General features: G+C 40.4%; 5 protein-coding genes across 5 annotated transcripts in view; 2 read left to right on the top strand and 3 right to left on the bottom strand.

The window, feature by feature from the left end:
• Nucleotides 1-16,388: 16,388 nt before the first annotated feature.
• On the top strand, nucleotides 16,389-41,132 carry LOC136764800 (sialic acid-binding Ig-like lectin 5). The gene is made up of 9 exons (XM_066719122.1): nucleotides 16,389-16,693; nucleotides 25,470-25,532; nucleotides 26,456-26,827; nucleotides 27,863-28,159; nucleotides 28,478-28,744; nucleotides 33,763-34,050; nucleotides 36,226-36,340; nucleotides 36,558-36,639; nucleotides 40,154-41,132. The coding sequence occupies exons 1-9, from the start codon at nucleotides 16,675-16,677 to the stop codon at nucleotides 40,466-40,468; spliced, it is 1,818 nt and encodes a 605-aa protein (XP_066575219.1). The 5' UTR covers nucleotides 16,389-16,674; the 3' UTR covers nucleotides 40,469-41,132.
• Nucleotides 41,133-59,968: 18,836 nt separating this feature from the next.
• On the bottom strand, nucleotides 59,969-70,096 carry LOC136764798 (sialic acid-binding Ig-like lectin 5). Its single transcript, XM_066719119.1, has 9 exons — nucleotides 70,020-70,096; nucleotides 68,717-68,779; nucleotides 67,660-68,031; nucleotides 64,524-64,832; nucleotides 63,742-64,011; nucleotides 62,089-62,373; nucleotides 61,538-61,652; nucleotides 61,209-61,290; nucleotides 59,969-60,740 (listed from the first exon to the last, which is right to left on the bottom strand). The coding sequence occupies exons 1-9, from the start codon at nucleotides 70,036-70,038 to the stop codon at nucleotides 60,441-60,443; spliced, it is 1,815 nt and encodes a 604-aa protein (XP_066575216.1). The 5' UTR covers nucleotides 70,039-70,096; the 3' UTR covers nucleotides 59,969-60,440.
• Nucleotides 70,097-77,934: 7,838 nt separating this feature from the next.
• Nucleotides 77,935-87,460, bottom strand: LOC136764799 (sialic acid-binding Ig-like lectin 14). The gene is made up of 9 exons (XM_066719120.1): nucleotides 87,059-87,460; nucleotides 85,756-85,818; nucleotides 84,699-85,070; nucleotides 81,563-81,871; nucleotides 80,781-81,050; nucleotides 79,117-79,401; nucleotides 78,709-78,808; nucleotides 78,501-78,546; nucleotides 77,935-78,327 (listed from the first exon to the last, which is right to left on the bottom strand). Exons 1-9 carry the CDS (start codon nucleotides 87,075-87,077, stop codon nucleotides 78,235-78,237), a joined length of 1,557 nt encoding a protein of 518 aa, XP_066575217.1. The 5' UTR covers nucleotides 87,078-87,460; the 3' UTR covers nucleotides 77,935-78,234.
• Nucleotides 87,461-94,947: 7,487 nt separating this feature from the next.
• Nucleotides 94,948-142,186, bottom strand: LOC136764038 (sialic acid-binding Ig-like lectin 14). Its single transcript, XM_066717871.1, has 12 exons — nucleotides 142,181-142,186; nucleotides 139,585-139,743; nucleotides 136,307-136,368; nucleotides 128,393-128,535; nucleotides 114,147-114,278; nucleotides 99,770-99,832; nucleotides 98,476-98,847; nucleotides 97,801-98,109; nucleotides 96,130-96,414; nucleotides 95,722-95,821; nucleotides 95,514-95,559; nucleotides 94,948-95,340 (listed from the first exon to the last, which is right to left on the bottom strand). Exons 1-12 carry the CDS (start codon nucleotides 142,184-142,186, stop codon nucleotides 95,248-95,250), a joined length of 1,770 nt encoding a protein of 589 aa, XP_066573968.1. The 3' UTR covers nucleotides 94,948-95,247.
• A 1,462-nt stretch (nucleotides 142,187-143,648) lies between these two features.
• Nucleotides 143,649-144,179, top strand: part of LOC136764124 (interferon-inducible GTPase 5-like) — a 1,547-nt gene continuing 1,016 nt past the window's right edge. Inside the window, exon 1 of the mRNA XM_066717946.1 lies at nucleotides 143,649-144,179. This exon is cut by the window's right edge and continues 1,016 nt beyond it. Coding sequence (XP_066574043.1) covers nucleotides 143,652-144,179 — 528 coding nt within the window. The 5' untranslated portion in view covers nucleotides 143,649-143,651.

Here is a 144,179-nt window from a genome sequence, read left to right as displayed (position 1 = left end):
CACGATTTGGGAAAACAACAATACCAATAACTATTTGGATTAAAATATTCAACTCCATCATCCAACCAATCCTGCTATATGGGAGCGAAGTGTGGGGTCCCCTCATGAACCTCAATAACAAAAATTGGGACAAAAGCCCCACGGAAATATTCCACCTAGAATTTATTAAAAACATCTTACGCGTACACAGAAACGCCCCCAACATCGCCTGCAGAGCCGAATTAGGACTCTTCCCTCTGCACATATCCATACAAAAAATTGACATGTACCTGAAAAGCAAATACACAAAAGAATGGATACACGAATTAGAATTACAAAACAAATTGGAATGCTACCGGGCCCTGAATATAAACATTACATTGGCTGAATACTTAAAAATCCAAATTATAAAAGAGAGACAAAATCTAACTAAATACAGGCTCAGTGACCAGAGCCTCGCCATTGATAAAGGCCGCTACAGAAAATTCTGGGTGGCCAGAGAAGAGCGGCTGTGCAGCCAGTGTGACCTGGGGGAGGTCGCAACAGAGGCGCATTTCCTGCTGTCCTGCCCGAAATACACAAAAATCAGGGAGACATACTTTAAAATATTCAAAATGCATATCCCTGAGTTCAGCATGATCCCTGATTGCTGAAAACTCCCCGTCCTGCTGAGAGAGGAGGAGCGCACTGCCATCTTAGCAGCGCAATATGTGTCCACCTGCCACAGCCTGCGAGACAGTGTGTAGACACCAGCCTGTGGGACTCCATTTGCAAAACAAAATAAAAACAGTGATTTTTGTGTTGTCATGACACAAATTTTGATACAAACAACAAATATGGTTTATATTCTACTTTATTTTATTTCAATGTGTACGATATTTGTTCCACTGAATCTTATATTGCTATGTTTTGTTTTGTTTGATAGAACATTTGTATCTGCTTTGGCAATATTGTGAATGATCATGCCAATAAAGCACCTTTGAATTTGAATTTGAGAGAGAGAGAGAGATATGACTGCAGAGCGAGTTCCAGGGAGGGTTTGCAGAGCGAAAGAAAGCTGAGAGAGACCCAGAGGAGAGCCGAGACGACCGCTGTAACGCTAACGAGAGTATCCAGGGAAAGGACGGCATGCAGGTTTTTTGAACGACAGTAGTGTTTCAGCTCCTGGTGCTGCCTGAATAGACCAACAGTCCTTGCAAGAACTTGAAATTATTATTTTTTGGGTTTTAATCTTTTATGTGTGTTTTAGCTTAAAGAAGTCTGCATAATTTTGACACAGATATCTTTGTAATAAATATGATTAATGGTACTGTCATGTGTGATCTGTGGTGTGTTCCTGGCTTGTGAACCCCCAATTTAAAGAACCCAAATCAAAGGGAGAGTTAGAGGTAGTTTGTGTAGTCCGGACATATTTGGGGAATTGACCACCTCTCAGCAGGTCCTAGCGCCTGTGGATAACCACTAGGTGGTGTAGTTGTGCTTGCATACTAGTTTTATGTCCAAGTGGAGTAACTTCCATGCCATGACACATGTTTAAACTGTTTCCATAGCATGATTTCTATTCTGAAAGGATCTAGTCTAATTCGCAAAACACATAGCAGCATTGTCTCCTTGGGGCAGTGTGCTGGAAGTCAAGCCGAGAGACAGGGTGAGGTTCACCACATTAAGGGCTAGAATGCAGCTGGTTTAAAGCAGGTGAGGTCATGGGGTTTGGGTGACATGTGGGAAATAAACCCTCACTCAAATCCAGACTCCACTAATTAGCTAGGAGGCAAAGTAGCAAATAAAAACCCAATACAATCAAGTGGATATTAGTGACTCCAGCGTCCTCCCGTGGCAGGCAGTCGGCACTGGATGAAAACATCCCACAACACACAATCCAACTAGAAATAGAAAACAAAGTGATTCAATTATACCAACAAAACTGCTACTTAAGCCAGTCTTAGCACGTCAGGTATCCTTTGCTTAGGGATCTTTAATACATACGTATTTATTTTAAAAGTCAAGCACAGGTTTCTGGTGCTTGTTAAATAAAGTTAAAACACTACAATCAGTCCATAACAAAGCTAAAAATAATTAAAATATTAAACTCAGAGGCACACATCAACACATCAAGGATTTAAAACTAGCTCTTCAGGGGCAGTGGGAAAAGTAAAAAGTGCAACTTCTCGGCCTATGGAGCAGCGACTAGAGAGACCCTGGACCCCGGTAGCTTGGAAAGGCTGATTTCCAATGACGTCCGTGCAGCGCTCTGTCCCTGCGGTCTGCGGTCTGCGGTCTGCGGTCTGCGGTCTGCGGTCTTGCTTCTCGGCTGCGCTTCTCCCCGTGTTGCAGTTTCCCAGTATGGAGTCCAGTGTTATGCGCGCTTGTCTTTGCGTGTAGCTCAGTGCTCCCTTAGCTCTCTTCCTGATGTTCAACTTCATCAAGTTAACACTCCTCAGGTCTTCTCAGTTTCCTTTTTGTATTATTATTATTATTATTATTATTATTATTATTATTATTATTATTATTATTACTTACAACATAAATGCAATACAAAGTGCAAGAATACAGTTAAGTACAAGGCATCAAACATTACAAATTCAAATTTTAATGTTTGATGTCTTGTACTTAACTGTATTCTTGTACTTTGTATTGCACTTATGTAAGTAAGCCAAGCAGGTTGCAGACTCGGGGCTTCCTTGCTGCTCTTCTGTTCAATCTGCACTTTTCCTCTCGCAGTACAGCGCTCACGATTCAATCCTTAGTTAAAGCACCTTCTCCCCGTGTGCTTTTGGAGGGGGATCAGTGCCAAAATTAAGATGATTATGAACATGAAGATGATTATGAAGATGAACATGAAGAGGATTAAGAACGTGAACATGAAGATGATTATAAGCATTGGATTAGCCAATAAGCGCACTGGCTCTGACTGACAGAGTTCAATGTTTTGTCACATTGAAAAAGAAAAAGAAATACCAGAGACGCTTTGAAATGTAGAAGCGCACTGAGAAATGTAAATAGCAAAGAGACAAACGGGAAATAAATATATACATGTTGAAAATAATGAATGAATAAATAAATGTTGAAATAAATAAACAAATAAATAAATAAATAGATAGACTTAAATGTCAATGTATTTGTTTAATCATGTGTTTATTTTCTCTGTGTGTTTATTTTAAATTTCAGTATGGATAGTCCTCCACACTCTGAAACCGTGTAACTCTATGAAATTAAATATATTTGTAAAAAATATATACCTAAAAAACATCATCCGTACATCCCATGTCGAACTCACATAATATTAGTGATGATTATGAAGATGAAGATGCAGACTGTCCGCTTTTACAATGTTGCCATAGAAAGTGGTCAGAAGTCAGATGCAGAACAATGGTGGACAGATGTGTTTCAATGGAAGTTAAAATTTAATAGTTTCTATATTGTATTTTGTTTGTTTTTATTCCGGAAAATTACTCTCTCACACGATATCTATAGATAAAGGGAGGTGTTAAATGAAGTCCTACATTTTACTCTATTGCATTTATTTTAGACTTTATACAATGTTGTGTGGAGCTATAGAACACATACATTTACAGTTATAGGTAGGCTATATATACACCAATCAGCCATGACATTATGACCACTGACAGATGAAGTGAATAACACTGATAATCTCGTTATCATGGAACCTGTCAGTGGGTGGGATATATTAGGCAGCAAGTGAACATTTTGTCCTCAAAGTTGATGTGTTAGAAACAGGAAAAATGGGCAGCGTAAGGATCTGAGTGACTTTGACAAGGGCCAAATTGTGATGGCTAGACGACTGGGTCAGAGCATCTCCAAAACTGCAGCTCTTGTGGGGTGTTCCCGGTCTGCAGTGGTCAGTACCTATCAAAAGTGGTCCAAGGAAGGAAAAGTGGTGAACCGGCGACAGGGTCATGGGCGGCCAAGGCTCACTGATGCACGTGGTGAGCGAAGGCTGGCCCGTGTGGTCCGATCCAACAGATGAGCTACTGTTGCTCAGATTGCTGAAAAAGTGAATGCTGGTTCTGATAGAAAGGTGTCAGAACACACAGTGCATCGCAGTTTGCTGCATATGGGGCTACGTAGCCACAGACCAGTCAGGGTGCCCATGCTGACCCCTGTCCACTGCTGAAAGCGCCTACAATGGGCATGTGAGCATCAGAACTGGACCATGGAGCAATGGAAGAAGGTGGCCTGGTCTGATGAATCACGAGTTCAAGGTGTTGACTTGGCCTCCAAATTCCCCAGATCTCAATCCAATCCAGCATCTGTGGGATGTGCTGGGCAAACAAGTCCGATCCATGGAGGCCCCACCTCGCAACTTACAGGACTTAAAGGATCTGTTGCTAACGTCTTGGTGGCAGATACAACAGCACACCTTCAGAGGTCTAGTGGAGTCCATGCCTCAATGCGTCAGGGCTGTTTTGGCGGCAAAAGGGGGACCTACACAATATTATGCAGGTGGTCATAATGTTATGGCTGATCGGTGTAAGTTGCCTGTCTTCTTAAAAAATTAAACCAACCATGATGTAATTCTCCCTGCTAACTGCATCATTGCTGACTTAAATATACACTATCATGTGATCAATGGCGCTTTTGATAAAGGAATCCAATGTACCAAGGTAGATTGTTCATTAGCAACCAGCTACAGTGTATCTGCAAGTCAGAAGGAAATGCCTCAGAAGATTGAATTACATTTTTATTTTGGTGACTCTCCTCTGCCTGAGTGTTAGAAGACAAGAATTGCACAGAAGCTGGGTGAGATGTCTGATGTTTTTGCACATCATGATATGGATTTTGGACACACATCTAAAGTAAAACATCACATGTAATTTGAGAATCTGAATCTCCATTCATATCACCAATTGTGGTTGTTACAAAAAATGGCAATGTCAGACTGTGCATCAATTACAGGAAACTGAATCTGCAGAATATTAAAGATGCATATTCACTACAAAACTTAGAAGAAACGGTTTCTGCTCTAATTGGATCTAGATGGTTCTATATTTAAAATCAGGATATTACCAAATTGAGTAAGAATAATGTGACAAGCCAAAAACTGCCATTGTATGCCCCCTTGGATTTGGGGAATTTAATCGCATGCCACAAGGAATAACAAATGCTCCCAGTATGTTCCAACGGATGATGGAGAAGTGTATGGGGAACATGAATTTGAAGGAGGTATTAGTGTTCTTAGATGACCTCATTGTTTTCCCCAAGACACTAGCATGAAGATAGACTTCTGCCTGTTCTGCATCTGCATTCCAAACATCTGTATGCTATTTAGGACACATAGTGACTCAGGACGGAGTTGAAACTGACACAGAGAGGTGTGTGCTTTAAAAACCTGGCCATGGCCCAATAACTTGAAGGAATTAAAGCTGCACCTCTTGTGAACATTCAAACCAGCAGACCCCTGGAGTTAGTTTGTATGGATTTTTGTCGTGACACTAGAAACATCCTGGTCATAACTGACAATTTCACAAAGTATGCCATTGCCATTCCCACCCAAGATCAGATAGCAACTACTGTAGCTAGGTGTCTTTGGGACCATTTCATTGTCCGCTATGGGTCCCCTGAGCGCCTACATGGTGACCAAGGACGAGACTTTGAATCCCATACTATGCTTGAACTCTGTGCACTTGTTGGGATATGAAAAGTAAGAACTACTCCATACCATCCAAGAAGAAACCTGGTAGAGCGTTTTAATAGGACACTTCTAAGTATGCTAGGGACTTTGAAGGAAAAAGAGAAAGCACACTGGGATGACTTTGTGAAACCATTAGTCCATGCCTATAACTGCACGAGGAATGAGGTGACTGTTTTCACCGTATGAAAGACAGCCTAGGTTGCCTATTGGCATTGCATTTGGCCTCCAGCCAACATTCCCCAGTCACATTCACAGTATGTCAGAAATCTGAGATCACATTTGGAAGAAAGCTACCACATTGCCAAAGAGAATACCTTAAAATCAGCCAAAAAGAACAAGAAAAGATTTGATAAACTAGTCAGAGAGTCTACTTTGGAAGCAGGAGACAGGATACTGGTCCGCAATGTCAGTTTACCTGGAAAACACAAGCTTGCAGACAGATGGGGAATTGACATCCACATTGTTGTAAAACAAATGGGTGACTTACCTGTTTATGTGGTTTGAACAGAGAATAAAGACAGACCTCTCAGAACTCTTCACAGAGATCTTCTGCTTCCCTGTGGGTTTTTGCCTGCCACAGGAGGAGAAGACAACACCTCTGGGAAGACACCAGTCGGGACATATCAGAATTATTTCCATGATGGAGACAACGATTCTTTATATACAGAATCTGGGGATGAATGCCAATTGAAATTTCACAGAGACCCCTTAATGAAAAAGAGAAGTGAAGAAACCCTTCGGGTCCCAATGAATCAGGCACCCCAGTCAGCACTTCCAGCAACAGTGGAGACTTTTCAGCAGGAAACGAGCGCTCGGGAAGAAAAAGTCACCGACACTGAAGTCAAAATGTTTTTCTTAATTTATTGAAAGTTTCACACAGCCTTTTATACATTTACGAGTTTCGGGGCAGTCCCAAACCTGGATGATATTTTCTTGGCACATGTCCTGGGGCAGTTCCAAGACACGAGAAACAATATTTAATAAGGTATTATTTGTAATTATTCCATAAAGGGGGAGGCATTGATATCACAGACAGTACAAAGCGTGGTAAACTAATTTTCATAAAGTTTTCTTTATAATTAGTCCAGACATGGAAGCGCTGGTACCAAGGACACACTGTACTAATACGAACGTGTTATAGATAATCTTGGTTCGTTACTCAAAGAATTTGCCACGGCAGCAGAAATTGTTTTCTGCCACACAGATAAGTCTGAGCAGAGAAATCATAATAAGAACTAGTTTTAACTAGTCATTTACTGGAAAGTTTCTTATATTTTCTAACAAGAAGAATAATTCAAGTTTATGACTTCTCTGACCCATGCAGACCTAAAACTGTACCATCATCTAGAGAAGAGCAAATTCAAGTTGAAGACTCAGATGAGCCATTGCCCTGTAGAGGTTCAAGTTTAAACCCCTATGCTGAAAGGTTTCTGCCAAAGGATTATGCTGGAGAATGAGAAGAATATACTGAAGACTTCACAAAGTATGCCATTGCCATTCCCACCCAAGATCAGTAGAGGACTTGGAAAACGTACCTGATGTGACTCCAAGTAATGATGAGAAAATAGAAGAGTTGAATGGAGCAAAACACAAAACCAAAGAAATTTAAGTGGAGCCTGGAACTTGCCTAGATGCTGATGAAGCTTCTGTACGTCGATCCACAAGGTCGCACTGAATGCCAGACCACCTTAAGTACCAGGAACTATGAAATCCCCTTTCCTCAGTCATTCAGTGTTTATTTCATGGATTGAGCACAGCGATTGTGAACTCACTAGATGGGCCAGTACATCATATACCTATAAAGAATCTGATTCCTGGTACCTATGTTGTTTAGCTAATTGCTTTGTGAGGACGTGTAAGGGTCTCACATATATTTAAGAGGGGAGGATGTAACCCAGATACAATTCTTACAAACAGGAAGCTGTTAAGCTTTAATTAGGGAGTAACCGGAAGGCCTGCCTTGATTGACACTCACACTCACTGAGAAGACAAGAGCATACATTTTGGAAAGAGCTACAAGCCTTAAACTTTAGATTACTTAAAATGTAGTAAATACATTGTATCTACACTGGAAAGCTGAAATTAAACCTGAAGAAATCTTCAAATTGAAGAGATTCCTTTCATTAAAAAAAACCCTGGTCGGTGTTAGAGTCTCCGGCAAAGGAGTGGTGAGCCAACCTTATTGGACCACGATTCACCTTGCTTTTTATTCCTGGATTTTTCCTTTTGGATTTCAAAGACTTTAACAAAGGTCCTCTGATCTCTACAAGTGGTAGGAGTTTTGAGCTACACTACACACACAGGCACAAGGACATTGTTTCACTGGGACTTTGATTTCCTATTTATACAATAAAAAAAATTACCAGTACTGGGTATTTGGGACCATGGTAAAGCAATATACTATAAAAAATATGCTGGTTGTTTAAGACAAAACTGTATTGATGCTCAATTTGTTTAAATTCTAATTATTCTGTCCTCTCAAACAGACCTAGTAAGTAACCAGAGGTGGATTATACTTTGAACCTTGACAATGAATTGGATTGCGAATTGGACTTGTGTGCTGCATGTGCTTGTTTATGTTAACATTATAGAGAGGGACCCAGTTTAGACTTGACTGAAGAGCTAGGTTTTGTTTTAGTTTTGTTTAGAGTACTCGCTCTGTATATAAAAAACGCACTTATTTCTCCACATCCCCGAACCTATGTCACTTAAACCACACCTGTGAGCCCCAGCAGTATGGATCAACCCCCCACACTGTCACAATATATATATATTGTGATGACTTGCGGTCGATCACAGTTGCAGAAAAATAAAGTCAATAATAAAGACAAAAAGAGTTCTGCACAACAAATAATGTCACAAACAACCGGTTTATTTGTGCCCCTTTTCTCGGCTCGAGCACACAGCCTTACACGGTTAAAACAAACAGCTCTCCTACGTATAGCCGAACTCGGGTATTGAAAAAAAGTACACAGTCAAAGTGTACAAGTTTTCCTCCTTTTCTCTATTCAACACACTTTCTCTCATGCCGACTAGCGCACTCTCTCCTCCCCCCCCTGGGTACTTCCTTCCCTCTCTCTCCTCCCATGTGCACACTAATGCTGTCCCCCCGCTGCCTCTCCCCCCTTAGAACACTACAATATATATTTGTAATGAGGCGCAGGGTTGGGCTCCTGCAGCCAATGGATTTTAGGCGGGGAACACATGTCAAAACACAAGACAAACCAAGGAAGAGGATAATACAGACCAGGCTGTTTGTTTATTTTAGTTCTGTCCTGGATATTGAAACTTGAGAACAAAAGCTTAGCTCTTTATACAGAGCACTCTGTAACAGGAATGGTCTGCTACACAAAAACAAAATCCCTGACTAGCCTTGGACAGCCAAGCTGTTTACAGGGTTAACAAACAAAGTAAACAGTCTTCGGGCCTTGGTCGGGCCTTGGTCGGGCCTTGGTCGGGCCTTGGTCGGGCCTTGGTCGGGCCTTGGTCGGGCCTTGGTCGGGCCTTGGTCGGGCCTTGGTCGGGCCTTGGTCGGGCCTTGGTCGGGCCTTGGTCGGGCCTTGGTCGGGCCTTGGTCGGGCCTTGGTCGGGCCTTGGTCGGGCCTTGGTCGGGCCACCCATCCAAGACAAAGAAGAAACCACAGGGTGAGTTTAAATAGTCTGTACTGATCAGCCACACCTGCTTGCAGTCTGGGTGATTTGTAATCACAGGCAGGTGCGGCTGTTCTGCTGCCTTGCCAGTGTTTTTCCATTGGGCTGTCCATGGTCCTGATCCATGGAGGGTCTGGCTCTGCTGTCCATGGTCCTGTCTATGGCAAAAGAGAGCATTAGGGCAGGCACATAGCGGTGATCGAAGACCCGGCCCCTCAACTCATTACAATATACACTCACCTAAAGGATTATTAGGAACACCTGTTCAATTTCTCATTAATGCAATTATCTAACAAACCAATCACATGGCAGTTGCTTCAATGCATTTAGGGGTGTGGTCCTGGTCAAGACAATCTCCTGAACTTCAAACTGAATGTCTGAATGGGAAAGAAAGGTGATTTAAGCAATTTTGAGCGTGGCATGGGTGTTGGTGCCAGACGGGCCGGTGTGAGTATTTCACAATCTGCTCAGTTACTGGGATTTTCACGCACAACCATTTCTAGGGTTTACAAAGAATGGTGTGAAAAGGGAAAAACATCCAGTATGCGGCAGTCCTGTGGGCGAAAATGCCTTGTTGATGCTAGAGGTCAGAGGAGAATGGGCCGACTGATTCAAGCTGACAGAAGAGCAACTTTGACTGAAATAACCACTCGTTACAACCCAGGTATGCAGCAAAGCATTTGTGAAGCCACAACACGTACAACCTTGAGGCGGATGGGCTACAACAGCAGAAGACCCCACTGGGTACCACTCATCTCCACTACAAATAGGAAAAAGAGGCTACAATTTGCACAAGCTCACCAAACTTGGACAGTTAAAGACTGGAAAAATGTTGCCTGGTCTGATGAGTCTTGATTTCTGTTGAGACATTCAGATGGTAGAGTCAGAATTTGGCGTAAACAGAATGAGAACATGGATCCATCATGCCTTGTTACCACTGTGCAGGCTGGTGGTGGTGGTGTAATGGTGTGGGGGATGTTTTCTTGGCACACTTTAGGCCCCTTAGTGCCAATTGGGCATCGTTTAAATGCCACGGCCTACCTGAGCATTGTTTCTGACCATGTCCATCTCTTTATGACCACCATGTACCCATCCTCTGATGGCTACTTCCAGCAGGATAATGCACCATGTCACAAAGGTCGAATCATTTCAAATTGGTTTCTTGAACATGACAATGAGTTCACTGTACTAAACTGGCCCCCACAGTCACCAGATCTCAACCCAATAGAGCATCTTTGGGATGTGGTGGAACGGGAGCTTCGTGCCCTGGATGTGCATCCCACAAATCTCCATCAGCTGCAAGATGCTATCCTATCAATATGGGCCAACATTTCTAAAGAATGCTTTCAGCACCTTGTTGAATCAATGCCACGTAGAATTAAGGCAGTTCTGAAGGCGAAAGGGGGTCAAACACAGTATTAGTATGGTGTTCCTAATAATCCTTTAGGTGAGTGTATACTCAGTGTATATATATATATTCTATGGCTCTGTGATACATTAATGCAGTCATGGTTACATATGCTGATGTGGGAAACATGAGGGGTGTGAATTGTCAAATGTGTGAGGCTGGTACACCCTTCAGCATATCTTTGTCTGTATCGGGATTGCTGTTGCCAGGTGTGCAGTGCAAAATTACTGTCAAGATGTCCACAGACACGCTGCATGCTCTGTTTCCCGTATCCTACCAATAATTGCTGCTGAACCCAGGATTGGTTTTAAAGATTTTAGATTATTTTAACCAGGGTTTTTATAATTTTAAGAACAGTAACTGCTGTTTTTATTTCCTTTTAGCCTAGGAGAAAGTGTGGCTAATCTGGAGTGGAGCTCTAAGTTGAAGTGCTAGAGCCTGTGGAGGACTGACTGGCTCAATACTTAATTTTATCGACTGGCTTTCTTTGATTTGCTGAACTGCCACGTCTAGAGATGCACTGGACCCTTGCTGCTTATTGATTTTATATTTTTATCTTTGTGAAGAGTCTGAGTTCTTATGTGAGAATAAAGTACTGTTCATTGATACTTGTGCTGCCTATGCTAGGTTGTTATTTGTTCGGGGGTGTGGCTCCCATTCAAATTTATTTTGAACCTGGGCAGCATTTGGTGAAGGGCAATATATTTCTGGGGTACAAATCCCCAGTGGTGTAGTCGGGGCTACAAATTTAAGAGCACCACTGTGACACATGTATATGTTTTATAGTACCGTATGGGGTTGAATATGATGTTGGGCCTCTACAGGCAGGGTCCTTAGGAAACACAGACTGAAATGCAAGGAAGTGGGTTGAATAAAGTGGTGGTTTATTTACAGTGCAAAAAACAAAAGACATACAGAAACAATGAACAACACCCTAGCTCAATGGTGAGCCTAAACTAAGGCAAGGCAGAGCAGGGCAGAGAGCTCTGACAATGGGAGATGTTCCACTAAGGAAAGAAAACAAAGGGAACCCGCTAGTAGGAAAGTCCTGAAATGTTTGTACCTCAATGCCAGGAGTATAAGGAACAAGATGTTGGACATAGAAGCCACGGTTCTGGTGAGTGACTATGATATTGTAGGAGTGACAAACATGGCTTACAGAAAATGATGGGGATGAATACATGTTGAAAGGATCCACACTTTAGGAGAGACAGGCAAAATCGAAGAGGTGCTGTGGTAGCATTATATGTCAGAAATGACACTGAGGCAGAATAACTCAAATTAGATCCTAGTAAAGAAACCATCTTTGTGGATTAAACTTTTGAATAAAAGATCTGGAGGATTAGTGGTAGAAGTGTGTTACAGACCACTCAACTCAGATATTCAGAAAGATGTTGTATTGTACAATGTATTCAGGACTGCATGTAGCAAGAGTGTTATAATGGGGGATTTCAATTTTCAAGGAGGAAGTGAAACTGCTAAAGGGCACCTTTGGAAGTATTTGGAAAATGAACAAGATGTGGCAAATATTCTAAATGAGTATTTCACAGAGGTTTATACAAAAGAAAAACAGATGACATGCCACAGGTTAACAATCAGTCCAGTCAAACCCTAAGAGAGATCAGGATAAATGAGGAGGAGGTATTAAAGGGACTAGCAGAATTAACAACAAACAAATCACCTGGGCCAGATGGTATATTTCCAACAGTACTTAAAGAAATTATGGAAATTATTTATAGGCCGCTAACTCAAGTATTCCAAATGACACTTCGAACAGGGGATGTGCCAAATGATTGGAAAACTGCTAATGTCATACCAATCCACAAGAAAGGGGATAAAACTGAGCCAGGAAATTACAGACCAATCAGTCTCACCTGCATTACTTGTAAAATGTTGGAAAAAATGATTAGACAGAAAATAGAGCAGCATCTTAATGAAAACCATATTCTTGGAGATAGTCAACATGGGTTTAGACGAGGCAGATCATGTCTTCATGTTCTTCAAACATGCAACTGCAGCTGTAGATCATGTTAAAGCATATGATATACTTATGTAGCATGTATTTAGCATGGAACACGTTAACAACACAACTGACCAATGGACTATAGTGCCTCGGTTCCACTGGTTTAATTGCCATGTCGTGCCGGAGTCCAGAGCTTTTACTGCAAACCGGCCGCTGAGATCCGTCCCTCTGAGGAGCAGCAGCGACTGCGGGTTTGGTTTGTGTTCGTGTTAAAAACAGAGACAGAAACACTAGAGCCTCACAGCCTGACCAGGAGAGGACTTTGTGTCTGTTTTATTCTCTGTGCTTTACAGGATTGGAAACAGCGTAATAAATACACGTTTCTGTTAGAGATACTAGGAAGAGCTGAACGTGTAGACAACATTATATTCAGACAAGCATGTTCACACAAGAATACGTTTCCATGCGCCACAATAATACTACATAGCGAATATGTATTGATATTATTATCATCATCATTTGTGCGAGTGTATATGTATTTTAAACGGCACAGTGACTCCCTTAACTTACTACAGATTTGTAACTGCAAACGATACTTTTTGCCGTATTATTTATAATGTACTTATCAGACGTCCTAAACCAGGGCAAGTTACAGTTGAAACAAAATACACACGTTTCACGATTAATCATCCAGATACAATATAGCCGGTTTAATTGAACTAAAGTGCGCGTCTCAGTCATGGCGTTTATGGACGCATTTATTAAACCAGTGCTTATGTTTTAGAGGAAACCCAGATCTGCTGTATTATTTTATTCATTAATGGATCTTGTAAATGGACACGTTAACTGAATCGTGTTGTCTTCACACTGACTGTCTCTGGATTGCCCTGCACACATTCACACACACAGCCTGAACACCGGCAGCTGTTCATACAATATTAATACCATCGGCTGCTACGATGCGATTATTATCCTTCAGTTTATTGTAACTAGTCAGGCGCTGCACCGGTCTGTGAATCAGTGTTTAATGCACTCGGATATTAACTGTATCAGTCATTGTCTCTGTACGTGGATTGCACTCCATGCTGCTAATAAACTTGTAATTTCTTCGTGATCGCACAGGCCCTTGAGATTATATCCTCCGACACAATGTCTCTGATGTCCTCCTGTGTCTCAGTCAAACTCACTCCCTCTGACAGTGACTCGTGTCCTCAGTGGGACGGACGTAATTAAATAAAAACAGTTCACATTTGTTGTTGTAATATCTCTTCTCAAAAATAAATAAATAAATAAATAAATAAATAAATAAATAGACAAAACACCTCAAATAGTAGCCGAATACTCTTAGGTTTACATCACATGATATTATAACCGTACAAACAGCATAACCGATATTTGAAACGGCTTCTTTACAGCTACGTGCGTTTAAAAAAAAAACATGAAATAGCATCTGACTTAGTGTCATGGTTCTGGGCCCTTGCCCTCTCTCTCCACTGGAGGCCGCTGTCTCCCCGTCTTTCCTTTCCCCTCATTAATCTTTTCTCACCTATCAATCACCTTATTAACTTTCCGGTCTCCCATTTGCGCCTGTTCACTCTTCCTCTGGTTCCATTGGCTCTGCACCTTCCTTCCCAGTTCCTGCTCCCTGTCTTAAACCCCTCACTGCCCTCACTCGGGGTGAAGTGTTGTCAGCTTTGTCTACGATGCTAAGCCTTGGCGCCTTGGCTCCTTGGCGCCTTGGCTCGCCTGATCCCACGACCATTGCTTGTGACCTCGACCACGTGTTTGCCTAGGCCCTTTGTCTTGTCTGTCCACTGTACATAAGTCGCACCTGGGTCCTAACTCCCTTACCCTGCAGGCCTCCCCTGACAGACCCTGACACTTAGCCTGTGTAAGCTAATACAATGTACATTTCAATGTGTAGAGACTAACGAATAGTCTAGAAGAAAGAATAGAAAAGGAAGAAAATAAATAAACAAAAATATACTTCTCCAAACACAATATATCACAGATACCAAACAGTTTAGTTCAATATAATATTGTTCACTTGGAAAAAGTATAACTACTTCTACAAAAGTTTTGTTAAATGTGTGAAACAAATGGCACAATTTACATTCACTGGCATATAAAACGTTAGCATTGGTCTACTAAACAGCGCTAGTCCATTTTCCTCATTCAAATAAGAGAAAGGGAAAAATAAAAATCACCAATTAAATGGTTCATAAATGCATTCACCCTTTATTCATATGTAAATTCAGGTTTTCATTATTATTTCAGACTTTGTTTTTCTAATTATACAAACCACAGAAAACTTCTCTCAAAATGGCACATCCACTAATAAGGCTTTCTCGAGATTGCAATGATTGAACTGTCACTAAAAGGTGGGACTTTGAGATTCACATGCTTCTGATTGATTATCAACCAATCTGTTCCCCCCCTCTCATATTCCACAGAAGATTTAACCCATTAATTGACCTGGGTTACACTTAGATTTTCAGAAAGCTTTTGATAAGGTTCCACACCAAAGACTGATCCTCAAATTGGAAGCTGTAGGCATTCAGGGTAATGTAAGTAGATGGATTATGAACTGGTTGATGTATAGGAAACAGAGGGTGTCGATTAGAGGAGTTGCTTCTAACTGGAGTGAGGTTGATAGTGGAGTTCCACAGGGATCAGTACTAGGGCCTGTGCTTTTTCTAATCTATATTAATGATCTGGACTCTGGGATAGTTAGCAAACTTGTCAAATTTGCAGATGATACTAAAATAGGTGGCTCAGCAGATACAATCTTGGCAGCACAGGCTATTCAAAGGGAGTTAGATAATATTCAGTTGTGGGCCGACACCTGGCAAATGAAATTCAATGTGGACAAGTGCAAGGTATTACATGCAGGTAACAAAAATGTCCACTATAATTACACTATGGGAGGTACAGATCTAGATGAAGTAACGCATGAGAAAGACCTAGGAGTCTATGTGGACTCCTCACTTTCTCCATCCAAACAATGTGGGGAAGTAATAAAGAAGGCAATCAGGATGTTAGGGTATATTGTCAAAATTGAGAATTGAGAACAAGGGCAGTGATGTTCAGACTGTACAATGCACTAGTTAGAGCTGTACACTGGATACTGTGTACAGTTCTGGGCTCCACACTTCAAGAAAGATATCGCTGCTCTAGAGGCAGTTCAGAGGAGAGCAACCAGACTTATTCCAGGTCTGAAGGGAATGTCCTACTGAGAGACTGAGGGTACCTAGAAGAATTGATGTTGTTTTGAAGGCAAAGGGTGGTCACACCAAATATTGATTTAATGTAGATTTTTCTTCTGTTCACCCACTTTGCATTTTGATAATTGATAAATATAAACTATAAACATGTTTATGTGTGAAAGGATTCTTACTTTACATAATTTTTTCACACCTGCCTAAAACTTATGCACAGTACTATATACTGGATTAATCGTTAGGTTGTTCTGAACAAAACAAGCCTATTTGCAAAGAACTCATTAAACCAATAAAATGTAGAGAAACAAAAAAAAAATCACCAGCTTAAAATATAAAATGGAGAGAAACCCCCTTCAGACAAAAACTAAACCAAGGGTGTGGAAGAACTGTAGCGGAAATTAGAAAAACACTGTAAGCAGTTTTCTGCTCTTTTTTAGGTTAGGCCTATTTATATGAGCATGCATATATAGAAATATTCTCTTCAGTTTGCGATGCAGATAAACCAAATAAAGCTCTATATGGGGAAAGGGTGAAAGATATGGAGCAGCATTAGCTACAGTGAGAAAAAGAAAATAGTGAGAAATCTTATCCATGAAAGTCTCTATACTTTGTGTGACTTCAGGAGTTCAAAACTCTCGACAAGCGGCTCAGCGTGAGGCCCAGCTGTGACACTCACTTGTGGACAGGAAGCTGTTTACAGGGACAGCAATGTGCTTCTGCAGAGTTCCTCTTTGCACCGCGAGCCACAGGAGCCTGGCTGAAGAAGAGCTGTGAGCACGGTGTCTCTTGCACCCAGCAGATGCGTTGCTGTTATAAAGGTAAGGTGACTGTAAGTTGATTTTTCCATTTTAAAGAAAAGATGATAGATTTTTAAAAATACATCTGCACCAATTCAAAGTTTGATCCACCTACATTGCCAGTGAATAATTGTACTAAACGATGGGATTTCATTAGGCAAAAGACAGAATCCATTGGTAACCAAAAAGCTGCCATTGTGTTTTGGTATTAATACTTCTGATTGGCAGGTGGGTCAGGTTTGGGGCTTCATGACCTTTTCACAACCTAAATATAATATCATATTTTGTAAAGTCCTATTTGGAAAGATAATGCACTTCTTTAGTGCTGCATCTGAAAGTAACAGTGTTGTTAGTATGGATGAAGCCCTGCCCAGCTTTAACAAGATTGTGCATTGTTTGCTGGGATTTTGTATATTGCTGTTGTAAAATATAAAGCAATGCTTTCAAATAAAAGTTGATTAACAGAAATTAGAGGCATAGAGGTCATTGTGGTCAATGATGTATCAGTCAAATGCAACTCAGTGACTGAATTTATGTACTGAAATAACAGCTGAATCCAATATTATTATAATAATCATAATACACATAATCAATCATCATCATTCTCATTAGTCAATGGTGCTATGAACAGAAAAGGTATTGATAATAAATGTTCTTGTGTCCTGTGCAGCTACATTGTCTTAAAAAAACACACTATCCACTATTAAGATTAATGAACCTGAAACTGTCAAACTGTCAAGCTAGAATATTATCAATTTGAACCAACACAACATTGACAACCGAAACTTCAATGCATTGAACGTTACACCACTGAATGAACACGTACTGTAATTGCATGGTTTTGTGTATGATACAGCAGGTTATTTATTATGTATTTATTGACACCCTTATTCAGAGTTAGAGGTTACATAAGCAATAGGGGAGACCAGGGACAGTTGTAGTAACATGGGTCAGTTCTAACAGTTTTCTCTTATTTTATGGTGTGTCTGTTATGTTATGAATTTTGCACAACTTGTTGACACTGGCTAATGTTACAACTGACCCTGGTCATGGGGTAAATTGTAAAGTATGACTCCTTGGATTTGAAGCAATGTTGCAGTCTGCATGTTACCTCTAAGAACATAAAAGCAGTGTGAAATCACAGCAGATAGATTCAAGTGGTTTGTATTACAATAATCACCAAAACAGCTAAAACTAATGGAGTAATGGAGCGAAAGGTACAAAACATTACAACTGTTCCTGGTCTCCCCTACAAAAGTGCAGTAGTACAGTACAAAATTCAAGTCCAATTAAAAAATTACAAAAGTGCAGAAGTACAATGTAGAATATATATATATATATATATATATATATATATATATATATATATATATATATATATATATATTAGAGACTGTCCGATACAGGTTTTTTGGGTCCAATACCGATAATTAGGATGCAACATTTCCTGATTACGGATATATCTGCCGATTATATATATATATTTTTGTTTGTGAGCATGCAAAACAGAGATTTTCTAGCATGGATCCCTCAGATCTCTCCATGTTAGGGAGAAATTGTGTCAAATATGCACTGAAGGCAGGATTTTTACATAATAAATGTAACATTAATTTTCATCATAAATAACCACAAATCAAACATTGTAAAAAATAATTAAAATAAGGTAGAATAAAGGAAAAATATAAAAATATGCATGTTCTATATATTAGAACAAAGACCAAGGAATATGAGCAATTTCACACACAAATAGAAAAATGTGCATGTTCTATACATAAGAGCAAATAATATGACGGTGTTAAGTGCTGGTATAGTTTATATTTGCATTTTACATGAGTCAGGTTCTCTCAGGTTCACAAGTTCTGCTTAGTGCTCAACAGGGTTGCCAGTTCCGCTTATAAATTGGGCTTGTGCAACCACACATACGCTTATAGTTTAGCTTTGCCGCTTGTTGGTATATTTTGGTCTTATTTTAAGCCATGGTTTCCTGCTGAAAATGACCAAAGTTGTCAAAAAACATTTCCATATTACTTGTTTTTACCTTAATACCAGCCAACCAGCATTCCCCACTATTTTGTATTTTGAACCAATTGGAAAGTTAGTCAGTGGTCCCGTTCTTGTATGTATGTTTGTATGTGTACACACACACACACACACACACACACACACACACATATCTGTATCTATATCTCTAGATACAGATATATATGTGAGGTGACCCATGTTTTACATGTTTTCTTATAAATTTTGAATTTCTTCCCAATAAAGTGATTATTCAATCAAAGATTAATCTAAACACTTGTGGTAGATTTTGTCATAAATTGACTAAATTAACGTATTTAATTGGAAAAGTGAAAAGTCCGGAGTGGGCTTATAAGGTACATATGTTCCTTTTAATCCCACGTGTTCCAAATAAGCCCACACAAGTTTTAACAATGAATACTTAAAATTGTATTGATTAAGACCTCAAATAACCAACCTAACCAATTAAAATTGCATTTTTATATTATCCGAGACTAATGGAATTGTTGCACTTGTAGAGGCAGTTTGCTCTGCTGGTGTGCTGGTTGTTGGGGTTGGGGCTGGGGCTGTTGGGGCTGGAAGTCTGCACAGGTGCCTCAGAAAAATCAATGTATAACTTTTTTGAAATGCATTTTTCTGGATTTCTTTGTTGTTATTCTGTCTCTCACTGTTAAAATACACCTACCATAAAAATTATAGACTGATCATTTCTTTGTCAGTGGGCAAACTAAATCAGCAGGGGATCAAATACTTTTTTTCCCTCACTGTAATATATATATATATATATATATATATATATATATATATATATATATATATATATATACATACATATACATAAGCTAAAAAAATATTTTACTGGTATGTACAGGTGCAAAATGTTCACATGTCATATATATGTTAAATGTTATACATTAATTAACAAATGTTTAATTGTACTGCAATAATACACATTATTAACAAAGTAAATATTCTAACAATAACCCAAATGTATGACTTATTTGAATGGTTTATCTATTACTTGCTCTTAGGGCAACAGCAAGCACAATACACTCACCTAAAGGATTATTAGGAACACCTGTTCAATTTCTCATTAATGCAATTATCTAACCAACCAATCACATGGCAGTTGCTTCAATGCATTTAGGGGTGTGGTCCTGGTCAAGACAATCTCCTGAACTCCAAACTGAATGTCTGAATGGGAAAGAAAGGTGATTTAAGCAATTTTGAGCGTGGCATGGTTGTTGATGCCAGACGGGCCGGTCTGAGTATTTCACAATCTGCTCAGTTACTGGGATTTTCACGCAAAACCATTTCTAGGGTTTACAAAGAATGGTGTGAAAAGGGAAAAACATCCAGTATGCGGCAGTCCTGTGGGCGAAAATGCCTTGTTGATGCTAGAGGTCAGAGGAGAATGGGCCGACTGATTCAAGCTGATAGAAGAGCAACTTTGACTGAAATATCCACTCGTTACAACCCAGGTATGCAGCAAAGCATTTGTGAAGCCACAACACGTACAACCTTGAGGCGGATGGGCTACAACAGCAGAAGACCCCACCGGGTACCACTCATCTCCACTACAAATAGGAAAAAGAGGCTACAATTTGCACAAGCTCACCAAAATTGGACAGTTGAAGACTGGAAAAATGTTGCCTGGTCTGATGAGTCTCGATTTCTGTTGAGACATTCAGATGGTATGCCATGGTATGCAATCAATGCCACGTAGAATTAAGGTAGTTCTGAAGGCGAAAGGGGGTCAAACACAGTATTAGTATGGTGTTCCTAATAATCCTTTAGGTGAGTGTATGTAGCCTTTATAGCAAAATATATTGTAGAATATGCCACAGATCAAATATATGTCCTGGTATATTATATAATATAATACACACAATCTATTCTGTAATATACACTCACCTAAAGGATTATTAGGAACACCATACTAATACTGTGTTTGACCCCCTTTCGCCTTCAGAACTGCCTTAATTCTACGTGGCATTGATTCAACAAGGTGCTGAAAGCATTCTTTAGAAATGTTGGCCCATATTGATAGGATAGCATCTTGCAGTTGATGGAGATTTGTGGGATTGTGCACATCCAGGGCACGAAGCTCCCGTTCCACCACATCCCAAAGATGCTCTATTGGGTTGAGATCTGGTGACTGTGGGGGCCAGTTTAGTACAGTGAACTCATTGTCATGGTCAAGAAACCAATTTGAAATGATTCGACCTTTGTGACGTGGTGCATTATCCTGCTGGAAGTAGCCATCATAGGATGGGTACATGGTGGTCATAAAGGGATGGACATGGTCAGAAACAATGCTCAGGTAGGCCGTGGCATTTAAACGATGCCCAATTGGCACTACGGGGCCTAATGTGTGCCAAGAAAACATCCCCCACACCATTACACCACCACCACCAGCCTGCACAGTGGTAACAAGGCATGATGGATCCATGTTCTCATTCTGTTTACGCCAAATTCTGACTCTACCATCTGAATGTCTCAACAGAAATCGAGACTCATCAGACCAGGCAACATTTTTCCAGTCTTCAACTGTCCAATTTTGGTGAGCTTGTGCAAATTGTAGCCTCTTTTTCCTATTTGTAGTGGAGATGAGTGGAGATGAGAGATTCTGCTGTTGTAGCCCATCCGCCTCAAGGTTGTATGTGTTGTGGCTTCACAAATGCTATGCTGCATACCTCGGTTGTAACGAGTGGTTATTTCAGTCAAAGTTGCTCTTCTATCAGCTTGAATCAGTCGGCCCATTCTCCTCTGACCTCTAGCATCAACAAGGCATTTTCGCCCACAGGACTGCCGCATACTGGATGTTTTTCCCTTTTCACACCATTCTTTGTAAACACTAGAAATGGTTGTGCGTGAAAATCCCAGTAACTGAGCAGATTGTGAAATACTCAGACCGGCCTGTCTGGCACCAACAACCATGCCACGCTCAAAATTGCTTAAATCACCTTTCTTTCCCATTCAGACATTCAGTTTGGAGTTCAGGAGATTGTCTTGACCAGGACCACACCCCTAAATGCATTGAAGCAACTGCCATGTGATTGGTTGGTTAGATAATTACATTAATGAGAAATTGAACAGGTGTTCCTAATAATTCTTTAGGTGAGTGTATATGGTAAGTATGGCAATATATTTTGCAATATATTTAATTTTCATAAGGGTTAGATATGTAGGATAAATGTTAATGCTTCAAACTGTTGTTATCTCCATTACTCTAAACATATGTTTGTCACAACTATATTTAATTTAACACAGTGAACCAAATATAGATTTTTCCTCGCATTTGTGAAGTGTAATTTGTGAACGCCTCGTTCTTTCCGGTTTAAATAAATCTATCTTACAGTCCTGTTTCAGTCTGCATTGGTTGTCTTCATGTCATTTAATCAGTGAATGGAATTAACTAATTTAATCGATTAACCAAACTGAACTAAATCAAATTAATTGAGTAATTAAAAACAGTCGAACTGACCATCACTATTGTACTGTGACAGCTCTGTGTTGACGGAGTCTCTGTGAGTCTGTCCAATCAGCGCTCTCAAGGTGTTGGCCAATGACGCAGATCTATTAGGCTAGAAACAGGCCGTGATTTTGGCATAACTGTGTTAGGAAAACAAATGACACTATTGATACTGATTGCACTGATTCTGTGTTGGTGACTGTAACATTTCTCAAAGGCAAGGTGTATAGATCCAAGTGCAGGCTCTGTACTAGCAAAGCAGAAAGGCAAACAATCCAAGAGGGGACATCCAGAAGGTAAAACAGGAATAGTTCAGGGTCGCTCGATCAGGCAAACAGGTTAAACTGGGAGATCCAAAAGAGGTGGTCAAGGACAGGAAAACAGGAGTCTAAACACGGTAGGTAAACAAGGAATAATGCTCAGAAATGTTTCAGGAGAGAAGACAAGACTTAGCGATTATACTATGGAACAAAGGGGTTTATATACTGTGTTTAGGGAGAAAGGGATGACTGGGTAAAGGGTGAAAGACCAATGGGGAGAGGGGAAAGACAGAACAAGTGCACGTGAATAGAAGGAATGTAATGTGACTGATTGACCCGGGAACTGAGAGAAAGAAGCACAGGGATTAATACTCGGGAGAGAGAGACCTCAGGTGGTGAGCTGAAGGAATAGCAGGCGAGACCGTGACAGTGACGCATTGGTGAGGCAGCTGCGGTGCCTCCTGTGGTTGCCGTGCCAAAGGTAAACAACAAGCTTTTTAGCTAATAATGTTGCACACAACTCAAGTAATTACACTCCCTACGGCTAACATTAAATGACATTTTTCGGGTTCCGGTACAGTCACACAACAAACTATGAAGCACAATACTAAAATTGGAAAACTTTTTAATTTCACGAGGTTTGCTTTCTAAACAAGCCCAGTGTTTCACTCTTGGCGGGAATTAAACAGAAACACATTGCAGGAAAGATGAAGTGGGCCAGTCACTGTTCTTGTGGGCTCCTCAGTGGAGCGCTTGGTTTCCCAGACCAGACAGTAACTCACATATTGTAGGCGAGAGGGTCACACACTGAGAGAGAATTGAATGCCACTACTATTTTTTAAAAATGTCAAGGTAAGCAACTGTTAGAACATATAGTAACCATGGACCGGATTAAATCAAAACTTTGAGCCACCTGCTAATAACAAACAATAAACCTGTACATCATAGCAGTTACATGTATGATTAGAAGAAAGTGTCATTAGCGGGTGGGTCAAAGTTTTGATTTAATCCCAGCCCATGTGTTGAAAATATCTCAGTTAATGATGTTGTGCTATGGATTTTTTTGACAGGCTTCAGTATCTGTCTGATAGCTATAGGGTAAGCCAGCTGTTAGCCTAGTATCAATTTAAAAAAAGTTTTCTGGCAGAAACATTATTATTATTTCAAGTCCCGATGTCATCTCCTCTGTTCCTGAGGGAACTGAACCTTTTCACCCTGGAACAGCGAAGACTATGTGGGGACTTGATCCAAGTCTTCAAAATCATGAAAGGCATCGACCACATCAAACCAGTGGAGCTTTTCCAGATAAGCAGGGACACATGCACCCGGGGACACAAATGGAAATTGGGCTTCAAAGCATTCAAAACGGAAAACAGGAGACACTTCTTCACACAGAGAGTTGTCACAATCTGGAACAAACTACCCAGTGATGTGGTAGAAGCTGAAAATATGGGAATATTTAAAAATAGTCTGAATAGGATCCTTGGATCACTTAGATATTAATGGACACCAAACGAGCACGATGGGTCGAATGGCCTCCTCTCGTTTGTAAACTTTATTATGTTCTTCTTATGTTCTAAAATGACCCAATAATGTCATCTGTTTTTTATTTATATGGGACTCCATTTTGTGGAACATCATTCTTTTTAGTGATGATTTGAACCTTTCAATAATTATTTTATTGTTTTGAAATGTTTTTAGTACCTAAACACTTGGAGTCAAGGATTGTAATTATCTTTGTTTTTTTAATGTGAGTGATTGGGAAAGCTTTCAGAGGCTTCAGGCTATGGAATCTCGGGGTCATTGGAACAAAAAGGGCAGTTATAGAGCAGCAAAGATTTTCTTAACAAGAAGGCACTTTTTAGAAAAATAGATTTTAATATCCTTCCAAAACTTTTTCCTTCACATACCTCTTTAACAGTTTGATGCACTTTTCATATTATGAAAATGTATAATGGCTTTTGAAAATATTAGTCTATTTTTCTTACAATCAATCTTGAAGTCAAAGTTTCACATTCAACCTTTTAGTGTGAATAACAAAATAAAACCACCTTATAATATTTCACATTTGAAAATCCAAAGGTTAAACCAATAATGGTCTTTATTTCCTCTTTGTTGACCTCTCTCCACTCTTTCCCTTTTGCTGTCGCTGTTCTCAGTCCTTCTAAATTTGTATATATTACAACTTTGGTAATGATGGATGGGTAAAGGTTATGGAGGTTCCTATCAAATTCCATGAGAAATGTATAGGGTCATTATTGATCTGGCATATGCAAACTAGGGCTGGGATTAAATCAAAACTTTGACCCACCCGCTAATCAAAAACTACAGAACTGTACTCAGTTGCGGCTTCATTTTCAGTAAGATGCCACTTTCTTCTAATCATACATGTAACCGCTGATGTACAGCTTTGTAGTTTGCTATTAATGGGTAAGTCAAAGTTTTGATCCAGTTAATCCAGTCCTAAGACTAAGCTTACAGTGGGACAAAACAGAATGACAAACTACTTGCGATTGGAAAACAACAGGTTTTCCATAAGTCTTGGTAACAAAGCAGCACTACTTTAAAACTGTATGAAAATGTTCCATAAATCACTTCCCAAATCTAAAAATCTTGGCATAACTGAAAAGTACATACATATCCTTAATAAACCAAGGTTTCCATTTGCTCTCAATCTGTACAAAAGGGTCCCCATGAGAAGAGCTCACACTGCAGGCTTGCTAGTTAAAGCAGCTATTGTAGATGTGAGGAACTGGGCTTCTTCCCCTGCCTCTCATGCCCAAATACAGTAACAGCAGAGCATCACAGATTCACAGCCTTCAAAACAAGAACAATGTGTGAAAGTAAGTGGTGATTAAAAAGTAAACCTATCAGATCTGAAATGTACATGAGCAGTTTCTAAACGACACGACTCAAACTGTCCAGTGAATGTGTGCAGAGGAAACAAAGATACAAAAAATAAAATAGCAAGTTATTTCAGAATCTGCTGTACGATGTGCCTCTGCATTGCCTCGCTGATGTACTATCTGCTTCATTTTCACAGATCGATGTCATTTTCTGAGAAGGATGCCTGCAGTGGTTTTCATATTGATCTTCTGTGTCACAGGTAAACCTGCAGGAGCCCCCTGCTCTCACAGCTCTACCTGTACAGGCCGTTAGTTCATCCTTCTCTATTCAGTGCGGACACTGAGAGGAGCTTTGAACACAGTCTAACCAAAATACCTTCATTTATTTTTACATCTCTCCCTTATCTGTCACACATTGGGCTGCTAATGTACCAGATGACCATCAACTCTGCTCATCTCTCACACCCATCTTTTTATTTATTTTAACAAATGTGTATCTATTTGTGAATTCCAGTAGATCTAAAGCAATATCTCTAAGCCACTGCAGATTTCAAGATTCAGTCATCCTGTCCCAAGATCAATCTATCTTCCACAGTTAACCTAGTAACTAGAAGTCACGTAACAATTGCACCCACTTTGAGTATACATGATATTAATCTACATGAATCAGTATAAATGTTATTAATTTAGCATCCTCTCTCTAAAGAAAAAGATGATTGCAGTTATTTTTTTTATAGAGAAACAAACAAACACACTGAACATATTCCCAGAACAGTTTTGATTTGATGGGCGTTTATTTCATTGCCAATATCTTCCTACAAATATATGAAGAGACACATTAAACAATAAAGTAATACATTAAAAACACTGAAGCTACCAAGTGTTCTTGTCAATACAAATGGAGTAAACTGGGTTACTTACTTTGTGATGGTTGTGAAATGGATTTTAATTCAACACTTTCTTGCCCTGTAATGCCTGTTAAGATTAAATACAAGGATTGGATGCATGTCTGTATAGTGGTGTTTCAGCAACAATGCAGTACATTAACAGTTGCACTGAAAGATATCCTATGGATAGGGAATTAATACATATAGAAGTGTCAACATCAACCCCAGCAGATCCTGACATACTAGATTGCTGAGGAATCTATTTATTTATGTATTTAAATGTCATTACTTTTCAGGGACACAGAGTGAAACCACAGATTGGCCTATCAATCTTCCTCAGAAGCTCACAGCAGAGGAGGGTCTGTGTGTGATCATCCCATGCAGCTTCAGCAATCCAGAGAATAAACTGCAGCCCCCCTTTACTGGAATATGGCTTAAAACAGAACAAACCCCCCAAAAAACTGTTTTTCACTCCAGTGGCCCCTCTAAAGTGAGTGAGGAGTACAGAGGCCGTGTTGCCCTGCTTGGCAACCTCACTGAGAATCAATGCACTGTGATCATCAGTGACCTGAGGAAGAGCGACGGGGGCACTTATCAGTTCAGAGCGGACGGGAAAAGGAAAAATGCCAAAAATACATATAAGAAGAAATGTAACATCATTATAAATGGTAAGCAGAAATGAATAAGTGATGGAATTAAAATCATTTAAGCAGTTCACACAAAACTGCAGTTTTTAATATTGATACTGACAGGTCAAACATTGCCATTATCACATGATATTTTAAAAAACTATTGTGGGGAGGGGGGGCTTTTTAAACTATTTAGCCTATTTATTTCCTTTATCATTTTATTTCTACAAAATATTATATTTTTCTCTGACAGGGTAAGATTAAGTCAAACCCCTTGCCCTTTTCACGGAGGTTTGCTGTTGGAGCTGCTCATTACGGTTTGAATTTAGAAACCAGTATCTTAAGGCACCGATAACGTAGCTGTCACACTAGTAGCTGGTTTCTCAGACCTCCATCAGCACTAGTCTTGGATGCAGTTCAATATTTTTGGTTAGTGAATGACGTTCTGGACGAGTAATAGCTCCCGTCACATACAGGCAGTCAACCATGATCCTTACAGTCTGGAGCTCCAGCTCTGCTCAGCATGTATTAGAGTCAATCTGTTCAGCTACACATTACACAGGTAGAGAGAATAAATCTGCTCAGCTACCTGTATTACAGAGGAATACAGAGATTCAATCTGTTCAGCTACACATTACACAGGTAGAGAGAATAAATCTGCTCAGCTACATGTATTACAGAGGAATACAGAGATTCAATCTGTTCAGCTACACATTACACAGGTAGAGAGAATAAATCTGCTCAGCTACATGTATTACAGAGGAATAAAGAGATTCAATCTGTTCAGCTACACGTTACACAGTCAGACAAAGATGTGTTCAACAGACGCATAAGACCCAAGAACACTGAGGGCATCAGGATGGCGAGTTGCTTTTGAGATCATGTTATATCTGTAATAACTGGAATGAGAATAGGACCTCCGTTTCTTCCATAACGGCAGCATACTTGGATTAAAACTAATTGCAAATTAATTAACTTTGTTAGGTTCTCAGTATGATTAGATTTGTATTATCAAAATTTGTTTTATTTGTGATGCAGGTACCTGTCACATATGTTAAATACATGTCCTTTCAGATCTGACACAGAAGCCCACTATGAGCCCAGTGAGTGTGACAGAAGGAGAGCTGGCCACACTGACCTGCACTGCCCCAGGACGATGCTCTGGGACCCCCCCCACCATAACATGGAAAACAAAGCCTGACCTGAAAGGCATTGAGACTCACAAGAGTGAGAACAACTCTGATGGGACAACAACTCATTCATCTGATTTCATATTTTGGCCTGTTCCCAAACACAACAAAGCTGTTATTTCTTGTGAAGTGAAGTTTACAAACACAACAACCCAAGAAAGTGTGACTTTGGAAGTGAAGTGTAAGTAGAATTAGTAATGTAAACTTGATAAATAAATGCACACACACCTACACACGCACACACACACAAACACACCTTCATACATTAGCAAATCAAATTTCCAGTCCAATAGATTACACTCAATGCAGAATTATTAAACACAAGACAAAAATATAACATAGATATTATTATTGTCTGTGTTGTATTTTATGAAAGATTTCCTGAATTCAGATATCACAGATATCCATAACAATTAGAAGGCAAAAGTAATCAAAACAGGAAAAGTATAAAATCTCAAATCAGCATTTACTGATTTCAACCAAATGTTTTGCATTTCAGATTCTCAAAGGAAGCCTTCAGTCAGTCATAGTCCAGAAACAGTAAAGGAGGGTGAAGCTCTAACTCTGACATGCAATTTCTACTGCAATCCAACTGCTAATGTTTCCTGGACTAAGGGTGGTGCAACATTGTCTCTCAAAGAGAACAGCACAGAACTAAACTACACCATTGTCAATGTGACACATACGGATGCTGGGGAATACACCTGTATAGCACAAGATCATGCCAAAAAGACTGTGAATACTTCTATCATGGTTTCTGTACATTGTAAGTACACTGTACTGATATTTATACAATATATGTGTAATAGATAAATTACATAAATTATTAGATAAACACAACACCTAAATAGTTTCTTAAATGTAACACATATACAACAAGAAAAGCATTTCAGCAAAGTGGGATCTGACAGGGCAGAGCATATATGTGAAATAAAGAAAGAAAATGTTTTACATTGGTTTTAGTGTAGGCGAAGCTGGGCATAACTAACTGAATGAGGTTATGACAGTATAAAAGTAATATCATGACGAATGCAGTAGTTTAAAACTGGTTAGTAATTTTATCAATACAGGCTGAGGGAAACACAGGAGCCTAGTGTTTCCAAGTTAGAAACCATACAAAGCAGCAAAGGATAAATGTCAAAATGGCTGCCATGGTTTACAGGTCAAATTTGTCTTAAGTGATTTTGACTTTTTTTTTCTATCTTCTTTTTATTAGGTTTCTTACAAAAATACAAAGTATCAAAAAGTACAATATATATTTCTTACAGAATGAGGTTGCAAGAACCTCGTTTATATATCATATACAATAAAATGAGTAAAATAAGACTAGGAGAAGAGTAAGATTATATAAGAACAACAAACATTTAAAAAAAAGGAAAACAAACAAAAAAGGCAAGTCTGAATAGTGCCAGTTGAGATACTAGTTATCATCTACTCTTTAGCAGAGATTAAGGATGCGAAGAGAGTTTCAGTCCATCAAAATAATTATGGAAGGGTTGCCAGGCCACATAAACGTGATTGTGTATTTAATTTTTTCAAGTTTTAGATGTTGCATTATAATATATATATAATTATATCCTTGATCCAGTGGGCAAGGGAGTGCAGGGCAGGATGCCTCCAGTTAAGGAAAATGAGATGCTTTGCAAGCAGTGTGGAAAAGGCCAGCGTGTAAGCTTGAGTTTTAGGCAAAGGAATATCGTTGGGTTTTACTCTAAAGAGTGCTGTAAGGGGAAAGGGGTCGAGTTTAAGTCCTATAATATGGGAGAGCGAAGTAAAAACAGAGGACCAGTGTGAAACCAGCTTAGGACATGTGCAGTACATATGAATAAGAGTGGCAGGGGCAGAGTGGCATTTATCACACGTTGGGTCCAAATCTGGATATAGTTTTGATAATTTGACTTTTGATAGGTGGATCCGATGTAGGATTTTGAATTGTATCAAACCATGTCTTGCACATGTCTCATAGATTCCCAGGTGCTATCTGATATGTTTATTTCAAAATCTTGTTCCCAAAGAGTTTTTAGGGTCGCAAGAGAGGGGCAATTAAGTGAAGATATAAGAATGTAAATTATTGATATTAAGCCTTAGCAAATTGGGTATAACTCCAACAGAGTCTATAGGAGATTTCGAGGGTAATGACGAAAACAGTGCAAAATCTCGGACTTGTAAGTAGCAGAAGTGTGTGCGTGGCAAGATATATTTTTGGGATAGGATGTCAAATGAGGCGAAAGTATTGTCGACCTATAAATCTGCAATGGTTCCAATACCTCTCTCCAGCCATGTGCAAAGGCCAGGGTCCTCTAATGAAGGCAGAAATAGATGATTTGCCTGATGGGACTGAATAGAGAGAGCATAATCTAAATTGTTTCCAAATCTTAAGTGATTGAATGACTATAGGATTAGAACTGAAGCGATTGATAGAGAAAGGAATAAAGGAGCTAAGCAGAGCGTTGACATGCCATTGCCTCCATTTGTACCCATGCTGGATTGCCCTCTTCAGCCATGTGATGCCATAGTGGCATACTACGAATATTGGCCAACCAATAGTAAAATTTAAAGTTGGGCAGTGCCAAACCACCTACCTGCTTAGGTCTTTGTAAAAAGGCTTTACGAATCTGGGGTACCTTTTTGTCCCAAATAAAAGAGGAAATAATCTGGTCCACTGTTAGGAAAAAATGCTTGGGGATAAACATTGGAATGGATTGAAATAAATATAAAAATTTAGGTATTCATTTTTACAGCTTTTATGCAACCAATCCGACAGAGATAGACTAGCATGTAAAATAAAATAAAAAGTTAGATTTGAGAAGATCCCCAACAGAGTGAGTGACCAAGATTCCCAAATAGTCAGTGGGTAATTCTTGGCTGCCAAATTAATAGGAAAAATCTCACTTTTTTGTATGTTAATTTTAAAACCTGAAAATGTACAGAATTCTTCCAGAATAGAGAGAATGTGCAGAAGGGAGGAACTGTGATTGGAGAAGCAGGTCATCAGCATAAAGAAAGATTCTCTGCTCCACCCCCCCCCCCAGGACCACCCCCTTTATATCTCCAATGACCGTAGAGAAATTGCAAGGGGTTCTATAGCAATAACAAGAAGAAGGGGTGAAAGAGGGCAGCCCTGTCTAGTACTTAGTTGAACTGAGAAGAATGTAGAATGAGTATTATTTGTGCAGACTGATGCTAGGCGAGATGAGTACAGTAGCTTTATCCAGGTGATCAAATTTGAACCAAATCCAAATTTATGACGAGCGCCAAATAAATAGTCCCATTCCACCTGGTCAAAGGCCTTTTCTGCATCCATTGATATTAGAACTTCAGGTAGGGTTGTAGTTGAGTTTGTATAGATGTATACTTAGTGAAGAGATTAATTTAGTGAAATCAGGGTCTGCCAGAAGAAGCGCATTAAGACACCAAGGAGGACGAGAAATAGCCTGATTAGGGAACATTAATTCTAAAATTAAAGGGGCATGATATTACAAAACTATTATATGCACAGGACTGAATTGAATGAGCAACCTGTTATCAAGAAAAAAAGTAGTCAATACGGAAGTAAGTGTGGTGGACAGGTGAGAAAAATGTATATTGTCTTGCTGATGGATAAAGAAAGCGCCATGGATCCGACATTTCATGTATGTCAAGAAAGGTTCTAATAGCTAAAGCAGATTTTGAAAATGAAAAAGATTTTGTAGATGAGCGATCTAGAGATGGATTGAGGACACAATTAAAGTCGCCCCGAGAAGCAGGTGATGTGAATCTAATCAGGTATGGAAAAAAGGAAGTTGGAAATAAAGTGATGGTCATCCCAATTGGGCTAAACATTAGCTAAAATCAATGGACAATTAAAGAGTGTGCCTTTCACTGTAACATACTGGGCATTAGGGTCAGCAGTAACCATGGAAGGGATGAAAGGAACATTTTTGTGAATTAAGATTGCTACACCTCTTACCTTAGAAAATTGTAATGAAACATCTGCTCACCCAGACTCTCAGAATGTGAAAGTGATCGGATGTACATAAATGGGTTTCTTTCCGGAAAGCAATGTCCATTCCCAAATTCTTCAGATGAAAGAGTATCTTGCTTCTTATAACTGGGTGGTTTAATCCCTTAACATTCCCACTGATAAAATTAACCGGGCTCCCTCCCTGTGTACATTTTTTTTATTAGTGGACACAGTAATAGAAAGGGGACATATGTGAATGGAGCCAATATAGAGTGACCATAGCAAATCTTGTGATCTCCATTGAAAGTGACACAAAGGTGGGCCAGGTGGAGAAGGTCATATTTAATTCTAGCTTCACGAAGTTGGGTTTTCATGTTTCTGTATTCCCCACGACATCATGCAAAATCAACACTGAGGTCAGGGTAGATGAAGATTTTGCTTCCACGGAAGTAGAGTTGACCCTTCTCTCTTGCCAGGTGCATAATGTGTGCCTTCATTTTGTAGTGGTGTAGCCATAAAATGATTGGTCTTGGGGGCCCGCCGAGTTGTGGCCTCAGTGCCCGATCCACTACCGATGGCGAATCGAAGCTCTCCTTGTTAAAAATCTGCAGAAGTGCCTCCGTGAAGACAGTGGGATTTCCCTCCTCTGAGCCCTCAGGCACACCAATGATCTGAATATTCTGTCTCCTACTGCGATTCTCTAAATCATCCACCTTGGTCATCAGCTTTGCAATGTGGGTTTCCAGCTGGGTGCAGCGATTTTCGAGAGCCCCAATTCTATCACTCACGTCTGTTGCTGAATGTTCGACATCTCGTAGCCTTTGATTGAAGGAGGCAACTGAAGCTTGTAGAGCTGCTACTGAAGAGCGGAGCTCTGTGTGGAGACCAGCGAATTCGGCAAGTATGGTGGTTTCTAGATTTGCTATTGTGCTGGAGGGAGATGTTTTCCGCAGTAGCAGAACCAGTACCAGTATCCTCTGACCGGACTGGGTACAGTCAGTCCTACTATTTCAGCATGAGAAGCTGGAAAGAAAGGTCACTGGCATATTATTATACTTCTTAGCAGATGTCCTTATCCTGGGCGATTTATAATTGTTATGACGTATCACGTTATTTTAACATACAATTATCTAATTTATACTGGAGCAATCTAGATAAAGTACTGTAACGATCCTACGGGGGGTTCTCGTGTCCTGGCAAGATGGGGGATCGAACCCCGGTCTCCGCCACAACGCAACGATCTTACCACATCCCTAAAAGGCCCAAGCCTCTTAGCGAGGCTCAAGATCGCTACAGTACCTTGCTCAAGGGGCAGGGGCAGAGTGGCATGTCACCCACCTGCGATTGAACCAAAGACCTGCTCAGGAGTTCAGACTGCTGCCCATATTACACTATTACACAATGGGTTACTAAAAAAGACACTATTTGACACTTGTAGCTCAGTTACAGACCCAGAAGACATGGTCTGCTGGCAGTGTGGGTGGCTTTGATGTGCACTGAGTTAGATGGTGTCCTGGAGTTCATATCCTAAGCATTAATTCAGACATTTGGCAGCACACTGTGATACAGTCAACCACAGATGGGTGAAATATGGTGACATTTAAATAGAAATTAAATGAAAAGCAGCAAAACCTATTTCTGAAATGAAATGTAATGCAAAATGTTGAAATATTTAAAAAGATTTAAATGTGGAATCAAGTCCCCAAGGGGATAAAACATGCTTGGATTCTAAATGAACTGAAATCTTAACAAGAGTGATACCATTATTAGCCTTCAAACAGGACAGCACTGTGCAATGCGTGTTTATCTGTCAGTTCTCACTGTATACTTTCTCTCCTCAGATACTCCTCATATTCTGAACGGTTCAGGATGCACCACTGAGGGAGATCGGCTCACCTGTGTTTGTATCAGCCAAGGTCACCCCTTACCCAGTATAGAGTGGCGTGAAGTGACTGTATCCACAGATACACCCCTCAGTGTCTCTACAGCTTCAACTAACCAGAGCATTAACAGCACCATAGTCCTGTCTGCAAACGCAACTGCAAACAACAGTGTTTTGTGTGTCAGTAGCAATGAGATGGGTGAAGTGAGGAGGCAGCTTTATGGCAGCAACACCATAAATGGATCAGGTGAGCTGTTAGAAAAGGGAGGGATTCTATTATAGTCTCACTTGTTTAGTGTCTCAATAGGTGACTTGGCACAGAAGATGGTTTGATATTCAGACTGTACATGTAAACATGCATTCTTCACATTACAATCTTGTTTATCTGTGCTGGGGTTTCATCAGGAGGACCATAGAGCCATCTGTCTCAAAGCATACAGAAGCAAAACCAAGTGAGGCCTGAGCTGAAACACTCTTTATAGGTTCTGCAACCAGATGGAGTATTGAGTCAATGGTAGATGTGAGCAGAGAGTGAGAGTGAGGGGCTGGGGTCCACGTGGACAGGAGAAACCCCCAAAATTCCCCTATAAAACTAGCTAATAGAATCCTAAAATCCATACTAAAACTAAATCCCTATTCTATATAATTTTCAAAGAAACAAAAACAAAGGAACCCCTAAGCTTCCTGGCTGCAGGAGCTGTCTGCTGCTCTCTCGGCTGTAGGCTCTTCTGCAGTGGCGTGTCCACAACATTTTGAATGGGGTTGCCAAGGGGGGGGCACAGACCCAATTTAGGGGTGCCATCCTTAAATTGATATAATTATGATGGTTCAACACTTTAAATTATCCAGCTTAGTTTTGGTACATTTCCCTCTTCAAATAAATAATAATTCAAACTGAAAAGTCTTAATACAGTGTTTGCATTGAAGGTTAAGAATGTATATAAGGGTATTAGCACACATTAGTAAATCTGTGTCATCACTGGTTTGTACCCTATCAACTCAGTGAAGATGAATCAAGATGCAGCTGTAAGTCTACTCTCCACACATAGATTAAGTTATTCAAGCAGGTCTTTTCCCAATTTCTAATAATGTCCAGATGTTTTAATAACCATTGTCCTATTGGTCAGTATAGCCAACATTTCTTTGCAACTCAGATTATGGCAGCTATAGCTAGCGTCACCCTCAGAAATAAGAAAATTGGCACAATCAAATGATTCATTTAACTTAACGAAATCGTAAATAGCAGAAGTGAAAATACAATTATACAAATATGCTAAGCTAACTCAGCCTGTTATTTTTTTAGAATAGGACACAAAATAATAAACATTTCCCCCTCATTCCTTCATTACTAGGTGCTACTTGGAATTAAAATGCTTAATGATTAATTTAATTCATAACCAAAATAAAATGCTTTGTATGAGTGGATTATTTGTCATTCATTGTACGGTCTATTTATACTTCAATTAATGTTTGAGAAAAATCAGATTTAGAATTAATGTAATGTCAAATCCTTGATGAATAGTGGCTTGTTTTGGGCATATTTGCGGTGGGGAAATCAATAAACTGTTGAACGATCTTGGGTGCTGTTAGGCCATTATGGTATGATGAGAAATATCAGTAACACACAATATTCAATTTCTGTCCAATCTATATCGTTGCAAAAACTCTTCATCATCATCATCATCATAGTGCTGTAACACATTTAGTTTCACGGATGGTGCGCTGAACCCGTCTTCTCACAGCTGCCTATCTAGTTAGGGGACGCCACGAGGTCTCCTAAATATTGGTCACACTAGGAGTACTTTTAATTGTAAAGAATCTATATGAATGATCAATTTCACATCACTCTCAGACTTTTCCAGCACTTTTATTTCACTATCAGACACGTTATGAATACGGGCCCAGAGGAGTTGCAGTCTCACCTTTTAGGTTTGATCAACTTGACTAAAGACCAATCAGACCTCAGAATTTCTGCGGGACGCGGGCACTGGGGTGGCCAATCAGATTTCAGAGCGGACCTCAGCCACCCCCCTCTACCCATAGACACGTCCCTGGCTCTCGGGTACTGGGGGGCACCGGTGCCGGCATCTGTCTGTCTGTCTCACTCCAGCTTTTCTTTTCTTTTCGTTCTCTCTCCGCGTCTTTTCTTGACAGTGTCCACTGGCCAGTAGTGGAGCTTCAATCAGTTAGGTGCAGGTGTGCAACACTGGCAATTTTCCTGCAGAAAATAATAAAAAATCTAACAATTAGTGAAATAAAATCGTAAAATAAGCAGTGAAAAAGTGATTGGAATACAAACTAATAAGAAAAGAAATCACACCTTATATAATAAACCCCAATGAAGAAAAATACATAATGCATCAAAACGTGATACAGAGCCTTAGTCCACCCACCTGACATATCATGTCCCACTTTCTCTTAGATCACTGGCTGCTACTTCTCACACATCCAAACACCATTATTGGATTCATTTTGGGGGTTTCTGCAGCTGCTTTCGTCATCTTTATTTGGTGTTGCATAGCATGCATATGTAAAAGGTCAGTATTTTTTTTTAATGAATTGGCTATAATTGATATGAATGTCACCCCTTATGTTCTTATGTACACTGTAAGCCGCCCTGGATAAGGACGCCTGCTCTGAAAAAGGAGAGAAATTATGATAATAATGATAAGTATGAACCAATGCCATCAATATATCTTTCACAATGAAAATGTTCATGTAAGAAGCTTATTAACAAATGTTGTTGTTGTGAAGGAGGAAGAAGCCAAAGTTAAAGCAAGAACCAGCTGATCAGACACTGGATCACACCCTGGAGATGGTCACAAGCATCCAGCAGGTACAGCTGTGCAGCAAATCATCTCCCCCCACTCTCTGAAGTTCAAAAATACAGTATTGTGTGTGTGATTAGTATGACAGTCTGAGGGAACCACTCCAGTAGCAGGTGGTCAATTCTACCCCTAAGATGCTCATGCATGAACACAACAAAATTAACAAATTATCCATAAATCAATGTATCAATTATATTTGAAATAATTAAAATAAGTCAATTTTAACTAATTTACACATTATAAATATACACTGCCGTTCAAAAGTTTGGGGTCACTTAGAAATGTCCTTGTTTTTGAAAGAAAATATTTTTTTTGTCCATTAAGATAACATCAAATTGATCAGAAATACAGTGTAGACATTTTTAATGTTTTAAATGACTCTTGTAGCTGGAAATGGCTGATGTGTAATGGAATATCTACATTGGTGTACAGAGGGCAATTATCAGCAACCATCAGTCCTGTGTTCCAATGGCACGTTGTGTTTGCTAATCCAAGTTTAGTATTTTAAAAGGCTAATTGATCATTAGAAAACCCTTTTGCAATTATGGTAGCATAGCTGAAAACTGTTGTGCTGATTAAAGAAGCTTTGGTGGTGGTAAAGTGGGAGATTTGTACAGGGTAAAAGGGATCTTTTTGCACTCCATTTTGCAATGCCATGCCATACCCTGTGGATGGCGCTTGATTGGAGCCAATTTCCTCCTACAACAGGACAATGACCCAAAGCACAGCTCCAAAGTATGTAAGAACTATTTATGGAAGAAGCAGTCAGCTGGTATTCTGTGGCCAGCACAGTCACTGGATCTCAACCCTATTGAGCTGTTGTGGGAGCAGCTTGACTGTATGGTACGTAAGAACTGCCCATCAAGCCAGTCCAACTTGTGGGAGGTGCTTCAGGAAGCATGGGGTGAAATCTCTTCAGATTACCTCAACAAATTGACAACTAGAATGCCAAAGGTCTGCTATGCTGTAATTGATGCAAATGGAGGATTCTTTGACAAAAGCAAAGTTTGAAGGACACGATTATTATTTAAATTAAAAATCATTATTTCTAACCTTGTCAATGACTATATTTCCTATTCATTTTGCTACATTTCCTATCCAAACTCATTTAATGTATGTTTTCATGGAAAACAGTGACATTTCTAAGTGACCCCAAACTTTTGAACTGTAGTGTATATACACTCACCTAAAAGATTATTAGGAACACCATACTAATACTGTGTTTGACGCCCTTTCGCCTTCAGAACTGCCTTAATTCTACGTGGCATTGATTCAACAAGGTGCTGAAAGCATTCTTTAGAAATGTTGGCCCATATTGATAGGATAGCATCTTGCAGTTGATGGAGATTTGTGGGATGCACATCCAGGGCACGAAGCTCCCGTTCCACCACATCCCAAAGATGCTCTATTGGGTTGAGATCTGGTGACTGTGGGGGCCAGTTTAGTACAGGTGAACTAATTGTCATGTTCAAGAAACCAATTTGAAATGATTCGACCTTTGTGACATGGTGCATTATCCTGCTGGAAGTAGCCATCAGAGGATGGGTACATGGTGGTCATAAAGGGATGGACATGGTCAGAAACAATGCTCAGGTAGGCCGTGGCATTCAAACGATGCCCAATTGGCACTAAGGGGCCTAAAGTGTGCCAAGAAAACATCCCCCACACCATTACACCACCACCACCAGCCTGCACAGTGGTAACAAGGCATGATGGATCCATGTTCTCATTCTGATTACGCCAAATTCGGACTCTACCATCTGAATGTCTCAACAGAAATCGAGACTCATCAGACCAGGCAACATTTTTCCAGTCTTCAACTGTCCAATTTTGGTGAGCTTGTGCAAATTGTAGCCTCTTTTTCCTATTTGTAGTGGAGATGAGTGGTACCCAGTGGGGTCTTCTGCTGTTGTAGCCCATCCGCCTCAAGGTTGTACGTGTTGTGGCTTCACAAATGCTTTGCTGCATACCTCGGTTGTAACGAGTGGTTATTTCAGTCAAAGTTGCTCTTCTGTCAGCTTGAATCAGTCGGCCCATTCTCCTCTGACTTCTAGCATCAACAAGGCATTTTCGCCCACAGGACTGCCGCATACTGGATGTTTTTCCCTTTTCACACCATTCTTTGTAAACCCTAGAAATGGTTGTGCGTGAAAATCCCAGTAACTGAGCAGATTGTGAAATACTCAGACCGGCCCGTCTGGCACCAACAACCATGCCACGCTCAAAATTGCTTAAATCACCTTTCTTTCCCATTCAGACATTCAGTTTGGAGTTCAGGAGATTGTCTTGACCAGGACCACACCCCTAAATGCATTGAAGCAACTGCCATGTGATTGGTTGGTTATTTAATTGCATTAATGAGAAATTGAACAGGTGTTCCTAATAATCCTTTAGGTGAGTGTGTATATATATATATATATATATATATATATATATATATATATATATATATATATATATATATATACACACCAATCACCCATAACATTATGACCACCTGCATAATATTGTGTAGGTCCCCCTTTTGCCATCAAAACAGCCCTGACCCATTGAGGCATGGACTCCACTAGACCTCTGAAGGTGTGCTGTGGTATCTGGCACCAAGACGTTAGCAGCAGATCCTTTAAGTCCTGTAAGTTGCGAGTTGTGGCCTCCATGGATCGGACTTGTTTGTCCAGCACATCCCACAATTGCTCGATTGGATTGAGATCTGGGGAATTTGGAGGCCAAGTCAACACCCTGAACTCGTGATTCATCAGACCAGGCCACCTTCTTCCATTGCTCCGTGGTCCAGTTCTGATGCTCACGTGCCCTTTGTAGGTGCTTTCAGCAGTGGACAGGGGTCAGCATGGGCACCATGACTGGTCTGCGGCTACACAGCCCCATACGCAACAAACTGCGATGCACTGTGTGTTCTGACACCTTTCTATCAGAACCAGCATTCACTTTTTCAGCAATTTGAGCTACAGTAGCTGGTCTGTTGGATCAGACCACACGGGCCAGCCTTCGCTCCCCACGTGCATCAATGAGCCTTGGCCGCCCATGACCCTGTCTGTTCACCGCTTTTCCTTCCTTGGACCACTTTTGATAGGTACTGGCCACTGCAGACCGGGAACACCCCACAAGAGCTGCAGTTTTGGAGATGCTCTGAACCAGTCGTCTAGCCATCACAATTTGGCCCTTGTCAAAGTCCTCAGATCCTTACGCTTGCCCTTTTTTCCTGCTTCTAACACATCAACTTTGAGGACAAAATGTTCACTTGCTGCCTAATATATCCCACCCACTGACAGGTGCCATGATAATTAGATTATCAGTGTTATTCATTTCACCCGTCAGTGGTCATAATGTTATGGGTGATCAGTGTATGTATGTATGTATGTATGTATGTATGTATATAAATATATATTTCAAATCTGTAAGAGAATTACAGTCTGTCAAATTGATAATTGTTGCCTGTTCCCACAAATTGAGATTCAAACACTGTGTATTATATCTGAGACGGCTGCTATTTCTGTGGCTCAGGTTCAGCAGGATGAGCAGACCCCACTGCAGGAGGACAAGCCTGTGGCCAGTGAAGAGCCTTTAGAAGTGAATGCCGGGGAAGAGAAGGACGTGTCATACGCCAGCATTGACTTCGCTCGACTCCCGGGGATGAGCAGCCCGGCGGAGACAGGGGCAGAGGCTGGCGGGACGGAATATGCAGAGGTAAAGCTCAAAGACAAGAACAGGCATGAAGACAACACAGAGGAGCAAGAGCAGGACGAGGAACACAACAGGACCGATCCCACAGAGGCGGATTCGTGTGTATACTCCCAGATCGAGGAGAACAAAAAATAACAATGGAAATCTCATAACATCAAATAAGAATTGATATCTTTATTTCTTTTTGGTTTTACTATGTTTGTTTTTACTTTAATAGTATCTTTAAAATTATATCTTTAAATAGTTTTCCTTTTCCAGACAGACTAATAAACATAGACAGAGACTATTGGAGAGTTCTTGTCATGTTGAGTAGGCCCATTTGTACAGGTTTTCTTAGTGCCGAGTTATTTTCAGAGAATACAATATTGATTACAATATTAGAATAGTTATTTTAATAGAATATACATTATAGATATTTAATAAAATATATTTCTGTACAGTCAGTTATACAGATTCAGTCCCCTGGCCTCCTGGTTACAAATCAGTTATCTAAACATATTCATGTAAATATGCTAATATTATAGAAGTTAATTTTCTTTATACCAATATATCTGTATTGATCAGCTTTTCTATTTGCTGATCATGTTATGAATACACAATTACATAAACCACCTCTACCTTTCTAAGGTCTGTTTTATTATTCAAAATGTTCTGAAGATATTTTGTTATATATAGTGATTTTAGCTTAAGGGGGGCAGCTAATATGGTTGATTCTATTTTTATTGACAAAGATACAGTGGCTCTCACTGTCACACAAGTTTAATTGTGCATGAAATCAGAATGGATTTAATCAGGAATTTTTGCCACCTATAAACACAGAAAATGTCCATAATGTCAAAGTAAAAAATAACCTGCACATTTTTCTAAATTAATTACAAATACAAAACAGAAAATAATTGAATGCATAAGTAATCAGCCCCTTTGCTATGTGATGAAACCAATTGTCTTTAGAAGTCACGTAATTTGTTGAATGGAGTCCACCTCTGTGCAATTAAGGTGTGTCACATGATTTCAGGTTAAATACATCTGTCTCTGGGAGGTTCCACAGTCGGTTAGTACAATTCCTAACAAAAACTACATCATGAAGATGAAGGATCATTCAAATCAAATCCAGAATAAGGTTCTTCAAAAGCACCAATCAGGGTTAGGATATAAGAACATTTCTAAGATATTGAATATCTCACCCCGCACAGTAAAGTCCATTATTAATTAATGGAGAGAATATGGCACAACTGTGAATCTGAATAGATCAGACCATCCTCAAAAACTGAGTATCCTGGCGAGAAGGGCAGTAGTTAGAGAAACCACCAAGAGGCCTAGAGCTGAGCTGGGAGACACTGTGCAGATTGCTTCACAAAAGTGGCCTTTATGGGAGAAAAAAAATCACATCTCATCTTGGCTAGAGTTTGACAAAAGGCATGTGGGAGACTCTGAGACCAAGTGGAGGAAGATTCTCTGCATCAGGGCCTGGAAACTTTGTAAAGATAGAGGGAAAAATAGATACAGCAGAGTACAGAGAAATCATTGGGAGAAGATTTACCTTCCAGCAGGACAATGACCCCAAACATAAAGTCAAAGCCACACAGGAGTGACTCAAAAACAAGAAGGTTGATGTCCTGGAGTAGCCCAGTCAAAGCCCGGACCTCAATCAAATTGAGAATATGTGGAAAGAGTTGAAAATTGCTGTTCACAAAAGGTCCCTTTCCAACGTGATTGAGCTTGAGTAATTTTGCAAAGAATGGGACAATATTGCTGTGTCCAGATGTGCGAAGGGTGGTAGGGACTTATAGGCTATTACTGCTTCCAAAGGTGCCTCTACCAAATATTGACTGAAGGGAAGGGCACTTGTGGTTTTCTGATTTATATTTGTAATAGTTTAGAACAATTTGTAGAGTATATATTTTTTCACTTTCACATCATGGACATTTTCTGTGTTGATCAGTGGCAAAAACTCCCATTTAAATCCATTCTGATTTCATGTTGCAACACAATGGAATGGGGAAAAGTCCAAGGGGGTTGAGTTTTGAGAGCCACTGTATGATAAAACAATTTAACAATGTATAATATAAATGTCATCCATAATTTTACAGTCGGTGTCATCTGTCTACAAAACGCAGTAGAAACTGAAACCTGTAGACAGAAAGAACACTAGTGAGGAATTAATTAAAAAGGAACTTGTGTTACAATGGAATGTATGGTTTGCTTTATTTCTGTGTTAATATCACGAGTGTCAGTGACCACTGTGTCTCCACCCCACTTTAATTACACATGGTGGGGACTCGCTACTAGGGGCAATTCTAGAGTGTGTAGGGGTCCTAGGCAAAATATTTCTGCAGGGTGGGTGGTGACAGTGTTTTCTCCAGTGAGGGGGGGCTGTTCTTTTGTGTTGTGGTCGATGCTATGGATTCCATTTAGTTGCCCCTTGGGGGCCCCATTTTTGGTCTTTTTTGAGGCCCCCTTCCAGCTAGGGGCCCCAGGCAATGGCCTGGTTTGCCTACCCCATTGTGACATCTCTGCTCGCTACCACTGAAGTAGTCCCCCATGCAGATTCAGTGAGATCTCAGGACATACACCACAGAGGCAAGCAGTCAATAACAAGTTTTATTCTAATTACTAAACGTCCACAACGTGATCACAGCAGGGGCAACTAGCAGGGCATGAAGTCTGTTTGTCCCCTCAATACAATTTCACCACAGTTAAAAATTGCCTTTAATACACTGGGCAATAAAAATACAAAAAAACAAATAGAATAAACTATACTAAAATCCCGGTTAAAACCAAGCCGAAACAATACCCTGGAGTTTACTACCAATATAAAACAAAGAAGGAAGGAAAGAAAGAATAGTCCCAATGCACAGTCCTACATGAGTCACAACCTGGCTCAGAACCCGGCTCCCATCCCAGGCTGGAAATGAAGATCCTCACAAAGGACACTCCTCCAAGCAGCCCACTCGTTCACACCACCAGTGCCGATATAGGAAAGAGGGAGAGAGAAAGAATAGAACAGGCACAGAAAGAGGACAGGCTCGCTCAATGGCAAGTGCTGCAAATCGCGGATAGTATTAATCAGGTCCCTCTCACCATTTCACTGTGCGCTTCTCTCTATATTCTGCTTGGTCCGGAGCCCAAGGAACTGGATGCCACAGAGCCTACAAGGCAATTCCTTGGTACATGCAACCACATATACTGTTGTTTCAAACATCTCTCACCAATTATAATCCTTTTATTCCTTTTGTTACTCTAGAGCCAGTATACAATCACAACAATATTATTGGGTGTTTTATACATTTCTAAGAATTCGGTCTCAAATCAGCCTCACTTCCTTTCTAAACTGAAAGTTATCAAAACTGAGGCCTCTGACCACATTGGTTTCATGCTTATTTTCACTCATCCTGCTCTTCATCGGTTTCCTCAGGTAGTCTCCTAAACTGTGTACAGAAAAGCTGCATATGACAAATGATAATCATGATCATGATAAAATACAAAGGTTTCTCAGAAGTTGGACTTCAAGACAATCACCTCACGAAACCACAGACTCGCTACAGAGCAGTTCTCCAATAGATCAGGCTCCCAGTACCCATAGCAATCTGTCCTCAGAAATAAATACAAATGTATTAGAAGAGTCAGGGTTCATTCAACAGATACAGCACTACTGTCTCCTAGCTTCTCTCAGTCTTACTGGGGCATCTCTATATACCCTTGCCCCCATAATCCCCTCTGCCTAGTCATGGCTCCCCCTCTTTTCCCACATGGGGCTGATGTTTGACCCGAGAAGCCGCCATAATTCCACACTCACACAATCCACAACCCAAACAATCTGTCCCCCTGACAGAGAACTCACTGACACACTGACACACTGACACACACACACACACACACACACACACACACACACACACACACACACTGCAGTTCTTGTGCTTAACATAACAGCCCCTACAAGTCCAAGATTACCAAAGAATATATATATATGTATATATATATATATACACTCACCTAAAGGATTATTAGGAACACCTGTTCAATTTCTCATTAATGCAATTATCTAACCAACCAATCGCATGGCAGTTGCTTCAATGCATTTAGGGGTGTGGTCCTGGTCAAGACAATCTCCTGAACTCCAAACTGAATGTCTGAATGGGAAAGAAAGGTGATTTCAGCAATTTTGAGCGTGGCATGGTTGTTGGTGCCAGACGGGCCGGTCTGAGTATTTCACAATCTGCTCAGTTACTGGGATTTTCTCGCACAACCATTTCTAGGGTTTACAAAGAATGGTGTGAAAAGGGAAAAACATCCAGTATGCGGCAGTCCTGTGGGCGAAAATGCCTTGTTGATGCTAGAGGTCAGAGGAGAATGGGCCGACTGATTCAAGCTGATAGAAGAGCAACTTTGACTGAAATAACCACTCGTTACAACCGAGGTATGCAGCAAAGCATTTGTGAAGCCACAACACGTACAACCTTGGGCTACAACAGCAGAAGACCCCACCGGGTACCACTCATCTCCACTACAAATAGGAAAAAGAGGCTACAATTTGCACAAGCTCACCAAAATTGGACAGTTGAAGACTGGAAAAATGTTGCCTGGTCTGATAAGTCTCGATTTCTGTTGAGACATTCAGATGGTAGAGTCAGAATTTGGCGTAAACAGAATGAGAACATGGATCCATCATGCCTTGTTTACACTGTGCAGGCTGGTGGTGGTGGTGTAATGGTGTGGGGGATGTTTTCTTGGCACACTTTAGGCCCCTTAGTGCCAACTGGGCATCGTTTAAATGCCACGGCCTACCTGAGCATTGTTTCTGACCACGTCCATCCCTTTATGACCACCATGTACCCATCCTCTGATGGCTACTTCCAGCAGGATAATGCACCATGTCACAAAGGTCGAATCATTTCAAATTGGTTTCTTGAACATGACAATTAGTTCACCTGTACTAAACTGGCCCCCACAGTCACCAGATCTCAACCCAATAGAGCATCTTTGGGATGTGGTGGAACGGGAGCTTCGTGCCCTGGATGTGCATCCCACAAATCTCCATCAACTGCAAGATGCTATCCTATCAATATGGGCCAACATTTCTAAAGAATGCTTTCAGCACCTTGTTGAATCAATGCCACGTAGAATTAAGGCAGTTCTGAAGGCGAAAGGGGGTGAAACACAGTATTAATATGGTGTTCCTAATAATCCTTTAGGTGAGTGTATATATATATAGACGTGCTCCATTTTTTTGGTACCTTACAGCTAATTGAAATAGTGTTTAATTCCTCTTGAAAAGTGATGAAATTAAAAGCTATTGCATCATGTATACTTGCATGCCTTTGGTATGTCATAGAATAAAGCAAACAAGCTGTGAAAAGAGATTAATTATTGCTCATTCTACAAAGATATTCTAAAATGGCCTGGACACATTTGTTGGTACCCCTTAGAAAAGATCATAAATAATTGGATTATAGTGATATTCCAAACTAATTAGTTTATTTAATTAATATCACATGTCGCCAATCTTGTAATCACTCATTCAACCTATTTAAATGGAGGAAAGTAGTCACTGTGCTATTTGGTATCGTTGTGTGCACCACACTGAACATGGACCAGAGAAAGCAAAGGAGAGAGTTGTCTGAGGAGAAAATAGACAAGCATGGTAAAGGTATAGGCTACAAGACCATCTCCAAGCAGCTTGATGTTGCAAATATTAAGATGTTCAAGGTCCATGGAACTGTAACCAACCCCAGACTGAACAGAAGGATAGTGTGAATGGCAGAAAAAGAACCAAGGATAACAGAGATACAAGCTGTACTCCAAGGTGAAGGTACATTAGTTTATGATCGCATCATCCATCGCCTTGTGAGCAAAAGTGGCCTCCCAGAAGGACTTTTGGGGAAAAAAAAAAAAAAAAAAAGGCAGATTTTTAAGTTGGTAAAATGCATATTGACAAGCCACAGTCCTCTGGGAGAATGTCCTTTGGACAGATGAGTCAAAACTGGAGCTGTCTGGCACATCAGCCCTATGTTCGCAGATGAAAAAATGAAGCTTTCAAAGAATAGAACATCATACTTGGAGGAGGCTTGGTTATGTTTTGGGGCTGCTTTGCTGCGCCTGGCACAGGGTGCCCTAAATCTGTGCAGGGCACAATGAAATCAAGACTATTAAGGCATTCTGGTGCGAAACGTACTGCCCAGTGTCAGAAAGCTCTGTCTCAGTAAGAGGTCATGGGTCCTCCAACAGGATAATGACCCAAAACACACAGCTAAAAGCACCCAAGAATGGATAAGAACAAGTGGCCTTCAATGAGTTCTGATCTGAATCCATTGAACATCTATGGAAAGAGCTGAAACTTGCAGTCTGGAGAAGGCACCCATCAAACCTGAGACAGCTGGAGCAGTTTGCTCAGGAAGAGTGGGCCCAACTACCTGTTAACAGGTGCAGAAGACTCATTGAGAGCTACAGAAAATGTTTGATTTGCAGTGATTGCCTGTGATTGGTTGTGCAACAAAATATTAGGTTGAGGGTCCCATCATTTTGTCAAAAAATACAAAATACTTCATAAAATCCATATACTGCACATTTCCATATTTCTTGGATATCAGACATCAGGGGTGTAGTTTGTGGGGGGGATGGGGGGGAGGTAACCCCCCCAATATTCAAATCTATTAATTACAACCCCCACCCCCAATATTTGTATCATGATCACATAAAAAATATCTAGAATTTATTTATTTTGTAGCAATATTTTTGTTCCTAATTGAATGTGAGTTTGTCATAATAAATCAGACAAAAATACTTAAGTCCCCCTCTATTGCACAAATTGGTAACACACAATTTTCCTTCGCAAACGTCCGCGCTTTCCTCAACACAGCTGAGCGCTTTGACTGAAGATTGGGGAGCACAGGTAGCAGCTCTAAAATTGAAAAGAAGCGCTGCCCAGCAGACTATTTTAAATTGCTGGTCAAAGACGGACAGCAAAAAGACTAAAATATGTACTGAGAAGGTATGATAATAATGTGTAATTTGACTACGTGTTAGTGTATCCTAATCCCAAGTTGACTACTGTATGTGTTTCCATTTCAAAAGGATTACATTGCATTACAGGGGCATGTAAAAATCTCAAAATAAATTATTTAAATCTGAGTTGAATTTGTAATCAGTTACAGTGTGCATTCATTCAAACAAACATTAGATCATAAATGCTTACAGATAGATAGATAGATAAAGCAGATACAGTGAGGGGGAAAAAAAGTATTTGATCCCCTGCTGTTTTTGTATGTTTGCCCACTGAAAAAGAAATGATCAGTCTATAATTTTAATGGTAGGTGTATTTTAACAGTGAGAGACAGAATAACAGCAAAAAAATCCAGAAAAACGCATTTCAAAAAAGTTATAAATTGATTTGCATGTTAATAAGGGAAATAAGTATTTGACCCCTTTGACTTAGTACTTGGTGGCAAAACCCTTGTTGGCAATCACAGAGGTCAGACGTTTCTTGTAGTTGGCCACCAGTTTTGCACACATCTCAGGAGGGATTTTGTCCCACTCCTCTTTGCAGATCCTCTCCAAGTCATTAAGGTTTCGAAGCTGACGTTTGGCAACTTGAATCTTCAGCTCCCTCCACAGATTTTCTATGGGATTAAGGTCTGGAGGCTGGCTAGGACACTCCAGGACCTTAATGTGCTTCTTCTTGAGCCACTCCTTTGTTGCCTTGGCTGTGTGTTTTGGGTCCTTGTCATGCTGGAATACCCATCCACGACCCATTTTCAATGCCCTGGCTGAGGGAAGGAGGTTCTCACCCAAGATTTGAAGGTACATGGCCCCATCCATTGTCCCTTTGATGCGGTGCAGTTGTCCTGTCCCCTTAGCAGAAAAACACCCCCAAAGCATAATGTTTCCACCTCCATGTTTGACGGTGGGGATGGTGTTCTTGGGGTCATTCCTCCTCCTCCAAACACGGCGAGTTGAGTTGATGCCAAAGAGCTTGATTTTGGTCTCATCTGACCACAACACTTTCACCCAGGTCTCCTCTGAATCATTCAGATGTTCATTGGCAAACTTCAGATGGGCCTGTACATGTGCTTTCTTGAGCAGGGGGACCTTGTGGGCACTGCAGGATTTCAGTCCTTCACGGCGTAGTGTGTTACCAATTGTTTTCTTGGTGACTATGGTCCCAGCTGCCTTGAGATCATTAACAAGATCCTCCCGCGTAGTTCTGGGCTGATTCCTCACCGTTCTCATGATCACTGAAACTCCACGAGGTGAGATCTTGCATGGAGCCCCAGACCGAAGGAGACTGACAGTTATTTTGTGTTTCTTCCATTTGCGAATAATCGCACCAACTGTTGTCACCTTCTCACCAAGCTGCTTGGCGATTGGTCTTGTAGCCCATTCCAGCCTTGTGTAGGTCTACAATCTTGTCCCTGACATCCTTGGACAGCTCTTTGGTCTTGGCCATGGTGGAGAGTTTGGAATCTGATTGATTGATTTGCTTCTGTGGACAGGTGTCTTTTATACAGGTAACGAGCTGAGATTAGGAGCAGTCCCTTTAAGAGAGTGCTCCTAATCTCAGCTCGTTACCTGTATAAAAGACACCTGGGAGCCAGAAATCTTGCTAATTGGTAGGGGATCACATACTTATTTCCCTCATTAACATGCAAATCAATTTGTAACTTTTTTGAAATGCGTTTTTCTGGAATTTTTTGGTGTTATTCTGTCTCTCACTGTTAAAATACACCTCAAGAAGAAGCACATTAAGGTCCTGGAGTGGCCTAGCCAGTCTCCAGACCTTAATCCCATAGAAAATCTGTGGAGGGAGCTGAAGGTTCGACTTGCCAAACATCAGCCACGAAACCTTAATGACTTGGAGAGGATCTGCAAAGAGGAGTGGGACAAAATCCCTCCTGAGATGTGTGCAAACCTGGTGGCCAACTACAAGAAACGTCTGACCTCTGTGATTGCCAACAAGGGTTTTGCCACCAAGTACTAAGTCGAAGGGGTCAAATACTTATTTCCCTCATTAACATGCAAATCAATTTATAACTTTTTTGAAATGCGTTTTTCTAGATTTTTTTGTTGTTATTCTGTCTCTCAATGTTAAAATACACCTACCATTAAAAATATAGACTGATCATTTCTTTTTCAGTGGGCAAATGTACAAAATCAGCAAGGGATCAAATACTTTTTTCCCTCACTGTATATTACTACATTGAGCAGTACTTGGTCTCCTGTTCTATATTCGTGAGGAATACAATAAAAGCCTAATCTTTTCTTTAACAGAAATACATGTCAGCAGGGGGTATGCATACTGATTCATATCCTTCTTTTGGGTTCATGTTACCTTGCTTTGTTGTTTTTCTTAAGTTAAAACAGGTTTTAAATTGTGATTTATCTACGTATGACAGCAATTCTGGTGTTGCAAAGACAGGTGCACAATTCTGGAATTCAAATTTGTGAAACGTTGACATCTAGTGGGCAAAACCTAGAAATGCCTTTATTTCTCTTCCATTGTTATAACTGGGCTTGCAGATCTGGTTGGCTCAGATCCAGTTGGCTCAGATCCAGACTGGGGGCTCCTGACTTCCTGTACCAAAAGTAGTAAGCTGCATGGCTACGTTTCACTCGAGAGTAATCACATTTTAGTATTCTCCCTGCACTTTGTAGCATCGTGAAAGGGGACTTTAATGCACATGCAGGGTTGTAATGCAAGCCTCCGTCTCTGCCTGGAAACCAGACTTTTTAAGTGCCACTGCTGTCAGGGGAGGCTATGATGGTTCTGTACTCATACTGTGAGGAGGGCAGGGAGGCAATTACACACAAGTAACAAACAGTCAGCAGACAAGAACAGCAGTTAGCCGCAATGCACTCAAGAAATAGATACAATTATAATTAGACCAGAGAAATCGAATGGTGTTTTAATACACTCAGCAAGGACGATCAAGTTTATGCTAGGATCCATCATTGGCTGTATTCAGCACCAGCTATTAAATGGAAATTAAAAATATATATTTAAGAACAAGAGAGAGAGATTTCTGAAGTCATCAGTCCAGTCCAAAACTTAAACACAAAATAATCAAGTGGGTGCTTTTACCAGATAATTCCCTTGGGAGCCCCAAACCCCTTTATTTGTGCATGTAGGTTTTTGTTTTGAAATAGCGCCATTAAAGACAATTGTTTTTGGCCCACCAACTAAAATCTTAAAAATGCATACAAACAACTATTATTTGTCACTTTTCTATACTTATGGCATAGGCTTACCTCAGCAAAATGTAAGTGTAGCAAAGTCAGTCTGCTTAATAAGATACAGATGGATAGGTTTAAAACAGGCCTTTGCACAGTGGAAGCAAGGAATTAAAGATCAATGCATCCTTATAATTCAGCAATACATAATTTTACTTAAGACGGTCATGGTTTAAAATCTAGAATGAGCTGCTATTCCAGATCCCCTTTGGTTTAGGTCTAACTGTCTAGGCATTCATAGTGATTGCTTCTTAGATGTATTCAGCACTGTTTTCTGAACATATCATCTCACAGCACTGTATATCTTTTGCTAAAAAACTACACCAAGTACAACTAACAATAAAACGAGCAATAATAATATAAAACCATGTATACTTGTAGAAGGTGAATGAATTGTCGCAATAGACAGAGGACTTCTAGACGCGCACATCCAGTGGAGACTATAAACACATGCGACTGTATAAAAGCGGCCCATGAGCGCCTCCACCACGGGGCCATTAACACTGAAATACAGTGTAGGTGAAGGGCTGTGTCCTCCTCTTCATCAGCGGGTAATGAAGCTCAATTAACACTGAAATACAGTGTCAGATGAAGGGCTGTGTCCTCCTCTCCATCAGCGGAGACGAAGCTCGTTGAATATTCCGTTGAGTCTTCCTGATGTCCCCTTGTTTAGTGCCCGCACATTTATTTGGTTGCATCTGTGAAAATAAATAATTTAATTCTCTACTTACTAATTTATTAACATTATCATCAATGGCGGGGTGAATACAAAATAATGTATGTGATGTTTACACAAATCAAGTATTGACACTTGCACTAGACAAGTCAAAACTATGCATTTTTACCTGGATTTGGTTCACAGAAAAATCACTAGGGATGAAAACAAAGAGATAATACTACTACTAATGTTTGATAGACATACCATCTTCATCAGAATATATCAGTTTTTGAACGATTGATCACCTATACAACTTCCATATCCTTAGAATAACTATAAGCGCAAAACAAAAATAGTTCCGAGTTACACACACCTAGAAAATAGAGGATTTCATGTCTCATACCTGTCTGAAGTCTCCATCGGCTCTTGCTCTGGTTTCAGTGGAAACTCTGGTCCTGATCGCCTGGTTTAAACTCAAAACACACACTGGCGCCGCGACTCAACCCCCAAAAACACACCAGCAACAAGTCTTTCATCCTTGTCCGTCTGAAATCTCTTAATTTAGTTCTTAACGCTCAGGAAAACATTTCACATAACCGACATAAAGCAAAAAGTAAAACGGTCCGTTCGCAACATTTATCTAAATCTGCCTCTTCCCGCTGGACTCCTTCAAACCTTCTCCCCTCCTCCCTCCTCCAATCAGCTCCGAATATCAAGGGTTTCAAACGTGATTGACAGCAGAGCATATGACGTCAGCGCGGAGCCTGTACGGCTCAAACTCATTAACAGATTAACAGATGGATAAATGCGTAGATCGCTACAGGTCATATATTAGGAATACATTTTTGTATTAATGTAAAAAAAAAAAAAAAAATGTATACTGGTATATATACAGCTGAGACTGAAGTTTTGGCAACCTTAATTTTTAAAAGCATTATTCACTAATTTAGTTTAATATGTATTTCATTATTTCAAATTGAGCCGCACTGAAGATTCCAGTTCATTTATTGGACGGAGTTAGATACAGGTCTGTAGAGTTGCAGATATTGGCAACCCCTGTCTAAAGCTCAAGCCCAGCTGAGCCCAGCCTAACCAGCTACTACCCACTTAGGACCCAACTTTGTCCAGTCAAATTAGACAATGGCTAGTAGACAATACATACCTCCAATAACTGAGTTTGAGATTCAGGCATTTCACTTCAATGCAGTGTTAATTATGTTTTATTGAATTTGGAAATCATATATTTTGTGAAATATATTTTGTAAAAATTACAAATCCATTTGGTGAAATATATTCTCAAATGCATTTTAGATATAATTTAGGAAAATGTATATTGAACTTAATATATTTTACATTTATATTGCATGATGTTTCCACATTTTGTAAAATATATTTCAATATATTTCATTTCCATATGGGATCTGGGCATATATGTTTTACACAGCGTCTTGGTGAGAAGACTGCTTCTAAAACAGTCGATCTTTAGACATTACAAGTAGCTCTGTGTGAAGAAAATACTTATTTCATAGATGTTCTCTTTTCATTATTTTGCTCTTTCTTTCTTTCATATTATTATTATTTTATGTCTTTTTTTTTCTCCCTTAGGAACCTGATTAATTTTTCATTCTTTATATATGTTATTTCTAATTATTGTAAAATGTTATACTTTATATCTGAGTCTTGGGACGTTCCTAATACAATCTGTTTGGGGAAAATGACTTGTTCCTCTTAAACTACCCACAGCCCTCACTGATTCTACAGAGTGATATCTGTCGACACATTCTGCTCTAAAGGGGCCCTGGAACATCACCTGAAATGTAACCAGACCCTTGTTCTCAAATTCAACATCAATAAATGCAATGAAACTCTGCCCTCCTGTACGGCATTTCTTCAGTGCCCTGTCAACTCCTCCCACAAATATACTAATTCTTCAGTGACCCGAGGTTACAAAAGGCGTAGACATCTCCTCACCATCCCCCTAGCTCAAAAAGCTCCAGACCAACATAACTCTTGTCAATTTGAAAGTGGTAACCCCTTTGGCCATGTTCAAGAGACAGCCTCGCAGCACTCGCATAGGGACAAATATCTATTTTACTAAAGAATCGGGAGGGCATAAATAGATTTCTTTTGGCGCTTCACTCGTATAAAGAAAAATAGCTATTTTACTATCAGAATCAGTCTGGCTTAAATTGAACTCTTTTTGAAGATTGAAGACCACCCTGTACATTCCTACAGGGTCCTGTCAACTACAATATGCTAATTATTCAGTGACGCAGTACACGCCTTATAGGAAGGAGCCCCCCCTTGCCCTAAAGCACCCTGTATTACTACTTACTATCTATAGTTAGTCGGTAGCAGGAGTAGGACTAAATTAGTCCCGTACTTAGTCTCCTCTAGAGGACAGCAGCAGTGATTTTAGGGCTCATTGCAATTGAAACCTTTTTATTCCACAGCTGGAGAGGAACTTCAGCCACCAAGTTCATTGCAATGGGTATTAAACTTGCAGACTAGTTTAGTACGGAGCTGCGTACTGAACTCCAGTTAGTATGTTGCTTTCAGTTCATTGCAATTGACCCATAGGCTTTAAAATAAAATAAACATTATTATATCCACTTGTCGATAGTGGCCATCTTTAATGAATAGTTGAATTTTTGATTATTTGGTCTCATACTTAATAAATAATATATATCCTATATATTAAATAACTGGTAAAGCTGTTGTTACTGTATCTTCTGTAACTATGTTGATTCAGGCTCATCCGTACTAGATGGAGTAAGAATAGGTTCATGCATAGAGAGATTTCAATGTAAATGGCCAAATAAAGTTGTGAAATGAGAAATGTAAACATGTTTTAAAGTGTATTCATCCTTGTTAAGAGTTAGGCCTTTCAAAGAAATAAATGGTAATATAAATATGAACGTGTGGGACATGGGGGGGCACGAGCTGTGACCCAAATGTTTTTGGGGGGGCGCCACCCAGAAAGTTTGGGAACCGCTGCCTTAGAACAGTCTACAGTTAAAGCAGGGATCCTAGTCTTTCTCTCCAAAGACTTCTTGCAGCATTTTGACTGCATCTTCCTCAAGCTCATCCAGTGAAGTTGTCAACATTAAGTACATTGTGGTAAAAGACTTGGTGGCGGATTTCGCAGACCCTTTTCCTTCTCGGTGGCGGAAAGCTTCTTCTTGACCATGTCCTTGCTGACCTCCACTTACAGCTCCGAGGTCCACACTGCCTTGAGCTCCTTCACAGGCCGGCCAACCCGCATTCCCAGCCTCTCCAGGGACCTGTCATCCAGGTTTAAGCAGTCATGGGCCTTGGTGAGGATTGGTTTTTTTTTTTGATGGATTTACCCAGTAAGTGACAATTTCTGTGTTTCTCTTTCTCTATATTTTTTCTCCTTTTCTCGCACACAAATACAGAATATATCTGCTATATATATGTATTATATATATATATTACCTTTGGTTAAGTATCCTTAAAAAATAATGTTTTCTGTTCTGTTACTTCTCATCTCCACTCTCCTAAAACAGCAGTGAAATATATATTGGTGAAAACTACAAGGAATACAAAAACATATTAGCCATGTGAAGATCTGCTAGCTTTCCTCACGCCAGTCCATGTTATAGCACATCCTGTTTGGACAGTATTGTAACCTTATCAGACCCCTAACCTCTTCCCCACCATGCAGCCTGTGATGAATATGTAAATATGCACACCTGTCTATAGCGTATATGTTGTCTTTCTGGCTGTGCGACAGTGTATGTCTCTCTTCTATGGAGGTAATCCTGTAACCCCAGTCACAGAGAAGGGGTGGCATGTTTGTTCTCGTTGTGTATTTTGGTGGTATGGCATGTGCCCTCGATTGGGAGATGTGCATTTCAATGTGACTTCTGTGCTTCACAACGGGACAGAGTTACAGAGGTAAGTCCAGATTTGAGAAGTGTAAAAGCCCATTGAAAGGAGTGTGTGACAGTGTCTGGTGGTAGGAGATGCCACTTTGACTAAACAAATTTAGTTATTTCATGAAATCCTTGGCACCTGAGCTAGACATGTTAGCATGATTCTGCCTACAACTGGATTCGTAAGTCCTTTTCTTCTAATACTTTGGGCATGCAGTCAAATCAGTGCTCAACAATACCCAAGAGCAACAGTACTGTGGACTAATAGCAGGACCCTATGAAATCCGCATTGAACATGGACAGAACTCAAAGGGAAATTGCAATCAAACACCGGAATATATTATAACAAAGTCCGTTTAAACAAACACTATATATGTATGTGTATTTTTTTTAATATATTGAAATAGCACAATGTTTGTACAACGAGTCTTCAAGAAATTAACTTCATGGGAACGCATGAAAAAACTATTTTTTATCACCTTTCAGCCACTATACTGTAAAAACTGAAAAAAGCAGCACAAATATAATGTAGCATTCTGTGCTAGTTGCTACGTGGGTTCGGCTCTAATCCACAATATCAGGAGGTAGTCGTGTTCAACACAGCAGACTTCATGGAACAGGCAGGTAACTGGAGCAACACTCCTACACTACCATTGTAAACTATTTATAACCTTGTTCCCCATGACTGGCTCCCCCAATCACGGCACCCCGCATGTACCCATGTGGGGCTAACCACTGACCCCAGGAATTAACTCCGTGCTCTTGCTCACTCTTCAACCCCCCCCCTCCAAACATTCTAAATATGGCCCTGTAAGTTTCATTTACTACAGTTTCAAAGTGCTATACATTAATATATAGATATATACAGTATGAAGGCAACTATTAAGCTTTTAAAATTGCAGATTCTTAAAGCATCTGGGGAAATGTACGTTTGAAACTTTTATATTGCATCTAATTGAACTACGTCATCGTAATGCTTTTTCTTTCTCTTCTTCTTCTTTTTAATCTATTGATTACTTAGCAGATGACTTTAACCTTGGCAACTTACAGTTGTCTTTAAATATACAAGTTTCACACAAACCCTTTACCAAGAGCAATGAGTATATACTATAATGTAGCCCTAATCTCAGTAAACAGGGAACACAATACACTCATGCAGTATAATGTATTGCAAAGAGCCACAGCAGACAGAAGAGCCACTTGTGTCCTTGGAGTCTGTCTGAGCATCACTCTACAATGTGCAATATGTGTGACATCCGCTTTCAGTCCGAGCAGAAGGAAGGAAGGGTCTGAGCTTTATATCACCCTTATATCTTACTGTAGCACTGAGTTATACTGAGAGTTGATTTGTATGTCTGATATCCAAGAAATATGAAAATGTGCAGTATATGGAAATGTGAAGTATTTTGTATTTTCTGACTCAATGACAAATAAAGGAAGTGGGTCTTGTGGTTATCAAGTAAACAAACTGAGTGTTTCTGCCAGATCTAAACATATGCTTCTCCACTTCAGTGTCTTCAGTTTCCTTATGAACAGTGTCAATGTCTCGCCTAAGAAAGGCAGATGAACAGAAGGTGGTCTCTGCCGGTCCTGAGGTAGATCTCCTCTGGGTTCTTGTAGTGTTTTCCTCTGGAGTGGCCTTTGTTTTTTCTGTGGTACCTTACAACAATGTAAAAAAAAAAAAAAAAAAAGTAGGAAGATGGACGATTGTTTTGATAGAGAAATGTAGTGGCCTTTAAACTGTAAATGAGACTGCAACACTGCTTCAGAATGGAAGATTCACTTAATTATGAGCACATGGGACTCATAACTACATAACAACAACTAATGCAGCACACCTGCTTCACTGAGCAACGCCCCACCTTCACTCACAGCCACTACAGCTGTTGACACTAAGCATTAGATAAAAGACTGCCCTGACCAGAACAAAGGGTACAATGGAGGAGTGGTGAGGAGAAGACACAGGCAGCTTTGAAAGCCAGCAGGGACGGTGACTGCAGGACGAGCTATGGGGGATTGTTTACCGGCTATGAGGGTGCCAGCCGGTGGGAATCGACTCTCCATGGGTCAGAGCGGATCTGGAGGGACATTAGCTGCTGAAGGCTGTGTCTCTAGAGCGACAAAAGGAATATAATGGATTATAATTGGCGAGAGATGTTTGAAACAACCGTATATGTGGTTGCATGTACCAAGGAATTACCTTGTAGGCTCGGTGGCTTCCAGTTCCTCGGCGGCAGACGGCACCTTGGGCTCCGGACCAAGCAGAATATAGAGGGAAGTGCACCGTGAGAAGGTGAGAGGGACGTGCTTAATACCATCCACGATTTGCAGCACTTACCATTGAATGAGCCTGTCCTCTTTCTGAGCCTGTTCTATTTTCTCTCTCTCTCCTGGATCGGTGCTGGCGGTGTGGACAAGCGGGCTGCTGTGACTGGTGGCAATCACCTTATATTGGACTGTTCATTGAGACTATTCATTCTCTTTCCTTCCTTCTTTGTTTTTATATTGTTAGACTCCGAGGTATTGTTTCGGCTTAGTTTTAACTGGGATTTTAGTATAGTTTATTCTATTTCTTAGAATTTTTTTTTTTTTTTTGTATTTTTATTGCCCAGCATATTAAAGGCAATTTTAACTGTGGGGAAATTGTATTGAGGGGACAAACAGACTTCATGCCCTGCTAGTTGCCCCTGCTGTGATCGTGTTGTGGACATTTAGTAATTAGAATAAAACTTGTTATTGACTGCTTGCATCTGTGGTGTATGTCCTGAGATCTCACTGAATCTGCACGGGGGACTACTTGAGTGGTAGCGAGCAGAGATGTCACAACAGGGTAGGCAAACCAGGCAATTGCCTGGGGCCCCTAGCTGGAAGGGGGGCCCCCAAAGGGGCAACTAAACGGAATCCATAGCATCAAATGCAACACAAAAGAACAGCCCCCTACCTCCCTCACTGGAGAAAACACCGTCACCACCCACCCTGCGGAAATATTCTGACTAGGAGCCCTCCACACAGAATCGCCCCTGGTAGCCAGTGGGCTGCCAGAACGGAATTCCTGTGAGACACTGTGGTCACTGCCGGAAATAAAGCAAACCACAAGTTCCCTTGTAACACAAGTTCCTTTTTAATAATTCCTCACTAGTGTTCTTTCTGTCTACAGGTTTCAGTTTCTACTGCTGTTTGTAGACAGGCAGACAACACCGAAAACTATGGATGACATTTATATTATACATTGTTAAATTGTTTTATCATACAGTGGCTCTCAAAAGTATTCACCCCCCCCTTGGACTTTTCCCCATTTCATTGTGTTGCAACATGAAATCAGAATGGATTTAAATGGGAGTTTTTGCCACTGATCAACACAGAAAATGTCCATGATGTGAAAGTGGAAAAAATATATACTCTGCAAATTGTTCTAAACTATTACAAATATAAATCAGAAAGCCACAAGTGCCCTTCCCTTCAGTCAATATGTGGTAGAGGCACCTTTGGAAGCAGTAATAGCCTATAAGTCTCTACCACCCTTTGCACATCTGGACACAGCAATATTGTCCCATTCTTTGCAAAATCACTCAAGCTCAATCACGTTGGAAAGGGACCTTTTGTGAACAGCAATTTTCAACCCTTTCCACATATTCTCAATTTGATTGAGGTCCGGGCTTTGACTGGGCTACTCCAGGACATCAACCTTCTTGTTTTTGAGTCACTCCTGTGTGGCTTTGACTTTATGTTTGGGGTCATTGTCCTGCTGGAAGGTAAATCGTCTCCCAATGATTTCTCTGTACTCTGCTGTATCTATTTTGCCCTCTATCTTTACAAGGTTTCCAGGCCCTGATGCAGAGAAGAATCCCCATAGCATGATTCTGCCACCACCATGCTTCATGGTAGGGATGGTGTTCTCAGGATGTTGTGCGGTGTTAGGCTTGCGCCAAACGTAGCACTTAGCGTCTCATCAGACCAAAGAATCTTCCTCCACTTGGTCTCAGAGTCTCCCACATGCCTTTTGTCAAACTCTAGCCAAGATGAGATGTGATTTTTTTTTTCTCCCATAAAGGCCACTTTTGTGAAGCAGTCTGCACAGTGTCTCCCAGCTCAGCTGTGGAAGACTGTAACTCCTTTAGAGTTGCCATAGGCCTCTTGGTGGTTTCTCTAACTACTGCCCTTCTCGCCAGGATACTCAGTTTTTGAGGATGGTCTGATCTATTCAGATTCACAGTTGTGCCATATTCTCTCCATTAATTAATAATGGACTTTACTGTGCGGGGTGAGATATTCAATATCTTAGAAATGTTCTTATATCCTAACCCTGATTGGTGCTTTTGAAGAACCTTATTCTGGATTTGATTTGAATGATCCTTCATCTTCATGATGTAGTTTTTGTTAGGAATTGTACTAACCGACTGTGGAACCTCCCAGAGACAGATGCATTTAACCTGAAATCATGTGACACACCTTAATTGCACAGAGGTGGACTCCATTCAACGAATTACATGACTTCTAAAGACAATTGGTTTCATCACATAGCAAAGGGGCTGATTACTTATGCATTCAATTATTTTCTGTTTTGTATTTGTAATTAATTTAGAAAAATGTGCAGATTATTTTTTACTTTGACATTATGGACATTTTCTGTGTTTATAGGTGGCAAAAATTCCTGATTAAATCCATTCTGATTTCATGCACAATTAAACTTGTGTGACAGTGAGAGCCACTGTATCTTTGTCAATACAATTGTTATATATTCATAAAAATAGAATCAACCATATCAGCTGCCCCCCTTAAGCTAAAATCACTATGTATAACAATATCTTCAGAATATTTTGAATAATAAAACAGACCTTAGAAAGGTAGAGGTGGTTTATGTAATTTTTTATTCATAACATGACCAGGAAATAGAAAAAGCAGATCAATACAGATATATTGGTATAAAGAAAATTAACTTCTATAATATTAGCATATTTACATGAATATGTTTAGATAACTGATTTGTAACCAGGAGGCCAGGGGACCGAATCTGTATAACTGACTGTGCCGAAATATATTTTATTAAATATATATAATGTATATTCTATTAAAATAACTATTCTAATATTGTAACCAATATTTGTTTCTCTGAAAATAGCTCGGCGCTAAGAAAACCTGTACAAATGGGCCTACTCAACATGACAAGAACTCTTCAAAAGTCTCTGTATGTCTACATTTATTAGTCTGGAAAAGGAAAACTATTTAAATATATGATTTTAAATATACTTTTAAAGAAAAAACAAACATAGTAAAACAGAAATAAAGATATAAATTCATATTTCACCTTGTGAGATTTTGATTGTTATTCCTTGATCTCCTCTATCTGGGAGTATATACACAGATTGGTCCCATTGTCTTCCTTGTCCTGCTCTTGCTCCTCTGTGTTGTCTTCATGCCTGTTCTTGTCTTTGAGCTTTATCTCTGCATAGTCCGTCCCGCCAGCCTCTGCCTCCGTCTCCGCCGGGCTGCTCTTCCCCGGGAGTCGAGCGAAGTCAATGCTGGCGTACGGCATGTCCTTCTCTTCCCCGGCATTCACTTCTAAAGGCTCTTCACCGGCCACAGGCTTGTCCTCCTGCAGTGGGGTCTGCTCATCCTGCTGAACCTGAGCCACAGAAATTGCAGCCGTCTCAGATATAATACACAGGGTTTGAATCTCAATTTGTGGGAACAGGCAACAATTATCAATTTGACAGACTGTAATTCTCTTACAGATTTGAAATATATAATTAAATTGTCAATTATTTAAAATTGATCTTGACTTATTATTTTCATTATTTCCAATTTAATTGATCCATTGATTTATGGTTATTTTTTAATTTTGTTGTATTCATGCATGAAGATCTTAGTGCTGGAACTGATCACCTGCTACTGGAGTGGTTCCCTCAGACTGTCATACTCTCATGCGAGCACTTCATTATCAGTTAATATGCATTGCCAAGATTTGTAAACTATGGTCCTAATCACACACACAATACTGTGTTTTTGGTTGTTGGGGGGGGATGGGGGAGGTCAAATCTTCTATAAGCAGTTTTCTTTTCTCATGACAAACAGATTTGCAACACAGCTGTACCTGCTGGATGCTTGTGACCATCTCCAGGGTGTGATCCAGTTTCTGATCAGCTGGTTCTTGCTTTAACTTTGGCTTCTTCCTCCTTCAACACAACAACATTTATTAATAAGCTTCTTACATGAACATCTTCAGTGTGAAAGAGATATTGATGGCATTGGCTCATCCTTATCATTATTATACGTTCTTTCTTACCAGGCATCCTTATCCAGGATAAGGATACGGTTCACATAAGAACCATTTAAAAACATTACAAATGATCCACATGACAGGGGTGGAGGGGATACATTCATGTCAATTGTAGCCTATATGTTTTTATTAAAAATACTGACCTTTTACATATGCCTGCTATGCAACACCAAATAAAGATAATGAAAGCAGCTGCAAAACCCCCCAAAATGAATCCAATAATGATGTTTGGATGTGTGAGAAGTAGCACCCAGTAACCTAAAAGGAAGCAGAACATTATATATAACAGTAATTTAAGTGTACCATGTGGTCCACATTGTGTTTCTGTGGCTTAAACAGTTAACATGTCAGTTTTGTTTAGTTTATTGTGGGTGTGGAGAAATCACCAGTCACTCTCACTCTCTGCCACCATCCCCAGTATACTCAATTCTCCATCTAGCCGCAGAACCTATAAAGAGCTTGTCAGCTCGGGTACTTGACCTCACCTGGTTTCTCTAAGCTTTGACGGGGTGGACAAGGCTATTATCCACCAGACGAAACCCCAGAACAGATAATCGTAATAGTGAAGAATGCCTGTTTACATGCACAGTGTAAATGTCTCTAATCCAAATCATCTTCTGTGCCAAGCAATTTCCTGTTGAGACACTAAACAAGTGACACTATAATAGCATCCCTCCCTTTTCTAACAGCTCACCTGATCCATTTATGGTGTTGCTGCCATAAAGCTGCCTCCTCACTTCACCCATCTCATTTATACTGACACACAAAACACTGTTTGCAGTTGCGTTTGCAGACAGGACTATGGTGCTGTTAATGCTCTGGTAAGTTGAAGCTGTAGAGACACTGAGGGGTGTATCTGTGGTTACATGCACTTCACGCCACTCTATGCTGGGTAAGGGGTGACCTTGGCTGATACAAACACAGGTGAGCCGATCTCCCTCAGTGGTGCATCCTGAACCGTTCAGAATACGAGGAGTATCTGAGGAGAGAAAGTATACAGTGAGAACTGACAGGTAAACAGGCATTGCACATCTACCATTTTACTCCTTGCCAATAATGAGTTTGGAATAGATTGACATGTCTATAACTACTGTATGGTCAAATTGATGAATTTCCGAACGAACACTTTTGGCACAAACAGCGCTCCATATGTACATGTACATAGTAGTGTTATTATTGTTCATGATGGTTTTGAACTGTGAAGAACATAGTGCATCTTGTATCCCTGGTAGAAAATGGTATGAGCTAGTGGGAGAGGCATCCCCATTATATAAAAGGGCTCAGTTTTCCAGGAGAAGGGGGAGTGTTACAAGTCAGAGCAAGTGGATGGGTTCTAGGAGGGTCTACTAAAAAACACTAATCCAAGAGGAAGAAAAGCTTGCTTGCTTTGTTTCCACTCTCTGTATATTAAGTGTGTGTATTTATTGATGTTATTCAAGTTATTTTCATTTTGTTTCATATTGTTTTGTTCCTATATACCTACACACGCTGACTCTTGCTGGCATAAACTATATTCTTTGACTTCCTGACATTTGTGCTCCGTTGCCCCTTCAGTAATAAGGCACAAGGCTCCACACTTTGAGCCAATTAATTTGCATGTTGAAATATTTTACATCCCCACTTGAGAAGAAATGAGATGCCAAATATTTCAGTTGGCACCCCCTGGAGCGCATGCGCCAATTAAATCTAGAGTGGTCTGCGCATTTGCAAAATCAAGGTGATTGCTGGGGGATGCACGGTATCCATGGGGTGCCGGATTTGTCATAACATCGTCAGTCATCTGGTCCTGTCCATAGTCCAATGCATCGAGTTGTGTGCAGTGAGCAGGGGAAGCGCAGCCGGATCTTCTTCTTCTTCTGTGGCGCATGGAGCCGTCTAAGCTGCGGAGTGACAATACAGAGTACCCCTGGGGTCCAGCGCAGGTGGTCGTGAGTGGCGGATAGGACGGAGTTTTCCCTACGGCCATCGTCCCGGTGCTGGCACAGTATAATCGGCTGAGGATTACCCTTTTTCGTGTGGCTTCGTTTTGGCAATACTTTTCTATTTAGTTCTTAACTTTTGTATTTTGATTTTAGTATATATTTTAATCCCTGTTGTGTAAAGAATATCAGCCCAGACTTCTCACCCTGGGCTGTTCTATTGTATAGTTTGTTTTTACTGTGTACTATTACAAAATGTTATTCCTTGCATGCTGCTAGTGTTGGTCTGCCGAGATCAAAAGATCCTGTGTGGGGAGATATTGGGGAGTCCCCCAACTCATTAACTTAGGGTGGTGTAGTCACGAGTTGTCACCCCCTAGTGGTTGTGACAGAAGCATTTTGTACAGATAGCAGTGTGGTGTACTTACAATGCACAGAAACCATGATGGAAGCATTCACAGTCTTGTTGAGATATTGTGCTATGCAGGTGTATTCCCCAGCATCCGTATGCGTCACATTGAAAATGGTGTAGTTTAGTTCTGTGATGTTCTCTTTATTGATGAGTAGCTGTGTTGTATCACCCTTAATCCAGGAAACATTAGAGTCTGGATTGCTGTTGAAATTGCATTTCAGGGTTAGAGCTTCACCCTCCTTTATTTTTTCTGGACAATGACTGACTGAGAACTTCCTTGGAGAATCTGAAATGCAAAACATTTCATATCAGTAAATGCTGACTTCAGCTAAAACCATTCTGAGATTTCATACTTTCCCTGTCTTTATTTACCTTTGTTGTTTAATTGCTATGGATTTCAGTGATATCTGAATGCAGGAGATCTTTCATAAAATCTTTCATAAAATACAACAAAGACAATAGTAATATCTACAATATCTTAATATTCCTCAGGACTTCGGATAACAGTTATAGAAACAGTCCTTTTATGAATGGCGGCCATGATTTGGGGATTTTGATTCAGACTTTGATGCACAACTTCCAATGTGCTACCTCTCCCTGTTTATAGCGCTATGTCAGAACTAGGTTTATTACAGCTCTTGCTAGTCTTCCTCCAATTTTCTCTCCCTTTTACTCTTTCCTCACCTGTATCCATGGCAGCTCGTTCCCCCGAGACACACCCACAACCCCCGGCTGTGTCACAGTAGGTATGTGTACATCATGTATGTATTTATTCATTCATTTTAGTAATCTACTTACATTTTACTTCCAAAGTCACGCTTTCTTCGATTTTTTCTTGGGTTGTTGTGTTTGTAAACTTCACTTCACAAGAAATAACAGCTTTGTTGTGTTTGGGAACAGGCCAAAATATGAAATCAGAAGAATGAGTTGTTGTCCCATCAGAGTTGATCTCACTCTTGTGAGTCTCAATGCCTTTCAGGTCAGGCTTTGTTTTCCATGTTATGGTGGGGGGGGTCCCAGAGCATCGTCCTGGGGCAGTGCAGGTCAGTGTGGCCAGCTCTCCTTCTGTCACACTCACCGGGCTCAGAGTGGGCTTCTGTGTCAGATCTGAAAGGACATGTATTCAACATACATGACAGATACCTGCACCACAATAAGATCAATGCTTTCAAGAATTGTAACCATACTGACAACCTACAGTGAGGGAAAAAAGTATTTGATCCCCTGCTGATTTTGTACGTTTGCCCACTGACAAAGAAATGATCAGTCTATCATTTTAATGGTAGGTGTATTTTAACAGTGAGAGACAGAATAACAACAAAACAATCCAGAAAAACGCATTTCAAAAAAGTTTTACATTGATTTGCATGTTAATGAGGGAAATAAGTATTTGATCCCCTATCAATCAGCTAGATTTCTGGCTCCCAAGTGTCTTTTATACAGGTAACGAGCTGAGATTAGGAGCACTCTCTTAAAGGGAGTGCTCCTAATCTCAGCTCGTTACCTGTATAAAAGACACCTGTCCACAGAAGGAATCAGTCAATCAGATTCCAAACTCTCCACCATGGCCAAGACCAAAGAGCTGTCCAAGGATGTCAGGGACAAGATTGTAGACCTACACAAGGCTGGAATGGGCTACAAGACCATCGCCAAGCAGCTTGGTGAGATTAGTCGCAAATGGAAGAAACACAAAATAACTGTCAGTCTCCCTCGGTCTGGGGCTCTATGCAAGATCTCACCTCATGGAGTTTCAATGATCATGAGAACGGTGAGGAATCAGCCCAGAACTACACGGGAGGATCTTGTTAATGATCTCAAGGCAGCTGGGACCATAGTCACCAAGAAAACAATTGGTAACACACTATGCCATGAAGCACTGAAATCCTGCAGCGCCCGCAAGGTCCCCCTGCTCAAGAAAGCACATGTACAGGCCCGTCTGAAGTTTGCCAACATCTGAATGATTCAGAGGAGAACTGGGTGAAAGTGTTGTGGTCAGATGAGACCAAAATCAAGCTCTTTGGCATCAACTCAACTCACCGTGTTTGGAGGAGGAGGAATGACCCCAAGAACACCATCCCCACCGTCAAACATGGAGGTGGAAACATTATGCCTTGGGGGTGTTTTTCTGCTAAGGGGACAGGACAACTGCACCGCATCAAAGGGACGATGGACGGGGCCATGTACCATCAAATCTTGGGTGAGAACCTCCTTCCCTCAGCCAGGGCATTGAAAATGGGTCGTGGATGGGTATTCCAGCATGACAATGACCCAAAACACACAGCCAAGGCAACAAAGGAGTGGCTCAAGAAGAAGCACATTAAGGTCCTGGAGTGGCCTAGCCAGTCTCCAGACCTTAATCCCATAGAAAATCTGTGGAGGGAGCTGAAGGTTCGAGTTGCCAAACGTCAGCCTCGAAACATTAATGACTTGGAGAGGATCTGCAAAGAGGAGTGGGACAAAATCCCTCCTGAGATGTGTGCAAACCTGGTGGCCAACTACAAGAAACGTCTGACCTCTGTGATTGCCAACAAGGGTTTTGCCACCAAGTACGAAGTCGAAGGGGTCAAATACTTATTTTCCTCATTAACATGCAAATCAATGTATACATTTTTTGAAATGCATTTTTCTGTTTTTTTTGTTGTTATTCTGTCTCTCACTGTTAAAATACACCTACCATTAAAATTATAGACTGATCATTTCTTTGTCAGTGGGCAAACATACAAAATCAGCAGGGGATCAAATACTTTTTTCCCCTCACTGTAGTTCATTAAATTTGGACTTCGTTTGAATGAGTATCCTGCTGTTATGGAAGAATTGGAGTTCCGGTTTTCTGTCCAGTTATAACAGTTATAACACTGACCTTCAAAGCAACTTGTCCTCCTGGGACCCTCAATGTTCATGGGTCTCATGATTCTGTTTACCACCTGCTTATTCTCCAAAAGCAATGTTTTAATGTAAAAACATTTTGCAATCATAAAACTGTAATCGCTCTCCACCTGTAACATTGCTCACCTGTTCGGAGGCAGGATGTTGACCTGATCATCAGAATGACTTGTTTGTTGCAGAGTCAGTCATTCAGCAATCGGATCAATTTTAGTGAAAGTTTAGGGATAATTAACGCGTTCATTTATTCAAATTAAGCAGCTAATTTTGAACACCGTCCTGTATCAATGTCCTGGAATTGCGGAGCGCATCACAGAGAGGTGCGTCTCCCAGCTCGGCAATCTGCACACAATAACTCGTCACTCGTTTCTTCACTGTAAGTTTAAGGCTTTAATATTGCAGAGACGCTGTTCCTGGATGTAACCATATATTATACTCCTATTTACCATGATATTTGTCCCCTGGGTGCATTATTATTATTTTTGGTTACGGGTTTTTATTAGCTAATACAGCAAATAAGCCTGAGAGACAGCGAGCAATACCTGGTGTGACGTCACGCATACATTAGCTGCAGCTTTGACTTTTCACAGAGGGGTCAACTTCAGACGTATCGTTTTATACACTTAGCGTTAAAACCTAAACATAAAAACTACACATAGCTGTTTTCAGTGAGTTCTGAAAAAGTCAAAAATGATGATACCCCACTACTATGTCTGTTTATCAATCATATCACAGGAGACATTTCTTTACACGGAGAGTAGTCACAAGCTGGAATAAACTACCCAGCGATGTGGCAGAAGCTGCAAGTTTGGTAACCTTTAAAAATAGACTGGATAGGATCCTTGGATCACTTAGATATTAATGGACACCAAATGAGCACGATGTGTCGAATGGCCCCCTCTCGTTTTTAAACTTTCTTATGTTCTTATATTCATATTTAATACATTTCTAATAATATTAGCAATACACTATAATAATGTAATACTGTGATATTTTATATGATGGTTATCTGTGAAAATCTCATATCGATACACCCCTAGTTTTGGCTTACCTTTTATACTGATGTTAACCCTCTGGTGATATGTATAGTTTTCACTTTGCCCATTCTCGTCCGCTCTGAACTGATAAGTGCCCCCGTCGCTCTTCCTCAGGTCACTGATGATCACAGTGCATTGATTCTCAGTGAGGTTGCCAAGCAGGGCAACACGGCCTCTGTACTCCTCACTCACTTTAGAGGGGCAACTGGAGTGAAAAACTGTTTTTGGGGGGGTTTGTTCTGTTTTAAGCCATATTCCAGTAAAGTTGGGCTGCAGTTTATTCTCTGGATTGCTGAAGTTGCATGGGATGATCACACACAGACCCTCCTCTGCTGTGAGGTCCTGAGGAAGATTGATAGGCCAATCTGTGGTTTCACTCTGTGTCCCTGAAAAGTAATTAATACATAGATTCTTCAGTAATATAGTATTTCAGCATCTGCTGGGGTTGAATGTTCTCTTTATTTAAATTCCCTATCTGTATGATATCTGTGCAACTGTTACTGTACTGCAATGTTCACAAACAGCTGAACCCGCAGTATACAGGTAAGCATCAAAATCCATTTCAAAACATTTTTACTGTAGGAATTCATCCCATTTACTCCAGCTGTTTGAACAAAAAAAATCTGGTGGTTTCAGTTTTTTTTTATGTATTACTTTCTTTAATATCTGAATTTCATTGTAGGAAGATATTGGCAAAGCAAATACTAATTTCAACTCAAAACTGTTCTGGGAAAAATGTTTAGACCTTTCCTCAGTTTAATTGTTCGTTTCTCTCTAAATTGCAATTTTGCTCTTTTAAATATGTATTTTGTAGTAAATCCCTTTAAAGGCCACTGATGCAAAACAGCTATAACTGCAGCTCAGTACTGGGGAATATTATAATTTGATGTGTTGATCTGGTACATTAGCAGCCCAATGTGTGACAGATAAGGGAGAGATGTAAAAAGAAATGAAGATATTTTGGTTAGACTGTGTTCAAAGCTCCTCTCAGTGTCGGCACTGGATAGAGAAGGATGAACTAACGGCCTGTACAGGTAGAGCTGTGAGAGCAGGGGGCTCCTGCAGGTTTACCTGTGACACAGAAGATCAATATGAAAACCACTGCAGGCATCCTTCTCAGAAAATGACATCGATCTGTGAAAATGAAGCAGATAGTACATCAGCGAGGCAATGCAGAGGCACATCGTACAGCAGATTCTGAAATAACTTGCTATTTTATGTTTTGTATCTTTGTTTCCTCTGCACACATTCACTGGACAGTTTGAGTCGTGTCGTTTAGAAACTGCTCATGTACATTTCAGATCTGATAGGTTTACTTTTTAATCACCACTTACTTTCACACATTGTTCTTGTTTTGAAGGCTGTGAATCTGTGATGCTCTGCTGTTACTGTATTTGGGCATGAGAGGCAGGGGAAGAAGCCCAGTTCCTCACATCTACAATAGCTGCTTTAACTAGCAAGCCTGCAGTGTGAGCTCTTCTCATGGGGACCCTTTTGTACAGATTGAGATATGGAACATGTTCATACAGTTTTAATGTAGTGCTGCTTTGTTACCAAGACTTATGGAAAACCTGTTATATTGTTTTCCAATCACAAGTAGTTTTTCCTTCTGTTTTGCCCCACTATAAGCTCTTTGTCTTTTTTGGTTACACTTTACAATAATGGGGAACAATTCTTAGTGAATTAATATCTGAATTCCACAGGAGTAACAGATGAATACTGCATGCACTTCACCTGAGCTCTGCTGTTATTTACATGTGTAACAAGGTTAGGCTCAGGGTTACAGACTGGGGTTGGGGTTGGGGCCAATGCAGGTGATCGACAGCAGAAGTTAATTAATGTCTTTCCTCTGGGATTTCGACAATAATTCATTATGAATGGGTGCACAGGAGCCAGGACCAAATTAACAAGTTGTGCAAAATTCATAAAATAAGAGACACTCCATATATTTAACTAAAATCCTAATTGATATCTTGGTTTATTCATACTCACAGTTCATATGTACATGTAGCTGCTGTGCAGGTCTTCATCCATACTAACAGCCCTGTTACTTTCAGATGTAGCACTATAGAAGTGCATTATCTTTCCAAATATGAAAACAATATATTATATTATGTGATGTTGTGAGTAGGTTGTGAAAAGGTCATGCCCAAACCTGACCCACCAGCCAATCAGAAGTTTTAATATCAAAACACAATGGCAGCTTTTTGGTTACCAATGGATTCTGTCTTTTGCCTAATTAAATCCCATCGTCTAGTACAATTACTCACTGGCAATGTAGGTGGATCAAACTTTGAATTGGTGCAGACATAAGTCCTTTAAAAATTCTATAATATTTTTTATAAAAGGAAAATATGACTTACTGTCACCTTACCTTTATAACAGCAACACATCTGCTGGGTGCAAAGAGACAACGTGCTCACAGCTCTTCTTCAGCCAGGCTCCTGTGGCTCTCAGTGCAAAGAGGAACTCAAACAGCTTCCTGTCCACAAGTGAGTGTCACAGCTGGGCCTCACGCTGAGCCGCTTCTCGAGAGTTTTAAACATCACGACTGACCGACTATGAAGCTCCTGCAGTCACACATCTTGAAAAGTATAAAGACTTTCATGGATAAGATTTCTCAGTATTTTTCTTTTTCTCACTGTAGCTAATGCTGTTCCATATCTTTCACCCTTTTTCATTTGTTTGCCTGTTGTAGCAGTTTCCTTCTCGTACTCTCACAATACAGCAGTTTATTTACATGAAAATCATGCTTTGAAATTCCCTGTCTAGAGCTTTATTTGGTTTATCTTCATAGCAAACTGTAGAGCGTATTTCTATATATGGATGCTCATATAAATAGGCCTAACCTAAAACGGAGCAGAAAACTGCTTACAGTATTTTTCGAATTTCCTCTACAGTTCTTCCACACCCATGTTGTAGTTTATAGTCCAGAGGGATTACAGCCTTCCTTAGACCTTTTAAACTGGTGATTAATTTGTATACATTTTATTTGTTATACTATAGTTATCCATTGTATGTTTTTTTAGATTCCAGTTGATTTTGTTGAAAAAGTTCAGTGTTCAAACCTCCAATTGCCACTCTTATTTTAGAGGCTCCATAGATCATGTTAAGTGCTTCTACGTGCAAAATATTGAGTTAAGTTTTAAAAATACTACATATTTAGATATGAACTCCCTGCAATGATTCTGGGTTACAATATAGAAACCAGTGGCCATTTCAGAAATACTTTTCAATATGAAATCAAATGTAATCAGTAATTTACATTCTGAAGTTTACAGACCCCTGTGGAGGTGGAGCGGGAGGATATGTAGGGTATTTTGGGGGTCAGAAAAAGAAAAGCAATTTGAGAAAATCATTTGAATAAGCAACTTTTACAATTCCATATGGTGCATCAGCTTGAATACATTTCAGAATACACCTTCAGATCACATCCAGTATTTCAAAAACATGGTACTAATTAGGGACTATGTCAATCTGGAGGTCCATCAGAGGGGCAAGGAGGAAGCCTTTAAGAACTGGCAAATACAAGATCTGGGGAAGCTCAGGATCCCATGATGGGACCCACCTCCGGGGACGGCCATCTCCCCCTGCTGGAGCCTGAGTCCAAGATCTTTTAACCATTTTTATGAAAAGATTGTTTTAATTTTTTTTTAACTGTTTTTAAAGATTTAGTTTAGCACTAGTTATTTGGGTTTTTTGGTTGTTATGTTTTTTTTATTTGTCAAATACATTGACCGTTTGGATTTTAATTTGAAATGCATCGGACTGTTTTGGTTTGTTTTTTATTTTATCGTTTTATTTGTTTTTTGCTTTGTCCGGTGCATTTTCAGTTAATTTCAATGTACACTCACCTAAAGGATTATTAGGAACACCATACTAATACTGTGTTTGACCCCCTTTCGCCTTCAGAACTGCCTTAATTCTACGTGGCATTGATTCAACAAGGAGCTGAAAGCATTCTTTAGAAATGTTGGCCCATATTGATAGGATAGCATCTTGCAGTTGATGGAGATTTGTGGGATGCACATCCAGGGCACGAAGCTCCCGTTCCACCACATCCCAAAGATGCTCTATTGGGTTGAGATCTGGTGACTGTGGGGGCCAGTTTAGTACAGTGAACTCATTGTCATGTTCAAGAAACCAATTTGAAATGATTCGACCTTTGTGATATGGTGCATTATCCTGCTGGAAGTAGCCATCAGAGGATGGGTACATGGTGGTCATAAAGGGATGGACATGGTCAGAAACAATGCTCAGGTAGGCCGTGGCATTTAAACGATGCCCAATTGGCACTACGGGGCCTAAAGTGTGCCAAGAAAACATCCCCCACACCATTACACCACCACCACCAGCCTGCACAGTGGTAACAAGGCATGATGGATCCATGTTCTCATTCTGTTTACGCCAAATTCTGACTCTACCATCTGAATGTCTCAACAGAAATCGAGACTCATCAGACCAGGCAACATTTTTCCAGTCTTCAACTGTCCAATTTTGGTGAGCTTGTGCAAATTGTAGCCTCTTTTTCCTATTTGTAGTGGAGATGAGTGGTACCCGGTGGGGTCTTCTGCTGTTGTAGCCCATCCGCCTCAAGGTTGTACGTGTTGTGGCTTCACAAATGCTTTGCTGCATACCTCGGTTGTAACGAGTGGTTATTTCAGTCAAAGTTGCTCTTCTATCAGCTTGAATCAGTCGGCCCATTCTCTTCTGACCTCTAGCATCAACAAGGCATTTTCACCCACAGGACTGCCGCATACTGGATGTTTTTCCCTTTTCACACCATTCTTTGTAAACCCTAGAAATGGTTGTGCGTGAAAATCCCAGTAACTGAGCAGATTGTGAAATACTCAGACCGGCCCGTCTGGCACCAACAACCATGCCACGCTCAAAATTGCTTAAATCACATTTCTTTCCCATTCAGACATTCAGTTTGGAGTTCAGGAGATTGTCTTGACCAGGACCACACCCCTAAATGCATTGAAGCAACTGCCATGTGATTGGTTGGTTAGATAATTGCATTAATGAGAAATTGAACAGGTGTTCTTAATAATCCTTTAGGTGAGTGTATTTGACCATATTGTTTATTTGTTTAATTTGGCAGTATTGCCCTTATTCACAAGTTTATTTTGATTTATTGGAAATGTTTATTTGAGGTCATGTATTTTGTTAATCACTGTTAGATTTTAAAAATTGTAAGTGATTTTAAGAACTGATTTAAAAAAAAAAAATCATAAGTATTAAAATTTTGAATGTTTTTATTTATTGAAATGTAAAATACTTATCCAAATAAAACAGTATTTTACTGTTTACTGTATTTCAGAACACACCTTCAGATCACATCCAGTATTTCAAAAACATTATTTGCGTGATATGCAGTAATTTGAAATGAAGACAGTACACAATCGGCCAAACTGTTGTTTCCTTCCTTTTAGAAATTATCATGTTTTTAATTGTATTTGTAATTGTTACTTGATGTCTGCTAAGATATAAATATTATTATTATTTTTATTATTAACATAAACTGTCCAAGGAAGGAAAAGCGGTGAACCGGTGACAGGCTCATTGATGCACGTGGGGAGCGAAGGCTGGCCCGTGTGGTCTGATCCAACAGACGAGCTGCTGTAGCTCAAATTGCTGAAAAAGTGAATGCTGGTTCTGATAGAAAGGTGTCAGAACACACAGTGCATCGCAGTTTGTTGCGTATGGGGCTGCGTAGCCGCAGACCAGTCAGGGTGCCCATGCTGACCCCTGTCCACTGCCGAAAGCGCCTACAATGGGCACGTGAGCATCAGAACTGGATCACGGAGCGGTGGAAGAAGGTGGCCTGGTCTGATGAATCATGAGTTCAAGGTGTTGACTCCAAATTCCCCAGATCTCAAACCAATCGAGCATCTGTGGGATGTGCTGGACAAACAAGTCCAATCCATGGAGGCCCCACCTCGCAACTTACTGGACTTAAAGGATCTGCTGCTAAGGTATTGGTGCCAGATACCACAGCACACCTTCAGAGGTCTAGTGGAGTCCATGCCTCGACGGGTCAGGGCTGTTTTGGCAGTTGGTCATAATGTTATGGCTGATCATGTGTCTATATATTATTTCTTAGCAGACGCCCTTGTCCAGGTCGACGTACAAAATATTAGAGCAATACAAAGTGCAAAAATACAGTGCAATAATATATCTGCCTCTAGGGGGCAGGGGAGAGAAGTTTTTTGTGGTTTTGGCATTCAGTTTGCAGACAGAGACATACACATTTGCTGGTGAATCATTTGGCTGGTTATTCGTGCAATATGAAGTTCAACACTGCGGATTGCCCTGGCCATGTCTGGTTTGTTCTGTAGTAACTAAAGTAGTAACTGAAGTAGTAACTGAACTAAGCTTGGCGTCTGTGTGAATAGAGGCAGGTTCCCTGTGCTGAAGCAGCAGGTGTCTCTTATGTGCAGGAGTACAGGAAGGTGGTGGCAGATGCTTTGGTACGAAGTTCTTTAACTTCTTGTATAAGAGGCACGTTGTGTTTCGTGACTGAAATCCAGGGACCAGTTGTGGCGTTTCTGACATAAATAAGGTCACGCTGGCAGGTTTAAGTTCCAGTTAGACTGTAATTGATACACTGGGATGAGTGGGGGTTTCTCCTGATGTTCCTTTTCCTCTCACTTTCTCTTTATTAACCCCTGTAGTTTATCAAAGATTTAAATGACAGCTGCAGCTGTACAATTCTTGTGGATCATTGGCCTCTGTGGATCCTAGTCTGCACCTCTGGATAATACTATACAGTTTAATGTAATTCACTTTTATTTGTATGTTTTATCTGATGTCTGCTATTTTGGCTAAAGGTGTAAATGAATGTCAACCTTTGAATGATTCAAGAATACTGTGTCCTGATGTTGGTTTAATGTTAGTCTATTAACACTGGTACAATATGTAGTTTCCAAGTCTAGTTTCATGGTAACCATCACCCTTGAAACATCTGTTTTGCTTTTTATTTTATTAACTCAGAACTTTTACTGTCCCCCAGCTGTGGTATTGTATTACAGCCCCCCTCTCAAGGTAATTATTTTTCCAGAGCTGTACATTAGCAAATATACTGCCACTGTAAAATAATTTGAATCAAAAAGTTTTATATTAAACTTGGTAGTAAGGCAACAATGACATTATCACATCCATACACACACTCACAATTGTATACACATATATACAGACCCACACCTGTTTGCTTAAAGCATTAGACCTCAATCATACAACAGTGATCCAATAGTTATATTTGCAATCACCCTTCAGTGATAGATCATGCCTAATTTCTGCCTGTAGATGCATGCTTGATCTCACAATAGTACTGGGATTGAAAAGGTTCTGCAGTGTATGAATTCCTGTAATTGGGGAAAATATTAAGCAGCATTAGATTAACCTAACCATATTATTATGATTATAACTATATTTAGAATACTTCTGACTATGAAGGAAAAACTTATTTCTGGAGTTTCCTTGTGCAATTGCGTTTCTTCCTTATATCCCTAGTTGAACTATTGTGAACATTGTCCTCTACAAAATAGATAGTTTTACATAGTTTTAATAAAGTGTCATAGGTGTTGTGTGTAATTAAATCCTAGAGAAGTGTTAATTTTAGTCAAGAAATACAGAGGTGAATGTACTTTATTTTAATAAGTATTGAAAACCTTAAAACAAAACTGCACATTTACAATATGTGTTACATCTGCTCTCCACACTTTCCCAGTTTGTCTCCCGAGGTCATCATCTCCAGAATACTAACCCTGACATTCCTCAGCGCCTTGTGCACTTGGTCCAGTCGCTCTCTCCTCCCATTGGTTCAGCGCTCAGGGCTAAGTCTTGTTTATTTATTTACTGCATTTATAAGCAGTGTTCCCGTTCCTTGATTTTCCTTTGACGAACCATCGCTTGCCTTCCTGTGGTTCATTTCCTGGATTTCCCTTTGCTGTCTTGTACGCTGGATTGACTGACCTCCTGCTTTATGACCTCGACCATATTTCTTGCTTTGCCTTTATCGCACTGTTTGCCAGCTGCCGAACCAGGCCTGTTCCGACCAAGTCTCTTTCTGCACCTGAGTTCACTACGACCCTGGCCCTCTGTGTAGACAAGTCTAATGATGTGTAACACATCTAACAAGTAAAGAAATTAATTGTCATTTTTCACTACAATTGATAAAAGTCTATATATACAATATACTAAACTTGGGTCATTCTTTAATTTAAATAATATGAGATATTCACAATAGAAAGGATGGTGGCGCAGTGCTGGGTGCGGCGACAAATGGCCGCCTCGAAGGGCACTACACCCCTGGGAAGACACACAGGGCTGCCTTATTGGTGCATCTCCTCCCTGTATGGTGGCCAGTTTTTGCCCCTCCCAGCAGAACAATATGGTGTAGCGTAAGGTACACTTATAAATTTCAATTAAAGAAGTGAATTTATAGTATCACCTTATCACGAATCATGGAATCTTGTAGAACTCAATTTCTGTAATAATTGGATGCAGACACCAATTCCAAAGATATAAATTGTCAAATTTATTCAAAAACAAAGACTAAATGTAGCACTACATTAATTATACAAAAGGGAAAACTAATTAAAATTCAACTCTAGATTAACAAATCAAAGACCATGGGATCACATGTGATATCACACAAATAGTTAAACAAAAAAGGTTATAAACACATTGACTACAATACCGGTTAGTAAGACGAATTTGAGTCTCTCATTAGTATTGTTAGTCAGACATTAAATAACTACGCAGGTTAGTATTTATGTCGGGTAACTTCTCGTTATATATATATCAGTCTCATTTACATTTAGGTGCCGAGAAAGATCCCATCATTACTTGTTACCACAATTTCCCTTAACTGATTATTATTCAATGATTAAGGATAGGCAGGGCCACCAATAATCTAATGTCTATTAACGTGTGTCAATTTCAGACTAAACAGTTAAACAGGAATCAGAAGATATTTCTCGGCGTTGACAGATTTTATTTCTAAAATTATCAACAAAACAGTTTAATGCAACACACATTTATATTTAAGAAAACTAAATGATATTACACATTCTAGAGTTATGAATCACAGATTAACATTTCTAATTGATTTCTCAAATGTCATGAATCACAAACTCCAAAGTGTTAAACTTATCTGAACTTTGTCGCAGAGAGGCCTCTCTGGCTTCGGGCTCAGATAACAGCACACGGCACGAGGTCCGTGTGGTTTGGAACAAAGGCAGTCCGGTTCGGCTTTGTCCAAGAACTTCCACTCAGTCGATGCACCTGGAAGTTGGGGTTTCGCGAAAGTAGAGTCGTTTCCAAACAGATTTTCCACTGGTTTGAAGGCTCCAAGGTTGTGCACAAAATCTTCTTGGCAAGCAGGGTCTCTCACCGTACTTATTTGAAGACAAATTCTTTGAGGAAAGCAGGGCCCCGTTTGGTTCCAAGGGTCGAGTTTCTTAAGACTCAAATAGCTATTTAAATGACTGACACTTTCGTATTCAGTCGACTTAGTCAATTGTCCAGCTGTAAAACTCCACTGATCAGGTGGGCACAGGTGGGCATGCGCAGTCTGTAAAGTTCTTTATTTAATAAAGTCCTTTAAAAGAATTCTTTGTACGGCTCAATCTCCTTCTCCCAGTTTAACTCTTCTGTTGCCGGCAAAGACTTAGTTGATTTCTGGTTCCGGTTCTGGCAACAGAGAGAGGTTGAGCTGTGGCAGCGAGTTACTGGTTCAGGTGAGAGAGAGAGCGAGAGAGCGAGAGAGAGAGAGAGGCTACCCTTTATACGCCTGTCAGATCAATAGATGATTGGTTCTTGAGTTTGTGAGATTGGATTTCGGTTTCAGTCCCCAGTGTCCTATTGGAGGGGGGTTGATTTATGACTGATGTCAATCCATGCCATCTTTTGGAAATGCCGGTTGGCCCGGGTTCGTAGCTCTGTGTCGGGATTTCGGCACAAGTCCATTTCAAAGAGTTTTTATTACCTACAGGCCCCCTTTCCACCCAAGACTGTCACTTTGATGTAAACCAGTTCCCAGTTATCAGATTTCCTTAACTTTGGGGGGGGGGGAGAGGTCTTCTTTAGATCAGTGCTTCAGCTCAGAGCTAAAATGCTCTTATCAAAATACACCCATCATAATGCTACAATGGTGTTATTTATGGAAAGAGCAGGAAATGTACTACTTGTCTTCAAAAAGATCCCTTCATCCTACCATTGAGCATCTCTCAACCGCACTTCACTCAATAATTCATTTGGGCCTATTTTGTATATTGAGTGTAAACTCTAATATCTGATTTCTGAAGTTCAGTGGAAACCAGGGTAAGTGCCCCAGTACTCTGTTCATGTGTCCATGTTTGTTTTTCCAGTCTTGTCCATTGACTGTGTCTTTAGAACATTTTATAAAAGTAAAAGCTTAATCTGTGATACAACTGAAGAAAGCTAAAATAATCTCGAAACAATACTGCTTGCCTGAGACCATGTTTTAAACGTGGAATGGGGAAGTGGCCTACTTTGTTCACTTATGTCATCAGAATTATAAATTGGAGAACACTTCTACTGGAAATAAGGTCCTTGTGCGATTACTTCTTGCAAATGGTGTCATAGTCTGAAGAAACAGCTGACTTGTCAAGTGAGGTATAGGTGTCTTCACCTCCCACCAAAGCCTGTCCAACCTGCGGAGAAAAGCGATTAACTAAAGTCTGCAAAGAACACTAAATATCCTGGAGCTCCTGAGAATGTTGCTGATGGCGGTTGTGTTTGTGGATCGTATTGAACTGTAGTTTAAGTAGTTTTCATAATAATAAGAGCAAGGAGAACCATGTGTGCTGTGTGGATGTTACCTCACCTGCAAGGTGTCCTGAGCCCTCTGATCAGTTAGATTTTTCCTAGTGCTATAATGATAAAACAAAAAGGCATCTTCAAACTACAGAGCAACATATCTGATTAATTTGACATTGAGCTTTGCCAAAGCCTCTGTGAAGTTTGTGTTGAATGTATGAAATACCAGTCCCTACCTTTCAAAATCATTTGCTTATTATAAATGGTGTGTGTACCTTTTACGGGCCCTGGCTATGCAGTAGCACAGGAGCACTGAAGGTAGGAAGAGTCCAAGCAGCACCCCTGGCCAGGTTATCAGCCCACACTCCTTGTTACCTGCAAAACACACCCAAGCACATTATTTATTCCTGCTTTAGATGTCAAGGTTAGCTTTCAGTACTCTATAACCCTCCCCACCGCCCCCAGGGCCAAGAATTCTTATCAACTGTCTGATGTCCCCTACCTTTTCACTAGCAAGGTTGATGAGGAGAATGTTTTAAGAGGCCACTGTGAATTCACTGTGCATTGCGGTGTCAACCCCAGAGTTACAGTTGTTAACCACCTCACATGACTCTAGCAATTTCCCATTGAGACACTAAACAAGTGAAACTATAATAGCATCCCTCCCTTTTCTACCAGCTCACCTGATCCATTTATGGTGTTGCTGCCATAAAGCTGCCTCCTCACTTCACCCATCTCATTTATACTGACACACAAAACACTGTTTGCAGTTGCGTTTGCAGACAGGACTATGGTGCTGTTAATACTCTGGTTAGGTGAAGCAGTAGAGACACTGAGGGGTGTATCTGTGGTTACAGTCACTTCACGCCACTCTATACTGGGTAAGGGGTGACCTTGGCTGATACAAACACAGGTGAGCCGATCTCCCACAGTGGTGCATCCTGAACCGTTCAGAATACGAGGAGCATCTGAGGAGAGAAAGTATACAGTGAGAACTGACAGGTAAACACGCATTGCACATCTACCATTTTACTCCTTGCCAATAATGAGTTTGGAATAGATTGACATGTCTATAACTACTGTATGGCCAAATTGATGAATTTCCGAATGAATTTCCGAACGAACACTTTTGGCACAAACAGCGCTGCATATGTACATGTACATAGTAGTGTTATTATTGTTCATGATGGTTTTGAACTGTGAAGAACATAGTGCATCTTGTATCCCTGGTAGAAAATGGTATGAGCTAGTGGGAGAGGCATCCCCATTATATAAAAGGGCTCAGTTTTCCAGGAGAAGGGGGAGTGTTACAAGTCAGAGCAAGTGGATGGGTTCTAGGAGGGTCTACTAAAAAACACTAATCCAAGAGGAAGAAAAGCTTGCTTGCTTTGTTTCCACTCTCTGTATATTAAGTGTGTGTATTTATTGATGTTATTCAAGTTATTTTTCATTTTGTTTCATATTGTTTTGTTCCTATATACCTACACACGCTGACTCTTGCTGGCATAAACTATATTCTTTGACTTCCTGACATTTGCGCTCCGTTGCCCCTTCAGTAATAAGGCACAAGGCTCCACACTTTGAGCCAATTAATTTGCATGTTGAAATATTTTACATCCCCACTTGAGAAGAAATGAGATGCCAAATATTTCAGTTGGCACCCCCTGGAGCGCATGCGCCAATTAAATCTAGAGTGGTCTGCGCATTTGCAAAATCAAGGTGATTGTTGGGGGATGCACGGTATCCATGGGGTGCCGGATTTGTCATAACATCGTCAGTCATCTGGTCCTGTCCATAGTCCAATGCATCGAGTTGTGTGCAGTGAGCAGGGGAAGCGCAGCCGGATCTTCTACTGTCTGTGGCACATGGAGCCGTCTAAGCTGCGGAGTGACAATACAGAGTACCCCTGGGGTCCAGCGCAGGTGGTCGTGAGTGGCGGATAGGACGGAGTTTTCCCTACGGCCATCGTCCCGGTGCTGGCACAGTATAATCGGCTGAGGATTACCCTTTTTCGTGTGGCTTCGTTTTGGCAATACTTTTCTATTTAGTTCTTAACTTTTGTATTTTGATTTTAGTATATATTTTAATCCCTGTTGTGTAAAGAATATCAGCCCAGACTTCTCACCCTGGGCTGTTCTATTGTATAGTTTGTTTTTACTGTGTACTATTACAAAATGTTATTCCTTGCATGCTGCTAGTGTTGGTCTGCCGAGATCAAAAGATCCTGTGTGGGGAGATATTGGGGAGTCCCCCAACTCATTAACTTAGGGTGGTGTAGTCACGAGTTGTCACCCCCTAGTGGTTGTGACACAAGCATTTTGTACAGATAGCAGTATGGTGTACTTACAATGCACAGAAACCATGATGGAAGCATTCACAGTCTTGCTGAGATATTGTGCTATGCAGGTGTATTCCCCAGCATCCGTATGCGTCACATTGAAAATGGTGTAGTTTAGTTCTGTGATGTTCTCTTTATTGATGAGTAGCTGTGTTGTATCACCCTTAATCCAGGAAACATTAGAGTCTGGATTGCTGTTGAAATTGCATTTCAGGGTTAGAGCTTCACCCTCCTTTATTTTTTCTGGACAATGACTGACTGAGAAATTCCTTGGAGAATCTGAAATGCAAAACATTTCATATCAGTAAATGCTGACTTCAGCTAAAACCATTCTGAGATTTCATACTTTCCCTGTCTTTATTTACCTTTGTTGTTTAATTGCTATGGATTTCAGTGATATCTGAATGCAGGAGATCTTTCATAAAATCTTTCATAAAATACAACAAAGACAATAGTAATATCTACAATATCTTAATATTCCTCAGGACTTCGGATAACAGTTATAGAAACAGTCCTTTTATGAATGGCGGCCATGATTTGGGGATTTTGATTCAGACTTTGATGCACAACTTCCAATGTGCTACCTCTCCCTGTTTATAGCGCTATGTCAGAACTAGGTTTATTACAGCTCTTGCTAGTCTTCCTCCAATTTTCTCTCCCTTTTACTCTTTCCTCACCTGTATCCATGGCAGCTCGTTCCCCCGAGACACACCCACAACCCCCGGCTGTGTCACAGTAGGTATGTGTACATCATGTATGTATTTATTCATTCATTTTAGTAATCTACTTACATTTTACTTCCAAAGTCACGCTTTCTTCGATTTTTTCTTGGGTTGTTGTGTTTGTAAACTTCACTTCACAAGAAATAACAGCTTTGTTGTGTTTGGGAACAGGCCAAAATATGAAATCAGAAGAATGAGTTGTTGTCCCATCAGAGTTGATCTCACTCTTGTGAGTCTCAATGCCTTTCAGGTCAGGCTTTGTTTTCCATGTTATGGTGGGGGGGGTCCCAGAGCATCGTCCTGGGGCAGTGCAGGTCAGTGTGGCCAGCTCTCCTTCTGTCACACTCACCGGGCTCAGAGTGGGCTTCTGTGTCAGATCTGAAAGGACATGTATTCAACATACATGACAGATACCTGCACCACAATAAGATCAATGCTTTCAAGAATTGTAACCATACTGACAACCTACAGTGAGGGAAAAAAGTATTTGATCCCCTGCTGATTTTGTACGTTTGCCCACTGACAAAGAAATGATCAGTCTATCATTTTAATGGTAGGTGTATTTTAACAGTGAGAGACAGAATAACAACAAAACAATCCAGAAAAACGCATTTCAAAAAAGTTTTACATTGATTTGCATGTTAATGAGGGAAATAAGTATTTGATCCCCTATCAATCAGCTAGATTTCTGGCTCCCAAGTGTCTTTTATACAGGTAACGAGCTGAGATTAGGAGCACTCTCTTAAAGGGAGTGCTCCTAATCTCAGCTCGTTACCTGTATAAAAGACACCTGTCCACAGAAGGAATCAATCAATCAGATTCCAAACTCTCCACCATGGCCAAGACCAAAGAGCTGTCCAAGGATGTCAGGGACAAGATTGTAGACCTACACAAGGCTGGAATGGGCTACAAGACCATCGCCAAGCAGCTTGGTGAGATTAGTCGCAAATGGAAGAAACACAAAATAACTGTCAGTCTCCCTCGGTCTGGGGCTCTATGCAAGATCTCACCTCATGGAGTTTCAATGATCATGAGAACGGTGAGGAATCAGCCCAGAACTACACGGGAGGATCTTGTTAATGATCTCAAGGCAGCTGGGACCATAGTCACCAAGAAAACAATTGGTAACACACTATGCCATGAAGCACTGAAATCCTGCAGCGCCCGCAAGGTCCCCCTGCTCAAGAAAGCACATGTACAGGCCCGTCTGAAGTTTGCCAACATCTGAATGATTCAGAGGAGAACTGGGTGAAAGTGTTGTGGTCAGATGAGACCAAAATCAAGCTCTTTGGCATCAACTCAACTCACCGTGTTTGGAGGAGGAGGAATGACCCCAAGAACACCATCCCCACCGTCAAACATGGAGGTGGAAACATTATGCCTTGGGGGTGTTTTTCTGCTAAGGGGACAGGACAACTGCACCGCATCAAAGGGACGATGGACGGGGCCATGTACCATCAAATCTTGGGTGAGAACCTCCTTCCCTCAGCCAGGGCATTGAAAATGGGTCGTGGATGGGTATTCCAGCATGACAATGACCCAAAACACACAGCCAAGGCAACAAAGGAGTGGCTCAAGAAGAAGCACATTAAGGTCCTGGAGTGGCCTAGCCAGTCTCCAGACCTTAATCCCATAGAAAATCTGTGGAGGGAGCTGAAGGTTCGAGTTGCCAAACGTCAGCCTCGAAACATTAATGACTTGGAGAGGATCTGCAAAGAGGAGTGGGACAAAATCCCTCCTGAGATGTGTGCAAACCTGGTGGCCAACTACAAGAAACGTCTGACCTCTGTGATTGCCAACAAGGGTTTTGCCACCAAGTACGAAGTCGAAGGGGTCAAATACTTATTTTCCTCATTAACATGCAAATCAATGTATACATTTTTTGAAATGCATTTTTCTGTTTTTTTTGTTGTTATTCTGTCTCTCACTGTTAAAATACACCTACCATTAAAATTATAGACTGATCATTTCTTTGTCAGTGGGCAAACATACAAAATCAGCAGGGGATCAAATACTTTTTTCCCCTCACTGTAGTTCATTAAATTTGGACTTCGTTTGAATGAGTATCCTGCTGTTATGGAAGAATTGGAGTTCCGGTTTTCTGTCCAGTTATAACAGTTATAACACTGACCTTCAAAGCAACTTGTCCTCCTGGGACCCTCAATGTTCATGGGTCTCATGATTCTGTTTACCACCTGCTTATTCTCCAAAAGCAATGTTTTAATGTAAAAACATTTTGCAATCATAAAACTGTAATCGCTCTCCACCTGTAACATTGCTCACCTGTTCGGAGGCAGGATGTTGACCTGATCATCAGAATGACTTGTTTGTTGCAGAGTCAGTCATTCAGCAATCGGATCAATTTTAGTGAAAGTTTAGGGATAATTAACGCGTTCATTTATTCAAATTAAGCAGCTAATTTTGAACACCGTCCTGTATCAATGTCCTGGAATTGCGGAGCGCATCACAGAGAGGTGCGTCTCCCAGCTCGGGAATCTGCACACAATAACTCGTCACTCGTTTCTTCACTGTAAGTTTAAGGCTTTAATATTGCAGAGACGCTGTTCCTGGATGTAACCATATATTATACTCCTATTTACCATGATATTTGTCCCCTGGGTGCATTATTATTATTTTTGGTTACGGGTTTTTATTAGCTAATACAGCAAATAAGCCTGAGAGACAGCGAGCAATACCTGGTGTGACGTCACGCATACATTAGCTGCAGCTTTGACTTTTCACAGAGGGGTCAACTTCAGACGTATCGTTTTATACACTTAGCGTTAAAACCTAAACATAAAAACTACACATAGCTGTTTTCAGTGAGTTCTGAAAAAGTCAAAAATGATGATACCCCACTACTATGTCTGTTTATCAATCATATCACAGGAGACATTTCTTTACACGGAGAGTAGTCACAAGCTGGAATAAACTACCCAGCGATGTGGCAGAAGCTGCAAGTTTGGTAACCTTTAAAAATAGACTGGATAGGATCCTTGGATCACTTAGATATTAATGGACACCAAACGAGCACGATGGGTCGAATGGCCCCCTCTCGTTTTTAAACTTTCTTATGTTCTTATATTCATATTTAATACATTTCTAATAATATTAGCAATACACTATAATAATGTAATACTGTGATATTTTATATGATGGTTAACTGTGAAAATCTCATATCGATACACCCCTAGTTTTGGCTTACCTTTTATACTGATGTTAACCCTCTGGTGATATGTATAGTTTTCACTTTGCCCATTCCCGTCCGCTCTGAACTGATAAGTGCCCCCGTCGCTCTTCCTCAGGTCACTGATGATCACAGTGCATTGATTCTCAGTGAGGTTGCCAAGCAGGGCAACACGGCCTCTGTACTCCTCACTCACTTTAGAGGGGCCACTGGAGTGAAAAACAGTTTTTGGGGGGGTTTGTTCTGTTTTAAGCCATATTCCAGTAAAGGGGGGCTGCAGTTTATTCTCTGGATTGCTGAAGTTGCATGGGATGATCACACACAGACCCTCCTCTGCTGTGAGGTCCTGAGGAAGATTGATAGGCCAATCTGTGGTTTCACTCTGTGTCCCTGAAAAGTAATTAATACATAGATTCTTCAGTAATATAGTATTTCAGCATCTGCTGGGGTTGAATGTTCTCTTTATTTAAATTCCCTATCTGTATGATATCTGTGCAACTGTTACTGTACTGCAATGTTCACAAACAGCTGAACCCGCAGTATACAGGTAAGCATCAAAATCCATTTCAAAACATTTTTACTGTAGGAATTCATCCCATTTACTCCAGCTGTTTGAACAAAAAAAATCTGGTGGTTTCAGTTTTTTTTTATGTATTACTTTCTTTAATATCTGAATTTCATTGTAGGAAGATATTGGCAAAGCAAATACTAATTTCAACTCAAAACTGTTCTGGGAAAAATGTTTAGACCTTTCCTCAGTTTAATTGTTCGTTTCTCTCTAAATTGCAATTTTGCTCTTTTAAATATGTATTTTGTAGTAAATCCCTTTAAAGGCCACTGATGCAAAACAGCTATAACTGCAGCTCAGTACTGGGGAATATTATAATTTGATGTGTTGATCTGGTACATTAGCAGCCCAATGTGTGACAGATAAGGGAGAGATGTAAAAAGAAATGAAGGTATTTTGGTTAGACTGTGTTCAAAGCTCCTCTCAGTGTCGGCACTGGATAGAGAAGGATGAACTAACGGCCTGTACAGGTAGAGCTGTGAGAGCAGGGGGCTCCTGCAGGTTTACCTGTGACACAGAAGATCAATATGAAAACCACTGCAGGCATCCTTCTCAGAAAATGACATCGATCTGTGAAAATGAAGCAGATAGTACATCAGCGAGGCAATGCAGAGGCACATCGTACAGCAGATTCTGAAATAACTTGCTATTTTATTTTTTGTTTCTTTGTTTCCTCTGCACACATTCACTGGACAGTTTGAGTCGTGTCGTTTAGAAACTGCTCATGTACATTTCAGATCTGATAGGTTTACTTTTTAATCACCGCTTACTTTCACACATTGTTCTCGTTTTGAAGGCTGTGAATCTGTGATGCTCTGCGGTTACTGTATTTGGGCATGAGAGGCAGGGGAAGAAGCCCAGTTCCTCACATCTACAATAGCTGCTATAACTAGCAAGCCTGCAGTGTGAGCTCTTCTCATGGGGACCCTTTTGTACAGATTGAGATATGGAACATGTTCATACAGTTTTAATGTAGTGCTGCTTTGTTACCAAGACTTATGGAAAACCTGTTATATTGTTTTCCAATCACAAGTAGTTTTTCCTTCTGTTTTGCCCCACTATAAGCTCTTTGTCTTTTTTGGTTACACTTTACAATAATGGGGAACAATTCTTAGTGAATTAATATCTGAATTCCACAGGAGTAACAGATGAATACTGCATGCACTTCACCTGAGCTCTGCTGTTATTTACATGTGTAACAAGGTTAGGCTCAGGGTTACAGACTGGGGTTGGGGTTGGGGCCAATGCAGGTGATCGACAGCAGAAGTTAATTAATGTCTTTCCTCTGGGATTTCGACAATAATTCATTATGAATGGGTGCACAGGAGCCAGGACCAAATTAACAAGTTGTGCAAAATTCATAAAATAAGAGACACTCCATATATTTAACTAAAATCCTAATTGATATCTTGGTTTATTCATAATCACAGTTCATATGTACATGTAGCTGCTGTGCAGGTCTTCATCCATACTAACAGCCCTGTTACTTTCAGATGTAGCACTATAGAAGTGCATTATCTTTCCAAATATGAAAACAATATATTATATTATGTGATGTTGTGAGTAGGTTGTGAAAAGGTCATGCCCAAACCTGACCCACCAGCCAATCAGAAGTTTTAATATCAAAACACAATGGCAGCTTTTTGGTTACCAATGGATTCTGTCTTTTGCCTAATTAAATCCCATCGTCTAGTACAATTACTCACTGGCAATGTAGGTGGATCAAACTTTGAATTGGTGCAGACATAAGTCCTTTAAAAATTCTATAATATTTTTTATAAAAGGAAAATATGACTTACTGTCACCTTACCTTTATAACAGCAACACATCTGCTGGGTGCAAAGAGACAACGTGCTCACAGCTCTTCTTCAGCCAGGCTCCTGTGGCTCTCGGTGCAAAGAGGAACTCAAACAGCTTCCTGTCCACAAGTGAGTGTCACAGCTGGGCCTCACGCTGAGCCGCTTCTCGAGAGTTTTAAACATCACGACTGACCGACTATGAAGCTCCTGCAGTCACACATCTTGAAAAGTATAAAGACTTTCATGGATAAGATTTCTCAGTATTTTTCTTTTTCTCACTGTAGCTAATGCTGTTCCATATCTTTCACCCTTTTTCATTTGTTTGCCTGTTGTAGCAGTTTCCTTCTCGTACTCTCACAATACAGCAGTTTATTTACATGAAAATCATGCTTTGAAATTCCCTGTCTAGAGCTTTATTTGGTTTATCTTCATAGCAAACTGTAGAGCGTATTTCTATATATGGATGCTCATATAAATAGGCCTAACCTAAAACGGAGCAGAAAACTGCTTACAGTATTTTTCGAATTTCCTCTACAGTTCTTCCACACCCATGTTGTAGTTTATAGTCCAGAGGGATTACAGCCTTCCTTAGACCTTTTAAACTGGTGATTAATTTGTATACATTTTATTTGTTATACTATAGTTATCCATTGTATGTTTTTTTAGATTCCAGTTGATTTTGTTGAAAAAGTTCAGTGTTCAAACCTCCAATTGCCACTCTTATTTTAGAGGCTCCATAGATCATGTTAAGTGCTTCTACGTGCAAAATATTGAGTTAAGTTTTAAAAATACTACATATTTAGATATGAACTCCCTGCAATGATTCTGGGTTACAATATAGAAACCAGTGGCCATTTCAGAAATACTTTTCAATATGAAATCAAATGTAATCAGTAATTTACATTCTGAAGTTTACAGACCCCTGTGGAGGTGGAGCGAGAGGATATGTAGGGTATTTTGGGGATCAGAAAAAGAAAAGCAATTTGAGAAAATCATTTGAATAAGCAACTTTTACAATTCCATATGGTGCATCAGCTTGAATACATTTCAGAATACACCTTCAGATCACATCCAGTATTTCAAAAACATGGTACTAATTAGGGACTATGTCAATCTGGAGGTCCATCAGAGGGGCAAGGAGGAAGCCTTTAAGAACTGGCAAATACAAGATCTGGGGAAGCTCAGGATCCCATGATGGGACCCACCTCCGGGGACGGCCATCTCCCCCTGCTGGAGCCTGAGTCCAAGATCTTTTAACCATTTTTATGAAAAGATTGTTTTAATTTTTTTTAACTGTTTTTAAAGATTTAGTTTAGCACTAGTTATTTGGGTTTTTTGGTTGTTATGTTTTTTTTATTTGTCAAATACATTGACCGTTTGGATTTTAATTTGAAATGCATCGGACTGTTTTGGTTTGTTTTTTATTTTATCGTTTTATTTGTTTTTTGCTTTGTCCGGTGCATTTTCAGTTAATTTCAATGTACACTCACCTAAAGGATTATTAGGAACACCATACTAATACTGTGTTTCACCCCCTTTCGCCTTCAGAACTGCCTTAATTCTACGTGGCATTGATTCAACAAGGAGCTGAAAGCATTCTTTAGAAATGTTGGCCCATATTGATAGGATAGCATCTTGCAGTTGATGGAGATTTGTGGGATGCACATCCAGGGCACGAAGCTCCCGTTCCACCACATCCCAAAGATGCTCTATTGGGTTGAGATCTGGTGACTGTGGGGGCCAGTTTAGTACAGTGAACTCATTGTCATGTTCAAGAAACCAATTTGAAATGATTCGACCTTTGGCATGGTGCATTATCCTGCTGGAAGTAGCCATCAGAGGATGGGTACATGGTGGTCATAAAGGGATGGACATGGTCAGAAACAATGCTCAGGTAGGCCGTGGCATTTAAACGATGCCCAATTGGCACTACGGGGCCTAAAGTGTGCCAAGAAAACATCCCCCACACCATTACACCACCACCACCAGCCTGCACAGTGGTAACAAGGCATGATGGATCCATGTTCTCATTCTGTTTACGCCAAATTCTGACTCTACCATCTGAATGTCTCAACAGAAATCGAGACTCATCAGACCAGGCAACATTTTTCCAGTCTTCAACTGTCCAATTTTGGTGAGCTTGTGCAAATTGTAGCCTCTTTTTCCTATTTGTAGTGGAGATGAGTGGTACCCGGTGGGGTCTTCTGCTGTTGTAGCCCATCCGCCTCAAGGCTGTACGTGTTGTGGCTTCACAAATGCTTTGCTGCATACCTCGGTTGTAACGAGTGGTTATTTCAGTCAAAGTTGCTCTTCTATCAACTTGAATCAGTCGGCTCATTCTCCTCTGACCTCTAGCATCAACAAGGCATTTTCACCCACAGGACTGCCGCATACTGGATGTTTTTCCCTTTTCACACCATTCTTTGTAAACCCTAGAAATGGTTGTGCGTGAAAATCCCAGTAACTGAGCAGATTGTGAAATACTCAGACCGGCCCGTCTGGCACCAACAACCATGCCACGCTCAAAATTGCTTAAATCACATTTCTTTCCCATTCAGACATTCAGTTTGGAGTTCAGGAGATTGTCTTGACCAGGACCACACCCCTAAATGCATTGAAGCAACTGCCATGTGATTGGTTGGTTAGATAATTGCATTAATGAGAAATTGAACAGGTGTTCTTAATAATCCTTTAGGTGAGTGTATTTGACCATATTGTTTATTTGTTTAATTTGGCAGTATTGCCCTTATTCACAAGTTTATTTTGATTTATTGGAAATGTTTATTTGAGGTCATGTATTTTGTTAATCACTGTTAGATTTTAAAAATTGTAAGTGATTTTAAGAACTGATTTAAAAAAAAAAAATCATAAGTATTAAAATTTTGAATGTTTTTATTTATTGAAATGTAAAATACTTATCCAAATAAAACAGTATTTTACTGTTTACTGTATTTCAGAACACACCTTCAGATCACATCCAGTATTTCAAAAACATTATTTGCGTGATATGCAGTAATTTGAAATGAAGACAGTACACAATCGGCCAAACTGTTGTTTCCTTCCTTTTAGAAATTATCATGTTTTTAATTGTATTTGTAATTGTTACTTGATGTCTGCTAAGATATAAATATTATTATTATTTTTATTATTAACATAAACTGTCCAAGGAAGGAAAAGCGGTGAACCGGTGACAGGCTCATTGATGCACGTGGGGAGCGAAGGCTGGCCCGTGTGGTCTGATCCAACAGACGAGCTGCTGTAGCTCAAATTGCTGAAAAAGTTAATGCTGGTTCTGATAGAAAGGTGTCAGAACACACAGTGCATCGCAGTTTGTTGCGTATGGGGCTGCGTAGCCGCAGACCAGTCAGGGTGCCCATGCTGACCCCTGTCCACTGCCGAAAGCGCCTACAATGGGCACGTGAGCATCAGAACTGGATCACGGAGCGGTGGAAGAAGGTGGCCTGGTCTGATGAATCATGAGTTCAAGGTGTTGACTCCAAATTCCCCAGATCTCAAACCAATCGAGCATCTGTGGGATGTGCTGGACAAACAAGTCCAATCCATGGAGGCCCCACCTCGCAACTTACTGGACTTAAAGGATCTGCTGCTAAGGTATTGGTGCCAGATACCACAGCACACCTTCAGAGGTCTAGTGGAGTCCATGCCTCGACGGGTCAGGGCTGTTTTGGCAGTTGGTCATAATGTTATGGCTGATCGTGTGTCTATATATTATTTCTTAGCAGACGCCCTTGTCCAGGTCGACGTACAAAATATTAGAGCAATACAAAGTGCAAAAATACAGTGCAATAATATATCTGCCTCTAGGGGGCAGGGGAGAGAAGTTTTTTGTGGTTTTGGCATTCAGTTTGCAGACAGAGACATACACATTTGCTGGTGAATCATTTGGCTGGTTATTCGTGCAATATGAAGTTCAACACTGCGGATTGCCCTGGCCATGTCTGGTTTGTTCTGTAGTAACTAAAGTAGTAACTGAAGTAGTAACTGAACTAAGCTTGGCGTCTGTGTGAATAGAGGCAGGTTCCCTGTGCTGAAGCAGCAGGTGTCTCTTATGTGCAGGAGTACAGGAAGGTGGTGGCAGATGCTTTGGTACGAAGTTCTTTAACTTCTTGTATAAGAGGCACGTTGTGTTTCGTGACTGAAATCCAGGGACCAGTTGTGGCGTTTCTGACATAAATAAGGTCACGCTGGCAGGTTTAAGTTCCAGTTAGACTGTAATTGATACACTGGGATGAGTGGGGGTTTCTCCTGATGTTCCTTTTCCTCTCACTTTCTCTTTATTAACCCCTGTAGTTTATCAAAGATTTAAATGACAGCTGCAGCTGTACAATTCTTGTGGATCATTGGCCTCTGTGGATCCTAGTCTGCACCTCTGGATAATACTATACAGTTTAATGTAATTCACTTTTATTTGTATGTTTTATCTGATGTCTGCTATTTTGGCTAAAGGTGTAAATGAATGTCAACCTTTGAATGATTCAAGAATACTGTGTCCTGATGTTGGTTTAATGTTAGTCTATTTAAACAGGTACAATATGTAGTTTCCAAGTCTAGTTTCATGGTAACCGTCACCCTTGAAACATCTGTTTTGCTTTTTATTTTATTAACTCAGAACTTTTACTGTCCCCCAGCTGTGGTATTGTATTACAGCCCCCCTCTCAAGGTAATTATTTTTCCAGAGCTGTACATTAGCAAATATACTGCCACTGTAAAATAATTTGAATCAAAAAGTTTTATATTAAACTTGGCAGTAAGGCAACAATGACATTATCACATCCATACACACACTCACAATTGTATACACATATATACAGACCCACACCTGTTTGCTTAAAGCATTAGACCTCAATCATACAACAGTGATCCAATAGTTATATTTGCAATCACCCTTCAGTGATAGATCATGCCTAATTTCTGCCTGTAGATGCATGCTTGATCTCACAATAGTACTGGGATTGAAAAGGTTCTGCAGTGTATGAATTCCTGTAATTGGGGAAAATATTAAGCAGCATTAGATTAACCTAACCATATTATTATGATTATAACTATATTTAGAATACTTCTGACTATGAAGGAAAAACTTATTTCTGGAGTTTCCTTGTGCAATTGCGTTTCTTCCTTATATCCCTAGTTGAACTATTGTGAACATTGTCCTCTACAAAATAGATAGTTTTACATAGTTTTAATAAAGTGTCATAGGTGTTGTGTGTAATTAAATCCTAGAGAAGTGTTCATTTTAGTCAAGAAATACAGAGGTGAATGTACTTTATTTTAATAAGTATTGAAAACCTTAAAACAAAACTGCACATTTACAATATGTGTTACATCTGCTCTCCACACTTTCCCAGTTTGTCTCCCGAGGTCATCATCTCCAGAATACTAACCCTGACATTCCTCAGCGCCTTGTGCACTTGGTCCAGTCGCTCTCTCCTCCCATTGGTTCAGCGCTCAGGGCTAAGTCTTGTTTATTTATTTACTGCATTTATAAGCAGTGTTCCCGTTCCTTGATTTTCCTTTGACGAACCATCGCTTGCCTTCCTGTGGTTCATTTCCTGGATTTCCCTTTGCTGTCTTGTACGCTGGATTGACTGACCTCCTGCTTTATGACCTCGACCACATTTCTTGCTTTGCCTTTATCGCACTGTTTGCCAGCTGCCGAACCAGGCCTGTTCCGACCAAGTCTCTTTCTGCACCTGAGTTCACTACGACCCTGGCCCTCTGTGTAGACAAGTCTAATGATGTGTAACACATCTAACAAGTAAAGAAATTAATTGTCATTTTTCACTACAATTGATAAAAGTCTATATATACAATATACTAAACTTGGGTCATTCTTTAATTTAAATAATATGAGATATTCACAATAGAAAGGATGGTGGCGCAGTGCTGGGTGCGGCGACAAATGGCCGCCTCGAAGGGCACTACACCCCTGGGAAGACAAACAGGGCTGCCTGTATGGTGGCCAGTTTTAGCCCCTCCCAGCAGAACAATATGGTGTAGCGTAAGGTACACTTATAAATTTCAATTAAAGAAGTGAATTTATAGTATCACCTTATCACGAATCATGGAATCTTGTAGAACTCAATTTCTGTAATAATTGGATGCAGACACCAATTCCAAAGATATAAATTGTCAAATTTATTCAAAAACAAAGACTAAATGTAGCACTACATTAATTATACAAAAGGGAAAACTAATTAAAATTCAACTCTAGATCAACAAATCAAAGACCATGGGATCACATGTGATATCACACAAATAGTTAAACAAAAAAGGTTATAAACACATTGACTACAATACCGGTTAGTAAGACGAATTTGAGTCTCTCATTAGTATTGTTAGTCAGACATTAAATAACTACGCAGGTTAGTATTTATGTCGGGTAACTTCTCGTTATATATATATCAGTCTCATTTACATTTAGGTGCCGAGAAAGATCCCATCATTACTTGTTACCACAATTTCCCTTAACTGATTATTATTCAATGATTAAGGATAGGCAGGGCCACCAATAATCTAATGTCTATTAACGTGTGTCAATTTCAGACTAAACAGTTAAACAGGAATCAGAAGATATTTCTCGGCGTTGACAGATTTTATTTCTAAAATTATCAACAAAACAGTTTAATGCAACACACATTTATATTTAAGAAAACTAAATGATATTACACATTCTAGAGTTATGAATCACAGATTAACATTTCTAATTGATTTCTCAAATGTCATGAATCACAAACTCCAAAGTGTTAAACTTATCTGAACTTTGTCGCAGAGAGGCCTCTCTGGCTTCAGGCTCAGATAACAGCACACGGCACGAGGTCCGTGTGGTTGGAACAAAGGCAGTTCGGTTCGGCTTTGTCCAAGAACTTCCACTCAGTCGATGCACCTGGAAGTTGGGGTTTCGCGAAAGTAGAGTCGTTTCCAAACAGATTTTCCACTGGTTTGAAGGCTCCAAGGTTGTGCACAAAATCTTCTTGGCAAGCAGGGTCTCTCACCGTACTTATTTGAAGACAAATTCTTTGAGGAAAGCAGGGCCCCGTTTGGTTCCAAGGGTCGAGTTTCTTAAGACTCAAATAGCTATTTAAATGACTGACACTTTCGTATACAGTCGACTTAGTCAATTGTCCAGCTGTAAAACTCCACTGATCAGGTGGGCACAGGTGGGCAGCGCAGTCTGTAAAGTTCTTTATTTAATAAAGTCCTTTAAAAGAATTCTTTGTACGGCTCAATCTCCTTCTCCCAGTTTAACTCTTCTGTTGCCAGCAAAGACTTAGTTGATTTCTGGTTCCGGTTCTGGCAACAGAGAGAGGTTGAGCTGTGGCAGCGAGTTACTGGTTCAGGTGAGAGAGAGAGCGAGAGAGCGAGAGAGAGAGAGAGGCTACCCTTTATACGCCTGTCAGATCAATAGATGATTGGTTCTTGAGTTTGTGAGATTGGATTTCGGTTTCAGTCCCCAGTGTCCTATTGGAGGGGGGTTGATTTATGACTGATGTCAATCCATGCCATCTTTTGGAAATGCCGGTTGGCCCGGGTTCGTAGCTCTGTGTCGGGATTTCGGCACAAGTCCATTTCAAAGAGTTTTTATTACCTACAGGCCCCCTTTCCACCCAAGACTGTCACTTTGATGTAAACCAGTTCCCAGTTATCAGATTTCCTTAACTTTGGGGGGGGGGAGAGGTCTTCTTTAGATCAGTGCTTCAGCTCAGAGCTAAAATGCTCTTATCAAAATACACCCATCATAATGCTACAATGGTGTTATTTATGGAAAGAGCAGGAAATGTACTACTTGTCTTCAAAAAGATCCCTTCATCCTACCATTGAGCATCTCTCAACCGCACTTCACTCAATAATTCATTTGGGCCTATTTTGTATATTGAGTGTAAACTCTAATATCTGATTTCTGAAGTTCAGTGGAAACCAGGGTAAGTGCCCCAGTACTCTGTTCATGTGTCCATGTTTGTTTTTCCAGTCTTGTCCATTGACTGTGTCTTTAGAACATTTTATAAAAGTAAAAGCTTAATCTGTGATACAACTGAAGAAAGCTAAAATAATCTCGAAACAATACTGCTTGCCTGAGACCATGTTTTAAACGTGGAATGGGGAAGTGGCCTACTTTGTTCACTTATGTCATCAGAATTATAAATTGGAGAACACTTCTACTGGAAATAAGGTCCTTGTGCGATTACTTCTTGCAAATGGTGTCATAGTCTGAAGAAACAGCTGACTTGTCAAGTGAGGTATAGGTGTCTTCACCTCCCACCAAAGCCTGTCCAACCTGCGGAGAAAAGCGATTAACTAAAGTCTGCAAAGAACACTAAATATCCTGGAGCTCCTGAGAATGTTGCTGATGGCGGTTGTGTTTGTGGATCGTATTGAACTGTAGTTTAAGTAGTTTTCATAATAATAAGAGCAAGGAGAACCATGTGTGCTGTGTGGATGTTACCTCACCTGCAAGGTGTCCTGAGCCCTCTGATCAGTTAGATTTTTCCTAGTGCTATAATGATAAAACAAAAAGGCATCTTCAAACTACAGAGCAACATATCTGATTAATTTGACATTGAGCTTTGCCAAAGCCTCTGTGAAGTTTGTGTTGAATGTATGAAATACCAGTCCCTACCTTTCAAAATCATTTGCTTATTATAAATGGTGTGTGTACCTTTTACGGGCCCTGGCTATGCAGTAGCACAGGAGCACTGAAGGTAGGAAGAGTCCAAGCAGCACCCCTGGCCAGGTTATCAGCCCACACTCCTTGTTACCTGCAAAACACACCCAAGCACATTATTTATTCCTGCTTTAGATGTCAAGGTTAGCTTTCAGTACTCTATAACCCTCCCCACCGCCCCCAGGGCCAAGAATTCTTATCAACTGTCTGATGTCCCCTACCTTTTCACTAGCAAGGTTGATGAGGAGAATGTTTTAAGAGGCCACTGTGAATTCACTGTGCATTGCGGTGTCAACCCCAGAGTTACAGTTGTTAACCACCTCACATGACTCTAGCAATTTCCCATTGAGACACTAAACAAGTGAAACTATAATAGCATCCCTCCCTTTTCTACCAGCTCACCTGATCCATTTATGGTGTTGCTGCCATAAAGCTGCCTCCTCACTTCACCCATCTCATTTATACTGACACACAAAACACTGTTTGCAGTTGCGTTTGCAGACAGGACTATGGTGCTGTTAATACTCTGGTTAGGTGAAGCAGTAGAGACACTGAGGGGTGTATCTGTGGTTACAGTCACTTCACGCCACTCTATACTGGGTAAGGGGTGACCTTGGCTGATACAAACACAGGTGAGCCGATCTCCCACAGTGGTGCATCCTGAACCGTTCAGAATACGAGGAGCATCTGAGGAGAGAAAGTATACAGTGAGAACTGACAGGTAAACACGCATTGCACATCTACCATTTTACTCCTTGCCAATAATGAGTTTGGAATAGATTGACATGTCTATAACTACTGTATGGCCAAATTGATGAATTTCCGAATGAATTTCCGAACGAACACTTTTGGCACAAACAGCGCTGCATATGTACATGTACATAGTAGTGTTATTATTGTTCATGATGGTTTTGAACTGTGAAGAACATAGTGCATCTTGTATCCCTGGTAGAAAATGGTATGAGCTAGTGGGAGAGGCATCCCCATTATATAAAAGGGCTCAGTTTTCCAGGAGAAGGGGGAGTGTTACAAGTCAGAGCAAGTGGATGGGTTCTAGGAGGGTCTACTAAAAAACACTAATCCAAGAGGAAGAAAAGCTTGCTTGCTTTGTTTCCACTCTCTGTATATTAAGTGTGTGTATTTATTGATGTTATTCAAGTTATTTTTCATTTTGTTTCATATTGTTTTGTTCCTATATACCTACACACGCTGACTCTTGCTGGCATAAACTATATTCTTTGACTTCCTGACATTTGCGCTCCGTTGCCCCTTCAGTAATAAGGCACAAGGCTCCACACTTTGAGCCAATTAATTTGCATGCTGAAATATTTTACATCCCCACTTGAGAAGAAATGAGATGCCAAATATTTCAGTTGGCACCCCCTGGAGCGCATGCGCCAATTAAATCTAGAGTGGTCTGCGCATTTGCAAAATCAAGGTGATTGTTGGGGGATGCACGGTATCCATGGGGTGCCGGATTTGTCATAACATCGTCAGTCATCTGGTCCTGTCCATAGTCCAATGCATCGAGTTGTGTGCAGTGAGCAGGGGAAGCGCAGCCGGATCTTCTACTGTCTGTGGCGCATGGAGCCGTCTAAGCTGCGGAGTGACAATACAGAGTACCCCTGGGGTCCAGCGCAGGTGGTCGTGAGTGGCGGATAGGACGGAGTTTTCCCTACGGCCATCGTCCCGGTGCTGGCACAGTATAATCGGCTGAGGATTACCCTTTTTCGTGTGGCTTCGTTTTGGCAATACTTTTCTATTTAGTTCTTAACTTTTCTATTTTGATTTTAGTATATATTTTAATCCCTGTTGTGTAAAGAATATCAGCCCAGACTTCTCACCCTGGGCTGTTCTATTGTATAGTTTGTTTTTACTGTGTACTATTACAAAATGTTATTCCTTGCATGCTGCTAGTGTTGGTCTGCCGAGATCAAAAGATCCTGTGTGGGGAGATATTGGGGAGTCCCCCAACTCATTAACTTAGGGTGGTGTAGTCACCCCCGGCTGTGTCACAGTAGGTATGTGTACATCATGTATGTATTTATTCATTCATTTTAGTAATCTACTTACATTTCACTTCCAAAGTCACGCTTTCTTCGATTTTTTCTTGGGTTGTTGTGTTTGTAAACTTCACTTCACAAGAAATAACAGCTTTGTTGTGTTTGGGAACAGGCCAAAATATAAAATCAGAAGAATGAGTTGTTGTCCCATCAGAGCTGATCTCACTCTTGTGAGTCTCAATGCCTTTCAGGTCAGGCTTTGTTTTCCATGTTATGGTGGGGGGGGTCCCAGAGCATCGTCCTGGGGCAGTGCAGGTCAGTGTGGCCAGCTCTCCTTCTGTCACACTCACCGGGCTCAGAGTGGGCTTCTGTGTCAGATCTGAAAGGACATGTATTCAACATACATGACAGATACCTGCACCACAATAAGATCAATGCTTTCAAGAATTGTAACCATACTGACAACCTAGTTCATTAAATTTGGACTTCATTTGAATGTTTGCCCACTGACAAAGAAATGATCAGTCTATAATTTTAATGGTAGGTGTATTTTAACAGTGAGAGACAGAATAACAACAAAATCCAGAAAAATGGTTTTCAAAAAAATTATAAATTGATCACTAGTTTTTTAAAATATCATGTGATAATGGCAATGTTTGACCTGTCAGTATCAATATTAAAAACTGCAGTTTTGTGTGAACTGCTTAAATGATTTTAATTCCATCACTTATTCATTTCTGCTTACCATTTATAATGATGTTACATTTCTTCTTATACGTATTTTTGGCATTTTGCCTTTTCCCTTCCACTCTGAACTGATAAGTGCCCCCGTCTCTCTTCCTCAGGTCACTGATGATCACAGTGCATTGATTCTCAGTGAGGTTGCCAAGCAGGGCAACACGGCCTCTGTACTCCTCACTCACTTTAGAGGGGCCACTGGAGTGAAAAACAGTTTTTTGGGGGGGTTGTTCTGTTTTAAGCCATATTCCAGTAAAGGGGGGCTGCAGTTTATTCTCTGGATTGCTGAAGCTGCATGGGATGATCACACACAGACCCTCCTCTGCTGTGAGCTTCTGAGGAAGATTGATAGGCCAATCTGTGGTTTCACTCTGTGTCCCTGAAAAGTAATGACATTTAAATACATAAATAATAGATTCCTCAGCAATCTAGTATGTCAGGATCTGCTGGGGTTGATGTTGACACTTCTATATGTATTAATTCCCTATCCATAGGATATCTTTCAGTGCAACTGTTAATGTACTGCATTGTTGCTGAAACACCACTATACAGACATGCATCCAATCCTTGTATTTAATCTTAACAGGCATTACAGGGCAAGAAAGTGTTGAATTAAAATCCATTTCACAACCATCACAAAGTAAGTAACCCAGTTTACTCCATTTGTATTGACAAGAACACTTGGTAGCTTCAGTGTTTTTAATGTATTACTTTATTGTTTAATGTGTCTCTTCATATATTTGTAGGAAGATATTGGCAATGAAATAAACGCCCATCAAATCAAAACTGTTCTGGGAATATGTTCAGTGTGTTTGTTTGTTTCTCTATAAAAAAAATAACTGCAATCATCTTTTTCTTTAGGGAGAGGATGCTAAATTAATAACATTTATACTGATTAATGTAGATTAATATCATGTATACTCAAAGTGGGTGCGATTGTTACGTGACTTCTAGTTACTAGGTTAACTGTGGAAGATAGATTGATCTTGGGACAGGATGACTGAATCTTGAAATCTGCAGTGGCTTAGAGATATTGCTTTAGATCTACTGGAATTCACAAATAGATACACATTTGTTAAAATAAAAAAAATGATGGGTGTGAGAGATGAGCAGAGTTGATGGTCATCTGGTACATTAGCAGCCCAATGTGTGACAGATAAGGGAGAGATGTAAAAAGAAATGAAGGTATTTTGGTTAGACTGTGTTCAAAGCTCCTCTCAGTGTCCGCACTGGATAGAGAAGGATGAACTAACGGCCTGTACAGGTAGAGCTGTGAGAGCAGGGGGCTCCTGCAGGTTTACCTGTGACACAGAAGATCAATATGAAAACCACTGCAGGCATCCTTCTCAGAAAATGACATCGATCTGTGAAAATTAAGCAGATAGTACATCAGCGAGGCAATGCGAGCAAACTACAAAGCTGTACATCAGCGGTTACATGTATGATTAGAAGAAAGTGGCATCTTACTGAAAATGAAGCCGCAACTGAGTACAGTTCTGTAGTTTTTGATTAGCGGGTGGGTCAAAGTTTTGATTTAATCCCAGCCCTAGTTTGCATATGCCAGATCAATAATGACCCTATACATTTCTCATGGAATTTGATAGGAACCTCCATAACCTTTACCCATCCATCATTACCAAAGTTGTAATATATACAAATTTAGAAGGACTGAGAACAGCGACAGCAAAAGGGAAAGAGTGGAGAGAGGTCAACAAAGAGGAAATAAAGACCATTATTGGTTTAACCTTTGGATTTTCAAATGTGAAATATTATAAGGTGGTTTTATTTTGTTATTCACACTAAAAGGTTGAATGTGAAACTTTGACTTCAAGATTGATTGTAAGAAAAATAGATTAATATTTTCAAAAGCCATTATACATTTTCATAATATGAAAAGTGCATCAAACTGTTAAAGAGGTATGTGAAGGAAAAAGTTTTGGAAGGATATTAAAATCTATTTTTCTAAAAAGTGCCTTCTTGTTAAGAAAATCTTTGCTGCTCTATAACTGCCCTTTTTGTTCCAATGACCCCGAGATTCCATAGCCTGAAGCCTCTGAAAGCTTTCCCAATCACTCACATTAAAAAAACAAAGATAATTACAATCCTTGACTCCAAGTGTTTAGGTACTAAAAACATTTCAAAACAATAAAATAATTATTGAAAGGTTCAAATCATCACTAAAAATAATGATGTTCCACAAAATGGAGTCCCATATAAATAAAAAACAGATGACATTATTGGGTCATTTTAGAACATAAGAAGAACATAATAAAGTTTACAAACGAGAGGAGGCCATTCGACCCATCGTGCTCGTTTGGTGTCCATTAATATCTAAGTGATCCAAGGATCCTATTCAGACTATTTTTAAATGTTCCCATTTTTTCAGCTTCTACATCACTGGGTAGTTTGTTCCAGATTGTGACAACTCTCTGTGTGAAGAAGTGTCTCCTGTTTTCCGTTTTGAATGCTTTGAAGCCCAATTTCCATTTGTGTCCCCGGGTGCATGTGTCCCTGCTTATCTGGAAAAGCTCCACTGGTTTGATGTGGTCGACGCCTTTCATGATTTTGAAGACTTGGATCAAGTCCCCACATAGTCTTCGCTGTTCCAGGGTGAAAAGGTTCAGTTCCCTCAGGAACAGAGGAGACGACATCGGGACTTGAAATAATAATAATGTTTCTGCCAGAAAACATTTTTTTTTAATTGATACTAGGCTAACAGCTGGCTTACCCTATAGCTATCAGACAGATACTGAAGCCTGTCAAAAAAATCCATAGCACAACATCATTAACTGAGATATTTTCAACACATGGGCTGGGATTAAATCAAAACTTTGACCCACCCGCTAATGACACTTTCTTCTAATTATACATGTAACTGCTATGATGTACAGGTTTATAGTTTGTTATTAGCAGGTGGCTCAAAGTTTTGATTTAATCCGGTCCATGGTTACTATATGTTCTAACAGTTGCTTACCTTGACATTTTTAAAAAATAGTAGTGGCATTCAATTCTCTCTCAGTGTGCGACCCTCTCGCCTACAATATGTGAGTTACTGTCTGGTCTGGGAAACCAAGCGCTCCACTGAGGAGCCCACAAGAACAGTGACTGGCCCACTTCATCTTTCCTGCAATGTGTTTCTGTTTAATTCCCGCCAAGAGTGAAACACTGGGCTTGTTTAGAAAGCAAACCTCGTGAAATTAAAAAGATTTCCAATTTTAGTATTGTGCTTCATAGTTTGTTGTGTGACTGTACCCGAACCCGAAAAATGTCATTTAATGTTAGCCGTAGGGAGTGTAATTACTTGAGTTGTGTGCAACATTATTAGCTAAAAAGCTTGTTGTTTACCTTTGGCACGGCAACCACAGGAGGCACCGCAGCTGCCTCACCAATGCGTCACTGTCACGGTCTCGCCTGCTATTCCTTCAGCTCACCACCTGAGGTCTCTCTCTCCCGAGTATTAATCCCTGTGCTTCTTTCTCTCAGTTCCCGGATCAATCAGTCACATTACATTCCTTCTATTCACGTGCACTTGTTCTGTCTTTCCCCTCTCCCCATTGGTCTTTCACCCTTTACCCAGTCATCCCTTTCTCCCTAAACACAGTATATAAACCCCTTTGTTCCATAGTATAATCGCTAAGTCTTGTCTTCTCTCCTGAAACATTTCTGAGCATTATTCCTTGTTTACCTACCGTGTTTAGACTCCTGTTTTCCTGTCCTTGACCACCTCTTTTGGATCTCCCAGTTTAACCTGTTTGCCTGATCGAGCGACCCTGAACTATTCCTGTTTTACCTTCTGGATGTCCCCTCTTGGATTGTTTGCCTTTCTGCTTTGCTAGTACAGAGCCTGCACTTGGATCTATACACCTTGCCTTTGAGAAACGTTACAGTCACCAACACAGAATCAGCGCAATCAGTATCAATAGTGTCATTTGTTTTCCTAACACAGTTATGCCAAAATCACGGCCTGTTTCTAGCCTAATAGATCTGCGTCATTGGCCAACACCTTGAGAGCGCTGATTGGACAGACTCACAGAGACTCAGTCAACACAGAGCTGTCACAGTACAATAGTGATGGTCAGTTCGACTGTTTTTAATTACTCAATTAATTTGATTCAGTTCAGTTTGGTTAATCGATTAAATTAGTTAATTCCATTCACTGATTCAATGACATGAAGACAACCAATGCAGACTGAAACAGGACTGTTAGATAGATTTATTTAAACCGGAAAGAACGAGGCGTTCACAAATTACACCTCACAAAAGTCTATATTTGGTTCACTGGGATAAATTAAATATAGTTGTTACAAACATACATTTAGAGTCCTGGAGATAACAACAGTTTGAAGCATTAACATTTATCCTACATATCTAACCCTTACAAAAATTAAATATATTGCAATATATTTGAAAAAAAGTGTTTTGACAATAAATATATTTCAAAATATATTGCCATACTTAGCATATATGTAGCCTTTATAGCAAAATATATTGTAGAATATGCCACAGATAAAATATATGTCCTGGTATATTATATAATATAATACACACAATCTATTCTGTAATATATTGTGCTTGCTGTTGCCCTAAGAGCAAGTAATAGATAAACCATTCAAATAAGACAAAAGTCATACATTTGGGTTAATGTTAGAATATTTACTTTGTTAATAATGTGTATTATTACAGTACAATAAAACATTTGTATATTAAGACATTATAGCTTACAGAGAACATTTTGCACGTGTACATACCAGTAAAATAGTTTTTTAGCTTTACTAATCTATTATATACATATACATACATAAGTATGGCAATACATTTTAAAATATATTTATTGTCAAAACACTTTTTTTTTTTTTTACTATATTGCAATACATTTAATTTTCGTAAGGGTTAGATATGTAGGATAAATGTTAATGATATATATATATATATATATATATATATATATATATATATATATATATATATATATATATATATATATATTACACACACACACACACACACACACACACATATACATATATATACATACACACACACACACAGTGAGAGAAGAAGGTATTTGATCCCCTGCTGATTTTGTACGTTTGCCCACTGACAAAGAAATTATCAGTCTATAATTTTAATGGTAGGTGTATTTTAACAGTGAGAGACAGAATAACAAAAAAATCCAGAAAAACGCATTTCAAAAAAGTTATACATTGATTTGCATGTTCATGAGAGAAATAAGTATTTGATCCCCTACCAATCAGCAAGATATCTGGCTCCCAGGTGTCTTTAATACAGGTAACGAGCTGAGATTAGGAGCACTCTCTTAAAGGGAGTGATCCTAATCTAAGTTTGTTACCTGTATAAAAGACACCTGTCCACAGAAGCAATCAATCAATCAGATTCCAAACTCTCCACCATGGCCAAGACCAAAGAGCTGTCCAAAGATGTCAGGGACAAGATTGTAGACCTACACAAGGCTGGAATGGGCTACAAGACCATCACCAAGCAGCTTGGTGAGAAGGTGACAACAGTTGGTGCGATTATTCGCAAATGGAAGAAACACAAAATAACTGTCAGTCTCCCTCGGTCTGGGGCTCCATGCAAGATCTCACCTCGTGGAGTTTCAATGATCATGAGAACGGTGAGGAATCAGCACAGAACTACACGGGAGGATCTTGTTAATGATCTCAAGGCAGCTGGGACCATAGTCACCAAGAAAACAATTGGTAACACACTACGCCGTGAAGGACTGAAATCCTGCAGCGCCTGCAAGGTCCCCCTGCTCAAGAAAGCACATGTGCAGGCCCGTCTGTAGTTTGCCAATGAACATCTGAACGATTTAGAGGAGAACTGGGTGAAAGTGTTGTGGTCAGATGAGACCAAAATTGAGCTCTTTGGCATCAACTCCACTCACCCTGTTTGGAGGAGGAGTAATGACCCCAAGAACACCATCCCCACCGTCAAACATGGAGGTGGAAACATTATGCTTTGGGGGTGTTTTTCTGCTAAGGGGACAGGACAACTGCACCGCATCAAAGGGACGATGGACGGGGCCATGTACCGTCAAATCTTGGGTGAGAACCTCCTTCCCTCAGCCAGGGCATTGAAAATGGGTCGTGGATGGGTATTCCAGAATGACAATGACCCAAAACACACAGCCAAGGCAACAAAGGAGTGGCTCAAGAAGAAGCACATTAAGGTCCTGGAGTGGCCTAGCCGTCTCCAGACCTTAATTCCATAGAAAATCTGTGGAGGGAGCTGAAGGTTCGAGTTGCCAAACATCAGCCTCGAAACCTTAATGACTTGGAGAGGATCTGCAAAGAGGAGTGGGACAAAATCCCTCCCGAGATGTGTGCAAACCTGGTGGCCAACTACAAGAAACGTTTGACCTCTGTGATTGCCAACAAGGGTTTTTCCACCAAGTACTAAGTCAAAGGGGTCAAATACTTATTTCCCTCATTAACATGCAAATCAATGTATAACTTTTATGAAATGCGTTTTTCTGGATTTTTTTGTTGTTATTCTGTCTCTCACTGTTAAAATACACCTACCATTAAAATTATAGACTGATCATTTCTTTGTCAGTGGGCAAATGTACAAAATCTGCAGGGGATCAAATACTTTTTTCCCCCTCACTGTATATACACTCACCTAAAGGATTATTAGGAACACCATACTAATACTGTGTTTAACCCCCTTTCACCTTCAGAACTGCCTTAATTCTACATGGCATTGATTCAACAAGGTGCTGAAAGCATTCTTTAGAAATGTTGGCCCATATTGATAGGATAGCATCTTGCTGTTGATGGAGATTTGTGGGATGCACATCCAGGGCACGAAGCTCCCGTTCCACCACATCCCAAAGATGCTCTATTGGGTTGAGATCTGGTGACTGTGGGGGCCAGGTTAGTACAGTGAACTCATTGTCATGTTCAAGAAACCAATTTGAAATGATTCGACCTTTGTGACATGGTGCATTATCCTGCTGGAAGTAGCCATCAGAGGATGGGTACATGGTGGTCATAAAGGGATGGACATGGTCAGAAACAATGCTCAGGTAGGCCGTGGCATTTAAACGATGCCCAATTGGCACTAAGGGGCCTAAAGTGTGCCAAGAAAACATCCCCCACACCATTACACCACCACCACCAGCCTGCACAGTGGTAACAAGGCATGATGGATCCATGTTCTCATTCTGTTTACGTCAAATTCTGACTCTATCATCTGAATGTCTCAACAGAAATCGAGACTCATCAGACCAGGCAACATTTTTCCAGTCTTCAACTGTCCAATTTTGGTGAGCTTGTGCAAATTGTAGCCTCTTTTTCCTATTTGTAGTGGAGATGAGTGGTACCCGGTGGGGTCTTCTGCTGTTGTAGCCCATCCGCCTCAAGGTTGTACGTGTTGTGGCTTCACAAATGCTTTGCTGCATACCTCGGTTGTAACGAGTGGTTATTTCAGTCAAAGTTGCTCTTCTGTCAGCTTGAATCAGTCGGCCCATTCTCCTCTGACCTCTAGCATCAACAAGGCATTTTCGCCCACAGGACTGCCGCATACTGGATGTTTTTCCCTTTTCACACCATTCTTTGTAAACCCTAGAAATGGTTGTGCGTGAAAATCCCAGTAACTGAGCAGACTGTGAAATACTCAGACCGGCCCGTCTGGCACCAACAACCATGCCACGCTCAAAAATTGCTTAAATAACCTTTCTTTCCCATTCAGACATTCAGTTTGGAGTTCAGGAGATTGTCTTGACCAGGACCACACCCCTAAATGCATTGAAGCAACTGCCATGTGATTGGTTGGTTAGATAATTGCATTAATGAGAAATTGAACAGGTGTTCCTAATAATCCTTTAGGTGAGTGTATAATCTGTATTTTATATGCATCACAGAAATAGAAACATTATTATTTTGCCATTCATAAAATATCACTCAGTCAGTCACATTGACTTTTCATTTTAGAAATATATAAACAATATAAACCTACAGGATCACCCAAAAAGTATATGATATACACATTTCAATTGAAAGTTATGTGGCTTCCAAGATGGATCACATAGCTATAATTAATTCACATTTCAATCATGTTGTTTCAGAACTATTTCACTGATGGTTATAACAAAGTTAATCAGTGTTAATGTCTGTTACCAACATCCATTCTCTCTCAGATTACACCCGTTTGAAATTGGTAGGGGTCTGTCATGTAAATGAAAGCATTATAACAAAGGCAAATGATATCATGAGAATATCTTACAAAGATCATGAACAAATAATCCTGGACAGTAAATAACTCTTCAGCCTATTTCTGATGTTTGCTACAATTGTGAAAAAAAATATAAGAAACCACTCCAAATTCAGAAATCAATGTTAAGTGGTCTCATAATTTTTTCCAGAGCTGTATATAATCCCATAGTCTTTAACAAATCACATTTCAAAACCAGGGATAGTATATATGACATCATCCTGGGGGTCAGAGATTGGAAACGCAGTCTTTAGTGCCACGGTGTAACAATCGCATCAACAATGAGGCTTCAATGAGGCTGCAGGACGCTATTATATATTTGTCAATATGAGAATTTGCTGGCAAAACCACAAACATATATTGCATAGGCAAGTCAATAACGACATTTCCACTTGAGTAATTTAAAACAAATAACGGTTTAACAAGGGTATGGTTGTTTGTGAGATCATCTTTGGCTATTGATGGAAAATTGTATTTTTCAACTTTTTCTGTAGACTTATATTATGGTATAGGAAGCATATTTTCCTGTCACAACCAAGAAAGAGCAGATGTGTCTATCCTGAAACAATACAGTGTAACTAGAGCTTTTCAGGACTAGCAATGATTGGACAACAGCCTGCGCATGCATTACACCGTTTGTTTGTGATTCAGAAAGTATCTGAAAACTGAAAGGGTCTTTATCCAATCAGAATCCACTATGTGTTAACTGTCTACAATAAGAGTGATATGTTTTACAGTTAATATATGTATAAACTTAACATTCCCTTTAAATAAAGAGTATATGTAGAGTGATAGAAATTAATTATATAGGAGCATTACACATTTTACAAGTTTACCTTTTACAAGTATATCAGCTAATTATATATATTTCTATAATTACAGAAAGTGATTAATAAAGCAAAAAAAAAAGTGCAGCAGCAATTAAATCAGTCAATAACTGACAACGTATCAGACATCTGATGCGAGTGTTAAATCTGGACATGCCTTTAAGTTTCAGACATTAAGTTCTGATTCTATGGTTATGGTAAGTATTTTAAAGTGTTTCTGTACATTTGTTTTTTTTTCCTTCAGTACAGATTTGACCAAAACAGGGTGCATTGACAGGGAATAACATTATTAATATTATTAAGTTAAAACGTGATTGTATAATAACTATTCTTATTGTTTATTGTGTGTTCTCTTATTTTGTTATGTGTATTTTGTGATTATTGTAAGTTCTCCTGGTTAAGGGTGTCTGCTCAGAAATAAATAGTAAGTGAACAAAAAGTATATTTAAGATTGCCTACCCTAGCCATGTAGAGCTTTGCCTCTGTAATTTAGATATACAAACTTTTTTCCTTTCACATGCAATTGAAGATAAATCTTGTTATTGTTTTTCTCACGTCGAGATTGTTACAGAAAGTAAAGTCTATGTTTTCAAAAATGCATGGGCAACTACCAAGTCCTACACGTTTGTCCTGAATCTGTTGTGCTTTGAGAAAATAAAGTACAGAAGGAAGCTGAAAAGAGAGAGACTTTGGATAAGACATTGCTCCCTGGAACTAAAAGGTCAGAAATTGGAAGAACACTGAATGAAAAATGAATGACCAGTGATACAAGTCTCACAGAGCAACCCAGATATTTGTAAATGACACTCCTTAAATGTAACTGGCAAATAGTGTTTCCTCAAATTTAAAATGAGACCCTTTTGAATGAATATTTCGGGGCGTGGTTTGGCCAGAACTGCAGTAAAAACAATGAACAGGGCAGCCCAGAGCCACAGTAGATCACACTGAGAGCCTGTTGCTTAAGAGCCGAGTCTGACACCAACTTATCAACTTCGCTGCCTATCACATTGACAACATTTTAATTTATTTTTGAAACTGGGACATTTTCGGGGACAGCTCCAGCTGGGGACAAGCCATCAAAAATGGGGTCCGTTCCCTGGAAAATGTGGTCCGTTCCCTGGAAAATGGGGACATCTGGTCACCCTACCCTAAGTTATGGTTGTTTAGCTTCCGACTCCACAGTGATTCTCATGTGCAGCGGCGCCACGGTGAAACAAACACACACCCACTGAGAAACACAGGGCTCATAAACTAATAAACATGGTTTACTAACACCCTCATAACCAGTTGAAAGTATTTTTGAAAGCTGTGCTGCATTGGAGTATCCATGGTTTTGATTATTTTGATCATGACTGAAGATCACTGTATACTATGGCATAGAGGCACATTTTTTTTTTTTTTAAGTTAATTCAATTGCTTTTAAAAATTCACAATAGGAATAAAAAATAAAACTGTAAATGTTCACTGAAGATGTTAACTGGATATCAGCATCCAAATGACAAACAAGCTCAGATCATAATAAAACATCTAAAGAAAATTTGTGAAAAATGCATCTCAGACAATGTTCAGATAAAACTGAAACTATACATTATATTTATAAAACTATTTCAAAACCCCTATGCCCGTGACCCCTCACCAGGATAAGTGTTTTTTAAAATGAATGGATGGATGGATGGATTTCAAAACCTACATGGTGTTTTGGCTGTGATTCATATTGCAATACGTTTAACATACACTCACCTAAAGGATTATTAGGAACACCTGTTCAATTTCTCATGAATGCAATTATCTAACCAACCAATCACATGGCAGTTGCTTCAATGCATTTAGGGGTGTGGTCCTGGTCAAGACAATCTCCTGAACTCCAAACTGAATGTCTGAATGGGAAAGATAGGTGATTTAAGCAATTTTGAGCGTGGCATGGTTGTTTGTGAAATACTCAGACCGGCCCGTCTGACACCATCTGCTCAGTTACTGGGATTTTCACGCACAACCATTTCTAGGGTTTACAAAGAATGGTGTGAAAAGGGAAAAACATCCAGTATGCGGCAGTCCTGTGGGTGAAAATGCCTTGTTGATGCTAGAGGTCAGAGGAGAATGGGCCGACTGATTCAAGCTGATAGAAGAGCAACTTTGACTGAAATAACCACTCGTTACAACCGAGGTATGCAGCAAAGCATTTGTGAAGCCACAACACTTACAACCTTGAGGCGGATGGGCTACAACAGCAGAAGACCCCACCGGGTACCACTCATCTCCACTACAAATAGGAAAAAGAGGCTACAATTTGCACAAGCTCACCAAAATTGGACAGTTGAAGACTGGAAAAATGTTGCCTGGTCTGATGAGTCTCGATTTCTGTTGAGACATTCAGATGGTAGAGTGAGAATTTGGCGTAAACAGAATGAGAACATGGATCCATCATGCCTTGTTACCACTGTGCAGGCTGGTGGTGGTGGTGTAATGGTGTGGGGGATGTTTTCTTGGCACACTTTAGGCCCCTTAGTGCCAATTGGGCATCGTTTAAATGCCACGGCCTACCTGAGCATTGTTTCTGACCATGTCCATCCCTTTATGACCACCATGTACCCATCCTCTGATGGCTACTTCCAGCACAACAATGCACCATGTCACAAAGGTCGAATCATTTCAAATTGGTTTCTTGAACATGACAATGAGTTCACTGTACTAAACTGGCCCCACAGTCACCAGATCTCAACCCAATAGAGCATCTTTGGGATGTGGTAGAACGGGAGCTTCGTGCCCTGGATGTGCATCCCACAAATCTCCATGAACTGCAAGATGCTATCCTATCAATATGGGCCAACATTTCTAAAGAATGCTTTCAGCACCTTGTTGAATCAATGCCACGTAGAATTAAGGCAGTTCTGAAGGCGAAAGGGGGTCAAACACAGTATTAGTATGGTGTTCCTAATAATCCTTTAGGTGAGTGTATGTATTAAATAGCTACACTTTCAAGTGCATTTTTAAAATACATTTAAAAAAACAAATACAACTCTGCTGTGCTGCCTGTATTGTAACCTGCCCCTTTGTGAGCGGCAGTATTGAGAACCAGGGTTGCCAGATTTTTGTGCGAAAATAAGCAAACTCGGTTGTGAAAACAAGCCCAAGGATGATCTGTTTCACAGCAAATGCACAAAGTTGTTACTGTCACGTTACTTTATATTTGGAGACAATCACATTTTTTGTTCTTGAGTTATGTATGATTTTGTGTTGCCACTGTGCAGCAGCATTTTCAGAAGTCACCCCAAAACTTTGCTTTATGAGGGCCCTCCCAAGATGCAATTGTTCTGGAATTTGGTGACCAAACTTGGTGAGAATTGATACGAATTATAATGGACAGAACAATTATAGGGACTGCAATAACATGATGGGAGCTTGCTGTGAATTTTGTGGGGATCACGGATGAACAGAGAAGAATAATTTTCTAACTTATTTAGAGCAGCGGTTTTTGCCAAAGATCTCTGACATTTAAGGGTTTTAACTTTAATATTTGACAGTCATGCCCCAGATATTTCCCCGGCACTTGCGACCAAGGCCAGAGAAAATGGGGTTATGCGTCTCCGGCCTTGGTCGCAAGTGCCAGGGAAATATCTGGACAAGACAGTGTTTGGTGAAGTCAAAAGTAGGGATGATCTGGGCCGATACCGATATCCATATAACAAGATTGTCCGATCTGATATTTTCTGATTATTTATTAGCCAATAGAATGAGAGCAGGGTTTGGGGGGCAGAGGGGTGCTGCATTGCAGTTCATGTGCATCATTCATATTTTGTTAAAACTACATGAGAAGAATAGAACAAATCGGATGCTTAGTTAGATGCAATAAAAGCCGCACCATCAGAGAGAAATATCGGCCATTTAATAAATAAATCAGTCGATAGCTGATATAGTAATTTTTTTTGCCATATTGGCCCAATAATGATCGATGGCCGTTCGATCAGTGCATCCTCAAGTCAAAAGGTAATGGGTAGGGTATAACATTTGAAAGGAGGAAGTCCCTGCGAAACTTGATGTTTTCTGGCTTGAGAGCCATGGAAAGCACATCGGTGGCTTTGAGAGCACTGGAATATTCCCTGTGAGCCAGAGCTGGAAGGACAGTCAAGTGTCCACAAATTATGCTCCTTTTTGTGAAGCACCTGTGCAGACTTCAAGCCCCAACAGCCCTGGCCCCAACCCCCACAACCAGCACACCAGCAGAGCAAACTGCCTCTACAAGTGCAACAATTCCATTAGTCTCGGATAATATAAAAATACTATTTTAATTGGTTAGGTTGGTTATTTGAGGTCTGAATTCAATAATCTATAAAATATTAAGTGCTTAATCAATACAATTTGAAGTATTTACTGTTAAAACTTGTGTGGGCTTATTTGGGACACGTGGGATTAAAAGGAACATATGCACCTTATAAGCCCACTCCAGACTTATCACTTTTTCAATTAAATATGTTCATTTAGTCAATTTATGACAAAATCTACCACAAGTGTTTAGATGAGATTAATCATTGATTGAATAACCACTTTATTGGGAAGAAATTCACATTTATAAGAAAACATGTAAAACATGGGTCACCTCACATATATATCTATACCTATAGATATAGATACAGATATATATGTGTGTGTGTGTGTGTGTGTGTGTGTGTACATACAAACATACATACAAGAACGGGACCACTGACTAACTTTCCAATTGTGTGAGCTGATTGGTTCAAAATACAAAATAGTGGGGAATGCTGGTTGGCTGGTATTAAGGTCAGCATATTAGCATATTTGTGCAGCATTCCAGTTGCAAAAACAAATAATATGGAAATGTTTTGTGACAACTTTGGTCATTTTCAGCAGGCAACCACGGCTTAAAATAAGACCAAAATATACCAACAAGCGGCAAAGCTAAACTATAAGCGTATTTGTGTGGTTGCACAAGCCCAATTTATAAGCGGAATTGGCAACCCTGTTGAGCACTAAGCAGAACTTGTGAACCTGAGAGAACCTGACTCATGTAAAATGCAAATATAAACTATACCAGCACTTAACACCGTCATATTATTTGCTCTCATGTATAGAACATGCACATTTTTCTATTTGTGTGTGAAATTGCTCATATTCCTTGGTCTTTGTTCTAATATATAGAACATGCATATTTTTATATTTTTCCTTTATTCTACCTTATTTTAATTCATTTTTACAATGTTTGATTTGTGGTTACTTATGATGAAAAGTAATGTTACATTTATTATGTAAAAATCCTGCCTTCAGTGCATATTTGTCACAATTTCTCCCTAACACGGAGAGATCTGAGGGATCCATGCTAAAAAATCTCTGTTTTGCATGCTCAGAAACATATATATATATATATATATATATGCAGATATATCAGTAATCAGGAAATTTTGCTTCCCAATTATCGGTATTTGACCCAAAAAACCTGTATCGGTCAGTCTCTAATATATATATATATATATATATATATATATATATATATATATATATATATATATATTCTACATTGTACTTCTGCACTTGTGTAATTTTTTTTATTGGACTTGAATTTTGTACTGTATTACTGAACATTTGTAGGGGAGACCAGGAACAGTTGTAATGTTGTGTACCTTTCGCTCCATTACTCCAATTACTGGTTTGGTGATTTTTGTAATACAAACCACTTGAATCTGTCTGCTGTGATTTCACACTGCTTTTATGTTCTTAGAGGTAACATGCAGACTGCAATATTGCTTCAAATCCAAGAAATCATACGTTACAATTTACCCCATGACCAGGGTCAGTTGTAACATTAGCCAGTGTCAACAATTCATAACGTTCAATGCATTGTAGTTTCTGTTGTCATTGTTGTGTTGGTTCAAATTGATAATATTCTAGCCTGACAGTTTGACAGTTTCAGGTTCATTAATCTTAATAGTGGATAGTGTGTTTAAGACAATGTATCTGCACAGGACACAAGTACATTTATTATCAATACCTTTTCTGTTCATAGCACCATTGACTAATGAGAATGATGATGATTGATTATGTGGATTATGATTATTATAATAATATTGGATTCAGCTGTTATTTCAGTACATAAATTCAGTCACATTGCATTTGACTGATACAGCATTGACCACAATGACCTCTATGCCTCTAATTTCTGTTAATCAACTTTTATTTGAAAGCATTGCTTTATATTTTACAACAGCAATATACAAAATCCCAGCAAACAATGCACAATCTTGTTAAAGCTGGGCAGGGCTTCCAATACTAACAACACTGTTACTTTCAGATGCAGCACTAAAGAAGTGCATTATCTTTCCAAATAGGACTTTACAAAATATTATATTATATTTAGGTTGTGAAAAGGATGAATGAAGCCCCAAACCTGACCCACCTGCCAATCAGAAGTTTTAATACCAAAACACAATGGCAGCTTTTTGGTTACCAATGGATTCTGTCTTTTGCCTAATGAAATCCCATCGTTTAGTACAATTATTCACTGGCAATGTAGGTGGATCAAACTTTGAATTGGTGCAGATGTATTTTTAAAAATCTATCATCTTTTCTTTAAAATGGAAAAATCAACTTACAGTCACCTTACCTTTATAACAGCAACGCATCTGCTGGGTGCAAGAGACACCGTGCTCACAGCTCTTCTTCAGCCAGGCTCCTGTGGCTCTCGGTGGAAAGAGGAACTCTGCAGAAGCACATTGCTGTCCCTGTAAACAGCTTCCTGTCCACAAGTGAGTGTCACAGCTGGGCCTCACGCTGAGCCACTTCTCGAAAGTTTTAAACTCCTGAAGTCACACAAAGTATACATATTTTCATGGATAAGATTTCTCACTATTTTCTTTTTCTCACTGTAGCTAATGCTGCTCCATATCTTTCACCCTTTCCCCATATAGAGCTTTATTTGGTTTATCTGCATCGCAAACTGAAGATCATGCTCATATAAATAGGCCTAACCTAAAAAAAGAGCAGAAAACTGCTTACAGTGTTTTTCTAATTTCCGCCACACCATTGGTTTAGTTTTTGTCTGAAGGGGACACTCTCCATTTTATATTTTAAGCTGGTGATTTATTTATTTTTGTTTGTCTACATTTTATTGTTTTATGGATTTATTTGCAAATAGGCTTGTTTTGTTCAGAACCACCTAACGATTAATCCAGTATACAGTACTGTGCATAAGTTTCAGGCAGGTGTGAAAAAATGCTGTAAAGTAAGAATCCTTTCAAACATAAACATGTTTATAGTTTATATTTATCAATTATCAAAATGCAAAGAGAGTGAACAGAAGAAAAATCTACATCAAATCAATATTTGGTGTGACCACCCTTTGCCTTCAAAACAGCATCAATTCTTCTAGGTACCCTCAGTCTCTCAGTAGGACATTCCCTTCAGACCTGGAATAAGTCTGGTTGCTCTCCTCTGAACTGCCTCTAGAGCAGCGATATCTTTCTTGAAGTGTGGAGCCCAGAACTGTACACAGTATCCAGATGAGCTCTAACTAGCGCATTGTACAGTCTGAACATTACTGCCCTTGTTCTCAATTCTACACTTTTGACAATATACCCTAACATCCGGTTTGCCTTTTTTATTGCTTCCCCACATTGTTTGGATGGAGAAAGTGAGGAGTCCACATAGACTCCTAGGTCTTTCTCATGCGTTACTTCATCTAGATCTGTGGACATTTTTGTTACCTGCATGTATTACCTTGCACTTGTCCACATTGAATTTCATTTGCCAGGTGTCGGTCCACAACTGAATATTATCTAAGTCCCTCTGAATAGCCTGTGCTGCCAAGATTGTATCTGCTGAGCCACCTATTTTAGTATCATCCGCAAATTTGACAAGTTTGCTAACTATCCCAGAGTCCAGATCATTAATATAGATTAGAAAAAGCACAGGCCCTAGTACTGATCCCTGTGGAACTCCACTAACAACCTCACTCCAGTTAGAAGTGACTCCTCTAATTGACACCCTGTTTCCTATACATCAACCAGTTCATAATCCATCTACTTACATTACCCTGAATGCCTACAGCTTCCAATTTGAGGATCAGTTTTTGGTGTGGAACCTTATCAAAAGCTTTCTGAAAATCTAAGTGTAACCCAGGTCAATTAATGGGTTAAATCTTCTGTGGAATATGAGAGGGGGGAACAGATTGATTATCAACCAATCAGAAGCATGTGAATCTCAAAGTCCCACCTTTGATTGACAGTTCAATCATTGCAATCTCGAGAAAGCCTTATTAGTGGAAGCGCCATTTTGAGAGAAGTTTTCTGCGGTTTGTATAATTAGAAAAAAAAAAAAAAGAAAGGAAAAAAATCCTAGAGTCTGAAATAATAATTAAAACCTGAATTTATATATGAAGAAAGGCTGGTGATCAATTTATCGTTTAAATCACATTCTTGAAAAGAAAGGGTGAATGCGTTTATGAACCATTTAATTGGTGATTTTTATTTTTTCCTTTCTCTTATTTGAATGAGGAAAATGGACTAGCGCTGTTTAGTAGACCAATGCTAACGTTTTATATGCCAGTGAATGTAAATTGTGCCATTTGTTTCACACATTTAACAAAACTTTTGTAGAAGTAGTCATAATTTTTCCAAGTGAACAATATTATATTGAACGAAACTGTTTGGTATCTGTGATATATTGTGTTTGGAGAAGTACACTCACCTAAAGGATTATTAGGAACACCTGTTCAATTTCTCATTAATGCAATTATCTAACCAACCAATCACATGGCAATTGCTTCAATGCATTTAGGGATGTGGTCCTGGTCAAGACAATCTCCTGAACTCCAAACTGAATGTCTGAATGGGAAAGAAAGGTGATTTAAGCAATTTTGAGCGTGGCATGGTTGTTGGTGCCAGACGGGCCGGTCTGAGTATTTCACAATCTGCTCAGTTACTGGGATTTTCACGCACAACCATTTCTAGGGTTTACAAAGAATGGTGTGAAAAGGGAAAAACATCCAGTATGCGGCAGTCCTGTGGGCGAAAATGCCTTGTTGATGCTAGAGGTAAGAGGAGAATGGGCCGACTGATTCAAGCTGATAGAAGAGCAACTTTGACTGAAATAACCACTCGTTACAACCGAGGTATGCAGCAAAGCATTTGTGAAGCCACAACACGTACAACCTTGAGGCGGATGGGCTACAACAGCAGAAGACCCCACCGGGTACCACTCATCTCCACTACAAATAGGAAAAAGAGGCTACAATTTGCACAAGCCCACCAAAATTGGACAGTTGAAGACTGGAAAAATGTTGCCTGGTCTGATGAGTCTCGATTTCTGTTGAGACATTCAGATGGTAGAGTCAGAATTTGGCGTAAACAGAATGAGAACATGGATTCATCATGCCTTGTTACCACTGTGCAGGCTGGTGGTGGTGGTGGTGTAATGGTGTGGGGGATGTTTTCTTGGCACACTTTAGGCCCCTTAGTGCCAATTGGGCATCGTTTAAATGCCACGGCCTACCTGAGCATTGTTTCTGACCATGTCCATCCCTTTATGACCACCATGTACCCATCCTCTGATGGCTACTTCCAGCAGGATAATGCACCATGTCACAAAGGTCGAATCATTTCAAATTGGTTTCTTGAACATGACAATGAGTTCACTGTACTAAACTGGCCCCCACAGTCACCAGATCTCAACCCAATAGAGCATCTTTGGGATGTGGTGGAACGGGAGCTTCGTGCCCTGGATGTGCATCCCACAAATCTCCATGAACTGCAAGATGCTATCCTATCAATATGGGCCAACATTTCTAAAGAATGCTTTCAGCACCTTGTTGAATCAATGCCACGTAGAATTAAGGCAGTTCTGAAGGCGAAAGGGGGTCAAACACAGTATTAGTATGGTGATCCTAATAATCCTTTAGGTGAGTGTATATTTTTGTTTATTTATTTTCTTCCTTTTCTATTCTTTCTTCTAGACTATTCGTTAGTCGTTAAACATTGAAACGTACATTGTATTAGCTTACACAGGCTAAGTCAGATGCTATTTCATGTTTTTTTAAATGCACGTAGCTGTAAAGAAGCCGTTTCAAATAGCAGTTATGCTGTTTGTACAGTTATAATTTTATGTGATGTAAACCTAAGAGTATTCGGCTACTATTTGAGGTGTTTTGTCCATTTTTTTTTTTTTTTTTTTTTTTTTAGAAGAAATATTAGACACTGTTGTACAACAAATGTGAACTGTTTTTATTTAATTACCTTTCGCTATTGGGTTACTATTTATGCATAAGTAATTTTGACCTGCGTTTTCAACATGCAGGTGCAGTTTTGTTTTTTGGGGTCCAGGTCCACTTGGGATGGCGAGCAGAGGATGCAGAGGAAGGACACCAAACACGGTTATTCAAGACGGGTTTTTTCTTTTAAATATAATATTCAGCACAGCTCTGCCGTGTTGATTGAGACTGATCACCGCAGGATATGTGGTAGGACAGTGAAATACTGTGTATTTAAATGAAAGGGCATTGGTATTTTGTTTCAGTATTTGCTTACCGTGCTGCTGGGGTTCACAGGCGTGGTTTAAGTGACACAGGTGCGGGGATGTGGAGAAATAAGTGCGTTTTTTTATATACAGAGCGAGTACTCCAAAACTAAAACAAAACCTAGCTCTTCAGTCAAGTCTAAACTGGGTCCCTCTCTATAATGTAAACATAAACAAGCACACAGCACAGAAGTCCAATTCGCAATCCAATTTGTTGTCAAGGTTCAAAGTGTAACCCACCTCTGGTTACTTACTAGGTCTGTATGAGAGGACAGAATAATTAGAATTTAAACAAATTGAACATCAATACAGTATTGTCTTAAACAACCAGCAAATTTTTTAAGACTCAAGACTCAAGTCTCCTACCACTTGTAGAGATCAGAGGACCTTTGTTAAAGTTTTTGAAATCCAAAAGGAAAAATCCAGGAATAAAAAGCAAGGTGAATCGTGGTCCAATAAGGTTGGCTCACCACTCCTTTGCCGGAGACTCTAACACCGACCAGGGTTTTTTTTAATGAAAGGAATCTCTTCAATTTGAAGATTTCTTCAGGTTTAATTTCAGCTTTCCAGTGTAGATACAATGCATTTACTACATTTTAAGTAATTTAAAGTTTAAGACTTGTAGCTCTTTCCAAAATGTATGCTCGTCTTCTCAGTGAGTGTGAGTGTCAATCAAGGTGGAACTTCCGGTTACTCCCTAATTAAAGCTTAACAGCTTCCTGTTTGTAAGAATTGTATCTGGGTTACATCCTCCCCTCTTAAATATATGCGAGACCCTTACACGTCCTCACAAAGCAATTAGCTAAACAACATAGGTACCAGGAGTCAGATTCTTTATAGGTATATGATGTACTGGCCCATCTAGTGAGTTCACAATCGCTGTGCTCAATCCATGAAATAAACACTGAATGACTGAGGAAAGGGGATTTCCTAGTTCCTGGTACTTAAGGTGGTCTGAAATTCAGTGCGACCTCGTGGATCGACGTACAGAAGCTTCATCAGCATCTAGGCAAGTTCCAGGCTCCACTTAAATTTCTATGTTTTTTTGTTTTGCTCCATTCAACTCTTCTATATCATTACTTGGAGTCACATCAGGTACGTTTTCCAAGTCCTCTACTGATCTTGGGTGGGAATGGCAATGGCATACTTTGTGAAGTCTTCAGTATATTCTTCTCATTCTCCAGCATAATCCTTTGGCAGAAACCTTTCAGCATAGGGGTTTAAACTTGAACCTCTACAGGGCAATGGCTCATCTGAATTTGCTCTTCTCTAGATGACGGTACAGTTTTAGGTCTGCATGGGTCAGAGAAGTCATAAACTTGAATTATTATTCTTGTTAGAAAATATAAGAAACTTTCCAGTAAATGACTAGTTAAAACTAGTTCTTATTATGATTTCTCTGCTCAGACTTATCTGTGTGGCAGATAGAAACAATTTCTGCTGCCGTGGCAAATTCTTTGGGTAACGAACCAAGGTTATCTATAACACGTTCGTATTAGTACAGTGCGTCCTTGGTACCAGCGCTTCCATGTCTGGACTAATTACAAAGAAAACTTTATGAAATTTTGTTTACCACGCTTTGTACTGTCCTTGATATCAATGCCTCCCTTTCTGGAATAATTACAAAGAATACCTTATTAAATATTGTTTCTCGTGTCTTGGAACTGCCCCAGGACATGTGCCAAGAAAATATCATCTAGGTTTGTGACTGCCCCGAAACTCCTGTGAAATACTGCTTGTAAATGTATAAAAGGCTGTGTGAAACTTTCAATAAACGAAGAAAAAAGTTTTGACTTCAGTGTCAGTGACTTTTTCATCACGAGCGCTTGTCTCCTGCTGAAAAGTCTGACATGATTCATTGGGACCCGAAGGGTTTCTTCAACTGAAGTGTTGAACCTTATCACTTCTCTTTTTCATTAAGGGGTCTCTGTGAAATTTCAATTGGCATTCATCCCCAGAATCTGTATACAGAGAATCGTTGTCTCCATCATGGAAATAATTCTGTCATGTCCCGACTGGTGTCTTCCCAAAGGTGTTGTCTTCTCCTTCTGTGGCAGGCAAAAACCCACAGGGAAGCAGAAGATCTCTGAAGAGTTCTGAGAGGTCCGTCCTTATTCTCCGTTCGAACCACATAAACAGGTAAGTCACCCATTTGTTTTACAACAATGTGGATGTCAATTCCCCATCTGTCTGCAAGCTTGTGTTTTCCAGGTAAACTGATATTGCGGACCAGTATCCTGTCTCCTGCTTGCAAAGTAGACTCTCTGACTAGTTTATCAAATCTTTTCTTGTTCTTTTTGGCTGATTTTAAGGTATTCTCTTTGGCAATGTGGTAGCTTTCTTCCAAATGTAATCTCAGATTTCTGACATACTGTGAATGTGACTGGGGAATGTTGGCTGGAGGCCAAATGCAATGCCAATAGGCAACCTAGGCTGTCTTTCATACGGTGAAAACAGTCACCTCATTCCTCGTGCAGTTATAGGCATGGACTAATGGTTTCACAAAGTCATCCCAGTGTGCTTTCTCTTTTTCCTTCAAAGTCCCTAGCATACTTAGAAGTGTCCTATTAAAACGCTCTACCAGGTTTCTTCTTGGATGGTATGGAGTAGTTCTTACTTTTCATATCCCAACAAGTGCACAGAGTTCAAGCATAGTATGGGATTCAAAGTCTCATCCTTGGTCACCATGTAGGCGCTCAGGGGACCCATAGCAGACAATGAAATGGTCCCAAAGACACCTAGCTACAGTAGTTGCTTTCTGATCTTGGGTGGGAATGGCAATGGCATACTTTGTGAAATTGTCAGTTATGACCAGGATGTTTCTAGTGTCACGACTGTCAAAAAAATCCATACAAACTAACTCCAGGGGTCTGCTAGTTTGAATGTTCACAAGAGGTGCAGCTTTAATTCCTTCAAGTTATTGGGCCATGGCCAGGTTTTTAAAGCACACACCTCTCTGTGTCAGTTTCAACTCCGTCCTGAGTCACTATGTGTCCTAAATAGCATACAGATGTTTGGAATGCAGATGCAGAACAGGCAGAAGTCTATCTTCATGCTATTGTCTTGGAGAAAACAATGAGGTCATCTAAGAACACTAATACCTCCTTCAAATTCATGTTCCCCATACACTTCTCCATCAACCGTTGGAACATACTGGGAGCATTTGTTATTCCTTGTGGCATTCGATTAAATTCCCCAAATCCAAGGGGGCATACAATGGCAGTTTTTGGCTTGTCACATTATTCTTACTCAATTTGGTAATATCCTGATTTTAAACATAGAACCATCTAGATCCAATGAGAGCAGAGAACGTTTCTTCTAAGTTTTGTAGTGCACATGCATCTTTAATATTCTGCCGATTCAGTTTCCTGTAATTGATGCACAGTCTAATATCGCCTTTTTTTTTTTTTTTGATACGAATGGAGATTCAGATTCTGGAGATGTTTTCGGACAGCCTCAAAGTCTTGGGGGTGGAACGGACGTGCTCTCTGTTTAAATGGGTCTCATCTTTAAGTTTAATGTGATGTTTTACTTTAGATGTGTGTCCAAAATCCATATCATGATGTGCAAAAACATCAGACATCTCACCCAGCTTCTGTGCAATTCTTGTCTTCTAACACTCAGGCAGAAGACCGTCACCAAAATCAAAATTTAATTCAGTCTTCTGAGGCATTTCCTTCTGACTTACAGATACACTGTAGCTGGTTGCTAATGAACAATCTACCTTAGTACATTGGATTCCTTTATCAAAAGCGCCATTGATCACACGGTAGTGTATATTTAAGTCAGCAATGATGCAGTTAGCAGGGAGAATTACATCATGGTTGGTTTCATTTTTTAAGACAGGCAACTTACACCGATCAGCCATAACATTATGACCACCTGCCTAATATTGTGTAGGTCCCCCTTTTGCCGCCAAAACAGCCCTGACGCATTGAGGCATGGACTCCACTAGACCTCTGAAGGTGTGCTGTGGTATCTGGCACCAAGACGTTAGCAGCAGATCCTTTAAGTCCTGTAAGTTGCAAGGTGCGGCCTCCATGGATCGGACTTGTTTGGCCAGCACATCCCACAGATGCTCGATTGGATTGAATTTGGAGGCCAAGTCAACACCCTGAACTCATGATTCATCAGACCAGGCCACCTTCTTCCATTGCTCCGTGGTCCAGTAATGATGCTCACGTGCCATTGTAGGCGCTTTCGGCAGTGGACAGGGGTCAGCATGGGAACCCTGACTGGTCTGCGGCTACGCAGCCCCATACGCAACAAACTGATGCACTGTATGTTCGGACACCTTTCTATCAGAATCAGCATTACATTTTTCAGCAATTTGAGCTACAGTAGCTCGTCTGTTGGATCGGACCACACGGGCCAGCCTTCGCTCCCCACGTGCATCAATGAGCCTTGGCCACACATCACACCCTACACAGCCACCTGGGCACAACGCCACCACCAATAAGCTACACAGCCACCAGGGCACAAGGCCACCACCAAAAACGCACCCTACACAGCCACCTGGGCACAATACCACCACCAATAAGTTACACAGTCACCTGGGCACAAGGCCACCACTAGTAAGCTACACAGTCACCTGGGCACAAGGCCACCACCAAAGACACAACCTAAACAGCCACCTCGGGACAACACAACCACCAAAGACGCAACCTACACAGCCACCTGGGCAAAACACCACCAACAATAAGCTACACAGCCACCTGAGCACAACAGTTCTCCAGGAGGTAAATGAAGACCATGACTTAGATTAATTGAGAGCCTTCCTTGGAGCTCTGGATTCTAACAGCCAAGTCTGGTCTACTACTGTTCAGCTGCAAAATGAGGCAGTGATGTTCAAAATGGACACTGGAGCACATGTCACAGCCATCCCTGAATCTCTGTTCACAAAATAAGCTACACAGCCACCTGGGCACAACGCAACCACCATTAAGCTATACAGCCACCTGGGCATAACGCAACCACCTTTAAGCTAAACAGCCACCTGGGCACAACGCAACCACCATTAAGCTATACAGCCACCTGGGCACAATGCCACTACCATTAAGCTATACAGCCACCTGGGCACAATGCCACCAACAAAGACTCACCCTACCAAGCCACCTGGGAACAACTCCACCACCAAAAACGCACTCTACACAGCCACCTGGGCTCAAAACCAATAAGCTACACAGCCACCTGGGAGCAACTCCACCACCAATAAGCTACACAGCCAACTGGGCACAACACCATCACCAAATATGCACCCTACACAGCCACCTGGGTACAACACCAATACCAATAACCTACGCAGCCACCTGGGCACAACACCACCACCAAACGCAAACCCTACAAAGCCACCTCAGCACAACGCCACCACCAATAAGCTACACAGTCTCCTGGGCACAAGGCCACCACCAAAGACACACCCTACACAGCCACCTGGGCACAACACAACTATCAAGAAACACCCTACAATGTCACCTGGGCACAACACCACCACCAATAAGCTACACAGCCACCTGGGCACAACCCGACCACCAATAAGCTACAAAGCCACCTAGACACAACGCCACCACCAATAAGCAATACAGCCACCTCGGCACAACGCCACCACCATTAAGCTATACAGCCACCTGGGCACAACACCACTATCAAGTAACACCCTACAAAGCCACCTGGGAGCAACTCCACCACCAAAGACGCACCTTACACAGCCACCTGGGCACAACACCACCACCAATAAGCTACACAGCCACCTGTACACAATGCCACCACCACCACTAAGCTACACAGTCACCTGGGCACAAGGCAACCACCAAAGACACACCCTACACAGCCACCTGTACACAATGCCACCACTAAAGACGCACCATACACAGCCACCTGGGCACAACACAACCACCAATAAGCTACACTGCCATCTGGGCACACCACCACCACCACCACCACTAAGCTACACAGTCACCTGGGCACAAGGCAACCACCAAAGACACACCCTACACAGCCACCTGGGCACAACACCACCAAAGACACACCCTACACAGCCACCTGGGCACAACACCATAATCAAGAAACACCCTACACAGCCACCTGGGCACAACGCCACCACCAAAGACGCACCGTACACAGCTACCTGGGGAAAACACCACCACCAATAAGCAATACAGCAACCTGGGCACAACGCCACCACTAAAGACGCACCCTACACAGCCACCTGGGAGGAATACTACTACCAAAAAGCTACACAGCCACCTGGGCAAAATGCCACCACCAATAAGCTATAAGTCCACCTTGGCACAATGCCACCACCAATAAACTACACAGCCAACTGGGCACAACACCACCACCAAAGACGCACCGTACACAGCCACCTGGGCACAACGCCACCACAAAGACACTATAGATCCAGCAGGCCAAAGCTGTAGTGGTATCTAGTGATAATTCTATACCACTCCCTTAGCCACTCCCACCTGGGAGGAGTTTGATAGTGTGTACTCAGCAGAGCTGTCGATAAAGTTCAGTTGAAGTATCCTGTCAGTTGGTGCCACATGTGGTCTGTGCTACTCCTCAATAACACGCACAACATCGTGTCCAAAGTGGTTTGATCGTTGACAAATCAGTGTCTGAAAATTGCTACGCATCAAGTGAGATCCCAGATGAGGAGGAATTTATGGTAAGACTGTTGTGTTTCGCAAATTTCTGTGAGGAAATACAAGAGACCTACCAAGCTAAACTGCCTATAGTACCTTGAGAACTCTGTGCACCATGAGGTGCGAGCTGTGAAAAGGGCATTGGCTGCTAGGCAATGTGTTAAAGCTGCACCCAAAAGTTGTAGTGCACATTGTAGTGTTCAGAGCCTGGGAAAGTGCACAGAGACACAGACACAGCACAGACTGTCAGTTAAACTCCCAGGGAGAGAGAAAATACGTTGCTGGCTAAAAGTGAATGAAAACAAATCAAATCAATAAATAAAAATGGAGCAAATATCTGCATCTACTTAACAAATAAGGCCCCCAGAGACATTTGATTTCTCAAAACCAGCTGAATTTGAGAGATGGCTCAGACGCTTAGAGAGATTTAGAGCAATCTCATTCAGGCTTCACAAGAGCACCAAGTGAGCACACAAATATATTGCATGGGTGACAAAGCAGATGACATTATGTGTGGCTTAGGACAAAAGAGTACAACACAGTGCAGGGCAATTTCAAAGAATATTTCACAGGAAAGCTGAATGTGATACGAGAGAGCAAAATTCAACTCCAGAAAACAGGAGCCAGATGAAAGTGTAAATGATGCATGCTCTTTCAGAACACCGTGAATATGGAAATCCAAGAGACGAGCTCATCAGAGACAGGATTGTTGTTGGGCTACTGCACACTAAAATATCAGAGCGACTTCAGCTGCATGCCAATCTTACACTAGAGAGCCATCACTATGGTCAGACAGGGTGAGAATGTCCACCAACAGCAGGCAGAGCAATGGCATAAGGAAGCTAGATGCTGTACAAAAGGAAAAGTACAGAGAGGGTGCATTCAGAAAACCTACTGAAAGAGGTGACAGTAGAGCACAGCCAAACAAAACAAATTCAACAAAAAGGAAAAATGTCCAACTGAGAGCTCTGTCCAGCAAAAGTAACGAAATACTGGAAATAGAATAGCCATTATAAAAGTCAGTGCCGTTCAGAAACAGTTCTCCAGGAGGTCAATGAAGACCATGACTTAGATTAATTGAGAGCCTTCCTTGGAGCTCTGGATTGTAACAGCCAAGTCTGGTCTACTACTGTTCAGCTGCAAAATGAGGCAGTGATGTTCAAAATGGACACTGGAGCACATGTCACAGCCATCCCTGAATCTCTGTTCACAAAATTGGCAACGAAAACAGGCATCATGTTTACCACTTCCATCCTGAAAAATTAGAAAAAGATCAAAGAGGACATCCATGTAATTCAGAATCACTTCTCACCCTTGCTGGGACAACACGCCATTGAGAAGCTGAATCTCATTGCGAGGCTGGATTCACTAGCTGATGTTCAGTGGCAGGAGAGGTATCTTGAGCTTTTCACAGCTCTAGGGGAGCTGAAAGAAGAGCACCACAGCCAACTTAGGACAGGGGTGACACCCTACTTTCTGAACACAGCGAGGTGAATACCACTTCCACTGATGGCCAAAGTTAAAGCTTAACTTGCAAGAATGGAAGAGCTCAATATCATTGCGAGATTGAATGGGCCTACTGACTGGTGTGCCAGCATCGTTCCTGTTCCCAAGCCGTAGTGAGAGTGAGGATCTCTGTTGATCTAACAACACAGGCGTGAAAAGGTCAATCACACGTTGGGTATGCTGGGAGGAGCCAAACTTTTCACCAAGCTCGATGCCAACGCAGGATCCGTTTAGCATCAGAGTCACAAAAACTCATGACTTTCATCACACCATTTGGGTGCAATTCCTTAAAGAGACTTTGGAATTTCATCTGCCCCTGAACTCTTCCAGATGAGGATAAACCAACTTTTGGAGGAACTGGAATGAGTAGTCTGCCACATAGATGATATACTCATCTTTAGAAGCTCAAGTGAGGAACATTCTCAGAATGAGAGATTTATAGCCACACGGGGCTGGAATGAGAGAAAGGGAGGGAGCCACATGGGGCTGGAATGAGGGAGAGAGAGACGGAGCCACACAGGGCTGGGGGGGTGGAATAAGAGGGAGAGAGAGAGCGCGCCACACGGGGCTGGAATGAGGGAGAGAGCGCCACACGGGGCTGGGGGGGTGGAATGAGAGAGAGAGAGCACCACATGGGGCTGGAATGAGGGAGAGAGAGGGAGGGAGCCACACGGGGCTGGGGGGGTGGAATAAGAGGGAGAGAGAGAGAGAGAGCATCACATGGGGCTGGAATGAGGGAGAGACAAGGAGCCACACGGGGCTGGGGGGGTGGAATGAGAGAGAGAGAGCGAATGCCCCATGTGGCATTCACTCTCCTAGTGCAACTGCTTGTCATAGTGCAGTTGAGTAAAAATAGATCAATGTGCAATTAATGTTATAATAGATTTATCAACATTTAAAAAAGTAATCATTACATAAATGCCTAATATACACTACCATTCAAAAGTTTGGGGTCACTTAGAAATTTCCTTGTTTTCTATGAAAACATGCATGAAATGAGTTTGAATAGGAAATATAACAAAATTAATAGGAAATAGTCATTCACGAGGTTAGAAATAATGATTTTTAATTGAAATAATCGTGTCCTTCAAACAATGAATGAATCCTCCATTTGCAGCAATTATAGCCTAGCAGACCTTTGGCATTCTAGTTGTCAATTTGTTGAGGTAATCTGAAGAGATTTCACCCCATGCTTCCTGAAGCACCTCCCACAAGTTGGATTGGCTTGATGGGCAGTTCTTACATACCATACAGTCAAGCTGCTCCCACAACAGCTCAACAGGGTTGAGATCCAGTGACTGTGCTGGCCACAGAATACCAGCTGACTGCTTCTTCCCTAAATAGTTCTAGCATAGTTTTGAACGGTAGTGTATATATTATAAAACAGTAGATTTAATCAAAAAGATTTGGGCATTTACTTGTATTTATGTTGTGCCTTAATGCTAAGTCTGCCATAACTTACATTTGCTAGTGTATTTAATATCCTACAGGATTGTGAACATAATGCAATATCAAAGATGTGTAGACTTTTTGGTTTTGTTTCCTTTTATATATACATATATAAAATAAGTATCAATGCACTTAGCACGCCTTCTCTGTGTCCCCATTTGCCAAGGCACTCCTCTGCTCCGCTCCAGCTGGGCGTCTGGCTCCCTCAGAGCCTCAGTGAGCAACAGCGTTAAGTTTTCTCTACATGTCTATACAAAATCTAAAACATCTGATGAATATATTTCTTCTTTATGTACGATCTCGCCGAACTACAAGGATACACTCGCTGTGCACAGGCAGAATCGAAAGTAGTCCGTCAATACAGAAGTATATAGAAACTCGATTTTATATACGATTAACAATGTATTAAGGAATTTAATTAACTGTTTATTTACTATTTATAGTGTTGTAACACTGTAACTGATAGACGGACCAGCTTGTGAGCATTTAAAAGGTCTATTTGCCAGTTTTTGAGAGTCGGCGTCTGGCGGCCGTCTGCTCTGCCAATTTTGCTATGCTTACGACAAGAAAAAACACTTCAGACTGGACGCACAGAATGAAGGTTTCCGTGGATTCGTGTGACTCTGGGTGAGTAAGACATCCGGCTCAAATGCCAAAATACCGACGTATCCCTTTAACTAAATCGTGCATTGTATTAAAATCCCAGCTAGGCTAAAAAAGTAGAATGTTTTGTTTGACTTACTCGTCTTCCACCAGGCCCGTTCCTTCAGCCCAGCAGACGACAAAACTGCAGACATGTCCGCTTTTCTCGGCTTTACACTGAAAAGCGAGGTGTCCACTGGAAGAGCAGCTCCGTCCACAGCCGCCCGCGCACACACTGTGGAGCTGGGCGCCCATCAACACACACGTCACACGTTTGCATACGTCATACGAGCGGGAAGCAGGACGACTTTCCATCATGGCGTTTTTCTAGAAGTCTAGGAGGTAATTAAAAGAGTACTTATTTAATTTGTATACAGGGACATGTCAAACTGAAAACAGGTTGATGTCCATAACTTTAGTCTTTTTCACTATTTTGAATGTTATTTGGGGTACAAGTTGTACAGTAAAGACAAAGTCAGATTTAGCAGAGAGACGCAGGCCAGTAAGAACATTTTTGTACAAAATAAGAATCAGAGATGTATCTATTTTATTAACTGCCAGGGGCGTTTCTAGACATAAAGCTCTACTGGGGCACAGGCCCCCCATTACTCGTATCGCTTTTTTTTTTCTTTTTCTTGAAAGCCTGCTGCATGCAAGAAGTGTGCAACACAATGCACTATACAAACTTCCCTGGCTTATCCACTATTCCTGCACTGCAACAAGTAGTGGGAAAGGTAAACATGTAGAGATACTAATCTTTATGAAAATATTGAAGTTTCTCAACATGTGTAACAGGCAAACGCTGTGTATGCAAATGACAAAACCTCCCTCATTCTGACTTGCGCGCCGACACTGGCCTCTGTGCTGCAGTGGCTATATAGCAGCGCACAGGCGCACACGCAGCAGTTTGTGTTTTCTGTTCAACTGCGTTGCTTTTATAAGCACTTACTGCGTGGCATTTAGACCAATTTCTAAAAAAAGAATTCCGGGATCTAAATGAATGAACTGACAAAGTAAATTGTTAAAACTCAAACTTGAGATTTTACTGGGGCACGTTCCCCAGTAAAAGGGGTGTAGTGACACCCATGTTAACCGCTTCTTTTTATTGTTAATAACATACACAAGGTGGAGAGGAAGGAAAAAAAAACTGTTTCTGTTTACTGTGCATGATTAATGAAGACATTTTGAACTCTTTATTTGAAGGTTTGAAAAGGGTCTTTTGAAGAATTGGAAAATCAGAAGTGTTTCTCATACTTGTACTACAAAAGTCACTTATTTGCAAAAACTGTTTAAAAACATAAAAAGGAAGACTTAAAGTCAGACACCCAGATAAGAACTACATAGAATTTATACAGAATATAATTTAGAGATGTTACTGAATGACATCATTCAGACAGGGTAGAAGTGCCTGACCGCTGGATTTGTACAAGATTCCTGGTGATAAATTCTCAGTCATTAGGGGGTCTAGTTTTGTGTTGCTGATAGAACCGTGCCGCTCCCTGCAAACCCCCCCCACCGTGGTGTCGAGAGCAGGATGTGCTGCTTGTGAAGCCCCTCCACTGCAGTGTGATCCTGTCAGGGGCCTCAGGGAATGACTGTGTAAACTGTTTTGGTGAAGCAAATTCTAAAATAAAACGTTCAAATATGGTTATTTATTTATCGGTTTTCTGTATTTTTAGCCCATCTCTCTTTTTCTGTGCCTGATAGGGTTAACCCAAAACAATCTCACTAAAGAGCTGCTTGATTTACACATGATCCGGTGTAACTCTAGTGTGACTGGGTCTCCCTCTGCGCTTATCTTTTGCTGTTGCCTGTATGGATGCTGCTCCTTCTTGCCTTGTATTGTACACACACACACACACACACACACACTTGTAAAGCTTGAATAAATACAATGATCATTAACTTTTTCTTTCAATAAGGCGTTGTCTAACTCTGGAAATTCATTGTATTGATTATATTGTTTATTTCTCTTTGTATTTCTTTTAAATTTAAGTTTGGGATATCTGGGCACATATGTTTTACACAGATCTGGGTCTTTGGACATTCCTAATACAATCTGTTTGGGGAAAATGACTTGTTCCTCTTAAATTACCCACAGCCCTCATTGATTCTACAGAGTGATATCTGTCGACACATTCCGCTCTAAAGGGGCCCTGGAACATCACCTGAAATGTAACCAGACCCCTGTTCTCAAATTCATCATCAATAAATGCCCTGAAACTCTGCCCTCCTTTACACTATTTCTCCAGTGGCCTGTCAACTCCACCCACCAATATGCTAATTCTTCAGTGACGCAGTACACACCTCCTAGGAAGGGGCCCTCGAAGTTCAACTCAAAGTCAAAGGTCAAATCCCCCACAGCTCCCCCTTGCCCTAAAGCGCACTATATTACTACCATAGCACCATACTAAGTCTCACTCTGCTCGCATGAGAAAGGTACCATGAAATGTCCCATGAAATGTCCCTGTCAGGACTATCTCCGCCAGGACTCAAACATCAGTTCATTCTGATTGACATGAGGAATTGAATTACAATTGGCTCGCATTCCCAACCTGCTATTGGCTGCTTGAATCGCCTTCTGTTTTTAATGTTTTTGGCAGCCTCTCTACATCATTCGACTGCTAGTCGGTTAGCGGTAGATGATAAACTGCTGTTTTAGACAAAAGTAGTTAATTATATACATTAGTAATCATGCTAAAATTACTAGCATGATTACAAATATAAAATATATATTTATACACACACACACACACACACGAGCGGCGTCATTAGACCCAGGCTAAAGACAAGACGCACAAGGCAGGCCCTGGACGTTCTAATGCTGCCCTAGGCCGACGCCCCCCCCAACACAAACGCCCCATTTCTCAGAGTGAAAATAATTACATCATAGAATACTCTTTAAATTCCACTCTTTATCCTGATGTGGCCCAGCCTGCAATAACGCATTGTGTAAACAAAACAATTTAGTTGGCAGATTCATTTTAATTAATGTTTCACAATTGGATAATCCCACATAAACACACACATCACCATAGATACCAAAGTTGTGGGCGTGAACTATGGGAGAAGTGGGAATGAGGCGAGAGCAGGAACTGCAGCAATGCTAGGAGCTAGTGGCTGGGGTGCCACCAATCAGGGGCGGTGGAGGGCGGCAGTCAATTGTCAAAATGCCACCTCAAATTCAAGTGCTGCCATAGGCAGCTGCCTAATCTTGGCTAATGGGAGGGCCAGCCCTGTACATACACTTTGTATATTATCCTTCATTAAACATTGAAGATTACTGCTTTAAAATGATCTACAAAAATTAACAGTGATTAGCTATCATCAGGGGAAATGCAACATCCAAAGTTTCTGTGATTAATTAGATTTTTGACTTGCTTCTGACGGAAGCCTTCAACCAGAGCTTTTAATAAGAAACAAAAACTTGCAGTTTGCAATATTTTCTGCAGGTCTTTTGGAAAGCAACCAATAACTAATGTTGTGAACTGTTTATTCCCTGTGCGTTTGTCATTACTTGGACAATGCAAATGGTGTGCAATACTAAATCAAATATTAACACCATATTCACAATGTGTGTATCATGTAGTCTGTGTACATACACACATCTGTAACCATTCATCATTATAGGATTATGCGTTGTCCTGACATGCTGTTAGAGGTTTGTGTTATGCCTTGAATGTTTCTGTAATCTGTTTAATTGCTCCAACTCTTAAAAAATAAATGCATTCTCTTTAATTTCTTTGATCCTCATATATTTAAGTTATTGGTGGATACCAATGAGCAAATAATGGGTCCAATGGTCTCTCGTTTGTAAACTGTCTTAGGTTTCCAATTTTAACTTTAATTTTAAGTCAGATTAATTTTACATTCAGGCCTCCTCTCTCATCCATTTAAACTTCATTTTGGTATAAAATTAGACAATGTAACAGAACTATAGATTAAATAGGATGATAATTTGTTACCAAGTAAAAACAAATACATTTAATTAAATTGTATAGTGGAGGAGTGAGCCACATAGCCAAAGAGGTCTGCAATTTTGGAAGTTATTCCACACATGTATTTTTTAAAATTTATTTTTTAACTGAAGAATCACCCAATGCAAAGAAATGAGCTGGTTTTGAATGTTAAGGTTGTTGTGCAAGTCATAGCTGATGTCTATCTAGCTATCCAATGCTACTAACTGTGCCAATAAAACACCAGAAATATTTGAAAAAAACAGTGGAATACTTTCAGGGGTGGTTAAAATAATAATAATAATAATAATAATAATAATAATAATAATAATGCAGGAGGTCAGGAACACAGGAAAGTAAATAGCCAGAGGTAATGCTTAGAAAGGCTGTGATGAACAAGACTTGAAGTGCAGGGCAGAATGGAGTCAGTGGAGCTGGTGGGGAGAAGAGAACCAATGAGTGCAGAGGGTTATTAGGACAATTGCACATGGTACGTAGGAATGTTAATTGGATGATTGCAGGGTTAGTATTCAGGGGATGATGACCTCTGGTGGTGAACAAGGGAACTGTGGCTGACAGGTGTGATAGATATGTTGGCTTTGTTTCTTTTTTCTGTGGATTTGTATCGTGTGAAGTTTCTTGGACCTATCGGATTAATCACAAATTACAGAATTGCTGCATTCAGTTTAAAAACTCGAAGTCCAGAATAACAAGATTATGTGAAGGTATTTTATTGAAAGTGTTTGTATATTGGTATTGTGACACATTCATTTGTAACCTACATTGAATGTGTATGTTTAAATTAAAAACACTAGTGTACTGCAGTTTACTGTTGAATTGTCTATGCATACCCCCCACTGTGAAGGGAATAATATCAATGTGAGGGGAATAATATCTTTGTTTCACAATACTTACCTTTAGCACAACAGTTTGTCATTGGATTCTGTCCACACATTGCTTTTATAACATCATAGTGTTCTCATTCTCAAAGAGAAATCCATGACATGTGCAAGACCCTGCAAGAAGATGCCACCATTTAATTTCCTGTGTATGAATTTTCTGAACATCTTCAGATAAAGGCAACATGCAATGTCGAAGAACAGCTGTTCAGAGTAGAGTTCAAGATGTGCTGGAACTGATTGAGGACCAGAAACTGCTAGCAAGATACAACCTCTTCACCCATAACATAGGACAATCAATGCTCTTCCACCACCTTAACCTGATACAATTGACATTAAAGGCAGAAGATGCAATTGTTCAAAAACTAGTTTAGTGCAGGAACCTTTTATTTTCCCATCCCAAGTGTATAAACTAATTATCAGTCTCAGAAATATACTACTTCTTTAAAACTGTCCAACTGAAATTAAAAGTTAATTTACATTTTGAGGCTGGTCTTTTCTTTGATAAACATATTGCTGCAATATAACACTGAATGATATTTTGTATAAGGACCTGTCCCCTTATTGTGATCTAAAACATAGTTGTGCTTGGAGCTTCTATTTAATGTAGAACATGCTCTTTGTATTGTTTTTTTGTATGGATGTAATGGTGCAAACCTACTTTTATTCCCCTTAGAAATAAAGGAACGGAAAGCAGTTGTATGAGCCTTGCAGAGTGCTGAATGTAATTCCCTGGCATGGAATTAATAAGATTTACTATATTATTTATAAAGGTCCTCTAGCATACTGATGCATTTTCTACTGAGGTCTGTTTCTGTGGAAGCCTGGTAATCACTGTTTCACTGATAACTGATTTCACACTCTTTATTAATATTAATGTCTAGTAATGGTTTCGGTGTGTTTTTCAAAATCATCCATCATGTGATTTAGATTTTCTAAAATAATATGTGCTGCACGATCACAAAGCTCAAGCATTGACTGGGACCCTGGTGCTCCTTCACCCCATAGCAGTCTGAGCAGATGTAGATGTTGGCATTGTCTTGCCAGTGCAGAATGAGTACAGCTACAGATCTGTTCATGAAGTATCACAGCGTACGTGACATCAGGCTTCGAATAACGGGGAACTTGAGCCTCAAATTCTTAAACCCTTTCACTTTATCTTGCCACTTTTCATTTAACATTTCTTTAGCTTTAATTACACTTTCATTTAATTTAATATACCTGGACATGTACCTGAACAGTCAGGGAGGGTGAGGAATGACAGGGATCCAAAGTAACTAAGGACCTTGCTGCAAAACAGGTACAGAAGATCATCCAAGTGTCTATTTCTGCATCCATGAAGGAACTGTCAAAAAGAACATAAAGCCAGAGTATGGAGCCAATTGCAACAGTGAATGATGATCCTGTGGTTACCTGGTTATACTAAACTACAATTAGTGTAGTGCTTTAGTACAGTCTTCAGGACTAAACACAGGATCTTCCACAGCTCTCTTTTGCATTTGACCTGATTAAAAGGTTGGCAGAAGGTAAAAGGCCCTCTCCAACCCACCCCCCCGAACTACACCTAAAGGCTCACATCAAAGGTATTGTATTTTAAATAAAGCTGATTCAGTACTGACTTTAATGGATTAATAATTATTAATGTTTCATTGTATTATATATATATATATATATACATACACCACCTGCCTAATATTGTGTAGGTCCCCCTTTTGCTGCCAAAACAGCCCTGACCCGTCGAGGCATGGACTCAACTAGACCTCTGAAGGTGTGCTGTGGTATCTGGCACAAGACGTTAGCAGCAGATCCTTTAAGTCATGTAAGTTGCGAGGTGGGTCATCCATGGATCGGACTTGTTTGTCCAGCACATCCCACAGATGCTCGATTGGATTGAGATCTGGGGAACTTGGAGGCCAAGTCAACACCTTGAACTTGTGATTCATCAGACCAGGCCACCTTCTTCCATTGCTCCGTGGTCCAGTTCTGATGCTCACGTGCCCATTGTAGGTGCTTTCGGTAGTGGACAGGGGTCAGCATGGGCACCCTGACTGGTCTGCGGCTACGCAACAAACTGCGAAGCAGTTGTGTTCTGACACCTTTCTATCAGAACCAGCATTACCTTTTTCAGCAATTTGAGCTACAGTAGCTCGTCTGTTGGATCGGACCACACAGGCCAGCCTTCGCTCCCCACGTGCATCAATGAGCCTTGGCCACCCATGACTCTGTTTCCGGTTCACTGCTTTTCCTTCCTTGGACCACTTTCGATAGGTACTGACCACTGCAGACCGGGAACACCCCACAAGAGCTGCAGTTTTGGAGATGCTCTGACCCAGTCGTCTAGCCATCACAATGTGGCCCTTGTCAAAGTTGCTCAGATCTTACGCTTGCCCATTTTTCCTGATTCTAACACATCAACTTTGACGACAAAATGTTCACTTGCTGCCTAATATATCCCACCCACTGACAGATGCCATGATAATGAGATTATCAGTGTTATTCACTTCACATATCAGTGGTCATAATGTTATGGCTGATCAGTGTAGATACACACATACATTATATATACTCAGCAAAAAAAGAAACGTCCCTTTTTCAGGACACTGTACTTTAAAGATAGTTTTGTAAAAATCCAAATAACTTTACAGATCTTTATTGTAAAGGGTTTAAACAATGTTTTCCATGCTTGTTCAATGAACCATAAACAATTAATGAACAGCTTACAGACAATAGGCAATTAAGATCACAGTTATAAAAACTTAGGACACTAAAGAGACCTTTCTGCGGACTCTAAAAAACACAAAAGAAAGATGCCCAGGGTCCCTGCTCCTCTGTGTGAACGTGTCTTAGGCATCCTGCAAGGAGACATGAGGACTGCTGATGTGGAAATAAATTGCAATGTCCATACTGTGAGACGCCTAAGACAGCGCTACAGGGAGACAGGAAGGACAGCTGATCATCCTTGCAGTGGCAGATCATGTGTAAAACCACCTGCACAGGATCGATACATACGAATATCACACCTGCAGGACAGGTACAGGATGGCAACAACAACTGCCCGAGTCACACGCACAATCCCTACATCAGTGCTCAGACTGTGCGCAATAGGCTGAGAGAGGCTGGACTGAGGGCTTGTAGGCCTTTTGTAAGGCAGCTCCTTACCAGACATCACCGGCAACAATGTCGCCTATGGGCACAAACCCACCTTCGCTGGACATGATTTCCTGCAAAACAGGAATGTCAGTGTTATGCCAGGGACAATCCCATTGAGTACGTCTGGGACCTGTTGAATGGGAGGGTGAGGGCTAGGGCCATTCTCCCCAGAAATGTCCAGGAACTTGCAAGCGCCTTGGTGGAAGAGTGGGGTAACATCTCACAGCAAGAATTGGCAAATCTGGTGCAGTCGATGAGGAGGAGATGCACTGCAGGACTAAATGCAGCTGGTGGCCACACCAGATACTGACTGTTACTTTTGATTTTGACCCCCCCTTTTCAGGGACACATTATTCCATTTCTGTTAGTCACATATCTGTGAAACGTGTTCAGTTTATGTCTTAGTTGTTGAATCTTTTTATGTTCATACAAATATTTACACGTTAAGTTTGCTGAAAATAAAAGCAGTTGAATGTGAGAAGACATTTCTTCTTTTGCTGAGTTTATCTATCTATCTATCATTATATATATACACTCACCTAAAGGATTATTAGGAACACCATACTAATACTGTGTTTGACCCCCTTTTGTCTTCAGAACTGCCTTAATTCTACGTGGCATTGATTCAACAAGGTGCTGAAAGCATTCTTTAGAAATGTTGGCCCATATTGATAGGATAGCATCTTGCAGTTGATGGAGATTTGTGGGATGCACATCCAGGGCACGAAGCTCCCGTTCCACCACATCCCAAAGATGCTCTATTGGCTTGAGATCTGGTGACTGTGGGGGCCAGTTTAGTACAGTGAACTCATTGTCATGTTCAAGAAACCAATTTGAAATGATTCGACCTTTGTGACATGGTGCATTATCCTGCTGGAAGTAGCCATCAGAGGATGGGTATATGGTGGTCATAAAGGGATGGACATGGTCAGAAACAATGCTCAGGTAGGCCGTGGCATTTAAACGATGCCCAATTGGCACTAAGGGGCCTAAAGTGTGCCAAGAAAACATCCCCCACACCATTACACCACCACCACCAGCCTGCACAGTGGTAACAAGGCATGATGGATCCATGTTCTCATTCTGTTTACGCCAAATTCTGACTCTACCATCTGAATGTCTCAACAGAAATCGAGACTCATCAGACCAGGCAACATTTTTCCAGTCTTCAACTGTCCAATTTTGGTGAGCTTGTGCAAATTGTAGCCTCTTTTTCCTATTTCTAGTGGAGATGAGTGGTACCCGGTGGGGTCTTCTGCTGTTGTAGCCCATCCGCTTCAAGGTTGTACGTGTTGTGGCTTCACAAATGCTTTGCTGCATAGCTGGGTTGTAACGAGTGGTTATTTCAGTCAAAGTTGCTCTTCTATCAGCTTGAATCAGTCAGCCCATTCTCCTCTGACCTCTAGCATTAACAAGGCATTTTCTCCCACAGGACTGCCGCATACTGGATGTTTTTCCCTTTTCACACCATTCTTTGTAAACCCTAGAAATGGTTGTGCGTGAAAATCCCAGTAACTGAGCAGATTGTGAAATACTCAGACCGGCCCGTCTGGCACCAACAACCATGCCACTCTCAAAATTGCTTAAATCACCTTTCTTTCCCATTCAGACATTCAGTTTGGAGTTCAGGAGATTGTCTTGACCAGGACCACACCCCTAAATGCATTGAAGCAACTGCCATGTGATTGGTTGGTTAGATAATTGCATTAATGAGAAATTGAACAGGTGTTCCTAATAATCCTTTAGGCGAGTGTATATATATATATATATATATATATATATATATATATATATACACACACACACACATTTAATGTATATATGTATGTATACATACATACATAAAATATAAGGTAAATTATATATATATATATATATATATACCAGAACTGGACCACTGACTAACTGTTCAATTGTGTGGGCTAATGAGTTCAAAATTCAAAATACAAAATAGTGGGGAATGCTGGTTGGCTGGTATTAAGGTCTGTCAATGGCATTGCAAAGCAACTAATGTAGCCTATACGATGTCCAATCAGAATCATGCATTTTAATCAGCATGTTTGTACAGCATTCCAGTTGCAAAAACAAATAATATGGAAATGTTTTGTGACACCTTTGCTAATTTTCACCAAGCAACCACAAGACTTGGGCTTAAAACAAGACAAAATATACCAACAAGCGGCAAAGCTAAACAATAGCGACTGCGTGGCTGGACGAGCCCAGTCCCGCGGGTTGTAAGCGGAGCTGGCAGCGCTGACAGAGGCCTCGGAGCGGACTCAGCTGTTCAGCCTCACTGCGGCCTGCTACTCTGCGGTCATGGGATTGTGGTCATTCGAGAGGTGAATAGTGTCGATACGTGTTCTACTTACACTGAACATATTGCTGTTATAGCTCACGGGGTTAGTAAACCATTTCGCCACCCCCAATATCTGTCACCGGTGTGGAGAGACCGAACCGGAAGTAAACGAGCTGCCGAGGCGGCACCGGAAACACGTCAGTTATAAGCGTTTCTAGATCCGGTCACCCTGTGTGCTGACGCGGCTCAGTGGCAGAGCGCCTGCGTGAGAGCGGGCCGACCGGCGGCTCGATTCCGGGCGTCATCAGTGCAGGTGACTAGAATACAGTGTTAACTTCGTCAACGAAAATTATTATTACGAATATTCGTCAACGACCTATTTTCATTGACGATAATGACACGAAATTCTGTGACAAAAACGATAACAAAAAAAGAAATGCTTCTAATTTTATTTTCCTATAATGTGACGAAATGAAAATTCAACGCAAGACTAATGGATATAACAGTATTTTGCGAGGCGGCCGGGTAGCTGTTTAATCATAATCACGCATGCATTGACTCGGTCATCGTGTTCGTGTAGCGCAGCTAATCGCAGTTCTGCGCAGTGCTCTACCATTGGGATCGGTGGGATTCTGCAGCTCTGCGCAGAACCGTGGAAATCTGCGCAACAGAATCCGACCTGATTGGACACAAGCGGGTATTTCGCTAAACGTTGAATGCTCTTGATGTGATTTACGGTATTGGGCTTAACGTGAAGTTGATACAGAGTGTGTGAAGTTAAACGCCTGTTCTTTTGTATATATGACTGGTAAGTGTAATGTCTTGTAACACTGTTTTTGTGCACTATTTGCACTAATTATTTAATCACGTTATTTCTTTACTTTCAGCGCACTTTTCTTCTATATATTCACGTGTAGTTAATTGTGTGAGAGCTAATTACTAGATTGGCTTGGGCTCTGATTGATTGAGACTCCTACACCAGGTGTGCTACCTTTTGAAAAGGAACTTGGTTTGTATACCGGTAGCTGCTGCTGAAACGGTCCCTGCTCTTATGAAGGTCCTGCCCCGGGTCTGTGCTGTTTGGTGTCGCGGTCTCCCCCGTCCGCGCGTCGGTGCGGCTGTGCGGTTGCGGAGCCGCTGCATCATCTGACTGCACGATCAAGAGAGACTGAGGGACAATTATACGCGCAAAGAAGTGTTTTGATTGTGTTCATTAGCGATCTTGAAGAGGGCGGTATTTGTGGGGATTTTAGCAGCTTTTATTGTGTCTTTGTTTTTATTATTTTATGGGTCATTTTAGGGGATTCACTATCCACAACTCTTAAAGCCGATTCCAGTGCTCTTTAGCACCCCTGCCTGTAGCGGGTCGTGGTGGTACTGCAGCCAAAATCTGTAGAATTGGCTTTGAAAAGAGTAAGTGGGTTTGGGTGGTGGTTCAGTTACTCTGGTAGTGACTAGCTTGATTGATAGGGTGCTTCAGAGGCTAAATGTGTGTCCCCTATATTTGACTTTTAATTTATGTTAATGATTTTAATATTTGAATCTTTTATAACTTTTTAACTGCAATCCCATGTCTTATTATTCCCTGGTGTTTTATTAAACTTGTATTGTTAAAATTTAACTTGTTAACTTCCATTGTTTTACTGTAACTCCATTGCCAGATAAAAAAACAACCTGAATTAACCTAAACTGAAGGTGGTGTAGGTGGCTACACAATCATGCACCCAGTAGCACCTCGCTACAGTCTTGCAAGTGTCTTGTAATTAGCAAAGTTAGGATCTAATTTGATTAACTGTACTTATAGGTTAACCAGACAAGTTAATTCACGCTTGGCTACAGTAGTGCTTAATTCGCTTATGCTTTTAATATCACTTCAAACATGCAATATTTTGTGTATTATTGTAGGAAGTGTTTGAAAATTAAATGTTAATGCAAGAGCCATTTGAAATGTTACTATTGTCAGCGACTGAGCGTACTGGAATATAAAAATACAAATTGGATGATTGTATTTGCATTTTTACCTAAATAACGTGTGCATAAATGGAAAATGCAATTGTGGGATTACATTTGCATTTGAATAAAGTCCACTATATGCTTCCATACTGTTCTTGTACTCTATTCTTATTACAGCAAATGTCAAGAGACTTCAAACAAATTGAATTACAGTAATTTGTGACCATGCAGTTTAACAATAGCTGTTTAACTTGATTTCAAATACATTTCAAATTAAGTCAATCAATATGTTTGTTTTGCATGTATTCACTAATTGATGTAAACATCAGACATACTTCATTATCACTATTATGCATTAAGAATAAAATACATGGACTAAAATGTGACTAAAATTACATTGACTAAAGTGACAGTTTTCATCGAATTATATTAACTAAAACTAATGAAAGTTGGAATGATTAAAATGACTAAAACTGATAAGCATTCTAGTCAAAAGAGGAAGACTAAAACTAAATGTAAAATAGCTGTCAAAGTTAACACTGCTAGAAAAATAAACCCTCAAGACCCTACAAGCAGTAGTTTTGTATATAACAATATTAAACATTAAAAAGTCAATTCGTACGTGTAACAAGCGCAGCTCACAAAGTGCTTTTCAAGAAAGTATGCAATTATAACTTTTAGGTTGTTGTTTTTACTCACAATACCGGAGGTACAGTAGTGAGAGTGAAGAGGCACAACATCAGCGCTCAGAGGTGCTAAAAATAGGTTTTTTATGTGTTCCCACAATGTGTGTTTCTCGAAGCCTCTTGTTATACAAACACTGTGCTATTTCAGTGTATTTATTTATATATATATATATATATATATATATATATATATATATATATATATATATATATTGTATGTATTGTGTTTGTTTAAACTGACTTTGTTGTAATGTGTTAGAGTCCTTGATTCTGGTTTTCCCCTGAATTCCAGGATTCCTATGTTGTCCCAGATATCATAGGGCCTCTCCACTGTTAATACACAGCTTTGTTGCTCTTGTGTGTTGATCACTGATATGCCTCTGTGCCAACATTTTGGACAAAAACTATTAGTACTATAAATCTAGTTTTAGGCAGAATCATGGTAACGTCCACCACATGTGGTTGATTTGTTTAGTCAAAGTGGCATCTCCAACCACCAGACACTGTCAACTCCTTTCAACTGTTACACTTCTCAAATCTGAACTTACCTCTGTAACTCTGTCCCCTGTTGTGAAGCACAGAAGTCACACTGAAATGCACGAGGGCACATGCTGCAGCACCAATATATGCAACAGGAACAAACGTGCCACCCCTAATCAGTGACTGGGATTACGGGATTACAGGATTAACTCTATAGAAGAGAGACATACACTGTCAGCACAACCAGAAAGACAACATATACACTATAGACTGGTGTGCATATTTACTTCCATTCATCACAGGCTGCATGGTGGGGAAGAGGTTAGGTGTCTGAAAAGGTTACAACACTGTCCAAACAGGATGTGCTATAACATGGACTGGCATGAGGAAAGCTAGCAGATCTTCACATGGCTAATATGTTTTTGTATTCCTTGTAGTTTAGGCCACAGCAACCCTTCACTCCCTCACTCCCATGCTGCAATTTGCATATATTCTCTGTACATTTTTACCAATATATATTTCACTGCTGTTTTAGGAGTGTAGAGATAAAAAGTAACAGAACAGAAAACAGTTTCTTTTAAGGATACTTAACTAAAGGTAAGTGCACTTACATTCTTTTGGATAAAGTTATATATTGCAGATATATTCTGTATTTATGTATGTTTAGATTATTCTGAGTATGTCTGAAAGAGCAAGAAACTGAGAAAAAAATATACAGAAAGAAACACAGGGTTAATCCATCCTGACAGATCAAATTTATACATTTTGTGTCAAAATCTTTATTCAAAACCATGTAAGGTAAATGTATAGTTTTTTCAAATTTACTTAGACTCATCAGATCTAGGTACTTATCTCTGCATATAAAATATAAAAAAAAACAAGAACCAGTTTGACTTTCAATGAAGATGTTAATGTGTTTGATTTCTGTTGGAAATACGAGACTCTAGATACGAGACGAGACTCTAGATACAGCAAAATAAAACAAATAAAAATGTTTAGTAATATTATTTGTCAAAACCAGAAAATGTACAATTACTAATACTCACTTGTAGGGTACTATAGTGGAATCGCACCGCTAACATATTTTTCATGTAGCAACAAGTAACATGATTTATACCAGCCAATCACATAAATCATCACCAAGTCTTTGAAATAAATATATATTGTAACGATCCTGGCTTGGACTTGTAGAGTACCAAACTGTGTGTGAGCCAGTAGGGCAGTCTAAAGGATGGGGGTGGACGGGTCGGTTGGGGGACCCTGTGCACGTGTGTGTGTGTGGGGTTAATTGTTGCGTTGGGGTTAAGGAGGGATATTGTTATATTGTTGGGTGTTTTATGTTTTGTGGCCCCAGGGATGGTAGAGCTGGGGAGCGGTGATTGGGAGGTGGGCGTCATGTCAGGGGCATATATCAGTGCTTGATGACGAGCCGCAAGTTTTGTTGCAGCGGGAGTAACAAAGTAAAGAGCTGAGTGTTTTTGCTGGAAAGACGATTTGGGAGGGAAAGTCGATATACCTCTCAATTCCACTGAATAAACACCAGTTTTGTTTTGGAAGCTTCTGTTCTACTGTGTGTCATTCCAGTAATCACCCTGAAACCCGGGGGTCATTACAATATTATTATACCCACTACAGTAAGGAACAGTAGGAGAATAAAGCAAATGAGCATAATAAACTAGTCTCTTATGGAATTAAGTTAATTTGTTTATAAATTAACAAATAAATACTTTAAAATAATGGTCACAAGTGTATAACAATTTGAGGCTGAATATAGCCAGACCATGTAATGACATCACTCATATGCATAAGCCCTAACTATAAACCTAGCTCTAAGCTTAAATTGCAATCAACCTTGGAAGTGTAATCTCCATTATAAAAGCACTAGCAAAACAATGAATATCCATGATGAGAGACTGTTATTTTTCTCTTAAGGTGCACCATGGCTGAAGCAATAAAGAATGTGAAAGTTCTTCAAACCATCAAGGAGTCCTTGGATAAGAATAAGATCTCTGAAATAAAAGCCACTCTGGAGGATTTACTCAGCAGCAGTATTAACATCGCAGTGGCTGGAGAGAGGGGGGTGGAGAAGATGGCCTTCATCAATGCTGTCAGAGGTCTTGGAGATGATGAGGAAGGGGCAGCCCATCCTGGTGGACCAGATGCCACTAAGGACCCTGTAGTCTACCCTCACCCCCAACAATCAGAGGTGCGAATCTGGGACCTGCCTCCACCACAGGGAGATGATTTCAACCCCGAAGAGTACCTGGAGAGATTGAGGGTGCATCGCTACAGCGCCTTCATTGTCACGGCAGCTCAGAGCTTCCAGCCCAGCTGTGCTTCCCTCTGGAAAGAGATGCACAGAACCGGCAAGGCGCTTTATTTCATCCTGCTCACGACCGCGAAGGATTCTTGCCAATCCCTGCAGGAGAAAAAGAGCAGCAACGTGGAGAGCTTGAAGAAGGGGGGA

The sequence above is a fragment of the Amia ocellicauda genome, chromosome 12, assembly GCF_036373705.1.
Source record: "Amia ocellicauda isolate fAmiCal2 chromosome 12, fAmiCal2.hap1, whole genome shotgun sequence".
Lineage (NCBI taxonomy): Eukaryota > Metazoa > Chordata > Actinopteri > Amiiformes > Amiidae > Amia > Amia ocellicauda.
The sequence above is the reverse complement of the archived record's forward strand: the minus strand, read 5'-3'. Positions and strand labels throughout refer to the sequence as shown.

What these genes read in the sequence shown, in the direction of transcription:
- LOC136764799 (XM_066719120.1), bottom strand. An exon ending in GGTTAACATCAGTATAAAAG is followed by an intron (nt 81,872 to 84,698) that starts GTAAGCCAAAAC and finishes ATGTCCTTTCAG; the next exon opens with ATCTGACACAGAAGCCCACT. An exon ending in CATCATGGTTTCTGTGCATT is followed by an intron (nt 79,402 to 80,780) that starts GTAAGTACACCA and finishes TTCTCTCCTCAG; the next exon opens with ATGCTCCTCGTATTCTGAAC.
- LOC136764038 (XM_066717871.1), bottom strand. An exon ending in ATTGTTGCCGGTGATGTCTG is followed by an intron (nt 128,536 to 136,306) that starts GTAAGGAGCTGC and finishes ATGGGCGCCCAG; the next exon opens with CTCCACAGTGTGTGCGCGGG. An exon ending in GGGCTCAGGACACCTTGCAG is followed by an intron (nt 95,341 to 95,513) that starts GTGAGGTAACAT and finishes TTTTCTCCGCAG; the next exon opens with GTTGGACAGGCTTTGGTGGG.
- LOC136764800 (XM_066719122.1), top strand. An exon ending in ATTGATCTTCTGTGTCACAG is followed by an intron (nt 25,533 to 26,455) that starts GTAAACCTGCAG and finishes ATTACTTTTCAG; the next exon opens with GGACACAGAGTGAAACCACA. An exon ending in TATCATGGTTTCTGTACATT is followed by an intron (nt 28,745 to 33,762) that starts GTAAGTACACTG and finishes TTCTCTCCTCAG; the next exon opens with ATACTCCTCATATTCTGAAC.
- LOC136764798 (XM_066719119.1), bottom strand. An exon ending in CATCATGGTTTCTGTGCATT is followed by an intron (nt 62,374 to 63,741) that starts GTAAGTACACCA and finishes TTCTCTCCTCAG; the next exon opens with ATACTCCTCGTATTCTGAAC. An exon ending in CAACACCATAAATGGATCAG is followed by an intron (nt 61,653 to 62,088) that starts GTGAGCTGTTAG and finishes GCTTCCTTTTAG; the next exon opens with GTTACTGGGTGCTACTTCTC.